Below are 144,179 nucleotides of genomic sequence, written 5' to 3'. Positions count from 1 at the left end.
TCACAGATTTAAGCAGTCATTGCATGCAAGGGTGTGCAATGCAAAGTACTAAACATGACTACTTTCATTTACATGATATTAATATGCCCCAAACGTTATGGTGCCCTGAAATGAATGAGTGCTGTAATTTCTACATGGTGAAATCTACCCTTAAAGAAGAGCTGAAACGGTGCAGTTTAACCACATGTGAATCAAACATTATAGAGGACAGAGCCAAATACATAGGGAGCTCCCTATATATATATATATATGTGTGTGTGTGTGTATATATACATATATGGTTCTTCCTGTCTATAGCATTCTGAGTGCTCCTGGTTTACCCTGTGGGAGCAAAGCAACAGCCTCTGCCTCTTTCTTCTCCCTTATTGGAAGAGAAAAAACACTAATACACACGCCCACACACACACACACTCACACATACACAAACACACACCACTGCAGGTGCATCCACCATGACCTACATCAGCTGAACACGTAACAGCTCGCAGTAACATCCACTCTGGTGCAAACATGAATAATTCACCAGAACACATGCGGGAAAAAAAAGAAAAGAAAAAAAAAAAAGAAAAATCCGTGGGAAGCAAAACCGGGTATTTTACATTATATTCATTTCTGCCTAACAATGAAATGAACCACATTCCTCACACCTGTAGCTCTGTGAAAATTCTACACTACGTACAATCTGATATGTACTGCATCAGCAACGAGGGCTACCATGAAGCACTCTCTTCTCCCATGAAGAATGGCCATTTTCTTATTCGTGGTAGGGGTAAAGAAAATGGACAGAGGCAGCATCTTGGCCACCGCGGAGACGGTCGTAACGGGCGGCTGACACGGCGAAGACGAGAGACGCAGAACCCTGGGAAAAGCAGACGGTCGTTTCTTTACTAAATGTCGCGCGCGATCATAAACGAGGGCGGTAGCGACAGCAACATTTCTAGTCAAGCGTGACTAGCATGGAAAAAGGATGCTGCCGCCGCCACGGCCTCGCGGGGTGCCGAGGAGGGGCCGGGCCTGGTGGAGTGGACCGGTGGCGCCACCTGGTGTTCATAAGTGGGAGGACATGCTGAAAAATACATCGGCTCGTCTAGCGCGAACACACGGCGCACATACCAATCACTTCAGCGCGCGCAGACATCGTCTGTACGCCGGCTGCATGCCAAGCAGGACCATCGCAGAGAAATAAACCCAAGTCCTTCATTTAAGAGAGCCTCGCAGCACAGAGCCCTCAGAAACTGCTCAAAATGTCTGAGCATCGCAATCAGCCGCATGTGGTCATAGAACAATGCTGAATGGAAATCTCTGCACAATGACTCATTACAAAAGGCCAATGAGCAATTTGGTAGGAAAATAATGCTTCTGCTCTGGAATATCACCGCTCCATGTGAAAATGAATTTTCTCAACTCTACACCGGCCAGGTTGCTTTTATATAACATTTTATATTTGCCTACAAGGCACAAGGCAGGTACAGCAGACATGCTGAATACTGATGGCAAGAGACGGCAGTATTATCTGTGTAGTTGTGTATTGTCTTTGTGTAACATCAAAAACATGCATTTGACGGATTCTCTTAAAGACCATTCATTTTTTGTGTACCAGGATTTCATGATTTGTGTACATTCGTATCAAAAATTGGTCCACACTGGTGCTGACAGAAAGTTCCTCGGCTTGTATCGACACTATTATTGTAACCCAAGCCACAGAATTCAATTGTGTTTATTTCCAGTTTGATCTCGTCACCATTAACGTAAAGTTGATCTTATCAAGAGCCTATTTAATAATTTAGCCTGTCTGACAATTTACTTCCTAAATAAATCAATGCTAACTGTTATTAATTGACAGTATGAACTACTCAAAGTACAAAAAATAATAATTTAAGAAATGTATGACTTTTTAACTCCAGAGGGAAACCCAGCTGTGTAACAAACTAATTCAGTCTTCAGTTATTCAACAAAAAGGATCCGACTCACAGTGTGCATGGATTTGGTTTTAATGATAATGATCATTAGGAAAATAGAGAGATACTTATAAAAACAGCTTTAAGCCACTTAATCTTAAAAGTGCATTATGCAAGTGGACATACGTATAAACAACATACTTTAGTACACACACAAGACATGCAAGTTACATACAATCACCTGAAACTAACACTGATGCTGTACTAGCAAGCAGCAAAAAGAGAGAGAATAAAAAACAGAGAAACACACAGGTATCCCATGCAATTGCTTTGGAGTGCTAATACACTATGTATAAATTATAACAGTAGAAATTAAGCAGCCCTTTAAATATTAGCTCATTGGTTGCATTCAACTGTGAGTGGATTTACCATCACATTTATTATATTACATTTTTTAAATCATATTTCATTATATTATCTATATTTGAACAATATCATTTATTTTTAGTGAGGGCTAAGCTTAGAATGAAATGTATGAATAAAATAAATATTCAATTTGCTCAAATCCATTAATAAGTGAAAGAAAACACACCACAGCAGCTAGACTCTATGACCCCCACACCCCATTGTCTCAATTGTTAATTCTCTGCCACTTGAATAATCCAGGCTTGGTAATCCATGGTTATTACAATATGAACACACAAACAGTGTGGAAAAAAAATTCAACAGGACTGTTCAGCTGCCTGTGCATTACAAAAGTGACTGAAATTGTAAGATGTAACTAAGAAACATCTGCTTGCAATAATTTAGTACTACCTTTTCAGGCTAAACCAGGAAAGAGAAACAGACTACACTCAATATAGATTTTCCCACCACCTTATCACCAACTAGTTAGTAGTTAGGCGGTTGATAATCAGCCTCCAAGTTCCAGACACTAACTAGCATTAGCAGGCATTAGCTAACAAATTCTGCACAGGTGTCCATGTCTGAAAATATTATCATCATTTCTAGATAAAAATGTCCATGTTAAAATAAAAGGTAAATGTTTCCATATTACTCCCACGTTAAAACGGGACCCTTTCTGAGGTAATATGACCCAAACGCACCCTGGCAGAATGGCCTGGTAAATGAAAGGAATGTCACATGACACTGTCTTGGCATCACTCCGCTGCCTCAACAGCACAGAACAGAGGCATACAAGCCATTCTTATAATGTACGCCAGTGCAATATAATTAAAAAAAAATTTAACATGGAGTAGTACGATGTGCCCTTAGACTGGACGCTATCCAGCATAATTACATCCCATAATAACTTGCTTGTCCATACATTATTATGCTACAAGTTATGGACATATAGCAGATCATTATGACACAGGACAAAACAATGTTATTTCAACAAACAGAAGACCATGTTCTTGATAGGTAAAGATAAAACACAGCAACAAATCAAACTGCTTGATACATCATTCATCACCATACTGAGATTTAGACTATTAACTGCAATCTGCAGCTTAAGCATTAGAGACAGTAATGGAGGTTATTTATATTTAATGATTTGCCTACACAAGCTGTATTGCTATTTTAATTATTTTTCAGTTATAGTCAACAATATTTCAAGGATAAAATCCACACGAATCAATGATTTATATACCAAATATTGTTCCCTTATTGAGAGTTCAATTTAGATTTAAGTGCAGCAATCTTAAGTGACAGTTTAAATGGCTATAATTCCATTAGCAATGCTGGCCTCCACGCTACTGAATATGCAATGCAAAATTATTTTCTGCTATCAAAGATCCACCACTTCAGAGAAAACATTTGCACATTGATTTCCATTACCAATGGGTCAACCCGTTCAAATTAACTCCTGCCATGGAGTGAAGAGAATCATGCCATGGACAACCTTGCGATCCGCCCTCTAATATGAAAACATAAGGAGTAACGTGACAGCTACAAAGATACAGTATATTATGCGGAGCCAATGCAAGTTATTTAAAAAGCTAGGAAAGATGTACTGCTGTAATGTTGCCAAACTTCTTAAATTGCAATTGGTTGCACAATACTGCTAAACACATTTTCATAAAGTTATTGAAATATTTATGCGGCATATTCGAAGTGCTGACAAGAGCATTATTCACCTCCAATTAAAAATAATGGGCTTGCCAGTACTTTTCATTTTAATTACTTTCCTTTCTCAAGACTGAATCAGACAGCACATTGCAATTTTTGTACTGTAGAAATTAAGCATTTAATGAGGACAGCAACCACCCAAAAGTCAAGGACACTAAGGGACCTGCCAGGTTGCAGGTAATTATTTGAATATAATTTCATTTTAAATAGAATTTACTAATATTTCAACCAGCCGATCAACTCATCAGCCACACCCACAGATGGTTCACATTAGTAGCCTCATTTACGGCTGACAACTACCGTTTCCTGGAGCTCTCGGCTGAGTTCACCTCAGCTCCCAAACGGAAACGCAGCCAGCGTACTCCAACGGGCTGTTCCCGTTATCACCATGACAACAATGATTAGCGCCTGGAGCAGGAGATGCGGGATGACAGCTCTGCAGCCCCTCCCTCCTGCCCAGCAGCGATCCCAAGTTATTCCCCTGGATTAGTGGGGCAGGTGACATATAGAGAAATGGCCCGAATCGTTCCGGTGGTCCACGCTTTCCTGTGCACATAAGAGAGAAGCCGGTATGGGAAGCTACATCTTCAGCCTGCTTTATCTTCAGCCTGCTTTACCCGGGAGAGACCCCACGGTCCTCAGTCCCAGTTCTCCCAGTCTTCATCATCCAGCTGAAAGCACAAACAACAGAAAAACACCCAGTAGAGCACACGCAATGAATCCAAAAAATGACATCACATTACATTACAGACTTTTATTAGACGCTCTTATCCAAAGTGACTTAACACAACTTTTACATAGCATTTACATTGCATCCATTTATACAGCTAGATACATACTGAAGCAATGCAGGTTAAGTACCTTGCCCAAGGGTACAACGGCAGTGTCCTACCCGGGAATCAAATTACTCTACGCTGCCGCCCAAAACCTGAGCATACAACTGGTCGACTGCCACATAAGTACTCCAACGGAGAAAAAACACAGGAATAGCAAATGATCAAAGTGCCTTCATATTTGCACTGCTGCCAGCCGCTGCAGTGCAAAAGACACAAACGTAACCATGAACTAGGACTGTGATATATTCTGTTTCCTCTGTTACTGTCCACAGGCACTTGGGCCGTTAGTTGGATACTGCTGCTGTTGATCTGAGCGAGCCTATATACACTGATCTAGTAAAAAGCAAGCAAAAAAAAAAAAAAAAAAAAGTGTAATAGACAATATAACACATTTGGAAAATGACATCTCATTTGTGAATGATGGCAGTGTAAGTGATAAAATGAGAAATAGAGTAAACATGAGTGTGAAGTGATAGTACAGCGATGTTGCTTAAGGAAACTAATCAACGCAGTGATATTTGCACATTGGGTGTTACAGCACCTCTGTTGAAATCTCAAGATGAATTCTCAGAAGAGATAACGAACTAGAAGTGCAACTTTAATTCAGTGCAATCCTAACAACTGTTCTTCCGACGTTTGCGACAGAAACGCTTGGCCGCGTGGGGGACTCACCTCTCCATCTGTGTTCATCGAGAGCGCCAATTTGACTTCCTCTTCTGTCATGTCCAGGTCGAAATCCTTCTCCCAGTCCTCACTGACGTCTGTACTACACCCTTCAGCCAGAGACACACGGACAGTTCAGAGGGGCATGGTCTAAGCTTCGGCATAGAATACTTTTGCAATATGCAACTGCAATGAGAGTACTGTGACTCGCTGCATTTAAAATGTCTTGTATTGTGTGCAAAGTTTACACACATCTGCGAGGTCTTGTATCATAAATTGTCACAAAAGTTCCCCACAAGAACAGTGTCAGTAACCAGTAAACAGCTGAGAACTGTTCATAAACTGTCATTCCATTGAGCAAGGTACTTCACCTGAGTGGCTTCAGTAAATAGCCAGTGGTATGAATTTGTACGAAACGTTTGTAGTGCAAGTGTTCAGAAGTGCCCTCGATTAGTGTTCAGAAGTGTCCAACATTCAGAAGCTCCGCAAGATTTTAATATCACTCAAAAGGAAATAATAAGCTCAAATAAATTGGAACTTGACTTTGGCAAGTTGTTAAGAATGTGGAAAGATGAAAAAAATTGCAAACATGAACCATCTTCTGAAATCATTTGTTCACAGCTACAACCAGAAACGTTTGGAATTTTTACAGGAGCGTGGAGGGGGCTAATGATGCTAGATGGGGCCTGTAAAATGAAGAAACCGGCCCTCCCTGGCTATAGTAATGGTAACTTCTGTAAGTAGATATGATGGCTGCTGTGACTGTACATTACCTGCCTGGCTGTGGCACAAGATACTCACCTTCCTTGCCACTGATAGAGGGGCTGGACTTCCCACTGTCAGAGTTGAGCTCGTAAACCCTCAGGTCATGTGATCCTTCCCCTCCCAGAGTCTTTGTAGCGGATGCTAGCTCTACCTCCTCCAGGCTGGACTCCCCTGTCACTGTGGGGTCCCGGTCCGGACCTGGCTCCTCAAGACTGGCCTCCGTGAGCCTCTGGGCCAGCTCCTCGTCAGCAGGGACCCGTCCGAACCCGAGCATCTCTGACAACATCAGGGGCCCGGGCGCCAGGGTCAGAACAGGCGGGGCTGCGGCAGCGGCGACCGGTGGAAAGCACGATGCCTCCTGGGACTTCAAGCCCAAGCCGGATGAGAAAGTGGCCACCATGAACTCACCTGAGGCCAGACGGGGAGAATAAGAACAGCAGCCTGCACTTCAGTATAACGAGCCAAAGGAAATGTAAAATGTAAATGTAAAACATTCACCCGCGTGGAGAACAGCACAAGAGGGAGAAAAGAACCCCTCGCAAGACGACGAATGAAACATTCATCCTCCTTGTCTGTTTTTCATCTCAGACAGCAGGGATTTCAACGGCACACTGTATTCACTATCCGGGACTTCAGTGGGTTGTATTCTTGCATACTATTCATTTTATGCAGTTGGATATTTATAGCAGCAATTAAGGTTCAGTATCTCCCTCAAAGGTGCAAAAGCAGAGCAAGGTTACAATTACAAGCTCAGCTCCTTCAGCACAACACTGTATTTCCAGGTATCGTTCTGTATTGCATAAAATGCCGTTTCATTTTCTGCTAGAGCTGAGGGCTCTGCCTTTTCCCAAACAGCTGCTGAGGTGACATCAGGTCTCTGGGGCATGCTGGGTATGAGGAATCTGCTAAGCTGCGCATCGCTTTAAAGCGAAACTCGGAGGCGCACCTTCCTCTTCCTCCCAGTCCAGCCCCTCTGAGTCAGTGCTCTTCTCCGCTCTCTGTTTCAGCGCCGCTCTCCTGGTCTCCTCCTGCGTGACAAAGAGAATGACGTTTAGTCCAGCGCACGGCATCCACATCTGCACACAAACGTGCTGCTTCCTCACTCAGCCACTCGCTGAATTTTTTTATTTAGTTTTTACCCCACATTTTTCACTGTAATTTAGAATGCTCAATTGTTTAAATAATTAAAAATGCAAAATTATTAAAAACAAAACATCAGTAGTTAAATGGTCGTAGTTTAAGCACTGCGAGGTCAATTCAGTAGTCTGACTGAAATGGGGATTTTTTTCAAAACACAGAAAGCTCCTCATATTGACCACTAGGTAGTGCAAGAAACATTTGAAAAACATTTGAAAAGACAAATTGGAAGCAACTGGCAACACTTACAATTCACCAGTAAATTGTGAAATCATCAGGTCCAACCTAAAGATCCAAACACCACACAGCACTCATTATTTACCTGATCTATCTGAAATACTTTGTAAAAGTACCGCTGCCAGAATTCAAAGTGAGAAACCTCTGCAGGGACCTGTAACACACAGTCAGTCATGTTATTTTTTCACATGATTACCTATTTTCAGTGCTTTAACACAAAGATGAACCGAGCACATGGAACTTACCGCTAGTTACACAAATACATAAAGACAAAATTACACCAGGTCTCTGAATGTGGGTATGTGGCTAAAGTCCTTATCTGAGGGGTTAAGTTTTACCCAAGGAGGCCTCAACCAACTAAGCCACCCCCCAAAAAATTCAGTACAGGAAATTTTATTTGAGGCCAGGAACAAATGACCAACGTGGCAAAAAGCTGACAGGATTCAAATCACAGGAGTAATAGGTAATAATTCCAATTACAGGACATCCTTGGGTAAAACTAATCCCATCAGATTAGGGTTTAAGAATAAAATTTGAGTTTGATTTCCCAACTTTAAAGAAGACAGCTAGACATGCACTATCCTAAGACATAATAATGAATAAAACCTGCCTGTCAGGGAAATATAACAGTTAAGCAAATAACAAAACATGAGGGACCGCACCATTTTGGCGTAGAGGGCACGTATGGAGGGGCTGCTGACCAGAAGTTCAGATATCTCCCCTTTCATCTCCTCCAGACTGAAGCTGGAGCGCCAGCCTTCAAACTGCTCTGGAGGTCCTGAGGAGCACATACACAAACACACAAGCTGTAATGTGCCAGAATCTGACTTCAGGAGACATCTCTGCACTGCAAGTAGTGCTGCTATGGTGTTAGTCAAGTATTGCCTTAAAAAATGAAAATATACAATTGTCTCTTATTACTTTAACCTATTCAACTTAATATCAGTTTTAATCAGTTAATCTGACTGGTCTAAGTTTTAAGAAGGCATGTTAATACAAGAACAGAATATCTGGGAATTGACAGCATCATAATAATGAGATTCTGGGATCTAATTTAGCCTTGAAGATGGCAAAGTGGCCAAATTTGTAGCAGCCAAAAATCTAACTCAATAACAACACTAATTAGTTCTCGGGAAGAGCAATAAAAGAGACAATTACGAAAAGCAGCACGGTTTTGTGATGCATACTGACAAACAGAAAGAGGTACTTGCCATCTGGCTCACTGCAGTAAGTGGCCGGGTCAGCTTGCAGGCTGTAGAGACGGGCCTATATAGACAGAAATGATAGTCCAAAGGTAGTAAGGCAACTTTACTGCATTTTAAGCAAATCAGATACGGAGCAACATAATTTACATGTAGAACCAACAGGCATCATTGAACTGTGGTATACAGTACTACATAAGAGACGTCTTCTTTACACAAAAACACATACCGCTAAGATAAGCAACTTAGACTGGTATAATTCTAATTTAGTCATTTGGTTACAAACCATAGACGTCTAATGGACCAATAGTTGATAACAGATGATAATAATTGCATGGGAATAATTTAACAGGGGATGGAAATAATGACAAACTATGTTGTAAAACGAATTCTCTTTAACTTTAACAACTGTAAAGCGGGGCTTACCTTGGTGCTGTCATACACCTCTGTGGTCCCCTCTGGGGTCGCCACCAGTGTGATGACATTACAGTCGATGGTTTTGTCCGGTGGGGGAACCAAGGTGTCTGTTATCACCCCCAAAATATTGGAAAGGCTTTTCTTAACTTTATCTGTTGTATCTGAGGATCCTTCCACCTGCAGAAATTAAGGGTGGGGTGGCAGGAAGAGGGCACATATGACCTCCACAGAACTAATTTTGGTGTACATGTCTTAGGCTACATACAGTTTAACAGGTTACCAGTTTGTGTTAACATGTATGTATGAAAATCACATTCGGATTATAGCTTGTATTTATTAAACTGGAGTGTGCTTTATCTTCAATTCTGTATCACATTTCAGATAGCAACACATAAGACGCTAATTAAAAAAATAAAATAAACTTTTTTTTGTTAATTTCAGCATGTGTCAGACTAAATATTAAGAACTTTAAAAGGGTAACATCAGCATCATAAATAATAACTTGAGAACAAATGCCACTGTAGTATGCCTGAACCTGTATCTACATTTGTCTCGCTGTGTCAGAGAGCAAATTTAATAGCACAGTCCTCCCACGATCGATAATTCATTGCTATGCTTCGAATCAATAGTGCAGATTTGAGCCACTTACTGCTAGTTTGTCCCGCACAGCGATGGCTGTGGCAGCGATGCTGCATGCCGTGTCGTGTTGCACTACGTTGGAGAACTCAGTCAGGTCACGTTTTATGAACTCATAGGCTTCTGCCGACTAGGACATTAAAGTTAGGTTATATTCAGAATAAGCCTATTGCAGAGACATTTCATTTACTTAAGTTGCATTCACCGTCCTGTTCCTTCGTGATTAAAAATCATGAAGGAACAAAATCCGTAGACCTAACTGTAAGAGAAGCAGCTGAATTTTAAAAAGATATGGCAGCAATCCGATTGAACGATTTCTCCTGTTTATTATTATTATATTTTTTATTAATTAATTTATTTATTTTTATGTATTTTTTATTTTATTTTTATTTATTTATTTATTTATTTATTTGGGGGGGGGGGGGGGGGCTGGCTACGAAAAAACCTCTCGGTCTGATTTACATTAATGCTTCTCTTTAAAGACTTGTTGTTCAAATCCCAGAACAAAATCTGCAGTCCCTGATCGCTCATTATACCCGTAATGGGCCAATTTCTTAAATGCCATACCTACTTTCCAGCTAGGATCTAAAAAGAAACCGTGGGTCTTTTCAGTGCAATTATTTTTGTTAAGAAGAACCCAATTCAATTTACATTTGTTACTAAAATGGCTCTCCCAATACTAAGAATTCAGAGTGAAACACCATATTTCTTTACAAGCAAACTGCAAGCTAGGAGGAAACTTGTATACGGTAATCAACTGCTATTGTCAACAAAGCCTACCTTATCTTTGACAGCCTGGAAACTTTGCTGCAACCAGCCCCCCCACCAACCGTCGCTAAAAACATGAAATAACAACGGGAATATGTGTCACAATTAAAAGTGTCAAATTGTCTAATTAAATTGATAGTAATCATCCGAAATAAAGGCAAGATACATAGAAAATTTAGAAATCTGGGCAGAATACGAATTTTAATTTCCACATTCTCTGCTGGTCGTACGTCACATTTTCTTCTATTGTTTGTGTTCGCCAGCAACTGCATTCATCAGTCAGTTGCGTTTTCAAGCGCACAACTCACGCATAATTCAGGCATGCTGCGTTAAATAACCTACATAGCCACGGCTTGCTGCCATCCGTTATCTACGACGGATAGTACAGCGAGTTATGACATAAGAAATTGCTCTTGAAACATTTCAAATTGTTTAGCTAAGCTTGCTAAATTAGGCCGCTAATGGGGTAGTTAAGTCATTTTGCAGCACATTATTTTAATAATATCAAGAATAACTTTTATCTGGATTTTATTATCTGGCGAATGATACAGTAGCTGCCTAGCTAGCATTACAGCCAAGGCAAGCAGGTAGTTTCTGCAGTGGCTCGCTGCACAGTTGTTCTAGTTAGCTAGCTAACGTTAAGTTCGCTAACTACAATTGGCTAAAGTAACGTTAGCAAACTCACGCACTTACTTTTGATCCATTCAGTGCATTCATTTAAGACAAAAACTAACTAAGTGCGACTTAATCACTTAAGTGAATAAGCCAACCGAGTACTACCGTTTGGCTTATAACATTAGACTCACCCTTCAGCCATCTTCACTGCATGACATCATCGTCAACACAACACTGAACTCTGACCCCACCGTCAGAACGAAATCGAAAGAGAGGTATCTACAGAATTCGCTGCCGTTTCATGCCTGTATTATGCATATTCCTAAAATCAAGATGCACGAGTTTGCTTAAAATCACTCTTTTCCACTGCAGTGTGTGAGATGGAGGTAAAATGGCATTCCTGCTGAGCAAAGAAAGCATTGGTTGTGCTAGGGAAGCTAAGTGGAAAGAGAATTCAATTGCAGTGCATTCGGTAAGACATTACATTACATTTATTTAAGACATAGGGGGTGGATTAGGTGGCCAGATGTGGAGAGCTGGTTTTGAGGGAATTTTACCAGGACATTGAGGATATCACCCCTACTCTTCTGAAAAGAGCCATGGGATCTTTACATTACCACATTATAAAATTGTCATCTCAAGACAGCACGTCCTGCAGTGCAGTGTGCTGCAGCATTGGATTTCTACCTTTCTCTATCCATGCCCTTACCTGCAAATCGTGCACTAAAACTGTTGGTTCTAGCCAAATCTCTCCATTCATTGTCACTAATTGGTTGCTTGGCATTGGTTCTTTGTGAAAAGTGCTATATTGTACATTGACATGTCTTTTTCCAGCAGTTTACAATAAGTCTGCACTATGCATGTTTGTGACTTGGAATAGTGCAGCCATACCATGTCCAGCTTTATATGAATACATACACAAAATAATCTTTTTTTCTTAAAGAAACTTAAAAAACTTCTGTCACCCCTAGAATCTGTACCACTAAATCATTGGGAAGACAAGTGATCACACATGGCCATTTTTTGAATGATAACAAAGACTGTACAAATTAGAATAATCTAAAATATGCATTTGTTGACCAATATATGTATGTATAGTTAAATAAACAATTCCCTTAAATGCATTAGAATGTATGTCCCACTCTCCTATATTACGGTCCTTCTCATTGTCTTTGTGTACCGATATATAGATCCCTGCAGGTTTTAGAAGGTAATTTTAATTTCTACATTTGATTTTACATAGGGTTACTTGCCTGTTCTTGTATGTCTGATTCCATTTGCTTTTGTATGTCCTTTCTGATTTAGTTAAACCAAAATGCACTTTTCTCATGTCTGTTCCCTACTGTTAGCAAACAAACAAATTCACATGTATCCATAGATTTTTTTTATTTAAGGAACAAAAAAAAATCCCCATCATGATTTTAAGCCCATCCCATCGCTGTAATGTCCAAATAAAGGGCTAGACAGATGTGTCCTCCAAAATGTTTCCAACCAGCTGCAGGCAGGCTCAATACGGTGGCCATACGGTGGTCCTTCCCTGGGTGACGCAACAGCGAATCGTGGGTCATCTCCCTGTCCGTTGGCATTAAAGGGGTACAACTTCTTGGGAAATTCACTTTTGGGAAAAACAGTAAGATTGATACTGTCCCTGTGCGTCCAGTACAAACATATGCTAACTGCATGCTAACTGTGCTGCCTCTATGAATGGCTGTAGATGGAAGAAATGCTAATTAGTGATGGAAATATACCTTCCAGAATCTCTAAAAGCTGAGTTATTTGCATTCAATCTTTCGTGTTTATGACAAAAAAATAAAAACAAAAAACAAGATCTTTGTTTGGCGGTAGCTAAATTCAGAACTATGACAAATAACAATGCATCCATCCACTGGATACAGTGATTTGTAGCTCTGCAGCACTGCATGAAGTGTGAGTTTGGGGTTGCCAGGTATGCAGTGCTATTAGCTGCAGTGGGAGCACAAGTTTGCAGTCCGTGACACACATACCTGGCAGCCCCAGCTCAGGCTTGTATTTCCATCATTTTACTTAGCAGGACTAACGTTACTCACAGCTGCAGCCATTCATAAAGGTAGCACAGTTAGCATGCAGCCTGTAGATATTGTCTAATATTTTTGCACTAGACACACAGGAACGAAATTTGTATCAACCTTATCGTCCAACTATGGGTAAGCCAAAACGCAAATTTCCCAAAAAACTGGACTATCCCTTTAATGTGGCTAGGTTTTCCCCTGAGCTACATGATGACATTGTTTGATATTGTGAACTGTAGTACTCTTTTTGGTCCTTGTTGCAAGTAGCTAAATTTCCTGTCCATGCCTCCTATCTCTTGATCCAGTTTTCTCACTCTTCCCAGTAGCTTTCAGGAAATCACTATGCTGTATCCTAAATGGCATTCCACAAAAGGCTATGGAGCCATACTGGCAACACTTCCAGCTAATCACCAAGCCGGACCTTAAATGGCATCCTCTAAATGGTCATCCTGCCAGCCAATCATCATGTCAGACCTCAAATGACATCCTCTGAATGGCTACACTGCCAGCTATTCACCATGCCAGACACCAAATGATAGCCTAAAAATGGCTACACTGTCAGCCAATCACTGAGTCAGACAACAAATGGCATCCTGTAAATGGCTACATGCCAGCCAATCACCAAGTTGGACCTCAAATGACATCCCCTGAATGGCTCTACTGCCAGCCAGTCACGACGGCAGACCGCACGGAAATCCTACAAATGGTTATACTGGCAGCAAATTCACCATGTCGGACCTCAAATGACATCCCCTTAAGGCAATGCTGGCTGCCAATCGCCATGTCAGACCCCACTGAAACCCTACAAATGGTTATACTGCCAGCCGATCACCATGTCGGATCCCAAATAGCGTCCTCCAAATGGCTACACTGCCAGCTAATCACCAAGCCCGGACCTGGAATGGCATCCTCCAAATGGTTATCCAGCCAACCAATCACCATGTTGGACCTCAAATGGACTCCTCTGAATGGCTACGCTGCCATCTATTCACCGTGCAGGACATAAAATGACAGCCTAAACATGGCTACGCTGTCAGCCAATCACCAAGTCAAGACACCAAGTGGCATCATACATATTGGCTACACTGGCAGATAATCACCAGTTGGACCGCAAATGTAATTCCCTGAATGGCTATGCTGCCAGCCAATTACCAGGTTAGACCCCGCTGAAATCCTATGCAGGACCCTAAGGGACATTACAGCGATGGGACATGTTGATGGGGATTATCTCCAGTCTCAATTTTCCCCACGAAGGGAATGAGAAAAAGTAAATAAAACTGCACTTCTCTTTGCCTCACTGCCACGCCCCTGCTGTCAAAAGGAGGGAAGGAACAGAAGAGAGGTGGGTGAGTATTCATTGTGTCTGGGCTAAAAGAGAGCAGTGAAACTAACATGTAACAAAAATTATGTCTGTTACTCAACTGATAATAAATGATTCCTGCTCCAAGCTAGAAGGCAAGTTAAGCTATCTTAGCTGCTTAAAATAATAATTATATAATACCTTTGGCAAGATAGCTATCCAACTAGTAAAGTAAGTTTGCTTTGTAACCAGATAGCATGCTATTATATTGTAAATAAGGATTAGCACATCTTCTAAATTAATGCAATGCATTGCACCTCCAGTATAACCGGCATGCTTTCCATTCCTGATTTACATAAATTCATTCAACCAAATGGGGTGGCAATTTTTGATTTCCCATTGTGTGCAAACTAAATACCTGACTGTGGGGCGCATCCACACGCTGTACTGCAGTGTCTCAGCTGGACTGCTGGAGCCAGGGGTGGAGCTGTAGCTGCTCCAGGGTGGGCCGGTCGTTTGCCCGGGGCCTTAAACAGCACCGAATGAAGTTCTTGATCACTGTTAGGGAAACAGAAAAGGCATGAGTGGACAGGGAACACAGAGGGCCGCCCAAATGCTGCTTAACCCTCTCCTGCTGGCTCCTCACCTGGTGACACCCCTGCACAGAACTCCACGTTCTGCATTTCCCTGCTGGTGTAGGTACTGAAGGGATGGTCGCCAGTGACGATGTTATATACAGTCACACCCACTGACCACACAGTCCCAGGGCCCGCCAGAAACTGCTCTTTCTGGAACCACTCGACTGGCAAGTATTCGGGGGTCCCTGATCAACAGACACAAGGAAAATCAAGTGACTATAGGGCTAGGCAGTTAAACAATTTGTCCGGTCAGGATATGAGAGGTTCACACTCCTGACACTGAGAAACAGAGCAACACAGAGCCCAAGAGAATTATTTAACGATTATGCTACAGGTAATATTTCCGTACGCGTCACAGTATGACTGTTTACTCCAGAGCTTCCAAACACAATACTACTAAGATGCATGTAACTGCCCCCTCTCACTGACCTGAGAATTCTGTGTATGGGGTGTCCTTCAGTGGGTCCCCACACCCGAAGTCAATCAGCTTGATCTCCTTCGTGTCGGTCTGTATAAGGATGTTCTCGGGCTTCACATCGTGGTGCAGCACTCCGTTGTTCTGACAGTGCTCTAGCGCCCCCAGCAGCTGTCGGGTTACACTGCGTGCCTGGTCCTCATCCAGCGCACCCCCCTGTTCCTGGCAGTAGGTGAACAGGTCCTTGCAGGGGTCTGGGCGCTCCATTGCCATTACATAGGAAGCAGGTCTGTCAAACCAGTCAAAGAGTTCCAAGATGTTGGGATGAGTCGATGGGGTGTTCACCATCTGAAACAGGCCGACTTCCTTAGGCATGGGCTTTTCCATTCCAGGCTGTGGAAAGAAATCAAGAGTTTTGGTAAAGAGCAGGCCAATTTATCACGTAACGTGGCTGGGTGAGTAAACTACTAGCTAGCAATTTATTTTTCCAATTTTTAAATCACATGACTTTTGTGCTGTTGTTGAATTATTAGCCAAGTCAACAGTGTTATAACTCCACAAACAAGAATTATTAATATTAACAGTAAACCTGAACCTAAACAGGTGTTTGTAGTTTGAGGTTTTATTTTAGCCTGCCTTAGGTTCTGCACCATAAGATACATAAATTAAGGCAGCTATTTTTGGGGCTTCATAAATTATGGAAGAGGTACTTACCAGCTGCATTTCCTCATCATCATCTTTATTAACATATTTGAGGGCCACCTGATGAAAACACATTTGAGAAATACAATTGATATTGCAAACAAAATACTTGGCTCACTAAAGAAAAAACAGGTGAATGGCTTAATGTGCAGTAAAAACAGGTGTCATATGATGATATAAGAGTAATACAGACTTTTAAAGGAAAGACAATAAAATTGACAGTACTGCTGAGCCACACGTTGCTATGGAGTCTAGATGAGGATGCACTTGTTAGTGGGTACAGAGCATAGAGAAGGTGGATTCTTACTGGCAGTCCATCAGATAATCGGGTCCCCGCGTAGACAGAGCCATATCCTCCTTGCCCGAGCAATTCTCCTTTTTTGTAGAACTTGTTAACGCGTGCTAAAATAAAGCAGGTAGATGCCAGTTGTTACCCTATTAAATAACAGCATTTTCAGATTCCTTCTTTTAAAATGTGCCAAAAAATTATATAGTAATAAAACAATTTCAAAAATTGCATTTCTTGAACATATATTGTATGTCTTAATAATAAAAACAAATCAAATCATCATGAAATGATATTAGGACAACTGCAAGGTATCCTTAGACTGCCTAGGTATGTCTTAGTCAATATGGGGCACTTAACAGTCCATATAATTTTAATGAATAATAATCTACATTCATGATTTTCTTCTTAAGTTTATAAAGCAATGTTGTGTATATGCCTAACTGCCCATGAGAAAGAAATGTTGCTGTGCAGTAGTGCATGATCTGCTCAATGCTATGGTCCTAACTTTTCCGTGTGCTCTTTATGGTTTTGGCTCTGGAGCTGGTGAATTTTTCTCCATAGGCCCGGATGCTCTCTTGCTCTCGATTTCTCTTATTGACTGGCTCCACAACGGGTGGCAGTGATCTCTTCTGCCCTACAGTTGTCCCTTCTTCTGATTTACTTTCTTGAACTCTCCTCTCTGATTAAAAAGGACATGCATGGATAAGAATACAGCCTGAATGTTCACTGTTCAAAAGTTGGGGGCTAGCAGAACTGCCTACAGACCAATGAAATATCTGTTTTCTGGTCATTTCCATCAATACATTTTAACAACAAAGCATGATTTGTAGGTTTAATTGTGCAGAATGTATAACATTACTGCTGAAATTAACTAAATATACAACTTGTATTGTTTTTTTCTTTTATCTCCATGAGGTATTTTGTCTATTCAACCTATTTCCAACAAACTTCTTTCACCAAAGATTAGTGTATTTGGTACATCAGGTCAACATTGAATGAATCCACAGAAAGTCCCAATTAATGTGAACTAAGCAGTGTCACCAAATGTCTAATATTTTACTAAGAACTGCAGCAAATTAGTGCTGAAACACTACTATACTTGGGTAAATCAGGACATGCAAATATGTGGAAACATTTGCAGAGCATGCAAATTGTATATAATTTCTCTAAATAAAGTTTGTCAATCACCATAAAGCACAGTGGTGCTGAGTGTTGCTGCTACTGTAGGCTACAGCTATGTGGTACGAATGATGTTGCCACGCTAACCTCGGAGATGGTAGGGATCACGCTGGAAATGCCTTGAGCTTCTCAACTGATCGCCATAGGTGTGACTGCTCTCCTGCTCTGGATGGCAATCGTCTGAGGCTGAACGAAATACAAACACCCGTCTGAATCTTTTTTTATGCAGTCTTATGGTCTGAATATTCCAATTTTCTACATTCACTGTGAATTTCTCTCAACTCACGCAAACACGTTTTCTCACAGTAATCTTATTAATCCACAAATGTATAGTGATCAAACCATTTATATTAGAACTGATAGCCTGTGTGTTAACTGCAGTTTACTGTTTTATTGGGCTTAATTAGTGTTAATTAATCCGCTTGCATTCTTCAGTATTGCTAAAAAGCTCAAATATGGGTCTTACATGATTTCTTCCTCTTTGGCATTGTTCCTTCCAATGAAAATAAGCAATTGATTATATTACTGATAATCAATGCAAAGATCAAACGAGTGATGTTTCACTGTTTTTAGAAGTGTTCGTGGGAATTGTCTTATATATTCTCACAGCCTGTGTTTACTCTTGTGACGTAAACAAAACATAAATCATCGCTCATTCCGAGTGATATTAGCATTTTTTTGAACGAATAGCAAAAGTATTTCGTTTCTAAGCAACGAGAGTCCGTTTAATAAAAGACAAGTTGGCTGAAAGGACCCCGCCTGTTATGATATTCGTGGTCTTTGTGTATTGTTATTGCAGCACGGGGTTGGTTCAAAGTCTTAGAACTGTTGCAGGAAATTGTTCTCAACGCGTTGATTTTGCCACGGTCCGTGGATTTTTCTCTCAATTACAAGCCTAACATGTCACATGAAGGTGGTCATTTTGCTCCCTTTGGAAAGTGTAGGCCTAATGGGTGCAGCTATAACTGTTAAAGTGATATAACAGTGTTAGCTAACTAAGTAGCAAGCATTAGAAGTTGTTGACAGCATGGGTTAGCTGAAACTTTTGATTTTGTTAAAAGTTCTAAACTGGCAAATTGTGAACTACAGCCATGCAAACCAAAACGTCTTTCTTGTAACAGTTTATCACAATTAAAATGCAGTTTTAACTGTATTTTACCATATGTTCCGAAATATATTGGAAACATTCTGTGCATGGTTTAACAAACTATTTTAAAATAATTCTTATCTATGAGATGAACTAGAAGCATACGCGAGGACGCACGCGGTACCAGATGTGATAATGCCAGTGTGCCTGCCTGAGAAACTGTAGGATATCGATACCCCGGATCTACTGCTAGAGTAACGTAGTGCTGCTCTGAAATCAACAGTTCTATCATTCGCAAAACAGTTGTCAAACCAGCCGCTGGTTTACCTCGACTCATGAGCTTGGTTGAGGCCTGTTTTCAAGCCAATGCTAATGAGCCCGAAAGAAATGACAAGACTAGGGCAATGTAGAAAAAAAAAACAGTTTCGACTTTACGGGCTTCATGTATAAAATGGTCGTATGCACGAATTAGATTGTAAATTGTATGTACGCTGAAATCCAGGACAACATTCAGATTTATAAACTTTGAAATTGGCATGAAAATATGCGTACCCCCATGCACACTACAGACAGTGGGTAGGCTATGGACTATCCCTTGTGGCTGTTCAGCGATATTGCAGGCATGAAATACATTTTCCCAATATGAACAGCCGTGATATCTGAAGAGCATAAAATGTGTAAATGGACAGTATAAATGAATTTGGTTGTTTAAAAAACAATATGTGAATAATATAGATAAAATTCCAACAAAAATGGCATTAATGTGGATTGTATTAACATCCATAAACATACTACAATAATTACTGGCAACTCCCAAAACATAGGAAAATGCTCACATTAGCAAATTATCTAATTTGCATTCCACATGTCAACATCTGTGATGTTAACCGACTTATGAACCAAATATCCGAGGCCGAAGGATCACAGCAAACAAGCACCCAGCTTCCTAGTGAGCCCTCATCAACGTGACAGCTGTTCAGCTGAAGCCACAACAGATTTAACTGCTAAAATGGTAAAGAAAGACATGCTCCCTGTAAGCATGGTAAAGGGCAATGGCATTTGTTGACCCCAAATATATTCCTGTGTGGCGTACTGCTCGACTTGAAAGGGGTAACCATATAAGTTAAAGAAACTGGTACTGCCAACAAGTTGCCTTGCACAATTTTGACTATTAATGATTCTGTATACTCGGGGCTTGAATTGTCTTTCAAAGACTATGCTCTGGTATTGTTCCATATATACGTACATGTAAAACTGAATAATAAATTCTACTTTGTCTATAGGTTTGAGCACCGCTTTTTGCCCCCAATCTATCTTCAAACAGCAAATTTGTTTTCCCAGGAGATCTGCCATCAAGGCAGTCACCAAGCCCAACCCTGCTTAGGTGCATTCATTTTGCATGTGAAGGGTACAGGTGGCATAATATGGCAGGGTATCATAGTTACTGACATCATTAGTATATGCCATGCAGATGGTATAACTATGTTTACAGATCATGGGCAGATTTCGAGGTATTTAAATATGACCCCATATACAGACACCCATTCCCCGTGTTACCACTTGCCCATATTGATGTTTTCTGTGTGTGTGTGTGTGTGTATTTGCACCTTTAATTAATTTAATGTGCATTTATGCACAGTTCTGTTGTGTCAACTAAAACTAAAATGATACCGTTGAAAGTTCACTGGTTCTTTGGACATTGCCACCATGTAAGAGAAGAATAAGGTAATGTACCCACACAAAGTGGACTACAGACTATGTTGCAATGAAATATTCAAAGTGAATATTACTCATGGTATATCTGAGACTATGGTATAAGGCCTTATAATGTGACTGCTCTGTGCATTTTTTCCTACACGTTTACTTGATTAAAACAAAAACAAATTGATGTGTCACTGTAAATGCTTTTTTTGGTATCGCTTTTCCACACCAACCACCCTTGTGCTCACTTAGTGTGGCACAGCATGTTATTTTAAAAAGAAATGAAATTTGTAATACCAACTGGGCTGCGAACGGTGCAATTGCAGAATATCGGTGAATGAACACTTCTGTTTGCATCATTTTAGCCATGCCTCCTTTGTCTTAATATTCCATCTGTGCTCATCAGAGAGTGCTCCTTATCTGATTGTTCTGTCTGATGGTGAGACAAACAAAGAACCATTAATGAAATGAATACATGAAGAAGGATGATGACATCATCAGAGACTGTGAGTGTGTGTGTGTGTGGGTGTGTGTGTGTGCGTGTGTGCGCGCATGTCTGTGTGTGTGTGGGCCGGTGCATGTATGTTGATGGCTCTGCCCCAGCTGGGTCTGCTTATTAGTGTGGGTAGAGAAAAGAATCACATAGCTGAAGCAAAAAAAGAAGGCTGTGTACATATGCTCGTCAATATGTCCCCCCGTCAAACCACCCAATCTCTCAAATTGGGCCATCAGTTTCCTAATTAACTCTGTCTATCTATCCTCTACCAGGCTGTGGGTAGGAAACAGTCATCTATTGATTTGCATTTCCTATCCATCTGCAATCCCTGATATCTCTTCTGTTTGTATATTACAATAATGGTTTCAGTCTCATAGCATGTCCTTTTTTTCAATGTCTAACAATAACATTATTTACATTAGGTTGCTGCTTTCATGCTATTCACTACTCCCCTCACAGTAGCACAATTTAACATATAGAAACGGATGCCAGCTTTTTGAGTCTGGTTTTTGGTTTGAGTTAAATGCATTACCACACATCAGTTAGGCTAATACATTTTTATTAACATTGTTAGCAAACAGATAGCAAGCCGGTAATTAAGTGATAGTGATCTTCTAATTTTAGACAGTGACATTATTTGCAAATAATTGTTTTTTATGCATACTTTTAATAGTAGTCTCAATGATAAGGCATTTAATCTATCAAATATTTAGATCTGAAAATTGTGAAAGTACAAGTTGTACAATAAATTACCTTGGATAGAGGGAGTTGTGTTTGGAACCTTTTCCATGTTAATATTCACCTTATTGGCATTTGGAACCTTTTCCATGTTAATATTCACCTTATTCGCGTTTGGAACCTTTGCTACTTAATAGTAATTTTAGTATTTTGTGTAGTGTAGTGTAGTATAGTGTTTGGAAGCTCTATTTGATGATTTTAATGAAACTGTAAGTGCCCCAAATTTACCCTGATAAGGATGTACACAAGGCAAATATGACACAACTTTTAATACTCTAACACAATTTATAAACTACTGTAAACAGTAGATACTCCAGGTGGCACGTGTGTGTGTTTATATGTGTGTGCGTGTGTGTATCCAGGGTGCAACACACACCCGTGCTGCCATTTCACCAAGGGTTTGTACCATCTGCTGCTAGGCAGGAAACAGCAATCTCGCATTAGCCAATGTCCCCAATTACCCTGCATTACGGAAAGGACCACAGACCCCTCACCCAATTCCCACTAATCCCAACAATGTGTTCTGCTTTCCGTTCCCACCTGTGCAAAAGCAAGAGGTGCAGGCGAGCGACGTGAGGGGACGCAGGGACCAGAGGGCCCCAGAGCCCCAGTCAGTCCCCATGTTGTGAGCCTCCTGAGAGGTCCCAGCTGCACCCCCGCCCTCCCTCACCCCCACCCCCCTCAGGCCAATGCACAGCTGATGCCCCAGTCCGCCAGCCCAGACAAAGAGGAGGGCTCTTACAATGTCAGCGCGGTCTCGTAAATTAGAGCTAACTGCCTTTGTGGTGGCGAGTGTCAGGCCTTTGGTCTTGCAGTAGGGATACCATGATGAAATGGGTTTTGAATGGCTGGGCTTGTATCAGGAAGCAGGAGAACTGAGCGAGCCCATTGTGTCTTGAGGATAGCCTTTTTAGCGTGATCAGGTTCCTGAGAGACAGTGAAAAGATCTGAAGGAGGAAAAAGACAGAGGACCCAAATGCTCATTCAAAAAGAGACATCCTTTATGTCCCTCTGTTGTCCTTTGGAAAACTAATTTAAAAAATCGGTCATGGGAGATTTCACATATGCCTTCCTTTATTTATATAACTTGAAGAAGTTCTCATTTGGTAAAGTCCAAATCCAGGTTTTTCAAACAACAAAAGAAGGTTTAAAAAGAATGATAGAGTCAAATAGTTATTTAAGTGCTGAACAGCAAGGTGATTTCACTGAAAATATATGAAATAATATCACCGTCATTGAATACAAATTAACTGTATCTTCAGCTAAGGGAGTTTGGTTGGAATTGATGGCGAAAGAGAACATGTATCTCTTAAATGAATATTAAATGTATCATTTAATGTACGCTAACAAAAATATTTTTATGAATTATTTCACAGTTTATGATAAAATAGTAGTAATACATTTAAAGATTGTCTTTCCAACAGAGATTTGATTAATTATAATGTGTCATTCAGATATATGGTCCATACCTAGGCTGATTTTCACTAAACCCTTGGTTACATACTCTTGCTTAGACTGGGCATTGTTGTTGGATCTGCTGAAACAATAGCACATGAGACGGACCCTCGACAGCTGGTTAGCAACAGACACAGACATCTCTGTAGTGTCTCTCCAGGGATTTCACTCCATGAATCTTCTCTCAAAGAGCTGCCTTCAATATCTCCCCCTTGCTGAATGCAGGGGGAGCCGCTAGTCAATATCAATACAAGCCTGTACAAGACTCAGATTCACTTTTATATGATTTTCCTCTCAAAGGTCAAATGGTCCAAAATTGCTTGACTGATAACTACTGTACAATATGAAAGGTGAATCTGGATGATATTTAAGACAACGTGTTATTATACTTGGTTAAATAAATGTTGGCATTCATAGCAATTACATAATTAATTAAAAGAAAGAAAACACAAGTAGATTTATACAATAATAGCATTTTAATCTTTTGAAAAATGATGTACAAAAACACAGGACAATCTCTTTATCTGTCGGGTTTTCAGTAGCATAGTTCATGGGACAGTTTAGTAGAAGATATTTTCTTCACTGTTTCAACAAAAACTTCAACTGAGATAAAAATACACTAGAACAGACTGGATACTGCCTATGGGCATACTAGGAAAATTTAAAATGTAAACAAATATGTGTGTACAAAAATAGCAGTACATATCAGTAAAAAGGCAATAAACATTTTTCAATCTATGATGTTCTTTCTTACATTGTCTGTACAAGGCATTTACAATATACAAATTGCAGGATATTCCTTTCTCACAATTCTGGGAGGGAAGCAGTGCGTGTCCTTTTGTCCTGCTTGGCAGAGTTCAATCCTGGGACTCAACTGGTCACTTACCCAAGGACAGGGTGGGCAACCTTGGCAAGGAGGAGGAGAGAGGCTGGCAAAGCGAGCAAGGACAGGGCATGCCTGGAAAGTGCCGGAAGGAGCCGTGGAGGTGAGGCGTGTCCTTCAGGGGGCTCTCGTGGGTGGTGTGGAAGCCCAGGTAGGCAGCAGAGGGGCTCGCATGCGTAGGGGGCGTGGTGGTGGCCGTGCCCATGAGGGAGGGCAGGGAGTGACCCAGCGGGTACAGGGGTATCTGGGGCGGGGCGGGGGCGCAGCGGGCCATGTGCGTCTGGTGGCTGCCCCCGTACACGTCCCCCACCAGCTTCTTCATCTCGTCCAGGGAGCTGGACAGCATCAGGATGTAGTTGCGGGCCAGCAGCAGGGTGGAGATCTTGGACAGCTTGCGGACGGATGGGCCGTTGGCGTAGGGCATGACCTCCCGGAGCCCGTCCATGGCCTGGTTCAGGTCGTGCATCCTCTTCCTCTCGCGGCTGTTCACCTTCAGCCGCAGGTCCTGGGTCTCTTCTTTCTTGGGCTCCTTGCTGCTTTTGGATTTGCCCCTGCTCGCATTCTCCATCCCGGGCCGAGCGGGCCTACAAGTGCCCCCCTTCTCCTGGTAGAACGCCTGGAACATGTGGGTGGAGAATAGGCCCCCCTCCACCAGCTCCGGGGAGGAGGAGCGGCTGGAGCTTGATCCGGCGTCAGAATCCATCGGAGGACAAAAAAAAAAAACTCACCGAGGAAGCTTTCACAGTGTTGCTCTGTTCAGATGCTCGGGCAGCCTTGTTCAGAAATGCAGAAGTAAACGTGACGAAACGCTGATCAATTCCTCAACTGGCCGGATAAAAACAGAAACGGTCTCACCAGCACAACACTCGGCTTGGGTGTGCGTGTGTGTTGGTGTGTTTTGGGGAGACGGCAGCGGTGTGCAGCGAGTCGTACGCAGTGACAACGGTCATGCTCTATCTGGACACAGGCCTGCATTTATAGCCCACACCCCTACAAAAGAACAATGAGTCGCATAATGAGGCTGTTAGAATAACCTCCAATCAGCGGGAAGGCACACTTTCACTGCTCCATTCAACCAACTCCAATGCCCCCCCGCTCCTCCTGCCAGTGCCCCCTCCCTGATCATTTAACGCCTCCTGGTCCAATTCACACATAAAGTGTCACGTTGACATATGCATAGAATCAATATTTCCTGAACTTCAAAAGACACTTCATACTTTTTTTCATACACGCAATTTGCATGGGTAAAATAACAAATCAACAAAATCATTCCAACAACTTCTACTACAGGAATTCAACAAATCAAATTTTTTGTTGCTTTCATAATTTGCTATATGCAATTCATTCATTTCGAGGTTTCTGATATTCATTTCATCCTTTTAACACTGTATGTTTATATATTGCCATTGATGCAAGCTTTTTGTTTTGAAACCATATAAAACATCTGTAGCTTAGTTAATTTTTATTTTTGCACTAGTCCACTGCTGTGTAAATAAAGGGTCATTTTAACAGGTGTGGCAGATATATTTAGCTTTTCACACTGTGGATGTGGTATTTAGTACTGACAGCTCATCCTGCATTTTAGCTTCAGTTTATATAATAAGCAATAACTTAGAGTGGAGCCAAACACTGGAAACGCTGCAGTTGAGATTGTGGGAGAAGTCAAAATCATAAATTGTCACATCGTAAAGGTCGGCTTCATGTTGCCACTCAGGGCTGCAGATAGGCGGGGACAACTGGGACACTTTTGTCCTGGGCGCAGGCCCAAGGGGGGGTTGCAGGATATGGGGTGTAACTATTTTTCATTCGTTACAAAATATATCGGGGGTGGCCCTCCCAATATATTTCGTCCCGGGCCTGAGATTTAATAGCTGCAGCCCTTTATGCCATCTAAACTATATTATCGCAAACCAACACTGCATCGTTAGGGGCTTCTCCTCTCTATACTGAACTTTGTCTTCATGGATTGACACAATGGGAACATTAGCCAAGCTGTCTCGTGAGGTTCAATTACTGTGCTAAAATTTACAGTGGACAAGGGACTTTTGAACACATTAGTTTTTGTGTGTGTGTGTTTTTGTTTCACTTTTTTTTTTTACAAAGCATCAATGCCAAACTCAAAACTCAGTCAGTGGTGAGTCTACAGTGAAATAATGGAGAGGGGCAGAGCCAGACCTCAGATTACGAGTTCCTTTCAGTCATAACTGTGACTGCTAACAGCTACAAGGACACTTGAGTAGTACCTGGACATAAAGGCTGCTGTTTTGGAAGTACAAGTTTCTGATTGTGTTACGTAAGGTTCCTCATTCATCAGAAAACATGGTAATTTATTATTTCGTTTAACCAAGGGAACTTTTCACTGACAGTAGAGCATCACTGTCCTGTTTGATCCAACTGCACCCTGATGGCCCCTGTGACCACAGTTCCATGTCCCACACGAGCCATTAGAATTCAGTCACATCAGCTTTGACACTGCCAAGGCAAGTTGTTGACAACTATGAACATGCCAAACAGTACCCTACAGGAAGCGGATATTTAGACAACTCAGGCAAGCAAACACTTGGACTGTGTACGAGACAGCAGTCCCTATTCTATTAAGCAATTGCTTTGTCTGAAAACTTGCAGTAGCATTGCATCAATGTAGTGATGAAACTGCAGTGTTACAGAAGATTGCAAGATTTGTAAGTGGTAGCTGACTCCTCCTCAAACAAACATATGGGTTAGAAAACACTTGGGTCTGGCTCATTTATTTATTTATTTATTTATTTATTTATTTATTAGGGATTGTGAAATTGATGCATCAATGAACCAGGTGTATTAATTGAAGTGTTTATTGGGAAGGCTAATTCCCAACACTATTTGGGGGTTTATGGGAGGGAGGTACTGTTTAAAATAAGAAGCCAATTTTTGTCACTCTGTAAGAGCATATGGGCTCCCTCCTTAGGCACCCAGCCAAAGCAGGACGGGTCCCATGCAAGCTGACTGTTGATGGCTCTGCTAATTGATTGTGAATAACTGAGGTTCTTTGCCCACTGATTTCACTTCCATCTATTTCTTCTTGCCCTGGATAGAAATGACAACACTGTTAACAGCCTTAAAAGATAACTTACTTACTTTTATATTAGTTTAGATTTGTTTATTACATAAGTGGATAAGCTGATATACAAAGGGAACTTATAGTAGGTTCTGGATTGTTTATCTGATAGTTGTCCTTTAATATGCATATCTAATTGCTGTTTAGGGTTCATTTTAAGGTTCCGGGAGAAAGTCAGTCAGCAGGGGAATTAATTAGGACCACTCACCATCAGACACTAAGCCAAAAAGTTGTATAAAGCACATGTAACATGTCCAGCCACCAAATGCTTTCCCCTCAGTTTAATTTCACATGCAACCACCTGAGGTCACTTCAAGACTTTCACAAAGATAGCTTAAAAATGATCACAGCAGGTTGTATACATGAGACATTTACACCATTAGAAAACTACCCTGCTGTTAAAATAGTGTTTTATTTTGAATAGCCGCTATTAAAATCCCTTCAGAGATACTTTATACATAGACACAGTAAATTTACCAGTTTGGCTACGATACAAAGGCAAGGAGCCAAAACAGACTGAACAATGTATGAACTGACTTTTCAGCTGTGAATTTTGGACACTAACCAGCCACCAAATTCATGAGCAGTTCTAACGCAGTTTGTTCTATTGTGATGGGAGAGCCTGAGAATGTGACACTCTTTCATTCGTATTCATGCGTGTGTGGAGATTACAGGCCACACAGAGAGACGTAACATCAGCACAACTCTGAGGGTCCCTTGAAGACTGTATCCAGCCCTGCCATCTTTTCGGGGGCCCATTCATGTCTTCCTGTGGCTCCAGTCACTGTGTGCTGCATTAAAGTGTTTGACTTTGTTTGACAAGTATCGGCAGCCATTCAGAGCTCAGCTGACCCCAAAACTCGTGCTTTATTCCAGGCACACTAAAGAGCATTCAGCCCCACTAACATCGGCTTATGCTAGATTAGCACCATAAGGACTCAATGAAAATGCTAAGTTGGAGAGCAAACATGGCCTTGTTGTTGGAGGGCTTCTTCAATTGCATTTATTATGCACAGGATCTAAGGATGACCCCTTTCTCCCTCTGCCAATAACCTCAGCCAGCGGTGCAGCAGGGAGAAGAAGAAAAAAAACAACACAGACACCAGAACAAAAAGATTCACAACAATGAAATAAATACGAGGCCTCCTTCCTGGCTCTAAATCTGCAGTTTGGCCTGGATCCATTCAGCCGGCAGCCATCTCACTAGAAATTATTTTTATGAGCAGTGCAACCAGTCAAATAACTTTCCCTTTTTCAATCTCTGGCTTCTTAATGATTAAGCCTTGTTTACAAAAGGCAAGGGTTCCTACTGGGTCAGTTAGCTCCCTGGCCGGGAGCAGAACATTTATTATTGCTGTGGAGAGGCAGGAGTGAAAGCTGGATGAAAGGGCCTGGCCACTCTGGGCTGGATGAATGGGACCGGATCAGCAGGCAGCCCAAATACAGGCCCGTTTCATGCTGCCCCCATCTCATAAATTACACCCCAAGTGCTTCTCCGTACGGGGGGAAGGGGCAATGTGGGGAAACTGTCACCCACACATAAGTGCACCAGGTTTCCACCGAGAGCAAAAAGCCCCGTTCCAGAAGTTTGTGAGCACGAAACACCTTGATCGTCATCGCCAGTTCACAGAGACCGTTAACACAAGTCTGCTTTAGTTCCATGCCTTTTTTTATGTCCAACAACCTTGGTCTTACTGTAAGCTCTGGGAATGAAGACGTGAAAGAAGTGGGACTGCTTATGATAACTGTCCAACATTTGGAAATAGGGTGTAGGGTATAATTAAAGAACTTCAATACAGCCAACCAACAGAAATCAGTCGATTAAGGGACAGTCAAATTAAAGACTCATTGCACAAACCACTGTTGACTGTCTAATTTGCTATGAAAATAATGAATGGTTGTGATAATATGACACCAAACTGTTTCAATCCAATTAAGCCTAACTGGTTCTTATCTTTTCTTATCTTAGGGCTCATTTTATATTGTACATACTAATACTGTATCTTAACGAAAGATATTGTTAGCTCATAATTCTGAATGCATCAATGCATCCAATGTAAACAGCTCCTGCATAATTGCTTGGGTTGATTACTGTACAGGTTCTTGGCAAAAAAAAAGAAATTAAAAAACCCAGCTGTACATCAGATGAACTCTGGGGAAATAGTCTAAATCCATGTCACCTAAAGATGACAGGCAGAATATTCAGGGAGAGTTGATGGAATAAAGCTACAGTGGGAGGAACTGCACTCAGACACCGCTTATATCATATTATCCCTAATTTATGTGCACTTAACACGTACATATACTGAGCTGATTGTGATTGCATTATTTATTGAGGGTATGTACAAAATTCTGGATGTATTCTGTTGTATCAGTAAAAATGTATTAATGAACGGGAAAAAATACTCCATCCATACCAAATAGGTAATCAGCATTGTGTCCATTATGGACTGGTGTTTGAAATCAGGGCAACAGAGCTTCAGGGGGAATAAATTGACATCCCATCCTTATCATTCTCTGTTTTCAGCTTTCAGACACAAGCCAGCCATTATACTGGCTGTTTCTCCTGGGCTGGTCATCACAGGATCTCTGTGTGTCTACAGTTATGAATGTTCAGGGAGCCACAGCAAAACAGCAGAGCTTGAGGAAAACACCGCTGAAAGGGTCATCCCTGTTCATTCAGTCTATTTAATGTCCTCTGTCTAAAGAGAAAGAGAAGAGAATAAAAACTGTGCAATGAAACATTCTTCTGAAGCGTGGGGGGATTGATTGTGCACTCCTTCAGTCTAAAAGAACAGAGAGGAGATACATTTTGTTTTATCGTGTTGCCATGCCGCCCCCCCCCCCCCCCCCTTCCCCGACAACAGTTAGGAAGGCGCACTTGGCAACACGGAGCAGACCCCCAGCGGCGCTGCGCAGGTCACACTTTCTAGAACAGTTGGCGTGGTCAGCGATGCGCGGCGGAGTCTTTCAGACCGGCCAATCCACACACTTCTGCCGATTGTTCCGGCCCGACGCCCCATAAATCCTGCGCACACATTTCAGCGCGCGGCCTCTGCTCCTTAAACGGGCCCATTGTGTCGGCCCATTACCTATGCTTGTGTTCCGCAGCCGCAGAGGCGCGCCCACGCTCGCCCACCCCCTCCTCTCATTCTCTCAGCCCCATCTGTGGGTAGGCCTGACATATGTCCATTCAAGCCCTGGCAGCCATCGCTGTAACCGAGTTGATGCCCTTTGTTTTTGGGCAGCCATTCGCTCATCCCTAGCTACTCTTTGTTGACCCTAAGGTCAGCAAACACAAACACTAAGTGTTGGTGGGCACTGCAACCCTTTGTGTAATAATTAACAAGGGCCCATTCACTGGTGCATTCTGCTTAGAGTGTTCACTGTGTACCAACAGTCAATCGACAAGGTAATATTGGTTAACACATGATTAGAGTTATTGGGATGACAGGCAAAGTGTGACTGCTGTGTACTGATAAGTGTGCCATGTTGTGTATAAAGACAATTGGAGAAAGGGCAGTCATAATTATCATCTGTTTTAATTACATCTTTTTAAAACCATTTTAGGTTGTGAGCTTCACTATTTTTGTATTTCACTGACTGTGAGAAATGAGGCATTGTTAGTGTACTGACCACTAACCTCAACAAATAACAAAAATACATTTTGTGAAGTTTGCTTACGTAAATAGCCTGGGAGCAGCAAATATGTTTTCAGATATAAAGTTATGTGAATATGAATAATTAGACACATAAATACAGCCTATCGCATAATGAAGTTATCAGAAACAGAAGTTAGTGAACTATTGTCGACAATGAGAACACTTCTTGTTCTTGAGACGGGGTAGCCTTCTGAATAAATAACATGAATAGACAGTAAAAGTGCCCCCAAATCTCAGCATAGCACCACTCTTGCACTCACTTTTTTTAGGTCCTAATGTACTGAGTGTCCAAATGCTTTGATCTCAGAATGGAAAGGGTGTGAACCCCTCGCTCACAGTCTGCCTGTTATTAGAGACTTAAAAAATAAATCAACAGGCAGCTCTGTGTGCTTTATCGTGTTAATATCTAGAAGGTTCCAGTTTGTAATCATTTTATGCACAGTGCCCTCCAAAATTATTCACACCCTTGATTAAGATGGGCAAAGAATGTATAAAAAAGCAATACAGGTAATTATAAAAATGGGAAAATTTAATTATTTTATATTATACAGTAAATACATGTATACTTTCATATAACATACTTTTATACAAATACAATCGCTTGAATAAAAATATTTTGTTTGACAAATAATTTGTTCTTCCAAAAAGATTACTTTTTTTCCTGTGGTGAAATATGGTGGTGGATCTTTTATGTTATGAATATCAAGCCCCACATCTTTTAGCAAGGCAATGATCCTAAGCATACTTCGAAAAAAATAAACCAGACAATGGTTAATGACCATAAAATTACTGTTTTGTAATGTCCATCTCAGTCTCTAGCGCAGACTGAAGAATCTTGAATTCTGCATGGGGAATGGTCAAATATCCCCTCCAGTATCTTCACAAATCTCATAAAACAACCAGTCATCATGCCAAATATACTGTTGCATATGCACCATCATGTAATGCAGCATTTTTATCCTCCATTAGAATTTAAATAGGCAGTTTCACAACTAGGATACGGCAACAAAAAGGCAAATATGGATAAAATTATGCATGCAATAGTACTGGTCCTCCCACATGCGTAAATAAAGCATACCTAAGGAATTTCAATGTGTACTTGCTGTCAAGTTCTTGAGTTTTAGAACAGTACTTTAGAACAGTCAGGTGGCCGTGATCCTAAAACTATGTGTTTTAGTGTAATGCGCACATATGCACTACCCACGACCATCTTTCAATGGAAATAGCTACTCTTCTGCTATTTAACGCAACTGTAGTATTTCACCAGCAAGAGAAGGGTCGGGTCACCCATTTACGTGTGTGGGAGAGAAACACACTGGTAGAATGCACGCTTCCCATTAAAGCACAAAAGCATTGTTCAGAGTTACCCCCAATTGCCTCAATATAGCAGTTTACTATTTATAAAACTACAAATGTATTATTATTATAGCAGTTTACTTAAGTATTACCAGAACATGTGTTTTAGTTAGCATTCACACTTGTAATGTATTGACTGCAGTGTAAATATGAGAGGAGAGCTGTTTACTGTGGGAAAGCATTGTCTTCACCATAAACTGAAATGTCATTATCTCCTGATGATTTTAATCTGCCTTTGTCGTTTTACTATGCAAACACACATCCCTAGAAATCCCTAAGCAGCCTGTCATATAGAGAGATGATGGTTCTTCTGTGGTTAGTGTATTTCATATGTTTGATAGAAATGTTTCATGTGGTCAGGTCCATGGTTTAAATCCTAAGTCCTTATAAGTAAGGTTGTTATTGTGGATTAAATGGTATCTCCATTTTTTTAATAATACAAATAAGTCAAATAAGATTAAACCATCTGATCAGGCGTCATTAACAGAAATTTTTAAACAGAGAGGCCAGTTAGATGGATAATTGGCCCGTTTCTGAAAAGATTAACCAAGCCACAAAAAGAACGAAGGAATGTGGGGCCTAGTGGGGCACGGGGCGACTACTGGTTAAACATTGAAGGGAGGCGCACATATCATTGTCTGGTTAATGCCTCGACTCTAGCTTGTTAGTGAGAGAGAGAGGGGCTCTTGGCAGCCGGCATGAGCCTACATAGTAACTGTCAGGCCTGAAAGCCTGGATTGAGATGAATGGTTCAGGGTGTCATTTCGGGTCTGACATGTGGGCTCCAAAGCTCAAGCGGGGCAGATTGGAGAGTCCCCTCCGCCCCCTCGCCTCCCATGGTAACGAACGGAACATGCCCCCGGACAATGCAGCACCCAGGTAGTTCCTCATTTTGACAATGTGGGCGAGGGCTGGCACAAAGGAGGTGCAAGCCTATTAGAGCTGGAACTCAAGGCTATTAGGCCTGATATGGGGGTTGTTCTTTCACACAGCCTTCTGGGATTGGGAGCCATTGGCTCATTGTCTTCGACACTGTGCGGCATTGTCTCGCAAGAGAGAGAGTCATAAAAGTGTCCTAAAAAATTCCTTAATCCTTAATTGGCAGCCTATAAAATTAGCATATGCAAGAAAGTTTGATTTCCCCCTCTTCTGTCACTTTTTCTTTATCTCTGCCTTGTTGACCCTATTCAACCATTTGCTTTAAATTCTTTTTTTTTTCTTTTATTGAAAAATAGAGAAGGGGGAGGGGGTGGTGGTTGGCTGTTGTAAAATTTCTCCCAGATCCCATTCCGTTGCACAGTTTCTGACTTATACAGTTCCAGAAGGGCTTTTGGATTAAAATGTTGAAGAATTTTATCAATCCACTAGAGAGAATGCAAACTTCAGAGCTATTGGCACTGGAAGGGATTATAACAGCACTTACAGGGTAAAAATCTCAACATCCTGCAGAAGACCTTAAAATTGATAATATTAATATACTGTGGCCACAAATATGGGTGTTTGATAACTTCTTTTCATTAAATAAATGAAATAATAATTTTTAAAATGTGTTGTGTTTTCTCGTGTTCCCTTTATATAATATTACATTTTTGTCTAAAGATCTGAAACCATTCAGTGTGACAAATATGCAATAATAGAAGAAATAAGGCAGGAGGCAAATACTTTTTCATGGCACTATGTATAAAATAGTTGTATATTCACACAAGATGGCATGAATTAGTCATGACTTTTGGAGTAATACTTACAAATCATATTAGCTTGCAGGTACATTTCCTTCAGTCTGTTACACAATAGGGCTAAAACTTTATGACAAATCAGCAACAGCAGCGGATTTCTTCTAAAATGTTTTAGTTATTGGAAAGGGGATTTTAAGTTAAGGATTCGTTCAAACACCTCCAAACGTGGGTCAATCTCTTTCATTAAATCACTTAATTTAGGATAAGCAGCGTGATATAAAAGTGAAACAAGTCGGCTCATAAACACTTATGTCTCTTATTTCATTACATTTTTATTTTTCAATAAAATTTTAGTATTCATGACATTGCACATTTGCTCTTATTTCTTTTCTCGGTATTTATTTCTAAGCATATTTATTTCCACTTGCATTTATTTCATCATGTATTTATTTCAAAATGACTTGGCCTGTCAGTCAGCATGGAATGGGTGGGGTCAGCTATGATCACAGAGGCAGTGCATAAATAGGCCCTGCCCACACAGTGGGGAAATCAGTCCGCGGCGCTCTATATATATAATATTATAACATTGAGATTATAAAAATGCCAAAATGTTGTTGTGGTTGGGGGATGCAAATAACAAAGCCAAGAACACTGATTCTAAATTGTATGCCCCCCTGTGCAAAAAGACTTAGCCAATGAGGAGAAAAAAGTTTATTTTGTGAAGGTACAAGAGAGCTTTCAGTATCTAGTCTTGATTCTAGGTTTTTGATTGATTTTGCCGTCTGTTATTGCCGCTTGTCAACCAGAGTTATGCCAATGAAAGTCAAGGAAGCAATTATGAGTCTGAGAAATAAGGAAAAAACAGTCAGCAACATAGGCCAAACATTAGGCTGACGAAAATCAACTGTATGGAACATCATTATTAACAAAAAGAGCACTGGTGAGCTCAGTAATCACAAAGGGCTTGATAGGCTGAGGAAGACCTCTATAGTTGACAATCAAATAATTTTCACCATAATGAAGAAAAAAACCCCAAACCCCTGTCCAACAGATTAGAAACACTCTTTAGGAGGCAGGTGTGGATGTGTCAGTGATTACTGTCCACAGAAGACTTCATGAACAGAACTACAGAGGCTACTCTGCAAGATTCAAACCATTTGCTAAGAGGTACCTAAAAGTGCCTGCAGAATTCTGGAAAAAGGTCTTGTGGAAAGATGAAGACAAGATTCACTTGTACCAGAGTGTGGAGGACAAAAGGAACTGCCCAAGATCCAAAGTTTTGTATAAAAAGTGCTGTAATTTCTACATGGTGAAACCAAAGTTTCTAAAAAAAATACCCTTTAAAAAGGCTGAGAATGTGCACTTTAACCACATGGGAATTGTTTAATTACAAATATAAAAGTTTGGTGTACAGAGCCAAATTAAGAAAAAAGATGCCGTTGTCCCAAACATTATGGAGCTGACTGTATATATGTCATGACCAATGAAGCCAATGAAGCTATGACTGAGATGACAGACTTGCATATACAGTATACAGAAATGTACAGATACAATATAGTTGCATATATACAGATAATGCATATATGACTGTCACTGTCCCCTACAGCAGCTTTGCCCCTGACTTTCAGCAGTGTTGTGTAGCTGGGGAAATCACTGATCCTCCAGGGACACTGTAAACCAAAACAGATACGGTAATTACAGCAGCTAATGTAATTGACTTAATAGAGCGTGGATTGGAAACCACAAACCCAGATTGCAACAGTAGGTGTGTAATATTCCTGCAGGGGGCAGTGTTCCCTCTAGGCAAAGTATGAAACAGCATATGGGACTGTAGGAACTCCACTGCTGTAGGAAGCAATGACTTGTCAATTTGGCATCAGATCTTTTTAACACAAGGTCTGAAATTGCCACAGTTAATAAAGAAGCATTGGTAGATATTACAGATATATTAACCCTCTCCACATATTCTGAGAATTTCTTTTGAGCCTCTATCTCATTATATCTGTCTCTTCAATAATAATGTTTTTTTATAACTCATAGAATAACTTGTTTAAAAAGATTAGGCCTTAAACAGTGAAAAACATGTCAATAAGACCAAATTACTATAGTATAGGTTTGAAATATGATATGAAGTATGTGGTATTACACCATCTATAATTGTTCTCCTCAGGGCTTGCAGTTTGTGGAATGTGGTTCAGTTTTCACTCAACTCTTTTTTCAGTGGTTTACTGTGACCGTTCATAGATATGACTGCATGTGTATATGTGTGTACATTACTACACACAGTAAAATGTTACTGTGTATAGTAATATTGTGTATAGTAGTGTTACTTACAGAGTACATATGGTCCCAAATGGACTCAAATTTGCTCTGTTGGAGCTGAATTAACACTGAACATTTTACTGTGTACATTCATGACTATGCATGACTATACTGTATATACATGAGTGTACATAACTATACACACACAGTTTAATGGCAGCCTGGACTAATAACTGTGAGAAGTGTGGAGTTCACTCATCTTGATTTCTTTATACGGCACATCAGTTTATGAGATAAGTAGGTCTAATTGTTCAGAGCCAAGAATGTTTGTATCACTGTTTATGATCAGTTAAAAAATGTTTCCTTCTTTTTTTTTCATTTTCATCAAAAGTCCCACTCCAATATACAGCTGAACAGTTGAATAGCTGTTTTCAATAGAAATAGACATGGAAAGCGATAATTTATGCAGTGCTACCAGTCTATATACAGTGCATTAAGTATGTTTTTGTTTACAGGTTTGTAGGCTATAAAGACAAACATAAATTTGTAGTTTTATTCACAATGTAGCTTGACTAATTGCAGTCTAAAATGTTTCCGTTGTTATTGCTTTTTGTGCGCTAAGACATAAGAACCCAGACCCTCTGTATTGTTGTGATTGGACCATGACTGGAGCCATAAATCTGAAAACATTAGCTTTCAGCCCCTCCAGGTCATATCTCAGCACCGCAGAGCATGGCTCTGCCAGCGTTTTCCAACTGTGTCTCAGTATCTCAATGTCCTTGGATTGAAATGAGTGTAAAATTCAGTTTTGATTATTGCTGCTTGGGGGGGGGGGGTGAGTGGCCTCTTACCTTTCAGTGCCTCCCACTTTCAGGCTGCACTTCCAGCATTTCTAGGTAATTTGGTATCGCACCAAAAATCCAACACAAACTGAATTTCACCTTGGATAACCCAGCGCCTCACATTTAGCATCTGTACTCAAAGTGCAATGCTTGTAAGATGACTTGGTGAATTTGGACTCTATGTACAGACAGGGTGCTGTGCTGTATTAAGTGTTAAAATACGGCTTTATGCTGTTTCGCCTAAACAGCAATACATTAATCAATGAAATGTCCAGAGCTTATAAATAATCCATCCAAAATCAGTGCCATTGCGGTACACTAGATGGGAAACTGACTTTGGGCACAGGAGAGTGGAGGCTGAAATCCTATGTGGGATGTTATTGTCATACCTACAGTAACTTGTATGCCTCCTGTAAATGTCCAGTGAAACAAATAAGCTACATAAGTTCCCATTAATAGGAGTGACTGATTAGCAAACTGTGACTGTTGTAAAAAATAAAATAATTGAATAACAGTAAATGTCTTTAAAATGACAAGGAAACTGAGCCCCTTCACCTTTACTCACATAACCCTGCTCTCTAGGGGATGATAGAGGTGGTCCATTAACTGCAGCTCTGGGTTCAGTTGTCAGGGAGGGAGAGACAGATAATCAGAGAGAGAAAGCATGCAATCTGCAATCGCTCTTGTAGCCACTGGCCTGCCATACATCCGTTTCCATAAGCTTCAGAGAGCAGTTGGACCTCGCACAACAGTCATGTTCCACAACCCCATCTCTTCAGGGCCTGAGCTCTTCCAGTAATCATCACTGTTATCATTTTCATGCTACCACAAGTCATTTTCTTAACCCTTACTGAACGAAGGAAAGCTCCACAGGACTGCTGCAGAAAGCATTGTGAAAATGACATTCTGTCATCTAAGCAAATGGCTTTGTGGCATACAGTTTTCTAGTGCAGTAAAATGAATTGTGCAAAATGGATTGTTTTTTTATAGTGCCATTTCAAGACGGTCAGGGTATATATTACAAATTATGTGGGCAAGTTTAACATGCCTTTCTCAAAGAACCGTGGGAGGGATTTAGCAAAGAATGCATTTGTAGCCACTATACTGATGTATTTTCTTTCCCTGATATGACCAGAAGCATTTAAACATACAGTGTGCTCACAGTGAAGGGTTCTGGTGGTTCTGTGATACTGCGGGACAAATTGTCCTGGTATGGCTTCGGTGCACTGAAGTGCTTAAAGGGAAACGTCAGTGTCAGTCATTACTGAGTGATCAGCTTCATACCACGTTTCAAGCATTTCATTGCCACAGAAAGGTGTCTTCCAAAATAACAATGTCCACAGAGCAGTAGTCACCAAATGGTTAGAGGACCTTAGCACTTACATTGTCCTATCCATGTGTCATGGCCTTTTCAGTCACCAGACCTGAAACCAATCAAACAGTTGTGGGATATTATGGAATGACACTTGATATAGCATCTTCCACTTCAATCAACTAACCAGTAATTGTTTATGTTTTTATTATATATATGAATAAGTTAGGGTAAGGGCTGATCTCTGGAGTCTCCTATGTTTGCTATGTAAAATTTTTCTAATTGGTTTGCTTGTTTTTGTGATGTGTTGATGTGTGTGTTTCATGGTTAATGTACCAGGGAGTTACACTAAGCATGCCTGGAGATTCCAGCCTGGAGGAAGAAACAGGGAAAAGGTCACAGTCAGCAGAAATGAGCTAGGATAAGAATGCCAACCAGACCTGAGAGAGAACAGGCTGTGCTGTGTAGGGTTGGTTTCCTCAAGACCGTTAGGAATGTGAATTCAGCCTCACAATGGGAGAGTGTGCGTGAGCCTAATTCTGAATTGGTCATTGTGATTCTACCGAAGTAGTTGCCTGCATGTCACTGATTCTCGTCACATCCCTTGCCACCTGGGAAGACAGAAATCCCAGAGTGGCTTTGGGGGGATTCCATAAGCAGAGGAGGTCAGCGTCTGGAGGAACTGAAGCTGTTTCGTGGTGTCATTTTAATTGTTTGGAGGAGGTGTGTAGTCCTGCAAACCAGCATGGACCAGCACCCCGTCCCACCTTGTGTTGTGTGTTACTGGGGCAGCCATTAAGGAAAGCTGTGTATGGAAGTGTGCTGGATGAAAGCCTCACGGTTGTTAGAAGGTGTAAAGAATGTGGTTCAACCCTGTGCTGTGCAACGCAGTGGAGTGACGGGTTGTGTCGTGTTGCATGTACAGGTGTGGCCATATATGCTTGCCAGTAGGAGCACTGCTCACCAAAGAGCCAGGGACCCACTGTGGGGAGAAGGAAATACAACGGTGCATTCCCTTGTTCAATGTGCATTGACCAACATGTTTAATGAATATTTAAAATACAGTATCTGCAAATATTACTCACCATGTTCTTGCGCTGTTGGGTGGGCTGAGGGGAAACATGCAGGGGCAGAGAACCTCACTATCTCTGACTCTTCTGCTGTTCTTACCATAAAGTAAGTCTTACATCTCCTAATCGTACTGTTTACATTCGTGCTGTTTGTTCTAATATAGTATCATATTCCTTAATCAACCCAATAATGCAAAGCTGTGTCACAAAAGCATTTAACAATGCATAATTACATCAAACACATTAAACCTTTAATATGTTCAGTTTGTCTGTTTCCTTGGCAGGGCATGTACCTAACTGTATTGACTGTCTTTGTTTCCATGGTGATGCATTTATCTACTAACCAAAGCAGCCGTTTGTGAATTTTTGCCGCAAACTATGTCTCTGTCCCCGGAGGTTTTATCCAATGCAGCCGTCTGAAGAGTTTCTCTGCAGTTTCCTAGTGCAATTAATCATATCAATTACTATCACCTCAACATTTTAATCAGCAGTGAATGAGAGAGGTTATGCCTTTCAAAAACAGGTGATTTCAACCTGTGCAAATGAAAACTGCCGAAGCACAATATATCATAATCACATCCATGTATAAAAAATTGTCCATGTGAAAAATCACTATTAATGAATATATTAAAGTCATAGTAAAGTAGTAGTAAGCTGAATATTTTAAACCGTGTGGTAAGACAAACAAGATAAATACCATGTTGTTTCAGTGTGTAATTAATGTTAATTTAAAGTAATGGGTGTGAATATAGAACTTGGAAACGTTAGGCCAGTATTTGTGTATTCAGAAAGCTAATATAGTCATCTTGTAAAGCATTTAAAAAATATGTAATATATTATTTACCCATCAACCTTGCAGACATATCTAATTATTAGTGATATCTGACAGACATTTGCACTAATCTTCACAATCTATCAACATTACAAGTGTGTGACATGAAAGGGGTTTTATTGCTATATAAGTTAAATTCATTACAGAAAGCATAACAATGCATTCGATTCACTGATTAATTTAATTGAGACAGAGACCATATATTTTGTATTATTACAGTCAGCACTGAAGAACTTATTATCTTGTGTACTAGAAGTGTGTACTGGCTTTACAGAAGCAATGGGTGAATGTAAACAAGAGTATGTTAATTCAATTCTGTGCCAACTGATAGACTAGTGTCACATACTGGAATACATGCAGGGGCTCTGCGTTTCTTTGTATTGAGACACATAAGCTGGAAATAGACTTAATGCTAAATTAATGGATAATAAAACATTGAAAAAACATGAATGTACTGAATTATAACATCGTATTTTTTATACTGCAACCATTTACACAATCTGTTGTGAGCAGTGGTGCTAATGTGAGGGGAGAAGCTACTTCTACGCGGAGTGACATGTTTGTATATGTACTGTAAATGGAAATATTTCCTTGTCAATAACAAATCTATTGGAACTCAGCAGTGCCTCAGGATGGCCCTGAGCCTTCAAACCCAAAGAGGACTGAGCTGTCAAAATGACTCAGGAGTCAAGCTCATGGCACAGGGCGAATCCTGGACATAGTCCTTTAAGGACCTATAAGGGTCCTCAAGGGTGTTGGCTGCCAAATAATCTCGACCAAGCTATTTCCCAGGACTTTCCCTCTGAAGGACCACTGGTAACGCTAAGTACACAGACCTGTAGGACTTAATTTCCTCTCCACGAAATATTGGTTTTTACCAATATTTATCTCTATGGGTAAAACCAATAGAGATAAATAAAGAAATAACAAGGCAGTCCTCTTCCCCAAAGGAGGGCTGAAATTGACATCCCAAGTTTACGATTATGGTATTTTATAATCCATTAACTGTCTACAAACAACTGCTAATACTACAGTGATGGTACTGAAATCACCAAAAATAAAATCTCTGATTCATAAGTAATCAATCAATAATCTGCTTTAGCTCAAAGGAATGTGACTCCCAAATTTTTTTATCTATTTTCTTACATTTTTGAAATTTGTAATTTAAAAAAAACAAACCTGTCATCAAGCCACGCACCTTGAACTAGCATCAACAACAGGGCACAGCCCTGTGCGTGCAGCAAGATGTGATTTCAGAGAACTGGAAAACTAAAACAAAATGGTTTCTGTGCTTTGGCTTGCCCACTGCCCCTTAGAGCTCCCTTTGCTCTTTAGGTTTGTCCGCTGTCTTCTGGGAAAAGCCAGAGATGAGTGGTGTAAGGAACATCTTTACGTGGAGACGATAATGAAACAGTATGCCCTATGCTGAGGTATTTTTAGAAGCATGCTGGTGGTGTATGTGAGCAGGACCCCGGTGTATCTCTGATCCCTGCTTTCACCCTTCATCAAGCACACTTGATGTGGCAGGAGGGACACAGGCCCTTCAGGATGTTGTATCTGTCCTGTGCGTTAAAAGTGCAGAGATTACCCAGGGCTCCTGGGGTTTGGGTAGAGTTAAAGCAGATACACTCTCCCTACATACTTCAGTATTATAACCTGCAGGGTCACTGCACCCTAGTAGAGAGACTACATTATGTACTACTGCATAATGTAAGAAACTACACATAATCACTGTAATAATAATTTACTGTAAATCCAATGGGTCCCGACACAACACCGCTCATTCTTTCGCTCATTTAGAGATGGTTTCATACTTTAAATTAATACTTTAACCGTAAGTAGCTAGCTAACATTCACTAACATAGTAGTTTGCTTGGGATCTAACTTAGCCATTCTAGCAAGATAAACACATGGTGTTTACATACTTGCTAACACATTAGCTACGGTTTCAGATGATATGGCTGGCTAGCTAGATGTAAAGGTATATAACATTACATACATGTTTTAAATGCACATTTTCTATGTTTTAATCAAGGCTAACTGCTTTTGTTGCTACAGTATTTTTACCCGGTATTCCTGTTTTTACCAAGTTGGACATCATCAAGTATCCGCTTCAGGAAAGCATTAACTGTTACGGTTACATAGTTTTCCATTATATTCTGTGTAACATCGGAGCATGTCTTTGTGAAGAATGAACATAACAAATGTGAATGTTTACGTGTGGTTGATTACTGGTGGACAGTAACGTGGTGACTTTGTGCCGCATGGTATTGGAATTAGGCTACATCTTGTATTTGACATTTCGGAGAGAAAGGAAATGGAGACAGTCATACAGAGAGAGCAAAATAAGATTTCCAGCTGGTGTTATTTAGCTCCTCATTTTTGAGGAGGGTGATAAAACTTTTTTGGACCAGACACGTGATTATTGTGAGATTAATGCCTTCATTCAGAGGCTGTCCTTGGCCCACAAGAAAGGCCTACTATGAGCTATCATACAGTATGAGCCCTGTAGCAGTGTTGCAATTACAAGGTTCAGTCCCCTGGCCTTTTTCCAGGTTACTATCAAATAAATATATGTTATGTCCTTCAAATGGTTAAAAGGTGCTTTCCAACAATGACCTATTTCTTGGATGAAACACACTTCTTTCATAGTCTCCCAATCTCATCGCTTTGCTGTTTGCCATTGGCATAGCTGTCGAAGGCTATGTTTACAAATATACTCTGACTCATTTTCCAACAGAGCAGCTTGTGCACAGTATACCATCTAAAATGTATTGTTTGTTTTCTATTCTTCTGAAATGACAAACTGTATAAAAGGATATGATGCAGGCCTCATAAGTCATGAGCCAGTGTATAATGTGAGGTAGCATGTGAGGTTATACAGCAAAATGGACTGCGGGTCTAGCACTTCTTTGGATTCCTAGCTCCTCCGAGACTAGTCCTGTAAGTCTAGGCTCATCCCTTCCTTTGCCATGGTCAATGACACTGTTTGCATTCTCAGAGCTATTACCAAAGTGTAAAATAATGATATTTCTCTCTGTGTCTTATGCCGTTGTGCGCAAATGTTTGTGTTGGTGGGAGTACTGATTAAGAGGTAACAAAGGGTTACAGGAGAGAATAGAAAGAAAAATCTGTGATAAATATACTACAGCTCTACTCTGTTTGTTACAAAATAGTGTCATATTTCAGTTGTAAGGCAGTTTACAGAAGTGTGCTTCTAATCAGACTCTCAAAAGAAAACTGACTGATTAAAACAAACTGAGATATTGCTCAGTTGCAAAATAACCGACTGGATCAGCATTATGTAAAATTTAGGTTTTCCATAATACAGTGTAATCATGCTTTGTATTGTAGGAAAGGCGTCATGGGGAACAAGTTAGTGTCTCAGCTACAAAGGTTAACCCACTGTGCTATGCTGACAGGGATTAATGCAAGCAGGATTCACTCTTGTACTGTTTTGTCATGATTGTGTCAGTTTCGAATAACTTGGGGTTTTCCCTTTATATAAGGAGAGAAGTGGTTCAGCTAGACTCCTACGTGTATAAGCCATTTACGTGTATGGCCTTTTCATCGCTCACATTTTGCAACGTTGTATGTTATTATTATTACTGAACACACTGAACAATAAACTGCATTCATTTTAACCTGGCATTCCTCTTTGACTGCAGGCCTAGCAGTTTAAGGTCCTAACATACACATAGACCGCAGGATATTTGAACCCCGTAGTCACCCACCTATACACAAGCGTTGTAGCAGGACACGCAATTGAATTTATGCAGGCTACACAAGCCAGAGCCACATCCACGCCTACAAAGTTAGATAGCGATACGTATTGAGCCACACTACCGGTGGACAGCAGTCTCCTCCATCTATGCATACTGTAACTGTTTCCATAGAGGAAAGGTTAAAACACTATTTTTTATCAAGATTATATTAAATCAATCCTGTTCCATTCGCACCAGGTAAGACTACTCGCGTTCCTTCCCTACTCAGATACTTCTGCTGTTTGGTTTGTGGAGGGGTTTCTTACAGTTGTTGACCTCGATGCACTGTTTGGTGTATCTGAGGGGTTTCTTACACAACTATTACTCTCCAAATTAAACCATTTGAAAATTTACTGAAAAAGAATAAAATAAAGCGTCTGCCTGACCGTTCCATCCTGTGATACACAAGTGCAGTTTTAAAACACAGTGACTGTGCGGTTCTGCTGCTGGCTTGCCTGAACCACAGCCATATTTGAAAAATGACAGCATTTTTTCAGAAGAGCTATTGTGTGCAAGCGAGAAACCTGCATGTAATCAGGACTTTTCGGGGGTTTATTAAATGAAACCATTATTATTTATGGATGCAATCATTTGCCATGGCAGCAGTGTTCCAGACAGCGGAATCTACTGGGGCGGCAAGACTTTTCAGCTCTCTGATGTGCTGAGGAAAAGTTACGACCATTACAATGCCTGAGCAGAAGTTAGAGTGCTCTGCCATTTCCTCCAAACAGAAACAAGACGGGCTGGTGAGGCACACAAGGGCATGCAGAGGTGATGGGGTTACTTTAACACGTGTGATGAGTCCTCAGGATATTTATTCAATAAAGAACATTCAGTCTACTGAATTTAAAGGGAGAATAGCCACCCGCAGGAGAGAAAAGATGTCCCCACTTACGTTCCATGCCTCCCTCTCTGACCACAATATTTCAGAACAGTAATCATATCTGTATTCATGGATATAGAACAATATGGATCACAGTTCTCTCTATTCACATGTGCAAATGAAATATAATCACCAACGGGGGATATCGGCCACGGGAGGCAACAGAGACGACGTTGGTTGTTGATATTGAAACCTACTGCTTTATTTGATAGCTGAGAATGTATTACCCAAGTGTGAGAACAGCAGAGGAGGGGGTGAGTTTCAGTTTCAGAGTACAAAGCCTAATAAAGACATTATTGTATTTTCACTCCCCTGTGCCATCCTCCTGACCTGCCTCATCCATCAATATATTCTCTGTGGAAAGAAAGGAATGTTGATTCTATTTATTGCATTTTTTTCTTCCAATTATGCACCTTGAGGGCATTCACACATTTATTTTCTCATATCCTCCGAGTTGTTATATAAATGCAAAATGTAAAGATGAGCAGGGAAATACACTAATGAGGAAAAAAGGAAGCAGAATAGCATGTGGAGCTGTTATGAAGCTAAAAGCCTTGTGGCGCTCTGAATGTCAGTCCCCTCCTGACTGGGGTATTGGCTGAAAACTGTTCTGGCCAGTGCACAGGACAATTTCGGCCCTGTTCACACCACTGCAAACGGCAGTCTCCCTAGCGACAGGCCCCGCTCACTCCCAGCCACGCTTGCAACCCAAAGTAAAACAGAAACGTTTCATGAGTTTGAAATGACAAATAGGACTGGTTAAAATTTGTCACTGTAATAAAAAAATAAAATAGAAAACAACAACTGGTGTGCAGCTGGTCTGCATTAGTTAGAGTGAACTGCTATTTCGCTCAGTAAAAACACCATTGCCCTTCCTTCTCCATCTTTCTACAGCTGTTATGTAGTCTGCCACTCATACAAAGAAAAGAATGGGCACTGCATTCTTTAGCTAGTTAAAAAATTCTACATCCACCATACATAGACACAAACAACTACATTCCTGTTAAAATATTTTTTGCTTTGACTTTCACTTGCATTGTCAGCAATTACAATGTACCACTGAACATCTATTTATGGAAAATGTATATATATATATATATATATATATATATATATATATATATATATATATATATATATATATTTAAATGCAGGTGCAGTTGAAATTGTTGTCTTTTTACTCTGACCTGCCTAGGCATCCATTTGAGATCTGCCTGTGTTTTAGTTTGTAAAAAGTATGAAAACCATGTGATGTGGATGAGGGTCTTGACCATGGCAACAGGTGTTTAATGAGTTTTGCCTGGGGTTTATATGAGTCACAGTGAAGCCTGGCCACCTGGATGATGAGACAGATGCGCTGAGACCCCCTGAGGTCCAGGGTGCATATAGTTCTACTTCTCATTAAGAACAGCAATCTGTGAGCCTCCACCTGATGAGCCGGGTATCACACCTAGGTTTTCTCTCTCTCTCTCTCTCTCTCTCTCTCTGAGTGAGGTGACTTCAGAAAGTCGGCTGAGCAAATCCTGGAACATGGTGTTCCCAGGCTTGCGGGAGAGGGTGCAGGAGAGCGTGTGGTAGAATGTGCAGGAGACAGTGCAGGAGAGCGTGCGAGAGAGGGTACAGGCAGAAAGAGGGGGAAGAAGTGTCCCAGCTGCCGCAGGTGTTCGTGCTGTTCTAGACCATTATCAAGAGCAGTCGTGTGGGACTCTTCACATCGCCTGGACACAGTCAAATATTTTCTCCAATATTTTCAAGGCAAAACAGTGCCTTGCTTGTTCAGGCATTGCCACAACTATTTGTCTTTCCTCAGAGGAAGTTTGTCTTAAACTGAGCATGTGTAAACTAACTTCAGTAAATGTATAAGTATATATTAGCATATATGGTCGCTCTGCTGTTTTGACCTCATTGGTATGATCATTAACTGATTTTTTTCTCCTACTCTTTTCACTCAGATATTTTGAGGGAAAAAATGTGTTTTACATAAAAATAAATAGCTGTCAATATATTTTCTTTTTAAATTACCAAGAATTTACATTATGCATTCCATGTGATGGCTCGCATCTATTTACATTAACAAACATGGCTGCTGAGCTGGGAATCGCGTCACAGTACAGAGTGTGCTCTTGAATTTTGGGGAGCAAAATAGCACCTTGCCAACTGGACAGAGGTCCTTAGTGCCAGCAGAAAGCAAGTAAAGTGAATCTGAGAGAGAGAGAGAGAGAGAGAGAGAGAGAGAGAGAGAGAGAGAGAGCTTATATCACAGGGTGAACATTTGATGCTGAAAAGCAAAGAAAGAGTTGCCATATGTACTTTGATTCAACTCACTGCAAGTTTGTTTTTTTACAGAGACGCTGTCATGAAGACGCTTTCATCATCCCTGTTATCACAAACCAGCCTGACTGCCATCGTCCCATCTCAGTGCATCAGTGCATGGGTTCCCACAAGTCCCAAGAGAACGAGGGACTTGTGGGTGAGAGGGAGAGAAAGAGAAATAAAATAAAACAGAGATGGCAGCAGGCAGCCTTATGAGAGCAGCATGCTCATTATGAAAGCAGCCATTTTGCAAAATGAAAATATAATGGGAAGGCTTCTTCACATCATGGATAGCAAATGTGTCCCCATTTTTCCTTAATGAGGACATACAAGCCGTTACGTGAAGGCCACAGGGTTGGGAGGAGTGTGAGTGTGAGAATGCTCTCCCCCCCCCGCCCCCCCGCCCCCGGCCCCCGTCAGCGTAATAAGTCTGTGCACACTATGAGACACGGAGAGGAGCCACAGAGCTGTGGGCAGAATGGAGATGGATCGGCAGCAGCGGCTTGGCGAATGAGCGACTGCGCAAGTCTGCTCTCCTCTGATTCAGTGTGCTGCAAGGGACCTGCGGTTGCTCAGCGCATTAGCCTTAACCCTTCAGGCGCTGGAGCAGGAGGACATGACTAGTGGGGCTTTGTAGGCGGCTCGCCCAAACGTGGCTAGCAGTAGCATGCAACGCAGCGCTTCGGCTGACAGTGTTGTCTCCACTTTTTCACACACAGGAATTGTGACAGTGTTCCAGTGCAACATCTGTGTTCTCCATCTGAATGACCAGTTTTCAAATTATTTGTGTATTTTGTTTGCACTGTTGCACATTTTTTCTCCTTGACCCCCCACCTCCCCGAAGCCTTGATCAGTTCTGACACCACCCGATTACCACCAACATTCCGTCCCCATCCCCCCTCCCACAGTTCATCTTGGCTCTGAGCTTTAAGCTGCCCTGTGCCCTATGTGTGTGTGTTCATGGTGGAATTTTTAATCTGGCAGCTCAAACCCCCGCACATACATAAAATTATCATTTATAATTATGTTAAACATAATATATATATTATGTTATTATTAACATGTATAAGTGAATATACTTCTTGCTGAATTTAATTTCTAATGAAAAACACATATGTGTCCATCTACTAAGGTGAAACTATATGGCTTTACTCATAAGTGAAAATATCTTTCCAACATCTTCAAGCTTGGTGGGGAATAATTGATTCAGCAAACATTTACATATATATTTGGTTATATAAAATTCTATGGGGCTTCCCTGGCAATTAGATAAAAAGGCACAACATTGTTTAATTTCCTGTAAATGAAAAGAACAAGAGTCCTCTCCTTGTCCTGTCATCATTTAATCTTTATCTCAAGCCTGTATGAGAGAGGGGGTTGGAAGGTGTGGCCACTGACAGTTGTTCATAATAAGGGCTTTGATTGAATTCAAAGCAATACAATTATTATCCTTTTTTGAGACTGGGCCAAACTGCCATTGGTTAATTTCCCATTCTCTCAGGTTCATTCATAACTGCGTGTGGCTGCCTTTGGCTGTGCCGGTTACTCCACAGGCTCCCTACACATCACCTTGTCTCCCGAGGCCATCGGAGGGTCAACCTGAAGGCTGTGGCTCAAGCAATCTGCTCGCATCTGACGGCTGTGTTTGTTCATTTGTGTGTCCGTTCTCAAGATGGCAATGTCTTCAGTAAAAGCAGACGCGCTGTGTGAAGCACCCAAAAGGTTTCCCACTCTCAAATACAGTCCCACTGCCTTCCTACCCAAGAAAAAGGTCTCTTTCAAAGGCTATGTGAACATTACATAGTGCTTCTGCTGAAAATGTAAGTGATTTATGTTGCTTGTAATGAATCAAGTGGGCAATAAAGTATGAAGCTGTATGATTTAAAGAAAGAAAGCGTAACATGCATAAATGATGTAAAGCTCATTTAAATAACAGGAGTCAAAATTTTCCCGCACACACTCAGTAGAAACATACACACTTCTATGTCAAAATGCAGACAAAATTAATAATGAAGAGGGACCTGATTCATTAATTTTGCATCCCTGATTTCACACAGGTAGTACAACTTTCAGTTTGATGTTTTGATGTATGCCATCTGCAAATATCTTCAGCACTCATACAAATGTTCTTTTCTTGCACATGAAAAAAGAGAAATAATGGAGAAACCATGTAAATATATAGACCATGGTACTGAGAGTGGTTTTATTTGGATTTTGTCATAAATGTTAACCTTTTTGCGAAGGTAATTTAAAAATATTTAAGAACAGTACTAGGGCTGTTTTCAACATATCCCCTTTCTGATCTCATTCTATCAATCTTTTAAAAATGTCCCCATTAAAAAGTCAATAAATGTCCCCTAGCTGTAGGACTTCACATAAATGCATGCCAATAACAAGAAGACTAAAAATCAATATAAAGCAGAATACAATTGAATAAAGGGAAAAAGAAAAATGCTGCCTAACCTAGGAATTGTCTTGAGGATGCTTCCTGTATGGAATCAGTAGAAGTGCCATGTCAGTGCTGATCGTGGTGGGGACTTTGGGGAACCCGTGTACTGAGACAGGCTGATGGTAGACATGCTGGTGTGCAATAACTGTGATGATAAAAGCACACTGAAAACTGTCTTTTCTTTTCAGCATCAAACATTTGCTCTGAGGCACATACTCTACCTCTTTCTTTATTTCTCTCTCTCTCTGTCTATCACACACACACACACACACACACACTATCTATCACACACACACACACACAGCACACGTACATCCGCACACAGACACAGACACTCATCATCAGACTGCAGTTATTTGTCAAAGGCTGCTGACCTTTTGTCTCTTGTTTCCTTATTTGCATTCAACTGAAAAGCTGAAAGCTATATAGATTGTGGTTAAGCACATATTGATGAGAACAAGTGCCCTTAGCTTACTGTTCAGCATGAAAACCCCAAGCCTTAATGTCTCATGTCTTCTACTGCAGTAATAATATGTACCCCATGAACAAAGAGGCAATTTTCCACATTTGCTGTCCACTTCAGTGCAGCCTCTAGCCAGATACTGTTATTTTCCTTAAATGCTATGTCAAACAATATTAATGCACTGTAGCTCTCTCTCTCTTTCTTTCGCTCTCTCCCTCCCTCCCTCCCACTCTCTCTCTCCCTCCCCTCCCTCTTTTTCTCAGTCTCTCTCCCCCTCTCTACTCATTCTGAATTCCTGCCAGTGCCAGCTCCTCCCTGGCTGCTGTCAGTCCCAGATTATCTCTGTTAGCATTGAGGGGAGACCCGGGGCCCATTTGGGCGCCACGGTGCTGACTCTGAATACTGACTCTTGAGTTCAGCCTCACTTGGCATGCAGTGTGTGAGTACGCAGACACTAGGGGATGGTCTAAGGGAAAACGAGCGCAGATTTAGTGATGTGGCCGGGCCCAAACTCCAGGGTTTTGTGCCTCTGTGTAAAGTTTCATTCCACTTAAGCTCTTCACCACCTGATCAAACTCACCCTCTCTCTCTGTCTGTCTGTCCTCTGTCCCCCTTTGTTCCTTTCCTCGATTATACCCCATATTTTTTTATCATTGTCTCTTAATCTTTACACATCTCTCCACAGTTGTTCTCCTATCAGGGAGATTGATTGGTAGCCTGAAGGATATTAAATGTGTGGTCAGGGTGAAGCTCTCCTAATGGCTTTCTGTGGCTGTATCAGCATTCCGCAGGCTGGCCACTGTCAGCCTCTCGCAGAATGATGGCAAATTCAAAGGATCGTGTGATTCCAGCACACTGACCTGTATGCAATTGCATCAATATCTGATGAAAACTATATCATAACACTTCATATTAATAACACAGAATCCAATCAATATATTGTGGTCAGAGAAGGATCTTTGTCATCGTCATCTTCTTCTGATTTTGCTTTTTCTTCATTGACAATCGTTGCTGAATTGATTGTCTTTCTTCCAGTTGGGACAAAAAAATTCAGTTTAAGAAAAAGTTGTGACTGAGAACTGTTTTATAGGAAATGTACCATACAGTTCAGAATCCTGAAATATGTCAAACTTATCTATCTCCTAATAGCAAATATTTGTGCAATTCAAACTTTAAAAATCTTAAATAATAAATTGTTTTGTAAATGGATAATAAGAAGTTCCCTCAATATCATGTCAACATGTGACATTTGAAATATTGAGTACCACTCATTTGTTCACAAAATATTACATACTGCGAAATATACAGTACAGTATGTATCAATGAACTTCACTGCCATGTCCCAATCAAACTGTGGGTGCATATAATAAAACTTCATAATAATATACAATGTATCCAGCCACCATATTTGACAAAAGTAGTTCACAAGGTAATATTCACTGGTGTGAAGTAATCAATAATTCAAAACACTCATTAGGACCATTTCTACTTATGAATCCATGGTATTGTATTGCCATTTTGGAGTGATTTAATAACAACATCTCCCACACTATTGGATCATATGTTGCAAAAAATAAATAAATAAAAATGTGAATCAGCAATTAAAATAGAAAAAAATGCTAATGTCATTACCTTAATGCCTATGTGCAAGCACTGCAGTGTTTAGTAAACCCATTATGAGTGGTTGCCTGCAGGCATCACTGAAGCGAAGGAGAAACAGAGGGGGGAGGCGGGCTCATAGGGCACGGCTGACATTTATGAATATGCATTGATTCTCTCATCCTTCCTGAACTACTGCCATCTCACGTGTTCCTGTGTGACCACAAACTGTTGACAAACACTCCTTAACCCTTTGAAGAGTAGGCTTTTGGAACATATTTGATCTTACCCTTTTATGTGTAAGACGACAAATTTGTGATTAGAATGTTCTTAATGGAACATTCTAATGCTGACGTAACAACCACAACTGGTAATTGAAAGCATTGGAGTTATAGATCAATGACTTATAATTTTGAAAATGTACTCTTCAAAGGGTTAAAGATAAATTTTTAACCTATATATAACCTCCTATAATAAAAGTGTGTTATGCCCAATGATTTAGTGTACCATGTGCACATGGTCATCCACTGAGCTACCATGTTATTAGCAAGCAGTAGGAACACCATTTGGAAAATATGGATTTCATATCACGTTTCCAGTTTTCACCTTGTAGGATTTATTGGGTAATCTAAGCCTATTAAGCCTTAATAGTTAATAGTTACTAAGCCTTAATAGTTCCGTTAACTGGTGTACTTAATTGAAAAGGTAATGTTGTGTGCTATGTCAGGCTAAATGTGCTATTTGTGGAAAACAAAATGCAACTTAATACAAAGCAATGTATTAATTAGTGTTTTGCCCTTGTAATTTTCCAAAGGGGAGGATTTAGTCTAATTGAAAATGGAAATAGAAAAAAAAAGCATCACAGTTTTGAGCAACTGTTCTGGGTATAAATGGAGATCTGATGGAAAACTAAGGCAAAGTTTTATATTTTGAAATTATGCCCTAATAGTCATTGTAGTTTTTTGTTTATTCATAATTTATTTGCCTTTTTGAGAATTTTATTACCAATTATTTAGAGATAGCCAGGGTTATAATCTGCTATGCCCTGCAACACAATTTACTTGGTATTTACTTGACAAACAGGCCATCAAGACTGATTCATAGAGCAGAAGATGTGAGTGCTTTCTGGTCTGAAATGCAAAATACGGATTTAAACAAATCAGCTTAAAATCCGGCCAATAGAATTTTCATTCATTCATGAATGATATATGAAACTATGCAGGCCGAAGTGGGATTTTCTGGAACAGAAAGCAGTGATTCGTGTGGAGATGGTGGCCCTGTTCTTCAGGGAAGAAGAATCGCTACATCCACCCGCCAGTGCTGGCTTAAAGGCCTCAGGCTCTCATTAAAGGAGCCCAGTCTTCCCTTCCATCCAACCTCTCCAAGGCGATAAATATACTATGCGATGGCTCCTCCTGTGTGGTGAACAGATATGAGACAGTGACAAGACCCAGAGTCCTTCGGTCCTTATCAGAGCGGTGCAGAAGCTGGTCAGGGAAAGGGGGGATGGGCTTGAGGAGCTAGCTGGGATGGGGGTGTTTGGTGGTGGTGGTGGTGGTGGGGAGGGGGGTGTGGGGGGTGGAATAGTAAGGAGCACAGCAGAGGGAACACAGCTGCACACACACATGGCCTGCAGTCATGGTGGTTGACATTTTGCTGACTCCTCGGTGAAGCTTGTCTTTGTGTACATCTTCCGGAAAAATCTGTAAAAGGCTGAATTGATGTCACAGTGGGAATCGTTTACAAAGACTTTTTTTCACTGATGAGAGGGTAACCTTTCTCTCACTTGTCAACTCCAAATCATGGTCCGCAGAAATGTGCTCAGCCCCAACCTGCTGATGCTCCCATCGCGACAGCATAGATGTAGTACAGAAATGGCATACATCTGTGCCAAGTCTTCCATGTCAGAGGGGACAAGGTCCAAAGAGTAATTAATAAAGGCCGGATAATACATACTCTCGGAGGTCAAAATGTGATTATGTCAGCTGCTTGCAAATTAGCCGTGGAGAACAGGAACTCCAGTGACACAGAAGACCTATGCTCTGAGCAGTAGGGATTATATTCTTCTCATTCCCTGTTACCCTCTTCTTTCTGCTTAGCTTTTTCCATCTTACATCTCCCTCTCTCTCATACACACACACACACACACACACACACACCAGTCCTGAATCTAGACTGCTGTGAATGGGGGGGGGGCTTTTTTGAGGCACAGTGTGTGCCATACAGTTAACAGGCCTACATTGCTTAGCTACTCTTTTCCATTTAATTTTATGCACATGCCCAATTATGTGCTTGTGGTCAAGAGGTTAGTATCAGACTCAGAAGTCACGTTAACATAGGATTCTGCATTTTTCCACTGATAAGAAGAGCCAACGGAATTTTTTGCTATTGCTTTCTTACGAAGTCAGAGTTGGATGGCTTTGTAAAAAAGCCATAGCCAAAAAGTCTGTTGGATCACGGATATATCTACAACCTTTCCTTGCTAAACTGCTGTCATTCAGGGCATGTTTTAAAACTGAGATTGTGAACACACACTTCAGTCTACTTGCGAAAATGCGTATTGTACATCATCCATTAACCTTCGGTGAGGTGTGTAGGGTACTGTGGTTGTTATGACGTTATCTCTATTCTGGGATCCACTATTTGTGTTTATAAGGCATTTTGATACGCTTAGTTGTACAGTAGCTATGACTCACCTTTGCTCTTTTCCTCAGCTAGCTAGCTGGCGTTACAATTTTACCGCCAAAGCTAGCTAACAGTTATGACAAATCCACTCTTGACATTGGACAACATACACAGACATATTTCCCAGCAATGTTTGCATGTCAGAAAATACCATTAGTACCGACGAAAGGACCACAAATTATTTCACTGAATAGTTTAAACAATATGTTTTCTGAATATATATGTAGAATGGACTATAGGTTACATTTGACATTATTACAGACTATTGTAGAACTAAAGCATACTAACCATGATTGAGATGAGTTTGCTTATTGAAAGATACATAAAGCAGACCGCATTAATAATATGCATATGCAATCTCCAATGTTTAACGACTGACTCATATGTAAGGGCCCATGCGTGAACCTCATGTTTTTACATAGGGCTAGCTATCCGCAAAGTTTGGGGGGGCAGAGGAAAATTTGGGGGGCATTGGATCCAGCCCTGACACACACACTCACACACACACACACATATACATTGTTTGTTGTTCAATAGTTTGCTCCTAGCAAGCTAGTAAGCATTTCTACTTTTTAAGTGGGTTAAGTAGGACGTTCTGGTTGCTCGCCCATTATTTAGAGGAATTATAATTTCCTATCATTTCTACATATACTGTAACCCAACTACCACAGGACGGGAACAGACAGAAAATAAAATAATAATAATAACTGCATTACCCAGCACAGGCTATTTCCTCAAAGCTGTTAGCAAGAACTTCTGACGATGGGCTTGTTCAGGTAATGGCATATTGATGCAAGTGATACAAACAGATGCCGTTGGAGCTTTGTGCTGTATTTAAAATGGGAAGACATATTTCTTTCAACAACAAAAAACAGCAAACACAGCAACAGTGCCAATGAGGAAGAGATGTCTATACTGTTGATAAAACCCATGCTTAATCAATATGCTGTCATTTTTCCCATTTAGACTTCATGTTAGACTCCATGGTGGGGGGTTCGTGATTGCACCCTCACCCCTTGTAATTGTTAAATCGGGGTCTTATGCAAGGCTATGAGCACCCCTGGATGCCTTTGAGCCTGGTTGGGGGTCCCTGGATCGGAAATGGTTGAAAACCCAACAGACCAATCAGCAGTGTCTCTACTACACAGGTTTTAAACAATAATCAGAAATTTGTCCATAATAAATCTCATCGAAGTCAGCTCTTAGCATTCAATTCAGTCCTCTGAGAATATTTTTTATATATCTTCTAACATGAAACATTTGATCATTAAATCTTGAAAATCTTTTTTTTCTTTTTTGTTTTTCTGGGTTTAATTGGGGACACTGGAGCCTGAGCAAGGCAGAGGAATACAAAGAGTATGCATTGATTCAGAGCATAGGACGCTTTAGAAGCCAGAAATGACAAACTAAAACTGCAGCCTTCCACGTGTCATTTGGTTCCAAGCAGTTATTTTAGTCTTGTGTTTGTATATGAAATTGCTTCCTTAGCATGCAGAACGCTTCTTGTGGGTGCCCTTGTGGGGATATAAGAAAAGACATTGACGTCACAACTGGAAGCATTTGCAAATTTTTTATTCAGCCTAGAGGACAATCTCTCTCCCAGGACTGCCAATTCCACCGCTCAGATCACTTAAGGAAATTCGCCTGAAAACCCTCTTGCATAATAGCCCACTGAAGACTAGATTTGATGATATAGCCCCATTCCAAATGCACATGGTATTATTGCCATTTATGAATTATCAAATCTTTCATCCGTATTATAAAATAACTTTCTAAGTGGGGCTTAACTGTTAGGCCAGTAGGGAAAAAAAATAAGGGTGGCTTCATTCCCCTTTTTTCTGTGCTCAATCTAGAGATTCCAGCCACGTGAACGATCAATCAAACCACCAATTACTCAAAAGTAATTCTCTGTCTCATACCTCAGAGTACCTTATTTATAACAGTCCTAGTGTTATTACTAGGGCCACTTGGTTTTCCTTTATTTTCTCGCATTGTACTTTAGTCCTCCGCCAGCTAGAGGTCACGATAGCCTCTTTGTCAAGCCTCTTCTCAAACAATTATTGCATTTGCACCACCTCAATAATGTAAGCTGATAAAGTAATTGGGACTAATTATGGGCAAATGTTGATTAACAGTGTTGTTTGCAGAAGACACTCACATGTTAAATTCAGTTTGATTACTCACTACCGTGGACATGCTGCAGTATTTTAAAAGGTCATACATGGGCATGATAGGTCTTGTTAGAAGCAGTGGGAAATGCCCTCATTAAAAATGAGAGCAGTTATATAACATCTAACTCGCATAAAAAATAATCCATGATTCATCTAATTAACTAACCATGGTTTTCAATCAAGACTTTAAGTAGAATCAGGTGCCTGGGCTAAAACAGAAACCTGCAGTCACGCAAGCCCTTTTCAGATGAGACTGGACACCCCTGCTTTGGATGCATTTTTCTTCTTTACTGCAGTGATAGTCAGTCCTGGCCTAGAAAGGTACGGAGTCTACTGGGTTTTAGTTTTTTTCCATAAAGGCATACTATGCAGGATTTTTACCATTACAATATTATAAAATAACCATGCTAAGGCATATCTATGATGCACTGGCATTCTCTGCCTTTATGCACTTTTGCAGAATGCACCATTGCCAATATTTATTATTTTTTCATTTGTCCGTGATGTTGATATTCATGTCACTGTTTTCTGTGTGGGGAGGAGTGGGGGTGACTACAGAGCCTGTGGGTTTGGATCAGGTTTCAGAGGAAGCACCAACGATACAGCGAAGCTCGTTCAGGAACTAGAGGTAATCTTGGAATTGTTTCTCCTTGTGGTGTCAGCTGAAGTTTGCAGAGGGGATGAAAAGTGACACGGGTTTGGCTGGTTTTCTATTGGACCTGTAAGTAATGTTATCTGTTAGCAACAATAAGGATAATATTTTCAAAACAAAAGCTTGGACGCTAAAAACAATATTACATTCTGCATAATGGAATTAAGCTACACTTTCAACATAACAGAATTAAGCTATAATCAAATCTGCATTCTTGCTTTCGCTCCTGGTCGCTCATTTCATGACACTAATTTCACAGCTACAGCTACCTAGGTTATGTGGGGTACTGGTTGAGTGGGCGGAGTTGAAGATGATGGAGGCTTCTTTGATAGTAAACTCAGGACCATAGCAAGGCTAAAAAATCCTGCATAGTATGCCTTTAAGATCAGTGACTGATTCAGACCCAAGAAACCTGGGCAGTATTTTGCATAACGAGATTACTGAGTTTGTTTGATAAGTAGCACTTAGAACAGCTCTTTTTACTTCAGTCCATGTTCCAGATTTTCCTCAGTGCAGTTATCCAGCTAACTCCGTAATCCTGATTTGTAAAACACTCTCCAGGTGACACAGTTTAACTGTAATCAACTACTTTAATGGATCAGTTTCTCTGCTATTCAAGTTCTGAGTAACAAGGAAATCCAGCAGACCTTGACTCCCAGCAGGCTGTGATTCCAGACGTCAATTTCACATATTTGACCTGTTTGGCCTATCACACTAGGAAAGGAGAAAAAACAAGCAGTTGAAATGCACCTCTAGGGTGCGTCCCATTACTATTCACTCCTCACCTCCTTTCCCTCACTTCCCCACTACCACTCGTCTCCTACCCTGAAATATGCAGAGGAAAGGAGAGGAGGTTTTAAGCCACTTTGCTCATACAGTTCTGTGCACTGTGCTCGTCTCCTCCAATATTTGAACACTGGAGGGAGGAAGGACACTGATTGGTTTCCGGGGAAAGGGGGAGAGGAGGATAAATTCTTTGAATATTGGGACGCAACCCTACAGCTTCTTCGGGCACCCTGAGGGCAAGTACCACACAGATTGGCTGAAGATTAGAAATAACTTGATAAATAATATAAAGGAGATATAACAAGCCATCTCACAGGAGGCTGTTGAAACAAGTCCTTCCACATCTGCTTTAGCTGCAGTAAGGGAAATTCATAAATGGGCTATAAGGCTGTGTGTGTGTGTGTGTGTGTGTGTGTGTGTGTGTCTGTGTCTGTGTCTGTGTGCGTGTGCATGTGTGTCATTTCAATTTGACTCTAAATTAAGAACAAATGTTGGCTGAAATGTTTGTTCTTTGAGTTGTTGTCATGTTTCTTTTCCAGTAGGCCTGAGTAGCGTTTATGACCATGTGTGCATACTCTGCTCAGTTACACAGGTGAGTTGATAAAAAGCTTTCCTCAGGTGCTACAGCTCTGGGTCTACTGACTGTAGATGGGTTGTGGAGCATCAGAGGCGTGGGATGTAATCTAAACATTCACTCACCCTGAGGCCCAGATTAAACTGCTGATACACCAGTTCAGCACAAATGCATCCTACAGCTGCGGACCTTCAATCTTACCCACAGGGCAGATACGATCAGGCTGAACAGGATGGTACAGAAAAACAAGGCCAAAAATACCTTTTCCATTCTAAACCTGGAAGAGGCAACACAAAGCGTGCTCCCATGGGATAATTCAGAAAGTAGAGTCGGCCTGACCCAATAAGCAACATAAGCAGCTGCTTTGGGCCCCACCCAGGGGCCCCCATAATTATTCTAATATATATTTTTTAGGGAGTGGGTGGGTTGATGGGGGCCTGAATCAAGTCCTGCTCAGGGCCTTCAAAGACTAGGGCCAGCACTTCTCAGAAGCAACACAAATATACCGCATTGCTCTTGACTGATGCCACCAACCTTGCAGACATGCAGTGAGTGCTGCAGGCTTCAAGACCCATCTCCCAACACCCTATAGCTGGCTATGGTCAAATTCATACTTAAATTAATAAAGAGATATTTCACTTTGTATAGCACAAGTGATTTTGTTGAGCCTACCCCATTGTATTTGCATCACGTGAATGCTAGCAACATCAGTGGTCCCTGTTGACCATTAACAGCAGTGCTGTTCGTCCCAGCTTTCCGGTTTCCATTCACTCCTATTCATTTTCGCAACCTCGCTGAAATTAATCGTTTTTTAATCATGCTTTACAGAAGGCACTTTTAGATCTCAAATGAGTTTTAAATATAGATAAAACTAAATCCATGGTTTTTTTTTTAAACCAGATCTAATAGGACAGATTTTACTGATCTGCAGATATGAACACTTATTGAGAGAGTCTCACACTATAAATATCTGGGTACTTGGATTGATGGAAACCAACTTTTAAGACCCTATTGGTAAATTAATTTTAAAAACCATGAGTAAGACTTGGTTTCCTGTACAGAAATAGATCTTGTTTCTCATTTAATAACAGTAGGTGGAGGACTGTTGAGGCAACATTCCTTCCAGTGCTTGATTGTGGTGGTGTGATATATAAACACACAGCTGCTTCCACCTTTAAGCCTTCAGGCTCTGTATATCATCTGGCCTGTCATTACATCACAGGCAGTAGATACTGTACTCATTGTTGTGTGCTGTGTCAGAAGGTGGGCTGGCTCTCCCTGTATCAGAGAAGGGATCAACATTGGTTCCTGTTTTATATAAAGCACTTCTCCAAAAGCTACCTCTTTATATTACTTCTCTCATTGGCTGGAGAGCTGGAGCCTATCAGACTCGCTCTCAGGACTGGTTAATTCTCCAGGTGCCACGAGTCTACTCTGAATTTGGTAAAACAGCATTTAAATATAGTGTTTTTCATACCTGGAATGAGTTACAGTGCACATTAAAGCTTAGCTGTTTGATTACCATGGGCCAATTCAGGGCCCTGATCAATCACCTGGTTACCTTTGAATACAAATGTTCTGACTGACTGGAATTGCTCTATTATTTTTATTATTATTATTATTTTCTCATTTAACTTTTTATAATCAGGCCTCCATTGAAAATGAGACCCACAGTGTCTCAGTGTGATTCCCTGTGTTCTCTGTTTAAACATTTGAATGTGTTTGGAAATATGCTCAGAAAATTTTTGAATAAATGATATATAATCTGTTTAACATTATTTAAGATTTTATGTGGCGTTTACTAACACAGAGTATTTAATTTGTAGATGCGTTTTGAAACACTTTTGTATACTTAATGTAGAGTAACAAGCAATACAACATTGCACGATCAAAACCTTTTTCCCCAAAGACATGACATCTCAATTAATTTAAATTGATAACCATATTGTTTATGTAATAAAATCAAAACCTGTCACCCACACTACCATTTAGCTGGTTGAATTCGTAAACACTTCAAACACATAAATGCATTGTAATATTCAAAATCAACCATTTAAATACTCATGGATTTGACCCAGTTTTTAAACAAAGATTTTTTTTTTTCACCCTGATTATACCACTAAACCTCAAGAATCTGCCATATTGTTAAAGTTTTAATGGGGGAGGTTTTCGTTCTTGTACAACACTGTTGTGATTTCAAACACCTGGACGAGCATCCCCTTTGTCATCAGGATAAGAGTGGTGAAGTCTGTGATGCATTTCATAGTCCATATGGTCATCACATAAAAATCTCAGCTCTGCTGCCAACAGTTTAACCAGCTCCTGTGCTCATAGCATGCGGCCAGGTTCAGTGCATGGTACAGCACCAGACTCCCTCCCACTAGTCTCCTCTTGCACAGATGGAGAATCTCATAGCTGCCATCAATGTATAATCTCAACTGTTGACAATGAGCATAAAGCTACAATGATCAGGGATTTAAACGGGTTATGAAATAGTCTACATTTTAATAAAAATCAGCAGCCAGGCGCAATGTGGAAACACAACTTTAATCGACCCCTTATATTGATTCAGCCAGGATGCTAAATTGAGAAGAATTTTTAAAAACTTTCCCCTACACAGAGCTCCTTCCGCACATCTCTGCCTAAAGTACACACACACGCACGCACACACACACACACACACACAAATATCTATGGAGGGCAGGTACCCTATAATGTGAAAGACCTCTATCCATGCACAAGCTGAATTATTTGCAGACAGAGCTACACAACAAATCTCATGGTGGAAAGTAAAAAAGTGATGCCAAAATAGAAAAATTTATGCTCAAAAAAGAAAAATTTACAGTAAAAGGAAAGACATTAATCATGGCAGCTCAAACTCTGAATACACTGTCATTTTGTCCCAATCTACTAGAGTACCAACCTAGTTTTTACTCCCCTTCAGTTCTCACCCCAAAATGTATTCATCTCTTCTTTCCCCATTATGACCATTCCATGATTCCATATGGTCATGGTGAAAGTTGTCTTCATAGCCAAATGTGGTGGGGCTTTTTTGGGGTGTAGACATCATTCATCAATGGTCGTCGTTCACCAGAATTCATATAACTTTACGTTGTTCCAGCATTCTTCCTAACGTACACCCACCTACTTTCCATACAAATACAGGGGCATTGCGGGAAAAACGAACCAAAACAGCAGTGCTAACGCTTTGTTCAATGTCATGTGTTAACAATTACATGGTACTATTTTCTACCAGTCGATTTCATTTTACTGACGCTGAGATAACATTGCGGTTAAATTTCAGATATGTTCAGACATGTTGTCATTCGGCTTAAGTTCATACCAGATGCCTAATTTAACACAAATGTTAATTTAATATCTTACAACGTAAGCCTTGCATTACACTATATTACATTACATTTATTTTGCAGACGCTGTTATCCAAAGCGACGTACAATAAGTACATTCCGAAGGTCACTCTCAAAGAATAATATCTTGCAATATAGGTGATACTTTGCATCCGTAGAAATAGATCCAACACAATGGAATGATGACAGCTCGTAAAGTATGCAGCGAGGCAGTTCGGTGTGAGTATCGTTTCGAATCGCCTGTTACTCGCGCAGACTGAATGGGCAGGATTTACGACGCCTGACAGCAGAAGCGCCTTTCATTTTGCAGCATAGTTCTCTAGTGCGCCTCCCTAAATAGACTTTCGGCACAGATGCAAAGAGGGCAAGCTTCGCGGTAGCTGGCATTGCTGTGTCAGAAAGCAAAAAAAAAAAAAACACCTGGACGTCACGTTAAATTGGTTCTCGGAGGTATGATTCTCTGAAATCTAGGAGTGTGGGAAAAAGGACAGGAAACTGTGTGGCGCGCAATTGTCGAATGTGGGACTCATTGCGCTGTCCAAGGTTTTGAAAACCCTGCTGTTGCTTTTCTGCGGCAAGACCATGAGTTGAGATTGAAAGCCGTTTCGAACGAGGCAAGAATACGAGGGAAGAGCCAACCGCGGTGAATGCTGAATGCATGCGCCTAGGTCTCTCTACATACACTATTCAGGGTAAATGGGATTTCACGTTCACCAAGCAGTATGTAAAGATTGGTTGAAGGATGGAGAAAACAGTTTTATCTGCTACGCTGCTGTTCCTGAGCTGTCTCGGTGTATCTTTGGTTCATGCGGGTAAGTTTACATTGGTGTACCGAGATCAACTTAACACAACGTAAATGCATTAAAATTACCCAGCTCATATCCTACATTTTAAAAATTCGGAGAGTTCAAGCAAGACTAACGTATGCTATCAACAACCGAAACATGTTCAAATGTGTACAATTATTCGGAATAGATTTTGTGCATTAAATATGCTCATTGTTATTTATTTTCAGTTGACTTCGATCGCAACGTCCTTATGTAATGTATTATTCTGTTAGTCCTTTCTAAACAGCGATGAACATGTAGAAACATATATAGGCTAATGGTCAATGTAAGAGAGAAAGAATGACAATTCGGATTTATATTTGTGTTTAATGTTAACATATTTTACGTACTTGAACCGTAAGCTACCTGTGTTTCTTGTTACCTGTATTTTATATTGCGGTATCGTGTTGTTCTATATGTAAGACATTAAATTGAACCGACCTAACCTCCTTAAAACAAGTTTATGCACATGAATGCTGAAGCACTCTGTACATGAAAATAGCTTAGATTGAGTCAATACGTTTGTTGTGCATTCAAAGCTCTGGTTGACCTTCGGATCTAAAAAAGAAACTGGGTCGATTTAGGAACCATGATTCTGTTGCTTCTGTAGGCTTCATGATTGTGTTGATAGGTCTGCAGCCCAGTCATAATTTAGGGAGGAAATCTGTCGACTTGTAACTGAAAATATAAAATGAATTTCCAACCGTACAGAATCGCCTGCTTATCAATACTCTCACACACGCGCATTGGAATAGCAACCAGTGTCCAGGCCTTATGTCACACACTTCGTCGGTAATTCCAAGCTCCAGAAAACACGCGCCTATTTCTGCATATATGAAAACCTATGCCTTCATTAAAAATTATACAAAGTTGTTAATGTTTAAAAATTTAAAAACAAAAAGATTTACGGAAACGTACAAGGGGGTAGGTTTTAATGTCAACATTAATGAGGACACATTTGAGCATTGTCCTACAGGCTACCAGTACTCCTACCACCTCAGCATGAGTGCAGCCACACACACACACACACACACACAGTGCCATTATGTACATGCAGAGATCCATCAAAGACGGTCTGTGCCTGAGCTGCCTAACATGGCCATCACTTTAAGGAATGGTCACTTAAAGTAAATTAGAAGCACAGTGCTTCTATCAAACAGTGCAACAACACTGTCTATTTAATGAAATTTTACGGTCTGTTGACTCAAACTCTGTTCCCGACTGTAAATATATTCTCCTGACTTCTGGCTTCATTACTGAGAGACACAAATGGCACTGCGACAGCAGTCACTTTTGTCCTCTGAGAACAAATTAAAGGCCAGCCAGTGTGGAATTATTTTTTAGATTATTTATTTTCCCACTGTAGGCTACACTGAATATGTGGGTTTGAAAATTGCTACCTTGTCACATTTTGCTACATTACCCTACATTTTGTTTTAGAGACTCCTGAAATCTCTGATTTAGACAAACCTATTTTTTCATATAATGGATTAATTTGGTAATTAAAATTTTGGATTAGGTGGTAACCTTTTTTCTATGATTGAATGCACACAGCTAATGTTAGCTAGCTAGCCACTTAACATTAGCTAGCTTTAGTGAAAGAAGAAATTTTTACTTGGCAATAAATGCTTCACACGCATTTAGATTTCACTGTACGTAGTAGAAGCATAAGATCTGCTATTTACTTCTGAGAGCAGGAGATTAGTGGGAATTTTGCAGATTTGTACCAAAAATTCAGAGCATGTGTGGTGCCTGTACAGAATAAAGGAGGAAAATATAATGTCAAGGAATAAATGATACTATTCCTGTTCCAAGTCTTAGACAATCAACTTAGCTGGAGGAGCATTGAGGCAATGTGCAAACAGTTAACACTTTGTGGTATTAATAAAATGATGGGACAAATCATGGTTTGGGTTTAAGAGAATTATTGGAGGATACGATCTAGTGGTGCCTACATATTGGTGTGGATGTATGCCCCTCATCCTAATTTAAATCTACTATATGCCGATTGAAAGATACACATAGTAAACTGTTGGAGCCACCTTATAAGTTTAATTCATTGGCCTATTTCTATTTTTATTATTCTGGCCGTGGAGGTATATGTCTATGGTCCAGCCATGTCTAGCCTTCTACACCACCTGGCTTTAGTTTGGGGAATTACATGAGAGCGAGAGGGGGAATTTCCATTCTGGTGTGTCAGGCGAGGCCAGCTGCGGCACGTTAGGAAGTGAAGCCGAGCTCAGTGATGTGTGTTTGGCAGAGCCAGTGTGTCAAAAAGTTTCTTGAACCACATCTGTTCAATGTAATGTTGGAATACTGTTTTACCCTTTGTCAATATTGGGAACTGTCCTCAATGCTCTGGACTTTTCTCTTTGGATTGTAAAATAAATATTTAGGTTTTTCAACATGACCTTAATCTGGATTCAGTGGATTTTGGTAAATGTTTTTTTTAATTTTTTTTTTTTTAATATATCAATAGTTTTACCTGGTAGTTACCAAAAGCCAAAGCTGCCGCACTACAATAAACTGAAGCATCATTTCTAAAACCAAATTGTGTCTTAATTATATATTTTGCTCTAAATATAACACTTGGTATTTTGTATCCTGAATTATATCGCTAAAAATGTCCAATTTTGCGACCAGTGTCCAGGATATAAAAACATGAAAAATTTTATATCTCTAAAAATGTATTCCTGTAAACTACAGACAAGTCTTTTAGTGTCAGCATGGTCTCTCTCACACATGATAATGACATTTATTATGCTAATTCATTTTACATTCTGAAAGAAACAAACACTAGCCTTGGAACCGTTATACAATGTATATTTTGTATTTCATATCCATACTCAGAGATTAATTTTGCTTTGTATAGGCTTTACCTGTGGGTCTATTCTTTTCCATATACTGTAGCAACTGTGTAATTTATACAGTTAATTTTTATGTTTGAAACATGGTGGAATGACCTCCCTGTGGCGGTCAGAACAGCAGAGAATCTGACTACCTTCAAACGCAGACTAAAGACTCATCTCTTCAGGCTGCACCTCTCCCCACCCCTCCCTAGCCTACTGTTTAGTTCAAATGTACCTAGTTAGGCTAATATGATTATGTTAGTTTTTATTTGGCAGGATTGTTTTTGTTTTTTGTCTGATTCTAATTAGGCAATGTGATTTCAGTGCTAGTTTGTACTTGGCAGGATTGTTGTTTGCTGAACAGGTTACTCTACAGGGTTGGAGTCCTGATCTATGTGGTCACTTCTGGCACTACAATCTTTACTTCACTCTAGTGTGTTTCTTTTGCACCTCTGCAGCTTGAACTAATGCACTTGTTGTACGTCGCTCTGGATAAGAGCGTCTGCTAAATGCCTGTAATGTAATGTAATGTAATGTAAACAGTGAAACACCATAATACTATTTTGTACATATTGTCCTGATGAGACATATAACAAACTGTGGAGTTGAACATGTCATTTGGAAGGTCAGGTAGCCTACCCAAGCACGCTGAGCAGGTATAGCCCTCCTTACAAGACAACACTTACATGTGCATTTGTTATTTAGTACCTATGTGATTGACCACACTGAAGAATGATTAATCATATTTGAATGCCTTGGGCAGTAAATAGATTGTAATGATATGTAATGCACTTAGTGTAACTTAATGTAGCAATTTAATTACTGCGGGAACCATATAAACAGAGAACCCTGTGGGCCCATAGTCCCATTTTAGAAGGCACTTTGTACAGCTGGAGGCTTGTGGCTTGTCTCTCAAGAGTGATTTATCACTAACAAGTATTTATCAACTAATCGACTTCTTGATCTTTTCTGTTTGAATAATTATAACATAGACGGTGTGTATTCTTGTGTAGATGTTGTAGATGACACAACACCAACACATTTTCAACCTAAATCCCTCAGGTGAATCTGCAAGAACAATGTTCTGTTCAGTTCATTGCAGTTAAAACCTTTGCTCATTTTATTTTTAATGAGCGGACGGCAGTAACAAAGCAGAAACAAACATCGACCAGGAACTCCTCAAAGCCAAGCCATGCTTATTCTGATCATAATACAGCAGGTGGAGTTTTCATACATATTCTGCATTATATTTGTATTTGACCCTTAAGCTGTACATACAGACAGGAGGAATTGGTCAAAGCGAATTGTAGACTGCATTTTTAATACCGTACAAATCCACTGATGTTGAGAGCGAACATATATAATATGCAGGCATGATGGCTTAATTTCACAGGACTTGGAAAATGTGTTAAACCAAGGTGAGAAGACAAGGATTAGAACAGGGTGACTGCAGCAGAACCATTGTGCTGTATCACTGAAAATGAGTGTTCTGTGTTCTGTTGTCTTTCATCTCCCCTGTCACACAGTGGTTCCGATCACACAATCTCCAGCCCCAACCGCCGGCCCCACAGCCCCAATTTAATGTCACTACTGCCTGTGTCATTAAGTACTGCTCTGTGTCCTCAGAGTGCTGGAACTAGCAGTCTGGAACTGTTGATGATACCGTATACCTGAGAGGGCAGGGTACGTGCTGAGCCAGGTTTAGTGTCACAGAACGGGGATTAGACCCCCGACACCGGGCAATTTTTAATGGCCTTGGGGACTTACATATGAACACAGATTCTAAATGATCTGACTGAAGTCACCCTGTACTGCATTTTAAAGGCATTCAGCACTTTATTCATTGTGTGTGTGTGTGCATGTGTGTGTGTGTGCGCGTGTGTGTGCATGTGTGTGCTTGTGTGAATATATGCTTATATCTGGTTGTTCTATGTAAATATTGGCGACCTGAGGAACCCAGGCAATACTGAACTCACCCTGGAGGAGCTAAAATAACAGAATCCCACCACAACAGATTCCCACTCCTAGTCGGCTATCAGCAACGCTCAGGCTTGAATTTCTGATTTGCAGTCTATAGGGCCCAGTATGCAATCACTGTGAATCAGCCTCCCTGGAGCTTAAATATTGATGGTAAACTGGAGATGGTGAAAGTCTAAAGGATGGCAGCAATTCTCAAAGCTGTCTGATTCTGCCTCTTTTTCTTTGATTTACAAAGCCAAGCACACGTTTTAGGCAGGGATGATTAGAGTCAACATCCTATAACTTCATCAGACAACTGCATGTCCCCTTTGTGGCATGGTTTGCAGCTGATCCCATTGGAGTCCCATTGCCTTGACGTACCCTTGAGATGCAGGTTAAGTGACAGGAATCCCAAGAATATGGAAATAAGATGTTACATACAAATCAGGATATACAGAATGCAATGAAGCGAGTGTTTCATCCATTTACACTCAGTATTGGTGTCTAAAAAAAGCTGTTCAGAGATAAAGGGGGTGTATTGAACCAATATGAATAAAAGTTAATGAGCACTTCACTTTGTATAGAAGTCATTTCTGAAGTAGGATATCCACGGGGAGTGCTCTACAAAGCGCACTGAAAAGGTTTTGTGTTTTTTAAATACATTCATGTTGGGGTTATCAAAAGACATTTTGGTGATTATTCATAAAAAGTGTTCATCTACTTTCATTTAGTCAGCTGTTAACCAAGTATGTTCAAAATCCCTTCACATCAAGGAGACCAGTGGTCAGAGGCATGGAAAGATAATGTGTCCAGCAATCTGTCCAGCCAGTGGTCACCATATTGACTATGAATGACTTAAAACTGAGAAAACTTGCTTCACAGTCCATACCAAAATGGCTGTAGATGTTTGCATGGGCAACTTACCAGAGTCACTGATGCAATATAGCATGGCATTTTTGGCACCACTATTACCACTGCTATTTCTCCCTACCTGCATGGTATGTGACCTTCTAAGGTATCTTCTATGTATGGGTTACCATTGTTAGATATATGTTTTTACAGTATATGGTCAGTCTGTGTATAAATCTGGAGTACACAAGATGTCCTGCATTCATTTATTGGTGCATCTATTAATTAATGTATTAGTCTGGATATGTCCTTGTAGTAGGAGATAGTAAGTGTCAATGCAATGCAATGCAAGGTTCTGCTGGCTGCCTCCTGTTTTTCCCATATCTCATGTCTATTTTAGCCATCTTGTATCAGACATCTTCATAGTATAGATACTGTCAGTGAACAGTCGTAATAGTCGTAAAATGTAAATTATAAAATACAACGGGGTTTTCCCTCAGTTTAATATTTAACCCTCACACCCAAGGTGATCTTAGAAGCAGTGTGATGTTGTAATTAGGCGCATGTATGGGTTACATTTGAGCTGCTTGACCTATAAAAGTTATATATTGAAACGCATCTGCTACGTGTGCAGTTTCTCCAAAGCCCTAAACTTCGACTGCTTTTCTCCTACCCACAGTTTCATCTCTCTAACTTCCCAGAACCCTTTGCAGACTTAAGATAAAGCTGCATCACAGCAGAGCATAGCGCATTCTACCATAACATTTTTTTCCATTCTCTCGATCCATTTCCTTCTCATTTGTAGGAAGAGAATGGGGGGTTTTGAGCATTTTCACAATTGGTTCACTGGGTTGTAATCTTCATTAGGCATACAATGTGGAATATTGGACTGTTGGCTTTCCATACCAACACCTGGGAAAAGCCAGATGGTCTCTATCTGGTAATAAGTCCGGGGGGAGGAGGCACAGATGATTTTCTGTGGCTTTTCTGTTGCTGTGCTAAGCCACAGAAACTGTGCTGCCAAGAGCTGCAGACATCCAATGTCTTGCGCTGACCTTTTTGGTCTTCACTGCGTTGTAAATCCCGCTTTATGAAGGGCATGTCACCAGTGTTTCATCTTTTTACCGCCTTGTCGATATTTCTCCAGCCAGTTCTGCATTGTTATAGATGCTGTGAGGATATATAGCCCTGCCTCCTGACAGGAGCACAGCCATTCCACTCATTTGGAAGATTACTGAGGTTTTTCCAGTCGGGTCCGTTTCCTCCAGAGAAATGTAATAGCATTACTTCACTAGATGCCTAACCACAGAATGACACAACTAGCAGAGAGAAACACTAATTTAAAGGTAAGGATCAAAGGAGAGAGAGAGAAGGAGAGATCGACATAGAAGTGAGAAAGAAGAAAATCAAGGGGGGCAAGGTGGTGACAAAAATAAAGATTAGGTGAAGAAAGGCATTCGGGAGCAAGACTAGCCCTGGTAAGGCCCCAAATGCATCAAAGTCCTGGTAATGACACCAAGCACAGGTAAATTTACACGTCTGGGGGAGAGGCAGAGTGGAAGTGACAGCAATATGTACCTGACAACTAGCTGAGGACATGTCCTGTCCCAGACCTCATATTGGGCTGTCAGCACATGTAAAATCTGAAGAGAAAGCATGAGAGACAGATGACATCCTGGCACCCACACTGACATCATCACTCTGAATTGTTTTGGTTTTTAAACCTGTGTATGTGTTTAACAGAATATTTGTTACACAGACATCCTGATCAGGACAGTATATGTACAGTATCCAGTAATGGGGCAACTACTTTTAAAGTGTAGTTTTACGAACAAGCAATTACTTCACACACTGAAAGTATCTTAACTGCAGCAAAGCTACCTAAAGAGAAATGTTATGTACTTCAAACTATTTTGTAAAGAAATTAGAAAAAAATTATCATTAACATGTTCCCCAGGCATGACGCTCAGTTGGGAGAACCAGCAATGTCTGCAATTGGCAGTTGACAGTTGGTAGCTATAGTGAAATGCTTTTCACCAATCAGGATTAGAGGAAAAAGAGAGAGAGAGGGTGGTATTGAGTCAAAGGGGTCAAAATTGCAGTAGTTCCTACTGCTCAAAGTATTGAAGTACTACAACCACTACCCAGATTTGAATGCAGTTGAACTACCAGCAAACTGCTGCAAAATTAAACTACTATTTCAACTAGATGTAGTTAAACTTCTCTCCAACGCTGTCATTGTCTTGCATTTTACATGTTGTGCATTTATACAGTTGGATATTTACCAGAAGTAGTTCATGCAATGTACTTTGGTCTATGGTAGAACAGCATTGCTCCACCCGGGACTTACAGTAGACCTATGCCCCTTAAACCTGCACCTTCAGTGCAGTGGTGAGGATGGCAGCTTTTATAATAGATGGACTACTCAAAGGAACAGATAACTTTTTAATGAGAAACCAAACCTGAAACAGCTGTACTGAAAATACCACGCGCTACCTGTATGAATATTATCTGCAAACACTATTGGCTTACGACACTATTGAGTATGTTGAGCCATGTAATTTCTTGGGGATCATTTTTACCATTTAAAAGTGAAAATATTTTCTAGCTTCAATTAGAATGCATGTCATATGATGTAAGGTAATTATAAAATATACCTGACTGCTTATAACTTTCTAAGCAAATTAAAATGAACCCTTATAAAGTGGTCTAGTGGGACTGCGTGTATCAAAGTGAATTAGATTCATACATTTTTTCACACCAATTGAAAATGACAAAATAATGTTTTCGGCAGTCTTTTTATGTCAGTGACATTGATGTTGATGTATGTTGGTAGTTATTTTTAATTTTGTTGTGAACAATGTCAGTGAAGGAATTAATGATGTTTACCGGCAGAAAAGTATATCCAAATGTTGAAGATAGAAAGGCTGTCTCCTTTTCAATTAAATTATATAATGTTAAGATTGTAAATGTAGCCACATCTCCTGTCTGATTTCCTGTAGAAAAAAAAATATTTCAAATTACGTTAAAATTTCTCTTAGTTCAGCTCACAACCAAGATTTTTCTCTTTACAAAGGGAAATTCACAGAATTCTGGGAGGTCTGCCCACTCTGTCTCAGACTGGCCACATTAATACTGTTTCATTCTCATTAGCTCCAAATGCTCCAAAGATGTGTTCATGAAAGCGTGCTGTCTAATCTGCATTTTCACCTAGGGAGACCGGATCCAGCTTAGACAACACACAATTCTTTCCATTATTATTATTTTTTTTTTCTTTTTTTCCTTTACATTGTTTCAAATGAGACAAGCTACAACAACAAAAAATGCAAGCAAAAAATCTGAAATATGCAAGATAATATGGAACATGTATGGTTTGCTTCTGGTTATATACAAAACAACACAAATAAGAACAAGTGTTGCATGCATGCTTCACATTTATTGGTGCAATCAGCAATAAATTATTTATTAGACTTATGCTAATGAAGTGAAAATAATTAGAAAAACAGTAGAATTACTCTGCCTAATTAAAACCCCAGTCTCTCATGATCAGTCTAGGTGACACAGAGGGAATCAAAGCAATGCCTACACGCTGTCATTTTAAAAGACCCAGGGATTGGGAACAAATAGCTTTACTCAGTGTTGGGGGGATTGTTTCCATTGGCGAGCTGTGAATTCAAGAAAAAGAAAGTCCAAAGGAATCAGTGCTGTTCTAGCAGCTCAGGGATCAATCAATTCTAATCATGTCTATTTCAGAGTCAGAACAAATTCAGTAATGAGAGTAAATTAAGGCTCTTCCTACGATACAGGAACTGAAGTGCAGAAATTTTATTTGCAAGGCCATGTGGTTGAGTACGGTTGCAGCTGGAGACAGGAGTAATCTTTGTTTCATTCTTTTTGTGTGTTTGTTTGTTTTTTTGTTTATTTGATTGGTTTTTGTATTCCTGCACTGATTAAGTGTTTACAGAAGATCATTCAAAAAGCAAGAGACAAAAGACAAGAGGACTGAATATGTATTTATAAGCAAAGACAATACAGCTCTGAGGACAGGAAAGAGTAGAAGTAGAGGGTATGATGAATCTGGAGGATTAAGATGCAATACAAAACCAATATGGCTTTATGGATGCAGGAAATTGCACCTCCTTGACCGTAGCCTACCATGTTTAAACTAGCACAGGCCAGTTTTAAACATTAGAATTTTATACAGCATCTTTGCAGTTGCTAAAGCAATTGAGGTTGATTGAGTGTAACATTAGGCCTCTTGGTGCGTTCCTCATTAGTCTTGATGCTAATTACATGGGGAGAGAAACTATTGAGTCTGAGCAGTTCCTTCAGGCAGGCAGTGTTATCCTCTGCATATTTTGTTTTCGGTTTTAATGGAACTCCTGAGATTTCAGAAAAACTGGAGGTACACACAGATTATTCAGAATGTCTTGGTTCTGCCTTTCCACTAAGACAAGAAGATCACAAACCAAATGGTGTGACAACCACAGAAGTTTCGCTTTTGAGACAAGGCAGATTTGGAACCACAGCCAATGTTCTCTTATTCCTTTGATTCATGAAGCTAAACAGCATTGAAATTGTAGTGCATGACCTTTTGATGCTGAGGAAATTATTCAGTCAGTATTATGATTTCACATGAACAAAGAATATATATATATATATATATATATATATTTTTACTTTCTATCATTTATTGAATAGCAGTGAATAACATTGATAACTGTTCAGCTAGTAAGCATTGTAGCTAGGAAGTAGCCTTGATCAGGTCAAAAAAAAACTTTGTTTTATTGCTTTTCCAGAAAACAATAGATGCTTTAACAAGGCATCTATTGTTTCCTTTATCTGTCTGAATCAGTGAGGGCCCTTTTTTAGACCTATTCCTCTTTATTTTTGTTAATGTCATAGAATTACAGTGAGCTCAATAATGTTTGGGACATAGCATATCCTTTCTTGACTTGACTCTGTAGTCCACAACTGTGGATTTGTAGTCAAACTATTGTTGTTTAGTGCACATTCTCAGCTTTTATTACAGGGTATTTTTTATAAATTTTAGTTTCACTATGTAGAAATGACAGAACTTTTTATACATAGTCCCATTACATTTCAGGACACCATAATGTTTGGGACAAATGGCTTAAAATGTGTTTCTGATGAGTCAGGTGTGTTTAATGACTTCCTAAGTGCAGGTATAAGAGAGCTTTCAGCATCTAGTCTTGATTTTAGGCTTTTGATTGGCATTCGTCAATATAGGGACCACAGTTATACAAATGGAAGCCAATGAAATCATTGTGAAGCTGAGAAATAAGAATAAACAGTCAGAGGCACTTGCCAAACCTCAACTGTTTGGAACATTATTAAGAAGAAAGAAAGCACTGGTGAGCTTAGTAATTGCAATGGGCCTGGTAGGCCAATTAAGACCTCTACAGTTGATTACCAGTGACTAATGTCTGCAGATGTCTTAATGAACAGAACTACAGAGGCTTCCCTGCAAGATACAAACCACTGGTTAGCTGCAAATCAGGATGGTCAGGTTATAGTTTACTAAGAAGTACATAAAAGAGCCTGCACAGTTCTGGAAAAAGGTCTTGTGGACAGACAAGACCAAGATTAATTTGTATCAGCGTGATGACAAGAGCAAAGTATGGAGGCCAAATGAAACTGCCCAAGATCCAAAGCACGCCCCCTCATCTGTGGTGGTGGTGGGCGTGTTATGGTTTGGGCATGTATGGCTGTCACAGGCACTGGCTCATTTGTCTTCATTGATGATGTAAATGCTGACAGAAGCAGCAGAATGAATTCTGAATTGTAGAGAAGCATCTTATCAGCTCAAGTTCAACGAAACGCACCCAAACTCATTGAATGGGACTTCATTCTATAGTCAGACAAAAACTGGAAAATTCTTATTCACCCAAACTGAATCCAGTTTCACATTAGTTTTTTATGCTAAAGATAAGGCAACAAGCTATGCTGAGGCAACTAGCCCTGAAACAAGCAGGAGTGGAAGATGGCTGCAATACAGGCATGGCAGAGCATTACCAGAGAAGATACTCACCACATGGTGGTGAGTATCACAGTCTTCGAGCAGTCATTGCATGCAAAGGATATGCGAAGTACTAAACATGACTACTTTCATTTACACAGCATTAATATGTCCCAAACATGAGGGTGCCCAGATATGGGGGGCTATGTATAAAAAGTCATTGAAAAGTAAAATACCTTTAAATAAAAGCTGAGAATGTGCATTTTTACCACTGTAAATGTACCTATGTAAATTGTTTGATTAAAAATGTAAAATTGTGGAGTACAGAGAAAAATCAAGAAAAAAAAAATGTTTTTGTCCCAAATATTATGGAGCTCACTGTTTATGTGTGCTATTGTTCAGCCAGGTGTCTGTGGCTCTGTCACTTGAGAAAATATTTTTCAATTTAATGTCACTTCCAAGACATGACTAATTCACATGCACTGTGATTGCTGCATTGGTAGCCATAGTAAGTCATTAACAAGGCATTAGCTCAGTATTATGTGTGTTGCTGCCCCACACACTATTTATAAGGACAAATATTTGTACTAATTCTGTTTTTCTAGCAGTCAAGCATGCTATGTCATGCCAGATCTGCTAGTGAGGTGGCACTAGATAAAGATATGATGGTGTCAAATGCCATAAATAAAATTAAGTGAGTAACGGATGCATTGACTAAGAGAGGCCTAACTATGCCACTCAAGTAGCAGATTCTAAGAAATACAGTTCTCACACATCCCTTTCTTATCAGCCCCACATTAGAGAAAAAGTGCTTTCCTTGAAAGAAAAATAGACCACAAGCCTCTCCATAAACTGAATTTTCTTACAAAAATCGAAAAATAAAAACAGCCAACATTGTTCAGGGCTTGTAAGTTATTTGTTGAACTAGCCATGCTATCTGGAGGCCTTGCAAACTGACAGACAGAAAGTTAAATCTCATTAATATGAAATGGTTTCATTCATCTCCTTCATGCAGTTTTGCATTTGTGGTTTCAGACAGTCTGTCAGCTCCCCTCAATGTGACTATCAGGGAGCTTAAGGTGAACTCGGCGGTGGTGACATGGGACATCTTTGAAGGGGACCCCGTCATTGGATTCGCCATTACGCAGCAGGTCAGCGACAAGAACGCCCCCTTTACCCTGTGATTAGAGCACCATTAGATTTATCACAGACAGAGAGGCCCTCAGTCTCTCACTCAACTTGTCATTCACACCTGTCCTTTTTGGTTTTGTTGAGGTGTTATGCTGTTATGTTCAAATGGACTCTCACACTAATTACTGTTTATACCAACATAACAACTTTGTAATATCTAGTGCCTGGTACATAAGTAACATTGTCACAAAATTGAAAAATTAATATTCTTATCAAAGGGCTGATGGTTGTAGATGGGGTTAACATGAGAGAACCTGGAATTACACAGATTATGAACTCACAGGCCACATGAGAAAAGGCACAACTGCATATACTAATGAGATGAACGCCATGTTTCATAGTATTTATTACACTATTATACAACTGCTTTGTACTTATGTATCAGAACCACCTTAAGAACCACTCTTGATATTAATGTCTTGCATAAAATATTCATATTTACCACCACAATTCAGTATATACAGTACACAATTACAAGTTTGCGGTTCCTCAGGTGACCATGAACCGAGGCAAATAATGAAGATATATAAATCTGCTGCAGTGCAACTGAGATGGATTTGATGCCATTGACTCAGGCTGCATAATTCTCACATACGAGAGATGAGTTAATGGATAGCACAGCTTAATGGTGAGAATCCAAACTGCTCAGCCGAAATCCATCAGAACAGCATGTGCTGTCTGCTGCCTCCCCCAACCCTCTGTGCGGAGGAGATCAGATCCTTCAGTGCTCAGACTCTTTCCTAAGGAACAATGAATTTCCATCTGCTGCAGCACAAAGCCATCACTCCTTGTCACTGAGTTTTATACATGATGTGAATAAATTAGGGCGGCAATGTCGTATCGGAGACAATCTTACATCTTTGCATTAGTACAATGCATGCCTTTGTGTTTGTGATTGTGTGTGTGTGCATGTGTGTATGCGTGCATGTATGCGTGCCTGCCTGTGTATGTGTATACCACGGTTTGCTTGTCTTGTCCATGGCACTGAATCTTTTTCATGTCATCTGGAACAGAAGAAGGACGTCCACATGCTGCGCTTCATCCAGGAAGTGAACACCACAACCCGCTCCTGTGCATTATGGGAACTGGAGGAGGACACAGACTACATTGTGCATGTGCAGTCTATCAGCCTGAGTGGCACCAGCCCTCCCAGTGAGCCTGTGCGCTTCCGCACCCCAAAGGAGGCTGAAAAACTGGCCTCCAACAGTCCAGGTAAACCACACAACACTAAGAGGAAGAAGAACCTCCATGTGACAGATTCATTTATTCAAATACAGGGTGCATGAATATACTATCCTATATAAGGGTTCCTAAGAGAGGTATATGCTTGTATATGATATTCCCAAGGGATATATATGCTAGTATATGATATTCTTTCTAAGGATTCCTTAGGGGTGTATGTTGTATGCTTGAAGATGCATTCTGTCTGAGGGTTTTCAGGGTTCCTCCTATATCTTATATTGATACCTATATGTGTTGGGAGCGAGAGAGTGTGTATGCGTACCTGCATCCCATTGAAGCCTAGGAATGATCTGACAAAAAGAAAAAGAGTGCTTGTGATTTTCACTGCATGTTATAAGTGAAGAAATGATATTCAAACAGTAGGAAAATAGCAAATTGTAAGCACATTTCTCAGGTGCACATAATCTCAGAAACAAAAGCCCCCTTTTAAGAAGCCCTCTCCCTGAGTCCCAGTGAACATTGTGGGGAAAAGTTGGTGAAGCGCCATCTAGACGTTCGGGTGAAAAACCAGCTACATTTGGATGAAATGTGAAGGTTTTCTAGCCAACTAGGATGTAGCCTGAGCTACACTGGGCTCCCAACCTAGATTTCCACTATGCTAGATGTTGAGATTCTGGCTTTTGCTTACTGGGGTAGGACTATATCCTCCCAGTCTTTGTGAGCAGCACAGAGGTTAATATGAAATCACTCAACAGGCTCAAGGGAAATATTTGGCAAAACATGGAAAATCAGACATAATTTTTAATCCATCTGCATACATTTTAAAATGCTAATAAACTGAATAGCTAGGTATCCAGAAAAGACAGCCAAATGTTGTTTGCAATGGCAGATGAAAAGAGAAATAACTGCCTATATCTGCCAAGGAAAGCATGCAATTTCCTTATTTTTGGTGGTAGCACCAAAAATAAATGGGTGCGCTTTATCTAATGAATGTAAGCATCTTCTGAATGAAATATAGGCACCCAGCACACTTCGCACACACTCTTTAATTGACTCAACATTCTACTGATGCTTTATGAAAGTACTGCATTCACAAAAATCAGGTTTGCTTTCTGATTATCATCTAATGAGCGAGTATGACGTTTTCATATCTGAATTATTAGCTTTGTGATGGAAATGCACATTGATTCACCATTCAGCTATCAATCCTCAAATGTCCATTTCAGTATTTGTGGTGGGTAAACATTGCTCTAGCCACGTGTGTTGAGCTTAAAGTGGATTTACATATTCATACATTTAATTTATATTCCTCTGATGTGCAGTCACAGTGTTCAGCTTTCATCTTTGGTTTAATTACCCTGAAATGTTCTAGGTTTGTTTGACATTTGTTAGAAACTACAGCTGACTGAAAATACAAGATGTTGTTTATGTGCTTCACTGTAGGCTATTCCCAGTGAGTGTCAGTCATTTGTCTGATAAGCATGGGAGGATACGTTTTCCATTATGGATTGTTATGGGCACAGTTTGTTTCTAATCCGTTATGGCAACATGCACATGCAGCAATTATTGAATGGGCAACAAAACAAAAATCCATTAATGCATCCATTAGCATAATAAAAATGAAGGTGGTCTTTGATCATTTATGTTGCCATAATTATAAAGTGATTCCTTGCATGCTATGGTGGTTCTTGCCATCTTTTTCCTCTTAATCCCGCCGTGGCCTGGATTCGATCAACATTGTTCCTTAATTATTCATTAATGTGTGCTGGCCTACTTTTTTATTTGCAGTTTTTATGATTGCTGGACTCACCATTCTGTGAAAAAACTGAACACATACATTGGAGTTTGGGAGAAATGCTCATTTGAATCCAGGCTGTCTGTATGGTTTAACATTTATAGCACAACTTAGGCAAACTTCCTTGCCCAAGCTATGCAGCAGTACCATCTGCAAAGCTAGAGAATATAGATATATCAGTTCATTCTCAAGGGTTCTATGCATATTTCCATATGCTGTACAGTACTTAAATTATTAATCCCCCTCTGCATACGTGAGTTAATATTGTTTTTTCCCTTCTTCACTCATGATGCACCTCTCCTGCCCCCAAGAACTGGTCATTTGGTCTCAAGCTAATTATCATGTTGAACTAATTAGCTATGGGACTGTATATATGTGACTTGGTGACTTGCTCAGAAGATGCTGAGGGTACAGATAGCCCAGAGATACCTGCTGAAATGGAGCGACACCTCTCCCTCCTCGGCAGTCCATTGACATAGCCGGCTTACACGCGAGTTTGGGTTACCCAGATGGTAATTGTCAGGGGAGAGAGAACTCCTGAGCAGTGGAGAGGCATTAATCAGTCTGGAGCTGAGAGACTCGGGGCAGCTCAGTGAGTCATTTTTCACCTTTCCATGATATTTAATAGCAGGCACTTAATTAATTGCTGTGCCACGTTTGTCTCTTTGGAACCGGCTCAAGTGGGATGCTGAGCAGTGATGGAGGGTAGGAGATAGAGCTTCAGAGGAAACACTGCCTGTTGCTCTTCCCTGTCTGTTTCAAAGTCACCTTGGGAAGATTCTACGAGAATACAAATACCACTGGGAAACCGTTTGGTTGACCATTTCCAGCAAAACTCTGTATCACACAAATGAGTGATCGCATATCGCCCTGAATATGACCTGGGGATTGTTATTACTGAGCTGTCCAACAGTTCCCTGAATGTGACCTGGATATTATTAAGTAAAACATCTCACTGAATGTGACCTGGATATTGTGAAGTAAAATAGGTACACCACCCTGGTTGCCCCCTCCCTGCTTTAATACCAGGACACGGCTATCAGGAGGAGATAAAAAGTGTGCTAGATTATATAGAGGCATTCTGAACATTGGGGAAGTCTCACCAGTGCAGTCATTCTGCCGGAGGAATACACTTCATGTACAGCTGATGCAGGTAGATTGTTAGCACCTAATTGACCAGTCACTGGTGCAAAAAGAGACAGGGATGACAAACCTGCTGCCCGACACCCTACATGCCTGGAAAATCCTACTGCAAATTATGCGCCATCCAGGGGTATCGGCATGATCAGGATTCAGTACAAGACCATGGGGCACACACTTTCAGAAGAAGAAAGACTCCTCTGTGTCTCTATAGGGGAACCATAGTCCAAGGTTCTTTGACAGGTAAAATGGTTCAATCTGAGAGCTTTCACACTTGTCACACCTACCATAGAGAGTTATATAAGGAACAAAAAAGGATTCCCCTATGAAGACAAGCCAAAGAACCCTACCAGAACCTTTTCTCTAAGAGTGCATGTGCATGAACGCAGTATAGCTGGATATAGCTGCAGTTTCAATGCTTGTAGAGAGCAAAGCTGTCCTTCCAAACTATGGAAGTAGAAGTAGCTAAATTCTACTATTCCTAACCTAACTCTAATATTTTGGTGTACTCAAGTGTCTCCTACCAAACTCCTGTCTCCCACCCATGTGAAAAAATAGTATACTAAGCATACTTGGTATAAACTTTATACTTCAAGTATTCTCAAGTATAAAATAGTGTACTTCAGGTATACTTCAGCGTACTATTTTTTCACAAAAGCAGTCAGAGGAAGAATTGTATGTGTATGAGGATGTTCACAAAAGGCTTGACAGAGGCAAAGATCAAAGGTACCCCTGCTCTTCATCATTCCCCCACTCTTTCTCACCATAGCTAGGGAGCCCATAGCCCTTCACTGTATCCCTGTGGATTTCTAATGATGATTATTGAGTGTGGCATATTGACCTTACTTAATCATCCCCAGAACTTCCCTTTCCTTTCTAACTGCCTTTTGATTTCCCACCAGCAAGGATGCTAGAATATAAACATTCCCTGTGAACACTGCTTCTTTTGAACCCTTTTACAGGAGGTAAATAGAGGCCTAATTGAGGTTCCATTGGACGCCAAAAAACCACTGCATGGCTTTTAACTTAACAAGGCAGTCATTACTGAGCTTTTGATGTCATCAGTGGGAACCCTAATGAAGTTTCTTGTTGATGGGAGACATTGGACTTGGAACATTACCGTGACTGAATGCTCTTGATGTAAACAGGGATCGAATTGAGAAATCAGTCATCGGCAGGTGCCCACAGCAAAGTATCCTTGTTGTGTACAAAATCTGGAGTACCAAAAACTGCAATTAATTCAAATCAAATAGCATGTGGCAATCAAGCGGATTCTTGATGGCTTATTAATGGTAAAATCATAACTTGCTGGTTCATTTCCCAGGTAGGACACTGCCTTTGTTCCCTTGAACCAGGTACTTAACCTGAATTGCTTCTGTATATATCTATACATAGATTTCTCTATAAGTCGCTCTGGATAAGAGCATCTGCTAAATGCCTGTAATGTAATGTAATATGCAAATGCCCTGATCCAGGCTGTTAAAGGGCTTCAGGCAGCTTTTCATTCTTTACAAGCTGTTCTGCTTAATCTGAAATTGGTTTTAAATGCTAAGAAAACAAAGTTCATGGTTTTTTCAAAGGTTCATTCTCAGTTATCTGAAAGCTTTATCATTTTTACATGTGATGGTAACCCCATTGAAAGGGTTCGTTCTTATTTCTTATTCAAGTATTTGGATATAGTTAAATGACAGGGATATCTAAAATTTTACAAGGAAGCCTAAAATGAAGCTTGACGTTGTACTTCGCAAATAAATCATGTTTAACTTGTAATGCTAAGAAACTTGTTGAATCGCAATATCATTGTGCATTCCCAGTAGCCTACTTAACTCTTGGTAAACTGCTTTTAGTTATTATGCGCTATGGTCTTAGAACAAATTACGAAACAAACTCAAATTAGACTGTTTCATATTGGTGGCAGATTTTAAAATCACCATATAAAACATTGTAAATGCTCTGTGTAATGAAGATGTAGTACTCGAATTTCATTTGTGATTATTTATTTATTTCATAAAACTGTATGTTTTATATGTTATATGTGTCGTATTGTTTATATTGTCGATGTGTTGTATGCTACCTTGGGCAAGTCTCTCTTGAGAAAGAGATTCCAGATCTCAATGAGTCTTGGTTAAATAAAAGCAAGCCTCATTGTTTTCGTTGTTTTTTTGTTTTTGTTTTTTAACCGATTTTCTCCAAAAATGTTTCCATCTATCAAAAATTGTTCCTGCTTTTGTGTGATTAGGTAAGCACGGTCCTCTTGTGGCGAAATTGACCCTTTGTCAAGCCCCAGCCAAATTGCCATCTCCTTCCGTTTCGCAAAGCAAGTTTCCAGAGAAAATCCATTCATTAATTTGTACATACTTTATCAGATTTAACACGGACTTCACACTTGTTAATCGAGTGACTCCTTGGTAGGCTATGTTACAATGCACTCCATTTAATACATAGTCATTTTGAAAAACGGCTTTATTTTCCGGACTAAGTAGCCTACCGGAGGCTACTGTTACCGTATTCGACCAATGCTTAGTATAGTGTACATAGCTAACACTTTTTTATTTTAGCTTTGATATACCGATAGGCTACAACTCCTTATATTACAATCCTCATAGCTAGAAAGTAATGATTTTGAGTGAAAGCGTGATGGACTCCATAGTGGTTAGCAACAGTTACTGTGCACAGGAACGCTCTGATTGGTGATTCAGCTAACCTTAGGACGGCTTGGAAGAAGCTTCCCGAAATAGAAAGTGGAGAGAAAATAGGGAGAAATCTCAAACAAGCTGCTCATTATGAAATGAAAAGCCGTTATCAATGTTTGGAATTTAAATCAAAATTTAAATTTTATTTCTGAACTCTGATCTTTGCATTGTTATTTTTATGATGTGATTTTCACCAGGATGTTTGCTTTAGGCTATTTTTTCCTACCAATTTTCACAATTTTTATTATTCTAAATAAACACCAATAAATTCCAGGATTTTTTTTTATTTTACTTGAAAAAGAAAACCGAAAAAATGATCCTTTTTAAAGGTCAAATAAAATAATGAAATAAACAGTAATTATCTAATACATGCATTACATTATTTAAACAAATAATGTAATACTTTGTACATTCTGTAACCTTGCTATATAGTTGTGTAGTTGCCAGCTGGCATTTGACAACCTTCAGAGGGTGTAGGTTGTATAAGATGTTCCATTATGTATAAACAATGACCATATTTGGGACCATGTAACACGTGCAGGTCTGTAGGAAGACTAACTACATGACATGTTTCCAGGTGTGTGGAAAAACTATTCAACAGGTGCAGGGAGCTATAGAAAATTATTAAATGTGTGCATATCAAGTGAACCGGTGTGCAGATCTACAGGTAACCTATGTGACAGGTGTACTGGTGTGCTGTGCTGCAGACCTACAGGTAAACTGTTGCCCAGATGTCCGAATGGACAGGTAAACTGTTAAAGAAGTGTGCACATCTGCAGTATAGCAGTGAGGAGGCATTCGGTCCTGTCTGTTCTCCCCTCGTAGACGAGGTGACCATACAGCAGGTGGGGCAGAGCGCCCAGCTGAGGGCAGGGGAGCTGATCATCATTGTGGTGGTGCTGATCATGTGGGCAGGTAAGGTGGGACCACACTACAAACTGGTCAAACACACACAGGCAGACCCAAACGCATAGCCTCCTCCATACAGCTGAATGGAACCATTTAATAATACACATGCATACATGCATCACCATAATTCCACTGTGGGTTTACACAATAATGCTGTCATTGGTCATTCGCATAAATAATTGTTAAAATGCTGCTGAACAGACTTGTTTGTGCCCTTGGCGGAATCTACTTGAAGTATGAATATTCATAGTCTTTAATGAGAAGGACACAAAATCCTACCAAGTATAATTATGCCAGACGTTTTGTGTTCCAGTCCATTGCCAAAATCTATTATTATTCCACTTCCAGGCAGGTTATAATAAATAAAGATAATGTATACTGTTGCCAATATTCAACTTTGGTTGGTCTGTGACACAAATAAATCTACATATGCAACTATGCATGTCCGAGATTTTCGATGCACTTTCTGAAAATATTTTGTTTGTTGCCCCCTTCCCTTCCATCTTCCTTACTCAGGTGTGATTGCTCTATTCTGCCGCCAGTATGACATCATAAAAGACAACGAACCAAACAACAACAAGGATAAAGCCAAGAACTCGTCAGAGTGTAGCACTCCAGAGCACCCAACGGGGGGGCTGTTGCGCAGCAAGGTCTAATCAACCCCCCTCCCACCACCACCAGGCCCCAGCCCTGAGCAGGTGACTCCCAACTATCACAACCCACTAACAACAACATGCTCAAAGTTCTCACATTACTGCAACAGTGACTGCACTGCACAGCCAACTCATTCTCAGCTATTGGTACAACATTGAAAATGGGTTAGCTAGGCAGAGCAGTAAATTGAAACTTGTCCAGTGCAAGTCTGGTTCTCATTGATACACCACACCAGAAGAGCAGAGCACCAGTCACCCAGTACAGTGTAACAATGTTCCCCAAATATATGTAAAAGCATCATGGGGCATGCCGTGCGCCACTGAAGACTGGGGTTGGCTGTCGTTGGGTGTTTCTGAGCTGGATTCAGGCACACTGGAATGTGTTGGTTCGGCTGTGAGACTGTGGCTTAGCATTGTTCAGCAGGCCTGACAGGAAATGTATTTTAAATTTTAAATTGGGGACATAAAACCAAGGCTTGCATGACAATTGTATGTATTGAACTGGCTAAAGAGAAATAATAACTATTATTATTATTATTGTTATTATTATTATTATTATTATTATTATTATTATATTTCTTGTCTCACTGAAATATGTTTAGCTGTTTTTACTGTTTTGTTTATGCTTATAGCTTCCCAAGAGCTACAGAAGGCCATACTGCCCATATTCATGCAAAGGGATTCCAAATCATCAGAGATTCCAAGTCAAGGGAACAACCAAACAAAAGGCATTCTGGGAAGAGGCAGGAATTATGGGAGTGTTCTCTGAGCCCCGCTGTCCCCGTCCACCCCCTCCTGCCCAGCAGGCGGTGGTCTGAACAGGGAGCTCCTGTGGGTACAGAGAGACAATGGCCAGACTTGGTCGGACCTGTGAAACTCTTCTTCTACAGGGACGAACCGCCACCCAGAGTGCACCTCTCTGCTCCAATGCAGCAGCGCAGATAAGGTGAGATCTGTCGGCCATGAAGAAGTAGGCAGTGAATACACTGATGTGGGGAGGAAAGGAACATTTTTCTCAGCTTTCTCTTCTTATCAGTAAGCAAGGAGGACTTCCACTTCCACTCTTCACTGCCACTGCCTTTTCCACTTTTTAACTCTTCTGCTTTTCTGAGGTGGGAGAGACTTACTTCAAATTATCTATTTTCTGTTTTGATTCTGTCTCTCTCTCTCTCTCTCCCTCGCTCTCTCACTTCTCTCTCTGGCATTCTGCTCTTTTTGTTCTCTCTTCACTCTGGTCTCCCTATCTCCCTTCTCTCTTTTACATGTCTACATTCATGAATGGTTTTAGTCTGAACTTTATTAGACAAGTACCATGAATTTGTCATTAGAATGAAAGCTGTTCCTATTTTCTGAAACTTTAAAGCTTTATTTAATCCTGAAACCATGTGATAGTCAATGAGATCTCTTCAGCACAAGAGATTACTCTTTTCAATAAGCACATAAATCACATATTTTTCTTTTTTTAGTAGTATTGGTATAATCATTTTAAATATAAGATGGTTATGGTTCTGGTTCTGGTTGATTATGATAACCATAATTATCACTGTTGTTATTATTTGTATTAGTAATGGTAGTGTAAGCCGTAGCAATATCAGTATTATTTCGGTCACTTTGAATAATTCATTTTTCAAAAACAAGAGCTGCTAATACAGTTGTTGATGAAAAGCAATCGCACGCCTGGCATCTCTGTGTTTTTGTCCCACTTATTGTAATGCTTCATCTGTTTCCTTCTCTCTGGCATAACAAAGCCAACCTTGGAAGTTTTGTGATCTGTCAGATTTAGACATCTCTCCAAAAGGTATTAAAGGTGATGTAAAGCCTTAGACGAAATCTCCAAAGTTACCCAGAGAAGAAACTTAATCAGTCTTGTAGATATTTTGTAGGGTGTCAGCATTGCTCTTGACCCTGAGAGCAGAGATAATCACTGCAGTGACAAGATGTATGTCTTTAGTTCACACAAGTTGACCAATGACTCACAATGATGAGGATCAGCTATTCAAGATAAACATGTTCAGTGTTCAAGTGGTCTGAACTGGAGTTTTACACAGCTAGTGTGCTCATTGTCATTGATTCAATAAGATTTCACTGAACAGCAATAAGTCCAAGGTCAAAAAAGTCAAGAGACATGATTCACAAGACCAGACAGCTCAGGCTTTCTAGTGACAGGCAGAGCACATGGAGGAGCTTCCCTCTGTCGAAAGCTCATTCCACTGCAGGCTGACACACAGCATAGAATCCTTGTCGCTCCCCTTCATCCTTTCAGCCCAGCTGATCAAGGGCAAACCCCGTCGGCTCAGCCCCATTCTGCAAACTGTGCTGGCCTTCTTACAAGTGGGCTGTGGCCAGAGTTACCAGGCTGCTTAGTAACCTCGCTGCTAAAGATATAAGCTGTAACATTGAAATCAACACTTTGTAAATAATTAACAGTGAAATGACCTTGTTTGAAACCGTGAAGCAGCGCAGAGGGAAAAAAAATAGGGAATAAAAAACTCTAGCATTTGAAAAAAACTTCACGAATGAAAGTGAAGTTGTGTGCAATTAGTCTGTACAGCACATACTGGTGTGGTCAGCTGTGTCTTCAGGTTGAACCAGCCTGGTTCCAGCTCAGCAGAGGTAGAGTGAACAGAGTCTCAGTGGACCCATATCTTAACACAACAGAGCAAACGCCTCAGCTTTTCAGAAAGCAGTTTTCCTATCCAGCTGTAATTTCCTCTCTGAACGGATATGCAAAGTGTTACACGTCTTTTGACTTTTCGTCTTTTTGGGAGAAGCGCCATCCACCATACCATTGTTGGCCATCATCATGGACCCCCGCCACGATCGCCAACCGTTCATGTGTTTGCCCACCCCAGGCCACCTCCCACCAACTCCGTTTGCCTTGTTATCACGGGTGACCCTTCTCTGCGTCACCAGACAGAAGGACAGATATTTAAGAGGAAGCACAGAGCAGGCAAGCTCCGCCCCTCTATTGCCCTCTACAGCACAGTTGCCCTATTGCATTTGTCTCTGCCACCAGGACCAGAAGTGACCTGAAGGTGTCCATCTGCTGGGCTTTCAACATGTAGCAGAGCAGATACGTTCCTCAGACAGCTCATGCATATGAAAATGACAAAACCGAAAGTCTGGAATACTGTAAAACTGCCTTAAATTCCAGGCTGATGGTTGGAATTTTTAATTCTGTCTCTTCACAAGGAATTTTCTTTTTATATATCCAATAACCTGTTGTTGATGTGTTTGTGGAGCGGTTGTTTGAAAATGCTGTGATATTACAGAAATTCAGTTATTTTACTGTATTAATTTATATTGCTGCATTAATTTGTCTCATCTGTAGAAACTAAAAGGCCTGCATTCGTTTGTGAAGGGACAAGGTTAGGGAAGGCACTATTAGCAATGGGACCTTGATCACTTGATGTCAGTTTTGGTTAGCAACCATTTGCTGCTACTATTTTCTGTTCACTCATACTCCTGGTAATCTGTATTTATGAATAGTACTGGTGTTGTTCAAATCAAAATTAAAGCCAGCTTACTAAAGATTCAAATGAGCTTGACATTTTTTGAAAAAGGCCAATACTTCTGGTGAGTTCCGGGCATGTCCACAACCAATACCTCTGGGCACGGCTACCGGGGAGGAGACCCAGGGGCAGACCTAGGACATGCTGGAGGGATTATATCCACCGGCTGGCCTGGGATTTCGCCTTGGGATCCACCGGGAAGACTTTGGCGGAAGTTGCTAGGGAGTGGGACGTCTGGGCTGCTCTGCTTGCCCTGTTGCCACCGTGACCCTATCTGGATTAAGCAGTCAGAAAATGGATGGAAGGATGGATGGATGGCCCTCAACTGCTGTATTGTTAGGGGCAGGGAGGGGGGGTATTGGTAATTCTAAGTGCCAGTGCACATAGTCAGTATGCTGTCAGCTTCAAGAAATGAAATGAAAATGAAACCCAGGAAAAGTAATGGATGTTCGATTCATTACAGACTTTCAGGACAGCTGTCAGAGCCTTCGATTTTCCATCCGCCCTTTGTGTCCTTACGGCCAACCAATAGCTTGACCCTGAGAGTAGATGCCTTACCGATGCTTACTGACTTATCCTGGAAAACATCACATTAATTTGCAGCTCTGACAGGATATGCATGTAAAATGATAACTCCAAGGTAAAGCACATCATTTAACCTAAAAACAGCCCAAGGTTTCCTTTACCTGTGACTGTGTTTCATCCCTGTCACTCCCTCCGGGTGAGAACTGCACATTTCTCTTTTAATGACTGATAATTAACCTTGGCTGCAGGGAGAACAGCAGGCGGTGGTATGACAGATAGGCAATATCAATATTCCATCCCTGTAGCTTATTTAAGAAAGCCAGAGGGGAAGGATGCCAGCAGAATGATGGCTGATGTTTACATTTATTACATTCTGACTTTCAGTTTCCCTCCCTCTTTGTCTCTATGCTTCACTCTCTCCCAAAAACAGCCTCAGTTTGAGGGTGAGATAGACTCTTCCCATCAGTCAGCTGAACTGCAGTACAGTGGAGGGAGGGACACGCATTTGATTGATATGTTCTAGTCTTGTGCAGTGTTTCATCTGCCACATTAACAAACTTATAAATGACGTAAACTGTGTAAAGCATTCCTGAAAGGCAGAAACTGTCGGAGCGTAAGGCCAGTAGTGCAGTGGCCTTTCAATCGATCAGTGCTTGCCTTCTTTTTAAGAGATCATAGATACAAATGATCTGCTTGGATGCTTCATTTGAGCTGAAGGAATTTTCCGTCGCTGTTTTTTTAAATCCCTGTGAGCACGGACACCCTTTCTGTCTATTTTGTGCTTTTTGTAAGCTCCTTCTTTGAATCAGCATGCAAAAGCTGATGTGAATGCAAGCTTAGTGGCTGTTTGTAAATAGATTACTTGCCTTTGAATTCAATGTGAAATATTTCGAGTAGACTCCTTCACTGCAGTGCAGTAAGGGTGAGTAATTTTGTTAATCTGTAATCGCATTTGGATAGTCTCAGGCTTACGGTACGGTTTCGCACAACAGTACAGAGCAGGTTAAAGGCCCAAAAGTGAATTGGAGGCAGAGACATGTAGTAGCATTCAAGGAAAGTAAAATCACTCACAGTCCTGTTCCACACTAATGGATGACTTGGGCTAGGGTTTTTAAAAAAAATGCAACCTGAATTCTACTACAGTTGTTGCCATCTTCTGAACCATTCCCACTGTCGCCACAAAGCGTGTTCCTTTTGGTGCATTCTCTAGCACAAGGTCCTGTAATCTTCTGATATTCTTACAGGCCAAGCCATGGAATTGTCTGAAAAGATGATGCTACTCACTTCTGGCATGGGACCTCAATAAGAAATAGTAAAGTGTTACAGAACTCTGCTTTGAATAAAAACTACTATGGGGGAAATATTCTTACAGTACACTGGCTTTTTCCACATACAAACACAGCACTCTTCTTTATATATTCAGTTTTATTTTATTTTTCATGACATCAATACCCAAAATGAAAATCAAGCGGTGGTTTTTTCTATGGGATGCAACATGCTGCACTGTCATAATAAAGGAGGCTGTTCTTTCGTACAACACAATTGTTTTAGGAGAAACCTCTATTTGTGACCAAATTATGATTCAAATCATACAATGCCAAAGGTCCTTTAAAAACACCAGCCCTTATACAACAGTAGTATGTTGAATATGAAGTATAATTTCAAATAGTGAAGTGTTTATCTGTGTGTTTCTGTAATCTTCTGAATATCACAAAAGGACAGACATAGAAAAACATTCTAAAATATATGAGTATAGATTATTTTCCTAATAAAAGCGCAAATGGTTAAAATGCTTATTTGTTTCATGAAGCTCTGATGTATTTTGGTCCTGGCATTGAAAGGTTAAAGCTCTATTTCATGACAGCCTAAATGTATGATCCAATATGACATTAGATCATGGAAAGTAACACTCTATCTACGTCTGTCTCGCTCTCTCAATCGGAACAATTTTTTCTTGATTTTGCATGTGTTATCAGAGGGAGAATTTTTCAATAATGCCAAACAAAACTGGGTTTTTAATGTTTAGACCATTCCTTGTCCATTTAAGTTTAAGTTTTTACTCAAACCTAGTTCTAACTCAAAACAAGACACTTTTGTAGACCAGTTTAGAAAGGTTGTCTGGTGAGATAAAGATAAGTTTATATAAGTACACAAAATCATTGTTTACCCTTACGAAATTTCTTTTTTTAAAAGTTCAAAAACCATTTGTCCAAAAACCACATGTGAAGAGTACATGTGAAGTATAAAAAGAATCCCTCTTATAACATGAGAGCGGGAAAAGGTATGCTATGCTATTTCAAGTCACATATTTTGTTAAAATTGTCGTTTGAAAAAGTCAGTCACGTGTGAAAATGTTTTTCTTGATTTCATGTCACATATTTTGTGGAAATTTTCATTCACGTGAAAAAAGCCAATCACATGCGAAAATGTCCAATTGACAGTTTTTTTTCACTTGTGAATATTTTAATTCTCATTAAAAATATTCTCTTAAATTGTGATTTTCTCACGTGAAGGCAAATTTCGTGATTTTTTGTGTACACACTTTTTCCCACAAAAAGGTCCACAAAATCGCATGGCAAAAGGAAAGAATTATATTTTATGTGAATAAAACAGTTTATATTTAGTGTATTTAAACTGGTAGTTAATTGAAAGCTGTTTAATGAGGGCTAGCATGTATCCGCTTCAGTATACAATCATGTTACCCAATTTCTATTGAGAACTGCATAGTGGACTAATTATGTATCAAATGTAAATTGAATAAAGTTATCTAATGTTTTCAAGAGCTCTGTTTTTTGCTGTCCTATTTTCATATCATAAGAGTAATGAAGTCTTTATTTCTGTAAGTCCGTGCCAGAGTGGTTTGGGATGGAGCCAAAATGGAGGAGCAAAACAAAATGTAAATGTAATGCCAAGTATGCATAATGCAAGATATAATGTGTTTTCAAAGACAACCCAATTAAATATGAATGATCTTGCCAGGGTTCTCTATAAAGTTCTGACATTTTGAGACATTTAGTGTTTGCTTTGTTACATATATTTTACAATGTCATATTAAGAACAAAGAAATGAAGCACTAGCACAGGAGGAATTTCAAATTCCACACAAATATGAGCCATTTAATTAATACAAGATCTAAGACTGAGTCCAATGCCTGACTCAATTTACAATTTAGACCCTATTTACAAAGTGACCTTCCCTTTCTGTTTTGTTACTTTCAGGGAATACACATGCACATAAAACCCATATGTAATGGAGGGCAACAACGTTTTTTAAATTTACGGTGCACATTCAATACTTTAGTAAACCTGTCTCTACATTTTTTTCCAAGAGAACAAATCTCCACAAACTGCATTAAAAAGTGAAAAGGCGCCAGCAGGTGCATTAATGAGCACGTTTTTGATCGCCGCGGGTGCGTGTGGAGTGCATGCTTTGCCACCGTGCCACAGTACCTCCTGGTTAGCTTGCCAAGCAGGCCCAACTGATCCATTCAGACAGGCTTACTTTAACAGCCTGCATTATTTACAGGCTGGGTCTCCCCCTGGAAGAGTTACACAAGACCTCAGAGTCCAGGCAGCAGGAAAAGCCGTAAGTGCCTTCCCCACCACACCAAATTAAACCAAAGGGAAGAGTGAGCTGATTTTTTTAGCCAGCCAGAAACACCCTGGTGGAAATTACACCTTGGTTCCAGCCTGGATTCCAGCTGGTCCAGCTGCTTTGGAGATGGTCAAGCTGGCAACAAAGGCGGTTGAGATAGCAACCATGCAGGCAAGATCATGTCCAGCTGGTGGGCCAGCTTGACAATAGACCATTACGAAATTCCACATGGTATCCAGCTGAAGCAGATGCTGGTTCCACCAGAGCAGCCGGCTCTGTTTATAAGCTAAAACAATGCCAACCAATCCTTTTCCTGGAGATCTACCGTCCTGTCGGTTTTCACTCCAACCCTAACAAAGCACACCTCATTCAACAGCTAGAGATCTTTTTTGAGATGCTAACTAATAGAGTCAGGTGTGCCAATTAGGGTTGACAATGAAACATAGGAGGTAGATCATCAGGAACGAGTTGTGTCCACTGTGAGCCAAAATAGAACAAGAAATTGCAGATGAGGTCCAGAGAAGTGATCATGACAACCCAGAATGCAGGATGAAAGGAAAGAAAAAAAATCAATTAGTGCTGTTGCAGAATTCAAATTCAATCATATGGAATGTTCTAAAAAACTAACTGCAGGAAGACTTAGGAATCACCAGCGATGAGGCAGTCTGCAGAAGATATCATGAACTGAAGACAGGATGATCATAAGAGCTGTGAAAAAAGCATTGTCCGCTCAAGTAATTGCTAATGATCTCAATTAATTTGGCCCAGAAGACTGAGGTTTAGGCTACGCCCTCTTCCAGTTTCTATCCAAATACAGATAAAAACATAATTTTGGTGGTTGAACAGATACAGACAGTGACAGTGATCTGAAACCATTCAGCAAGAAAAAATATGCAATAATAGAGGAAATCGGGAAGGGGGAAAATACTTTTTTCATGGTACTGTACATAAACATCATTCCTCCAAAAAAACTGAACACACAGAAAATGTTGAGGAGAATTGCTCACTGGCAGCAAACTGTGCAAACTGAGTGAATGGCCAAAAGAACACTATTCGGAGAACAGTGCTGCACTTTTGTTATAATTTGCTATATGTCACAGCCCCAGGACGCAGAGAACTCCAGGATGAAGTTCACTGATTTTGAAATGTCTCTGCATCTTGTCTTTCTTCCCTCTGGAGCAAAGACCAAATGAACCGCAACCATGAAGGTTCAGGAATTATAATGGTAACCCACAGACTGCAGGCAAGACTTTACTCTTGTAGCTGTGAACATAGTCATTTAACTTGAATGGCTTCAGTAAATATTCTGCTGTACTATATCTCTAAAAAGCAATCTCATTTTAAGAGTTCTCCTGATTAAACATGTCTGTGAGACAAATAGATAATAAACTATAGTACTCCCACTGCAGGTTTAGGATTCAGGGCTTTGAATTGGTTTTTGGGTTCACACTTGGCAAGCCATCCTATTCCCAGTTCAGCACAACAAAAAATAAGAACTATGAAAAACACATTTCATCTTCCCATGCACCCATACAACACACAACATTTAGCACTGCATGCTTCACTCCCACATTTAAGGCACTGCTGCTTCATAAAAGAAAGTTCATGAAATGCAATAAGTTGGAAATGAATGGTACTCGTTAGTGTTTATATGTGAGCCCACTAACAAAGTGCATCTCCCATGAGTTAAAAGGGATTGAGCCATTCATGTGGGATCCATACCAGACCCCCTCTAATGCATCCAGAGGGAAATTTCACTTCACAGCTGACACCAAATAGGATCTTGTTGCAATTAGAATACCACTTCTCCAAATACAATGTGATGTGAAAACATGTGTTTTGGTGGTTGCTATGCTAAATGTTTTTAAGAGTAGGGTAACGCAGCTAATCTTTTTTTACAGGTGTCATGGGAAATTGAACAAATCTATGAATCTTACATGTAACCTTCACTGCAGCAATGAACTGGGATGTACTAGATGCAACAGTGCCCCCTGCTGGTCCACTAAAACTGAAGCTCAAGCCCAGTTATCTTTATTTGCATCTTGGTTATCCTACAAATCTGCATGGTTATATTTCATCTTTCAATACATTCTGTTCAAGTACGTGCTCTAACTTTTCCTATCCTTTATTACTGTAAAAACACCTTTATTCTTTCTATGGCCAGCTGAAATGTGAACAGTAGCACAATATGTTCTTTGAATATTCTCCATCGGTAGTAGCGGAGGAGGGCAAAACAACCTCATTGCAGATTCTGTAATTGAGAGCCGAGAGGCGCAAAGCTGAAGAGATCACTATCTAATTGATAATGTATAAAATAATATCAGGACAGGTCTGTACCATGAATTAAGAAAATAATCACAATTCATCTGTCTTTAGCATGGATATCAAATAATGAAATCGTAGAGGGGGAGTAGGAAACCAGTACACTAACCGTAAAACAGAAATCTTTCCCTGAAATTAAACAGATTTATCTCTGCAGATGAAATGGGTTTGTGCATCAGTTTCGATTCACACTAAATTATAAAGGAACAACAGGAAAACAGGCTTCCTTTTGACGTTTAGTATTTGTGTCATGCACATTTAAGGTCTGTGCTGTGTAAAACTGCTTCCTCCTAGTGGTGAGAACCACATACTTCAGAATTTTATTGGCAGTACATTGCACCATTACATGAAAGCTAAAGGCAAAATGCAAGATAAATCACCACACCATATTCTGTCTAAAGCTTCCATTAAGAGCAGGTCAAAATCATTCTCAACTCAGAAATATAGTATATATAGAATTTTGAAGTTCTTGTTCTACATGCCTTAAATTTTTTTGCACATTAAAATATTGAGCATTTATTTTCTGTTAATTCACCAGGGTGTTTAGTTAGCCATTTTACATGAAATGGCTTCTCGTATATAGATATTTTGTTCTGTAAACCGGAGTGTTTTCAAATGGCTTGCCCTGTCCACATTTACCAGACGTTTGCCACGTCAACATTTTGTGTGTTGCAAGCTGCCCATGAACTGTGAACTGGTAAAAAGATGATACACAATCAAAACCCAACTCCTTACGTTTTATTTACCAACGTGTTTAATAACGAGTATAACATGGTATGGATATTGTGCAATTACTGTATTCAGTTCCATTGTTTATCAAATTACCAAATCATTGAGGTTTTACTGCTACAGTCTTTTTGCAATAGCTTTATCCAATTATACTGTACCAAACAGGTATAATAATGAAGGCAAAGAGAAGTACATGCACCTGCCTTTGGGCAAAAATGGACTTGTTATATTCACTTGCTAAATAAATGGAAATGCCTATACTAGGTTTCATCTGCTAGATTCAAGGCACTACGGGCTGTGGAAGCTGGGGGTGAATTTGCATTAGTCCTCTACATTTTTCAGGTTCCATGGAGTGCAATGGCTGGGAAATTTGTTATCCATTACACAAGTTCTCCTGAGTTTTTTAAACTTCTATAACCTTTCACGCAGCACATTTTGACTGTTCCAATGTGAAACGACCTACAGGAACAGACAGATATTTCCCCAGGTGTAGTGACTCATGAAGCCTGGCATCTCACAGAACCCCTCCAACTTTCCTTAAATCTAGGCCTTCACTCATAATGAGTGGAACTGAGGTGTGACCAGTTTCACATGTGCAAATTTTCAGTATCATTCCACAAATGCCCTAGCCATTATCTTGCTAAATACTCATTAGTGTCTTACACTAGCATCTGCAGCACACAGCCATTCAGAGGGAGGGCACATGCTGGTTTGAACATGCTATCCAATCTAGAACCACTTTAAACACTGCAGAAAGATCTAATTGGTCAATGAGGAAGACCCTTGGCCAAATCCCTTCACAGTTATCATGTACAATACTATTACACTACTATGCACATAAAAATATATAATCATTTTGATACATGTATACAAATCTGGCATTTGGGTATGGGGGGAGAATAAAATGTCAAATAAGATGACTAACAAAGATCCTGCATTTTAATTATGGTAAGATGCAACGTTTTAAAAGAGATGACTGGTTTGAATAGTTTATTATTGCTCTGGTGAAGGCGTTGCGGAAACAGACAGCACACATCAGTGATCTGGGCCGGGTCAGTGGTCCTCCCAGCTAGAGCCCACGGGGAGCTGGCAGTGGGCCCTCCAGGGAGCACCGGCTGCGCGCCTCCCCCTCCCGCCGCGGCCGGGGGGGTCACTGCACTCACAGCCGGAACAGGTCCTCTCCGTTGGCGGCGTTGGCGTTCTCCCAGTCGCTAGGAGACAGCAGGCACTCGTTGGCGTTTAAGTCCTGAGGCGTCACCCCAATGTCCAGGACTTGGGGGTTAGTACGAGATTCAGCGAGCCTAGAAACGAGGGGAGGGGGGGGAGGGAAGGGGAAAACTGTAAAGGAGAGCATCGGGACTGAGCTTCACCCATTCAAAGCTGGGTGCAGCATGCAACGGGAAGCTGGGCAACGTATTCGTATGAAAGGTTAGCTTCATTGCTTGCTATGTTAACGCAGTTTGACGGGGGAAGCTACTCGTATCACAGCCGTGACTCAGACAACCTGATACCAGACACTCTGCTGCCGACACCCAGCCCTGTTTTAAAGGTCATCTCCTCTCTCAGGGGCCGAGCATGCAGTGCCCACTGCAAACAAATCTTATTCACAGAGCCTGGCTAGAACAGCTGGGCACAAGATACACCCAGCGAATAAATCTGTATACTTTTAATGGGTCAGACAGCCGATTCATAAAAACATCTATTCCAAAATGCACAATGAAAGTACACAGCATTTATAACTATAAATTAATAACACTCTGAATCAACCACAGAAACAACTGAATGTATGTCTACACGCCATGTAATGGTACAAACTTTAAGTATAAGGAAAAGCACAGTTTAATTCAGGTCACCAGCACATGAGCAGCATCTCAGGCTCAGATTAGAAAAGTTCAAAGGTGAATAACAAAGACATAATGCTTTACTTGAACCCAATTCACCATCTAAATGAATCACAGGAATGCATACTGTAGTGAAAACCTAGAAGGCCAACATTTATGTTTACCACATGATTCCAAGATACAAACTACTCATTAATTTGCTCCTAGCTGCATATCACTCTATATTCCCGGCACAAATCAATCCTTTATGATTCCAAGTGCGAGAAGATGCATACACACTTGACACTTAAAGGCACCAGTGGTTCTATGAAAAAGAGAAATGGGCGGGTTTTACAATTTATAAATCTGCATTGCACAGCTGACTGCATTAGTAGGCTTGGTTCATGCCTAGCCGACCATAAAAAATATTTTTAAAAGAATGGCATGATTTATTATGATGCACATGAGATACCTGCAAAGTAAACAAGTAAGCTTTTCACAGAACAATTCCTAACAGATGTACTCCATTAGTGTTCTGCATAAGAAATGCAAATCTGTGCCACAGCTGTAGTGGTGAATGACTGAATCAGATTAAAATGATGATGTCAGACATTGGTCCACCTCAGTACCCTGCCATGCTGGGATTCTCTGATTCATGAGGTCGAGGCTTTTTCCATCTGACCTAGTCTTGACTGTGGTATACATCACAACATTACCTCATCGCCAACATTTCATTTCGACAGAATGGCAGAGTTCTGAACCTCTCCAATGGGATGTTTGCAAGCACTTCGCAATCACAAACTATCTACCACAATGAATGGAGATGCTGGTATCAGGGGTGACCATGTCACTGAAGGGAGGAGTATGGAGGTCATAAGATGGGTGGGGTGGGGGGGGGGGGGTTAAAGGGGTGAGCAGAGCTCTGGCAAACAGTACTTTGGTCACGTCCCAGAAACACCGTTACCTGTTGGTGACTGAAAGCTATCCAGACTGCGGCTGGGGGCGTAAAAAGAATGCGAGAATCAGACTGCTGCTAAAAATCGAACGCCTGTCATCAGTCGCCTACGACTAATTACAACTGTAGAAGAATATTTTTGGCACAGCCAACTTTAGGCATCTTGGAGGTGACACCTAGCTTACCATGTGTGATGTATGAAACACTAGACAAAATAATTTTTGTTCACATCCTAAGAGCTGTATGAAACATGAAGCAATACCTGCTGTATTCAGTAGGTGGCACTGTATACTAATTATATGTTGTGCACAGACTTTTCCACCAGATTCTCACTCAACATAACCAAATCAATTTCTGTGGTTGAAACTAATACCTTTACTTCACAAGTTTTTGGCCATCTTCAAATTTAAGTTCTTACTGGAAAATGTGATTCCAAAAAAGGGCTGCATCAGAAAAGAATGCATTTTAAGCATGGCCAAATTTCAACTTATTGCATATCCATGAAAATGAAAACGCACTGGTTTCTCTGAGAAGGCCTTTATGCAGACATGACACCAAATGTCAAATTTCTCAGTTTTAAAACGGCATGATCACACATCACCTGAAAACAGGACCATTATTTGGTTTGTCCATCACCGAACAGAACTGGTATAAAGGTACTTCATTTTCAGCGTATGGTATGCAAATGTTCTGAAATAAACAGGACCTCAGGCCGTGTCCTCATTCTCAACTGACAGCTCGCCAGACATGTGTCTTAATAGAACATGCTAAATCCATGTTTTACGTAAAGCTACATAAACGAGAGAACAAACCAAAAAAACTAATTCACCACGGTGAAAAAGACAACAGGAAATGGTTACTTTAAAGACAGATAAGACTGAAGCCTCACACTGAGCTGCGGGCATCTTGTTCATACGCACAAGCGATGTCATAATCAGGAGCACTTCCAAACTGAAGGATAAAACAGTTTTTAGTAAACAAGGCTCACCTGGAAAAGGCTTCGTCCAAACCATCATCGAGTTCCTGTGAGGGGGAAACAGGACTGAGCACTTCACACCAAAACGAGAAACAGATGACAGAAACTTTGCAAAGCGGAAGGACAGAAGTTGAGAGTGCCCTCTCCAAAGCCCCCAGGCCCTGGCGAGCGCTATGCAGGATGTGCCCGTGGCCCGGGCGACCCGCGGGCCCCCCTTACCCATATGGTATTGTTGTTTTCTGCATGATGGCACTGTGCCACAAAGGCATCGTCCAGATGGCCGGAATCCTCGCGCAGGCTGGCAAGCCCGGCGATGGCACCCTCGTCCAAATCCAACAGGTTCCCCGTAGCGACTTCTGAGGCAGCGAGAAAACAAACAAACAGAAAAGCTCCATCATCCTGTTCAGAGACAATACGCCGAGCAGCTGACTAATGAGCTTTTCCTAATTACACATTAAATGTCTCGGCTGACAAATTTCATTTCTGAGAAGTTGTTTGAAGAGACATACATGCACACACACACCGTTAAGATGTAGTTGCATTATGCACAGCTTAAAACAAAATTAAAATAATGACAGTCTTTGAGTAATGGATCTTCCATTTGTTATTAGCCCCTGCTGTATTGTCATGGTCTATGGACTACAATTCACACTTGACCAAGCACCACCTCCATCTTCCAGGAAGTTTTTCTTTTTTCTTTTTGTAAAAGCTGTAAAAATTCCAATACCAGCAAAACAAACAAAGCAGCGTTTGGTTCCAGTGCCAGGATGGCAGATGTATTGCATGAGGTAATCCACAAGGTCTTTAGCAGTTAACTCCAGGAGTTAGAGAGCCGAGAGGAACTTAATAAATATTTGTATAATGTTCGGATCGACAGTCTGGAGGCACCACAGAAACGGAGACCGGCTGGACTCAGGCTCACCTCTCCTCAGTTTAAGCACAGAACCTGAAAAACCCAGATGGTCTGTGTGTACGCGCATGTCTGTAGTTGCTGTTGGCAGCTTGTGGGGACAGAAACCTGACCCACTAACCAATGAAGCGCACACGGAGTAATTGCAGCACGCCTCCTATTCATGTCGGTTTCACCATTTTGGTCAGAGGATCACATAAGCATCTACCAAAAGAGTCCGTTTCAACTTTTCCAACACCTCTGGCCAACAGCCCATTCCCCACCCCACCCGCAGCGGGGACAGGGTGGCAGGGGGGCACACGTTCCTGAAACAGTCCAGCAGAGCTTGTCTGGGATGCAGCAGACCACAGCTGCTTCTAGTTCAACGCAGACCAGGCAGGTCGGCCATTAGACTTCTGCCTTTCACACATCATCCAATTTTGGTCCAATAGACTAAGACCTTCCCCCCCCCTCACACACACAGTGTCCCACTGCAAATTTAATAATTAGGGTGACACATTAAAGAAAAGCAAGATGGTTGATTACTGACATAGGGGTAATTCAAAACCAAATACTCCTGAGACTAAACTACTGTTCGGACGCAGGCAACTGGCATGTGAATTGGGTCACATACTGGATGCATTTCACAGACCTAGGGTTACAGATGTTGTTGATTTGTGAAAGCTGAAAACATGCAGCAATGGGACGGACACAACAGGTACACCAGAACAGAAGCAGCAGCCATAATTTCACTTAAATATCACAAAATTAGCAGTACGCCATTAAGACAGCTGGTATGATAAGGCAGATTATACACCCACATACGCACCAAGGTCATTATACTAAATTGCACCTCTGAAAGAAGCAGTGATGACAGAAACCTACAGTGCCAAAAACAGGAAGAGAGTCTAAGGTATATTCTATATTCATATCACTACTGTATAATGATTTACAGAAGACAGACAATCCCATTTGGACCAGACTGCACTTTAGCTATACTTCGATAATAATAGCATTGAATACAACTACAAACATGCTGCAGTGGCTGCGGTTCCATTTTGGATCTGCAAGCTGTACCTCAAGAAAATACTGGGAAAATGACAAGTTTTTATTAATGTGCCAACATAATTAGGGAAGTGAAACCTCCCCCTGCAGCAAACTGAAATGTCAATTCAACAATTTAGTTTTACTGAGGAGACTCCTAGTAATGCAAACTTCATTATACAACTGAATTAGTTTTAACCTTAACATTTTATATACACTACATGGCCAAAACTATGTGGACACCCAACATTACATCCAAAATGATGGGCATTAATATGAAGTTAGTCCAACCTTTGCTGCTATAACAACCTCCACTCTTCTGGGAAGGCTTTATACCAGATATTAGAGAGTATTGCTGCATAGATTTGCTTCCATTCAGCCAGAAGAGCACTGGTGAGCTCGGCCACAGATTGGTCGATTACGCCTGGCTCTCAGATGGTTTTCTAACTGATCCCAAAGGTGTTGGATGAGGTTGAGGTCAGGGCTCTGTACCTGGTTGAAATTTGTACTTAAGATGTTTTACTGTATATTCCAATAATACAATACAAAACAGAAGATTTAATACAACCCAATTATGATGCAGCCTTTTATGATCTACAGTATTACAATAATCAAGCGTAACAATTGCTGCCGATCCCAATCCTAATTATTTCTTGTTCAGAATGCACTGGAAGAAGAATGTTTGAAAATCAACCTCCTTGGGAGACAGCTGGCAATCAAAACTTTAAATTCACTGTGGAGTAATTTGCTCATCCTGAGCTATCAGACACCAAATGTCTGAGGATTTGAACATTTCTCAGTCCTGATAACAAAAAAAGGCCATAGTGTACTCCCTAGACCAGAAAGCTTGATAAGCTTGCATCTACTATTCTGATTAACCATTAGTACACAGGCTGGAGTGATCATTTGAAATCAATGGATAATTCCACCTCCTAACATAGAAAAGTGGACCAGGGCAATCAAACACAACAAAGTGAAAAAGCATTAAGTGCTTTTGACTGCCACCTTCCTTCAGAAGCCCTGAATCATTTTTCTTAATATTAGTTCTCATGAATGTGTGCTCCTGGTAGCTGCTGGCCTCTCAGAGAACCTTAATCATGCAGACGCTGTCCTAGTCCTAGTAGTGGGAGGCTTCTCCTTACACACACTCAGGGTAGCCCATAATGAGGGAAAGTTAACCTTAAGGTCAAGGCCACGGTCGTGAAGGTGGAATTCAGCAAAAACAGCTGTGACAACAAGGCACCAGAAACCAGGTTTTGCACACGAGGACTCCACCCCATAAGAAACAGATCTGCACCCACGCCTATGGAGGATGTGCCGGGAGATTCATGCTTACCTCCATCATTCAGAACAGGAATGTGTGAGAGAAAGAGTGAGGAAGAGGGTAAAAGTGTGTGTGTGAGACGGTGAGTGAGTGAATGAATGAAAGTATAGAACAGAATAGTGGGAATGTGAAAGGACAGAGACTTTCAGACCAAGGACACACCTTCATTAGATCTGCTAAATACCAGTCACCAATACAAATACTCACATATGTAAGGAGTATGCAAGCACCATTTCAGCCTCCGCAAAATCTAACACCAAGATGTACTGCCAGCACCACTCAAAGACTGATCCACAGCAGCTAAGTGCAGTGGCCCAGTTTGTCTGTGGGGAAACTTACCCCCTCCTTTGAGGCTGGCTATGCTCGCAGACCTCTCGGACTGGGAGCTGCTGGTCACTTCACCATCAGAACCAGACTTCACCCACTTCTCCTTCTCTGCTCACGGAAGGTCAGAAAGGATGAACAGATCAGTCACCACAACAAAGGAAGCACTTCCAAAACCATCACGGCAAGTCACAGCACCGAGCACTGCCATTCAAAATTTGGAGCCAGGAAATGCGACCAAACATGGCATTTGTTGTGATGACTGGGCTGGTGAAAAATGTATTTTCTTCCTTTTTTTGGAGGGAGGCCCCCCCCCCCTCCAAAAAAAAGGAAGAAAATACATTTTGTGGTTTGATTGCACTCCACCCCTTAAACACAACCTAAAGTTCCACTCACACGGCCGATATATTTATCATCAATACTTTCCAACACTGTCATCACAAATGCACCAATTATCTAAGAGTCAAAACAGTGAGGGGAAACTGCGGCACTATATTATCTGGCAATGCTCATGCTTCAAGGTTATGATAAAAATGGCAACATGTCTTCACTGTTAAACCTGCAAAAGGGCCAAATTCAAGACAACTGAGATCTTAACATTAGGGCCCTGCTCAAAAACGCTAATGGTTGAGGAAAATCAGCAAACTGGAGTCTCCTGTTTCAAAGGGACTGAGAAAGGATTGCAACCAGCCTCGCCATCTCAGATGAAACCATGGATACCTTCTTTGGCGACTTGCCAGAACTCAAAGGCCACTCGGAAGGCTTGCGCCACAGTTAGAGTCACAGCCTGCGCCTGGGAACAGGGAGAGAGAGAGAGAGACGGAGAGAAAGTAAAAAACATAACGTTCCTGTAACACTGTGGCAACCTTGACCTGTCGCTAAAATGTTCTTGCTACACTGTGTGTTAGCCAGGAATCTAACTAGCTTTACAAGGAAGAATGACAGCTGATGGCATCTTAGGGCGATTAGAGCGATCCAGTATGACAACCTCATTCAGATATTCAGCTGGGAGGAAATGAGCTTTAAACAGCATGTTTAGCAAAAAAGGGTGTGGAGCATCTCTTTGCTATTTATACCCCTCTGGGAGAAGTGGTGGTTGGAGGAAACTGCAAGACAAGGCACGTTTCACTGGCTGAGAAATACACTGCAATAGCACTGCAGTTTCCCCTTTCAAAAGTGCAAACAGGACTGAAAGTTCACACGAACAAAACTCCCACGATGCCTTGCAGGGACCGACCACACCACGGCCCTCGTTTCCTGCTGGCACTCACCACTTTCCTCTTGGTACAGAGGTACGCGTGGCACTGCAGCGTCTCGTTCTGCTGGCTCTGGGCGATGTAGGCGAATACCTTGTCGTGCATCTTGTCGGCCGTGCAGTACGATATCCTGTAGGGTCACGGTTACTTAACGGTAACAGGGAATTGCACAAATCCACTCCAAACAAATGCAGAGAAGCCACAGGACAGACAAACTATGTGATAAAACAGTCAGGATTCAGAGAACAAAGCTCTGATCTTATACATGCTGGATCTTAAACAATTGGAAAAGCTCTTTCATTATGAGATGTGTATCTAACATAATACACTCTGGTAAATGGGGTAGTGTCCTCCATGACCCATAGATAGCAATGTGTGAACAACAGGATGCTATTATCTCTTATTTTATATGTCACACCACTGTAAAGCAAACAATCTCATAAGCCAGTTCTATGCAAAGATCTTACCCATTTCCTTCAGAACTGAAAACCGAGCGAATAAAAGGGGCAGGGAATGTTTTTATCATCACCATTAAAGAATTTCTGTGGCTAGCTATGGTGACCACTTTGGCCTTCTATTCAGTACAGTTCTTTCTGCAAGGCGTGACTACAGAAGGAACGCAGAGCATTTACTGGTAACCGGAGCCAGAGAGGGGGCGCAGCAAGCTGTAAATGAGATGAATGCTGCTTAAAAGGTCTGTGCAGGGGCTGTGCGGTCAGGCGGTCTGAAAACTGCGCAGAAGAAACAGATCCGAGTTTTTAGGCCTGTAGATGAGGCCCCAGCCCAGGGAGGCTGCACAGAAATTTACAGGCTCGTTTGGGTAAAACTGCAGTCGGCAGCACAGTCTAGAAACTGCCATACCATCAGCTTCTAAGAGAGTGAGATTTATAGGAGGCATCTCCGGCACTTTCCGCCATCTCCCTCTCCCTCTCAGAGGAGAAACACTGCAAATCTCCTGTGACCAATGGAGGTGGAATGGAGAGAACGTGAAATAAAACCTCTGCGGTTTACCATTAACCACAGTGTGAGCAAAGCTGAAACATAGCATTTCACACAAAAAATGATTTTCACATGACCCACCTGTATATTGATATGTTCTCGATCACCTGGTTGGACAAGCTGTCATACAGGATAATGCCCCGGGGGGATACATTTAAGGTCACCTTCTGGAGCTTCTTTCCACTGGCTTTGGCCTGTGTGGACAGAGACACACGCGTGTGCACATGCAGAAGTGCACGCGCGCGCACGCACACACACAGTAATAAGCGCTGAAATACAAGAGATCTAGTGCTCATTGAGAAATTAAAAATAAGAAATGTGAACTTTGTTTTTCCGCTGCAATGCAGTTACACTGAAAGTACTCTCTCAACCCTTCGTGCCACGACAATACACTGGGGAAACATTCATGATTTGTGCTTCTCTATCCCCTTATAAAATAACTCGCCTTCAGTATAATATAGAAAAATATTCCCTACAGGGTATACTTTCCACTGCACAGAATCAAGCTCATAGCATAGGCCTTTTTCTGCACTAGACGGTACACACTACATTCACTGTTGGGTCTTTGGCATTGACGAGCATTGAACCCGATTAAGGTGCATTTGTGTAAACAGCTTGCTTAACATATGCCCAGTTGTACGGTGACCTATAGAGCTTTACGGAAAAACATCACCAAGGTTTATAACTGTTCAGTCCCAGCTGCTTTTCTGAAGTACTGACCAAAGTCAATGTTCTGAAAAAACAAACACCACGCAGAACACCCCAGTGATCTTGCACCCACTGAGACGTCATTCGCCTTTAACCTATATTTTACGACTGGCTGGCGTTATTTGCCAGTGGTTACAGTGGGCCCCCTCAGCTCCAAAGGTGATTTAGGGTGATGTGGAAAAAATGTAGAAGCGGCTTTCCAGGAACAAGGTTGGAGATCTCTGGAATACATTCCTTCACACGCCGCAGCCACCAGAGTGTTTTCTGCTGTTCTGTCTCAGCTAACATTTGCTATAAGAGCCCAGGAGCACAGAATCAGCAGCCCACTGCTTTGCACGGTAAGGAGTCTTTACACACGTGATTGAAACCCAAGAAATTAGGGACCAGCCCCAAATGCAGCCGTTTCTCTCTCATTCTATACTATAACAGGATGGTTTCTGTACATCAGTAATGACAATCTACTCCTGTACAAACAAACGTCTTTCCAGAGTGAGGCATCATGTATAGCCCGGTATGGTAAACTAATGCTGAGCAGAAACTAGATTCAATCCAATAAAATTGCCTCACCAAAACTATAAAAAAATAAACTGCAAGGAAATACACAACTGCATGCCAATTACTGAAAAACTACTGGTGGAGGAGACCAAAAAATAAAACCGAGCAGCACTGTGTGCTCCTTCACTGCTGAGATCCCTGACCTCGGGCCCTAATCTGACAAAAAAAAAAACTTTAAGTATTTTAAGCAGCTGCTGCTGTTGGATTAACCCACTGCACATGGCAGCATTTCCCACATTTCAGGAGAAAAACAGCAAGTTACAGGCCTTTCCATTCAGGACAACAGTATGTTATCAGTCAAAACAAAAGGCCTTCAAAACCTCTAGCACCTGTCAGGGAGCTGTCGCCAGAGGTGGGAAAAATTTGGTTTGGACACAGGAAAGGGTTGACGGTCCATATCTCAAGAGAGATGCTGTTATTGAGCCACTAAACAAGTTACTTCACCTGAACCTTCCACATTATGGCTTCTAAAATGGACTTTAAAAAATAAGCATTAGCAAGAATATATTCTGGACCAGAGAAGAAGGCTGTCTAAAGAAAGAACTAACTATCCATCTAGCACATTGTGGCTAATGTAATTTACTAGCTCTGTATATTACCAATGAAAAGGATGCCTGTGAATGACTGTGTGGGAGACAGCCATTCAGGCTCTATCACGGGGACTGCCAGTGTGGGAGAGGCACTCACTGTGGCAACAATCCTCTTGACTGCAGCAGCAGACAGCTCCTCGCCCTTGGGCTGCTCCACCAGCGTCACGCCCAGGTACTTCAGGTTGAAGGTCATGCCCTCCACAAGCGTCTCCCGGGTGTCTGTCCAGTTCTCTGGGAGCTCTGTGGGGAGATGATGAAATGTTTCATTCGCCGAAAGCCTCAAAAGACAGAAAATTAAACTGATCAACCCTAACTCAAAAATCAGCCTGCCCGCCATCAAGGCGTATAAGCACAGAGCTTTGACAACTGCTACAGCCCTGTATCAGTCGACTCTACTGTACTTCACACGTGCTCACCACTGAGCAGACTGCTTAATATTCAAACCTTCTCTCAGATTGCCCAATTCATTCTCTTACAGTAGCGTTGTGTACAGTAAATTGGCAATTTTGGGCATTAAAGTCAGAGGAAATACAAATTTTGCACTTTTATATAAAAATATTAATGTTATTAGCTACTGTTGACTAGCTAGCAAACATTACATTCCTAGCTGTAATTAAAATACATCAGTACTTGGCAAAAAAGGTTTCAATTTTTCAAGAGGGCATCATTAGACAAATGGGGTCTGGTTATCGATGTTGTTCGCAAGAGGCCTCCAACTGCAGTATTTTGGTTTTATTTTTCCGGAACACTGGGGCAATGTCAAGGTCCACCCGCCGACACACACAGAAAGGGCAGCCCGGCTCACACACTGTTTTTACAGGTGTACCGGGAATGCAAAGATAAGCATGAACTTCCAGCTCTGAATAACAGGGTGTGCCGGAGGATGCTACAATGTTACCTTTCATAATCCCCCTCAGAAGGGGTGGAGCTGTTGCAGAGTTACAGCACGCTTCATTAAGAACACAAACAGCAGCGTGAGCGCGAGTCCAGGTCTGCAGTCCAGCCTGCGCTGCACTGCAATTAGGGCACTGCTGGGAAGGCTCACCTACCGGCTACACAGCTAGGCTCCACCTACTTCAGCTAGCCATTTTATTAATTTAAACAAAAATGCAGTGAGAGCTTGTGGCTTCCTACCTACTCCCCCCCCCCCCCCCCGTTCACAATGAATAAAACTTTGAATGAAGTTGTGTGTTAACTGAGTAGATGGATAATCTGCTTGACTGACAAATCTCTCTAAGATTAGAGACTGCTATCACAACTGAGTCTGACTTGAATCTGGGAGGGACCACTCTACTACGGACCCCAAACACCACTCCCTTTGAACGATGACCACTGCACTGACCTCAGGGCCCAGCTCCAGTCAAAGTGCCATAAATATTAACTTCAGGAGACCCAGCCAATCTGAACACAGTTTCTCCAATGAAACCCTGTGCGATTCTGCTAATCGTCTGCTAAACTCCAGAAAGCCAGAGAGGTGAATGGAGAGCGGACTGACACCACGATCAGACCAGCAGTGCTAAATCCACATCGTGCTGTGGAATAGCTGTGGAAGGTAGGTATGATCAAGTTCAGGTTCTGAGGTTCTCAGAATGCCCGGGGCCAGCAGGGAGTCAAGGCAAAGCAGTAAACAGCCAGCTCCTGATAAGCAGCAGGAGACAACACTACTGACAAGCTGTCTGAATGAAGTCCAACACCAAGGACAGTGACAGAGAGGTAGAAACATGGAAGTGAAGAGAGAGAGAGTAGAGTCAACCCATCACAGACATGGGAAAATGAAAGAGTTCAAGACCAGGTAAACACAAGGCTTAATCACAGAGATATCCACAGAGTTTTCCTTCATGTTACCTGCAGCTCCCTACAACCAGATTTACATCCTTAAAAGAAAATTAGAAGTGAAAAATAACTTATTCCAAGGCTCCTGAGATTTCCTCTCCTTTCCAGGAACAATCAATAACCCCCCCTCCATATCACAGTCCTGTTGCACCCCCCTCTTCCCCATCCCCACACTGGGGCCTGGAGTAATTATCACACATACAAACGAAATGGAGGGGTGAGCCCAACAGCCAGAATGACAGGCAATTTCAGTTTATTCTGATTAGTGAGGCACCCTGCAACCTTTAATCACCGTGGAAACTGACATTTCCTCTCTGCATCTCTGGAGAGAGATGCATTTGTGGGGATGATGCCAGAGAGGCACAAATCATCAGCCCTGGGTCTGACAACCCAACGAAAACGATTTTTGTGGCATCATGACCTGTGTAAATCAGGAACTCTTGAGTATTACACCATGCAAAAACATAAGACTACACCAAGTACGTAATGCACTACATTTGCGTGCCCAAAAAAACTGTAATGTTCTTTGCAGTGACAATGTAGAATTAAGTTCCAATGTCCAATAATCAAAAATGGCACATGCTGTGAAATTGTGGTTCTGAAATTTGTGATTTTAAAAGGATTGGACAAATTGTTCTTCACAAACTGTAGCCCACAAATATCTGTGGAGCACATGAATCACATTCGTTTTCCTGTAATATGCAGGAGGAATAGCAATATGAAACAGAACAAAAAAATATTTTATGGGATAAATACACCATTTCTGAGTATAAATATCAATTATAGATCATGCCTTAAATTGTTAGTCCTGTTTTGATCAGACGAGTTAGAGTTAGGGACCTTCCAAAGGTCTGCTCAAAACTACGACTGGGAAACAGCAGAACCAGGCCACACTGGCGTAGCCACCTGTGACCCTAGCAGGGACATAAACCTGTTACTTTGGTACCACACACGTGACTCTGTATATACTCTGTATGAGAACTTGTGGTCCACAATAACAGGCCTTCAGATCGATTTATACAAGTTTTAAAAATGATTTATTCACATTTCTTCACAGTCAATAGTGATTACTATATCAAGCACAATCGCCATACAACTTCTCCCCAGGTGGGACCCCCATTGGTAATGGTGTGTGGTGATTTCTACACACCAGTCACTGCACAGCCTGCATGCCTGTCCCATGAATCATACGCACAATGTACTTCTGCTAGGAAAACTATTGACCAGTCACAGTCATCCTAAAACAACTGCTGCAGGCAAAACTTTACCTTAGAAGAGGCAAAATTCCCAAGGTTTCTCATTACAGCAATTCAATAGGTAGGCAGCATCTTCCAAAAAATAAAAAATAAAAAAGGAAATTACTAGGATGAACAACAATTACCACAAGCTTACACCTCAGAAATGCCAGGCACACATTCATGGTTTCATAGTACAACTCCAGACTCAAAGACTCACGTGATGAGATGTAGGAGTATTAATCTCCATAAACTAGGTTAAAGGGGGCTCAAAGCACATTTCGCAAGGCACATGTTACAACAGTACGGCCTTGGTTTCAGAGAAAACCTGTGAAATCATGACCCCTGGCCAAAAAACTGCATTCTAACCTAAACACAAAGCATATGAAAGCACGAAAAGGCATAGCATCTGAAAAGCATGCGTGTCCTCTTAACAGACACGCCTGAATGCCTACCAGTGTACCAAGTACAGAACCAATGGGCTATAGCCACTGAGGACCAGCCCCCATCGTAAATATCTTAAATGAAATATTCCTGCAGGATGCAATCAATCTGGTCAAAGCAGAAGAAAGCCTTTGTAGCCGATACCAAGAATTAAAAAATAAATAAATAAAAATAAATAAAAAATGCAATAAAAACCACTAGCTACCATGTCCTACTGAGTTAAGTTTGTACTGAATAGCCAAAGCTTACAAGAAAATCAGTAATGAAAAGAATAGCAGAGCACTGTCAAATCCTCAGATGGCCACAGATAGAGGGTCTTTGACTACCTGAGCTACATTTCTAAAAGTAAAAAGAAACTGTACAGGGCTGGGCAGTTTGCTAAATGACACACACAGATGCAACAACAGTACAAATAGTCTAGTCCCTGATTCTCAGTCTGAAATAGACTATGATAGGTGGACACCTCTAACACAGAAAGTTATGATGACGTTCAAGAGGTATCCACACTGCCAGAATATATCACCAGAAAAGTAGCACATAGCCCAGACAGATTACGTGAACCACTGCCAGACTTTTCCGTTCTGTCTATCTGAGAAGTCTGTAAGCATAAGTGTCCCTCGGTCAGACATGCCCGTTTCTAACCCTCCATGAAATGACAGCATAGGACTGGATCAAAGCACTAGGATCTGTCCAGTTCACAACTTGAGTAAAGCTGCTCAAGTTTAAAAACATAGCTGGGATTCCAGTCAGAAAGTGGGTCAGCAGCAGCTCCAGAATGAGTTGGTTCCCAGAGGAGAACAAATATGCCCCTCCTGCATTCAAGTCCACAACCTCTACAGCAAAAAAAAACACAAATGATTCAGGCTAAAGGGGAAGGTGAGAGATGGCTGTGAAGTGCATTTCCAAGGACAAGTTTTTCATCTATACAGGTGTCGATATAACCTTAATGCGTGCACTATTTTGGTCTACCTGAATAACAGTAAATAAATCAATTAAAATGGTTGTTAGTACATAAGCTGTCGTGAGCATAAGCTCTCACGTGCACACACAAATGTAAAACAGTTACAGTAAAAAGCACAACTATTAGAAGAGTACAGAGAGACTTGGCAGTAGGTCACATGGAAGCAAGTCAAGGTTTGAGGGTAGACAGAACTAAACATCCGGTCGGAAACCAGTCTGACACTATTGAGATAGTAAGATAATTATAAAGATTGAACAGGTTCTTTCCATAAGAGAATAAGAGAATGAGATTTTTTTTAAAATACAAGACAAACATAACACTCATAATGGTGCGAGAGAACTTTGGTTTTCATGAAAAGTGCAACAAGAAACTTTTTGCTCCAGCAGAAAATATTATCGAGGAAGAATAGATCAAAATAATTCACTACAATTGAGGATGAGGGTTAGTAACTGACACACATAATACAAATTCAGCGTTATATCAGTAGGCTATTTAATTTGTAGGATTATTCGAAAAACGACAGATAGACATTTCATCCGAATTATTAAAACAATCTTGCAAGTTTAACCATTCGGGTAACATAAATAATTTGTTCAGGATACCTTGAAGACAGTCTATGTAACGTATAAATAAATAAATAAATAAATAAAACGTAAATACCCTATTTTACCTACGCATAGACTATCTTGATTCTAGCTCACGTTCTCATATTAATTGGTTTGCATAGTTGGACACCGGTAACCAAGCAGGTAACATAGCTAACCCAATTCTGAAAACATGGATTTTCAAGATAACTAACCAGACACATTAAACCACTGTTACACATACATGCGACCTGATATAAAAGGCTCGTGTAAAACTAATGTCCAGCTATCTATCTAGCTCCACGCCTGCAGCCTGCACAACAGTTAGCTAGCAACGCGCTCTGAATTGGTAGCATGTGTCCACTATCCTTGCATTTGAGGTAGCCTAATCAACAGGCAGATAAAATTAAGTTGATTGGCAAGCAACACGTAAATTGCAAGCTATTATGGGTACGCTCTTCTATATTCACCAAATAAGTACAAACCTCGGAACTCTGCCCCGTTTTCGTAACTTTGCTGACTATACTGATACTAGGTAATCATTGTTGCGAACGATGAACGGAAACATTTGGGAAAGAATTGAATCAGTTACAATGTTTAGCTAAAACTTACTTTTGTGTTTGCCTGCACTCCATGACTGTTTCGCAAGACTCGGACTTCGAATAATAGCCCTGCCAGCCGACTTCAAAGCATCCATAGTTTATGGTTCTGTGAAGGGAGAACCGAGTCCAACAAGCTCCGGATATGATCCACCGCAGCTCGAAGAACTCTGCGCGATGTTGGTGTGCTCGCTCCCTCAAACTTTTTTGTTTTAAATGTTGTGTTCCCACCTGTTTTAAACATTACCCAAGAGCCGACGCTCTAAAGCGTTTCGCCCAAGGTGGGCGGTGTTATTTATGTAAATCAACCGGATAATATACATGACGCGTTGCTTTGAAAACTATAGCCTAAATCGTAAAATAGGTAACACCTCTCAAAATCTGGGTAAGTGCGTTGCTATGTAGCTATAGTTCCCCTCTGACGCTAATTTAAATTAGCCAACTAGTCGAAGAAAACTTCATTTATTAAAATCCAAAATAATGTGATATGAACTTCTGGCGGGCATATGATTGAAATAAAAATGTGAGCCCATGTCACTGGGGTTAATGCATGCGGTAAACAGTCGCGAAGACTTGTGAGTTGCGCGTTAGGTAGCCTGTGTTTCATTTTATCCCATGCAAAACACGAAAATACATGATTAGGGTACACGAAAATAATAAGCATAGTAAATCGCCTTGGGCAATGCCATCTATAAAGCAAGGTAGAGGAAGATTGTGTCGGATATTAGATTAGCAAAAGGGAGGTAAAAGGAGACACATTTGGTTAATTAAACCAAGTTCATTTGACTGAAGTTACCTTATTTGTGACTTATAAAATGTCTCCCATCGCATTCTGTAGGATGACAGTCCAGAATATCCTATTGGATTGCAAATGCTAAATGGAAGTTTTAAACCACCAGATAAGACACTCACTGTCTGTCAACCCTTAAGAAGTATCGTGGAAAAACTGAAGTGTTTAAATGAACGATTATCTGGGAAAAGGGTAAAACCTGTAGTAGAATGTCTCGTGTCTCGTATCATACATCACCAACACATGCCCCAGGGAAGAACTTCTGTTAGAGGAAAATTCCAAACTACTGCCGTACACCGTGTTTCAAATCCTCTGGGATTACTTGTAGCTTGGTGGGGGGGAAATCTAATCATTTTCTTCTGCACATTCCCAGAGCCAGTTATGAAATATATGGCGAATTCTGAATATCTGAAAAGTTACTTTTTTTAATAGAAGTCATAATTTTGGTCTATCTCTGTGTATCTGGTGCTTGGACATGAAGGTATTAAGTACCCAAAGGAATTAGGTGGCAGAATGAAGCTCACCTCTCCTTTGATCTCACAAATCAGACATGAGGGTCATCTGCTCCTTACTTACATCAACAAACAACTTTGAGAACACTCCCTGGAATTAATATCAGCCTGAAATATGAGCTCAGCTGTCACAAATCCAATGCTGACAGCATCCTTCCACGAACCACAGTAGCCATCTCTGTGAATGAATGCAGTATGGAAATAAAGATAAGTGCTTAAGGAAAAGACCGAAGCCATAGGAAAGGTACCAGTTCTGTAGGCCTTATTATACTCTCATACCATGAATCGGGAAGCATCCAGACCACAGAAGTCACCATGGAATAATAGTACAACTTATTCATGGTTTTCACTGCACCAGAGGCAAAGAGGTGAAACTATAAAATATTATTAGCTCAGACACAAAGAAATAAAATCAGAGACAAAAGAGCACACCATTTATATGCAAGAAACAGATGTGATCACGTCACTGTAGGCTTCATGGGAGTAATGAACAAATCCCAGATTTTCAGTTTCTGAAAACTGTCGCCTCCTTGTGGCTAGGGGCAGACCAGCTGAATCTGACACTCATCAACAAAGTCAGATGTCCAAAGGAAAATGACCTGTTTTTATAGAGCTACTTTATAGGTAATATTAATTTACTACATAAAGTGTCTCCATTTCCAGGTGTATACTTCAGTTGAAAATGACTGTACATATGAAGGAAAACCTTGAAGAGATTCACTCAAAATGAATGACCATATTTAAATTGCATTATTGTAGTTGACATGGTTGTGTTATCTTACATTAAGTCAGCACTATCTACCAGGAATATAACTGACATACTTTGAATTTCTTGCCTCAGAATGAAATGTGGGGGTGGGGACTTAAATTCATATGAAAATGTAAAAGTTCACATTTTTAAAATAATGTTTTTATTTGCATATTTATTTGTTGTTAGTCATTGATAGTTGGCATCTGCACTTCATCAATACTGTAGCAAATTATATATTTTTTTAGATGCACAGAAACTATAACCAAGTTAACAAAAAGTCAGCTTTAAATTTAGTCAGCGGTGGTTGCAAATCTACTCCAGTGTAATGTGTGCCCATTTAGAACAAATCTAGACGAAGGGTAACAATCACAACTTTTTAAATAAAACATGTGCCTTTTTAATATATTATTTATATCAGCTTAACTGCACTATTTCAAAGTTGTTGTTTTTTTGTAATTTGACTATACTCAAGTGCAACTTGGAGGAAAGTCAAATATTTGAGTAAGAGTCCAGTTAACGAGATGCAATAATTGACACGACAATAGGTTTCAAACAGCTTGCATGACTGGCAAGACTTTTTTTAATTCAATGTGAACCCCACAGAGAGAAAGAAAATTTGAAGGGAAAGAGATGAAGTTAGAGGGAGAAAAGGAGGGGGGAGGGGAGGAAGAGATACAGTTGAGATAAGATCAAGAAAAGAAACAGAGTGGCCAAGCAATGGCAGACAAATAAATCGTTTTACTCTAAACAAAGTTTTCAAAAGCTTCGGGAACCCACTTATGCCTTTGCAAATTGCACAATTCAGCCAAACACACACAATATGACCTACACCTTCAGGTGACATCAAAATCAGACTATGTATTCATCCCCCATTTTATTTTATATTATTTTTTTAACTGAACAAAAACCAAACAAACCTGCTGACTGACAATTACTGCCTCGGGTAAGATGCAAATACAACCACATTCACTGAGTGAAATGTGTTCAAAGAAACACTGGCAATTACCGCCTTTACAGAGTCTACTGCAAACAGGTGGCAAGGTTTGTTCTGTCCTGCATTTTCAAAACACTTCCATGCTTTGCACATCAAAAGAAAGCATGTTGCAACTCAATAGCCAATTTCACACATTTAAGGATTCCCATCGATGGAAAGCAATACTCTTAACTTGGCACATTCACTGACATGAAACATTCAGCTGAAGACTAGAAAAAATAAAAGATAGAAATTCTGTATTGAGATCTACAAAGAAATAATGCAAATAAGTTTCTGAATGGCAGATTTAACCCTTCAAAAAAAAACTTCCCTTTTTGAATCGCATGCCATTTTTAGGGTGCAACATTTGTCTGAATAAAGAAACAAAAAAGGTGTAACTGGGAGAAGCAGGCAGCGATCATTTGGTAAGATAGGTTTGTATACAATCTGCAGTAGACTCTGATGGTTCACATTAAAATACAAGGTCGCTTGAATGGGGGGCCGTCTCCAAAAAAAGAAGAATAAATAAATGTCCAGTCTCAAGGCACTGTGGATATGACAACTGGATAAATCAGTTAACTTGACATCACAAGGTTCAGCTTTTAAATAGCTCGGGCATTACTACTAGCATCACGTGACAATCTTGTAGCTACTCCTGTCGAATTTGGTCCGCTAGGAAAGGGAGGGTGTATTTAGCACAATAGTTTAATAACAGGGAGGGCAGTATGTATTTTTATTTCTTTACATCTCAACATAACTCAATGAAGTTGTCGTTTAAAATCCGTTCGAAGCTGTTCATGCATCACTTGACTACAGTATTTTAAGGTTTACATAAAAACCCCATGACATGTGGTAATTGTATGACTGTGGCATTAACACAGAAGACTACCTCCAGAATAAAACTGCTGTCACAGCTGGTGGCAGAACTAAAAATAACTCGGAACTCACAGGGTCTAGAAAAGGCTCTAGAGTGTCCATTCTATGACAATGACTCTAATTCTAAAGTAATAGTTATGAAGTGGGGAACTAGGGAAAAATTAGGAGAAAGTTTACTAACTGTTTATTCTGCATTACATTCTTTGAACAGCTGGTGACATTATACTGTAAAGGTTTGCTCGACCTGGTTCTGACTTAGACATCCTTGCATCAAACATGTGAGTGGAACTGATCTTGTGAATCAAAGGGGAAAGGAGTGGAGTTGAAAAAATGCATTTAAAAGCAGCCATTCTCCACTGACCCAGAAAAGAGATGTGCCAACATTCTGTGAGGGTTGTCTAAACATTTACAAAGGGTGGGGAGGAGGGGGAAGGGGGGGGGAAACACTGCGCAGTCCTAGTTGATGCAATGTCCCTTTTTTGTCTTTTTAACTACAACAATACAGTCACAAGTTACAAAGTCTTCTTAACCAGGGGAGAAAACAACAACAACAACAACAAAAGAGGACGTTCTCAGCATTAAATACACAAGAGTTCATCTTCAGCTGGGCCAAAAAAATACGGAGGGGTGAGCATTCACTTTTTGAGGGGCTGGTAGACCGAAGCGTTGGGGTCCAGACCCGAGGGGCTGCTGTCCATGAACTTGGAGGAGTAGTGGGGGGTCACCGGGTTCATGTTATTGGTGTCTGCCGTGTAGGTGATGCTCGGCATGACAGCCATCACCTCAGCTATTTTCTGTTTAAGGTCCTTGATCTCCTGATCTTTCTGGAGGATTTGACCTGCAGACAAAGCAAAAAAAAATGGCAGAAATATATGTAATGCCCCGTCTTAAGGCTAAGCTTGATTTAGGGTTAAGGTACTTCAGGCGCATTAACGCTACGTGCGCTTGCGATAGCCATCATGGTTCACTGTTTGACACATTAACTGCGCTGTGATGAGGCCCACTTTGTTATAATAATCATAAAAAGATGTGCACCATTTTTCAGCGTAATGGTTTTTTCACTGCCATGCGCCACTTTAACTATACTCTCACTCTGCAGCTCTACACCAAGTACTGCACTGCTACTCGCCACGATGGCCCTGAAAACCACTGTAAATCCAGAACTTCAGATCTCCACTGAGAGAACACTGACAAACTCATAAATGACTGCAGGCCCAGTTTGAAGGAAGGAGTGAGTGACATGTCACAACCAATCAAAATCTTTTGCTCGACAAAGGATATGGTAGCTATGCCCATTTATTACATCATGAACCATCACCCTTTCACTACCACTCAACATTGCACGGAACCACCCTGGTAAAACACGACCATGTCTAACTCTCCATAGTAGCTCTGATTGGCTCCACACTAATGACCGAGTCTCCATAGTAACAGTGATTGGCACCACACTAATGACTGACTTCGTACTAGATCTGATTGGCTCCACACTAATGACTGAGTCTCCATGGTAGCTGTGATTGGTGTCACAGTAATGACCGAGCCATGGTAGCTGTGTTTGGTGTCATACTAATGAAATGAAGGGATGGGATGGGACCGACCTTGGGCGATCTCCAGCTGTCTCTTGGCATCGCCCAGCGCTGAGAAGAGGTCCAGTTTGATGCGGGTCTCGGCGCTGAGGCTGTTCTCCAGGTGCTGCGTCTTGTCCTGCATGGCTGAGAGCGCGGACATCAGCACCTCCGTGTCCTTCTCGTTCTCTTTGTATTTACGCAGCTCCTGAGAGAGGGAGGGGCAAGAACGAGACTCAGGTGAAGGAGGAGGTCACATGGGGCAAACGCAGCCGCCCTCCGGTCTAGTAGCTGAACTTCTATGGTCTACATTCCCTGCTTCACAATAAGCTGGCAATCGTGGCCTGACTAATGTTAAAAGACCACAGCCAGTGCAAAAGCTGGTATTAACCCTTTTTTTGTTTTTTTTCTAAAGAGTTCTAGAAGGCCATCGCTCACAATTACCAGTGGTGATTGTTACATTAGAATGTTCAGTGGTGATTGTTACGTCAGCATTAGAATTCTAATAACATATGTGATTTTACACCTTAAAGGGTTAAAGGAAGAACCCCCTGATTGACAGAGGACAAGCACCTGCACAGGAATACATTTTTGAATGGTCACTGTCAGTCAGAGCATGAATGTTAAAGAACATATCTTTTTAGCATTAAACACAAGCTTTTAGTTCTTCCAAACTAGGAAAATCATGACTAACTTTGAGGAGTGCCAAATTATAAATAACAACCTGGGGGATCAGAATATTAATTGTGACAGTAAAAGTAGATTTTTGGTGCGCTTTTCTTTAAGAGGTGAGTTTGTTGTGAGAAGCCGGTGTCGGCGGAGTGACCGTCGGCTCTGGACCCACCTGCACCTTCATCTCCAGCTCTCTGATCTGCTCCTCTTTCAGCTTCATGTCGATGGAGAGCTTCTTGCACTCGGTCTCCAGCTCGCGGATGCGGTTCCTGAGCGAGTCTGTGCACTCTCCCCTGCAGGGACGAGGAGGCGCCGGGTCAGTGGGACGGCCCATGAGCACAGACTAGGGTCCCACGTTTTCCCCCAAATATGGACCATTTTCACTTCCCAGTAATTTAGCCACCCTCCCAGGAATCGCAAAATTCCCATACAAACCAACTTTTAGAAGCTTTATCATGGTTGAATACATGCATAATAAGCATATATGCAACAAGGCAGTTAGAGATCAAACATTTTTCTGACCGGATTTTTATCTCCACAAAAAACAATAGGCGTATCAGAAGTAAAATATTCTTCAAAAAATAAAACGTATTGTGCAACCAAGTCTGCTCAGCACACTTAGCTCAATAATAAAAGTGTAAACAACCAGATAATAAACAGGCATGTGTGGCCTATTCCAGTAATGTAACTTAAATCACGTGTAGCCCATAAATTGAGGGGTTAAACAGCGTCAGCTTCTGTCATAAAAAAATTCCAGTTATTAAACAGCACTTTATCATTAACCTGTTAAACTATTAACAGAAAATGTCAACACATATTCTAATAGCCTACTGCACCCTAGTTAAAAATAGCAAGTGCCCACAAAAATGTACACTGACTAAAATGCTTAAAGGGATAGTCCATCTTTTTGGAAACTTTTTGGCCATCATACCCATAGTTAAACAATCAGAATGATAGCAATGGTGTGCCTCCAGTGCAACAGTACTAAACAGTATCTTTGGGCTGCATGCTAACTGTGCCACCTCTGTGAATAGCTTATTCTGTCACATATTCTGTCAAAATCTTTCCATGCTAAGGAAGTGGAGGTGGCATGGTCTAACGCATGGCCTAACGCATGGCCTAACGCCATGCATGGCCTAACGCATGGCCTAACGCCATGCATGGCCTAATGCATGATGCAATGGCGAGACCCAAGGCGCACCTGGAGGCTGCTGCCATGGCTACAGCCCGCGCCGCTGTGGCCTCCTCCAGCTTCTTGCGCTTCTTCTCCTCAGTCAGCTGCTTCTCCAGCGCTGCCCGGGCTTCCTGCTCCGCCTTCAGCCTCTTCTCTAGCTGGCTGATGGTCTGCTTGTCCTTCTGCTTGGCCTGGATGGCGCTGTGAAGCCTGCAGACGGACGAATAGACAGGGAGACAGACAGAGGCTACGGTACAAACGGCAGGACGCTAGACAGGGTGTGCCCAGGACTTGTCCAAGTAGGGGATTTTATTCACTCACATATAGCCAGTGTTGGTGTGCTTTACCAAACTACTACTAGCTATAATGAAACACGTTAAACTATCTGTGATAGAGGATGCATTGATGACTAAAACAAAACTTCCCAGCTTCACTTGTTGATTTTCAAACCAGAGACTTTTGTCTAAGACTTATGTTGCAATTGCACCATTTCATTTTATTTTTGTTTGTTATTTATAAATTAATTAATGTATTAAGTCCCGCTAGTAGTTTATTTTAAAATGTGAAGCAGTCCTATGGAAACACTTCTTTAAAGTGGTGTTTAAATGGTGCTTTTGTTGTTCTTGTCATGTTTACACATGACATGACACACTTACTGATGGCAAGAATAGTTACAGTAAAAATCTGTAATTTCATAACATCATAAAAATTTTTTTTTTTTTTAAAGAATCCAGAAAAAATAAAACCGTAAAATCTGAAAATGGTAAAAAATAAAAACAGAATTTGAGAAGAACTAAAACGGATACTATTAGGCCAAACGGATACTATGGGATAAAGGGCAGGGGTAGGAGCCTGAGTGAAACGAGCAGAATGAGAGGAGCAGAAGAGCGCTGGCGGGTCCTCACTTGTTCTGCAGCAGCTCGTTCTCCTGCCGCAGCTGGCCCAGCTCGGAGCGGATGCTCCTCTCGGTGCAGCTCAGCGAGCTGATCTGACTGCGCAGGTCCTGCTCCACCTGACGGCTCGCCTGCAGGTCCGCCTTCAGCTTCTTAATGTCCTGCTCCAGCCTGCGGCGAGAGAGAGGGAGAGAGGCGCGTCAGGAGGATTAGAATACACCCTTTCAGAATCACAAACACCCTACCATGGCACCATCAAGCACACATTCTGCTTACTGATAGACCCTGCTTAGCCATCATATCAGCACAGGTTAGTTCAAGAATAGGAATGCCAGTACATTCAACCAAGTGTGCATCAAAATTCAACATGTAAATGATTAATATTACCTGAAAATTTTGGCAATTTTAAGTGGCTGAGCCTAAAGTTAACATAAGCTCATAGGAGAACAAATTAAGACACTATACTGGCTAATAGAGGAACAAATAACATCAGCCAGGAAACAGAGGTTCTGTGAATAAAGTCTCATTAGCTAGACACACCACTGCAGCCACATCAGAGGTTTATGAATCACCGACACCCAAATGGAGTCACAGTTCAATGAGAAGACCATATTTAACTAAAGGAACTTGTTTAAAAAAAAGCCACTGCTATCCAACCAAAAATGAGCTAAGAGTTGTTGGCTAACATGAGGCAAACATAAAAGCAAATTTGGCAACACCTGTTAACATGTAAAATTAACTAAACCAAAATCCTATCATCAACATGATACATTTCATCTGGTGTATTCAGAACAGAAAAATAAAAAAGTGCAGTTAAATGTAAATACAATGTAACATGCAGACAGAGTGGTGTGCTGGTGAGCGATTCAGAAAGGTGCTCTTTGCAATCAATCAATCAATCAAGACTATTTGTATAGCACTTTTCATTTCATACAAGTAAAATGTAACACAAAGTGCTTCACACAATACAACAACCCCCCCCCCCGCACTGGGTTTCTGAGGAGTGCCAAGGCGAGAACCAAAGCGGGGCGAACACAGCTTAAAAAGCCTTATTTATCTGGCATGTTCAACACAAAACGCATTACATAGACAAGCGCATGTCAGACGAGCGTCTCCATCAGGGTGTGCTTGTTCAACCTTACACTCAAGCACAATGCCTTACTTCTGCACTGAGGTTTAGGGAAACAAGAAATCCAAGAGACCACAATCTAGCCTGACACGTAAGTATAAGGCAGCTCAGTACATCTAGCCTACAAATCTAATGGATTCAACATATTGGACATTTAAATGGCAGCCAAAACTGTCGTTCCTCTGGCCATTTTTCACATGCACTATGAAATATGCAAGTCATTTTTGGGCATTGCTAGCGGGTACCACCGGGGGCACAATGAACAGCTGTGACCTACGCAGCACCAGTGGGAATGACACGATGGGTGGCCAGCTTGGCGTAGGAGTGAGTGTCCCAGGGGAGTGGAGAGGAACGCTGAGGAAATGAATGGGTGGGACAGACCGGGGGAGGGAGAGGGGGTCAGCTTCAGGCGAATCGTCACCCCTCAGTGACGAGCAAAGCCCTCTCCAATTACTCGCATGTCCGCTGAGCCCTCCTGCCCCCGATGCCTCCTACTTCCTATGAGACAGAAACCCAGACCCCCTTCCCCACACCACTGGAGTACTGCAGCACTGTACTGCACGACCCATCCATACACATGCACTGGAGCCAAACGCGTGCAACAGACCACAGTCTGTAAGGACTGAGGAGTAGAACTGTGTGTGGAACTAAGGGTTACTAACGTCCACCACAAGTTCAAGTTCTATTGTAACCGCTACCAGTGCGCGCTTTAACCTGAGCACATCGCAAGGGTCCTGTGGAAAAGGAGAAACGGTAATGTTGGAGTAAACAAAGGATTTCTGATTCTATAGAACAGGTTTCCTCCCTCAGACCAAGGGACACAAGCTTGGACACAAAGCAGTGAATGACACAGTGCCCTTGGTCCCATGACCAATTACTCCTTTCCTGGATTATGACAGATTCTGAACGTTTCACACATTGCTTCTCTCATCCTACAATGATGTAGCTTACTTCACAGAGCAAATGATTTTGGAAGGTACGTTTCAAATAATGTTAATAAATAATTAACAGACAATTAATATCGCTTTGCACTGATGTGCACTACTAAAAAAAAAGCTTCCAATGCGATGACTCACAAGATCTCTAGAGTATGCTATCCACTGGGTGGTTTAAAGTGAACTATACATATTCTTTAAACCTAAATGCTACATAGGCCTAATGCTTCATTGCACCATAAATCTGGGTACAGGTTTAAAAGGGAAAATTTACAACATTTTTTAAATGCATGCCATGACTTAATATTGAGGGAATGATCTAACCCATATTAGAAACACATGAAATCACTGAGGTCAAATTGGTCGATAAAAGCTTAAAATGAACCCTATTGGCCTGATTCGAAGATTGTTCCCTACATGATGATGCAACATACATCCACCAGAGAGGCAACGCACTTGAAGCTCCACTGATGCTGCAAATTAAATGAAAATGTAGCGAACAGCGACGTACACACACTATATATTGGACAGGCGCGGATTTCTGCCCAACTCTATAATCAGCAGTAATTTCTGACTTTTGAGAGCCGTAAAACAGGCCAGTGCGTGCCTTGTGCCCGGGGTGCTGGTAGTACGATCTGCAGGACAGGCTGCGACGATAATCGCCGTATCGACATGCCGCGGCGATGGGAGGCTTACCGCGGGTTTGGGCACCGCACCGTCATTACCCAAGCTTTTTTCTTTTTAAAAAAATAGCCATCAGGACAGTGCATCCTAGACTAATTGAATTGAATTGATGCTACAAAGTCACATCATCTTACATCTTCCAGATAGTTTTACAAGCTTAGTGTAAGGTGAATAACAGTAATAATAACAATAATAATAATATTAACAATCATAATAAAGGGAAGTGCTAAATTAATTAGGGATATGCATTTCAATTACTTAAAATGGCACAACCCCACAGCTTGTACTAAGGCTACAGAAACACAGCCACAATTTCAATAATAGAGCCGACCATTTCAAACGCAGCACAAGAGTGCACCTGAGGCTAAAGCGCCACATGACGTGCTTAGTATAAGAGAATAAGAAGAGAAAGTAGGCTATGTTTTATAACATGTTGGCTGTGCTACATATTTAAGAAGACATAAGTCTATTCTAAAATAAAATAAAACCGTGCAAAATATTAAGCCTGAATGTTTCAGCAGGTAAAGATCAAGATGTTGGCTGGCTTTAAACCCCCCACCCCCCCACGAGATCATCACTAACCGCAAAGTCTCTCTGCCACCGTGGTATAAGAAATTCCATATCGTTACAGCTGTATCTGCCGGTATAAAATTTTGTTTTTTTTTCTCCTCCTTTAAACCAGTAATTCCAAGCCCTGGTACCCTTCTGTATGCTGGTCCACATTCCCTACCCCAGCTAACACAGAACATTCTCACAATGTCGCTGCAACGTAGTGCCAATATTATACGACTGACAAAAACATTGCAGAACGATTGTGAGAACGTTTTGCTGCGCTGCACACAGTTAAAGTCTGAGCTGAATTCTGAACTTAGTTCCACATCTTTATCAAGCCATCTGCGATGACTCACTCCGGGGAGAACCTGGTTGCACTTGTGCTTCGCATACACATCACTATGAAGCCATTTCTCAAATCATTTTTGTAACAGAAAGAAAAATTGGGAACACTTGATGCACATACAGTTTTCCATATGCGTCTGCACTTTGGATTCCTTGCTCTATACAAACTGTAATTTAGGAATACCAATCAGACATAGAAATTACAGCATTACAAATACTTCAGTATGGGAGTAACTGAAGCCAGAACCGATAAATATTTGCAGGGCGCCAGCAATGCCACCACTTGCAGCTGCCTTTTACAGCTCAGGGATTACGGGAATAGAAAATTAACTAATTACTGCCGTTAATGTAAACACCGCTGTGCTCAGAAGCAGTGAGAGCTCTGCACCCCTGGCGGCTGCAGATATAAATAGGTTTCACGGGTGGGAAATGAACATGGTACGGAGCAGAGTAAACCAGAGTCACTTTCGTCCAGCCACAACGTGCTGTGCTGTCTGCAGAACGAGCTCATCTGTGCAGTGCTGCAGGATGACCAGATCTGAGATCTTTGTGACGCGCTGCACTGACAAGCTTATCTCCTCCAGGCAGTGTGCAACAATGAATGCACAACAATCCGGTCTGTACAGTGTGCAAAGCAGCCAGCGAGATGACCTGGTCCATCCAGCGTGAAATAACGACTGCAAGATTATCTGCTCTGTGCAGTACACAACAATGACTGCACAATTAACTGGTCTCTGCGGCGTGCAATACAGGCTACAGGTTGACCGTAGGATGCATATTTCCCAGGAAAACAGTTCCCTTTGTGACCAAAATAAATGGAATGAATGCTTTTGCATTATGGAACTGAAGGAAGCTAACCTAGACAACGCTGGAAACATTGCAGCTTGCAATGGTAGAAGAAAGAGAGCACCATGTTGAGAAGCTGGCATTGGCATGTTCTTGAATGCATGGTTTCCCTAAGGGGGAACATGTTAACATGGTCAATGCTGCACTACACACCACGCTGGTATGGTTTCTAAAGGCAGTGCTGGGGAGCATTCCACAGCTGGCCTGTGTTCTGTCAGGAAGGACCTCCCACCACAGGGAGATTTCTGTCCCTGTATTGTTATCACAAGAAAAACACTGAGAACAGGAAGCAAATTAATCGGAAGTGCACCCGTGTTTGGATTGTGGTATACACAGCACGCGCCCTGTCAGTTGAGAGTATTAAAATGAGCCAAAAATGAGAATGTCCCAAATCACTGGAGAGTTTTAAGGAAGAGATTTTCACCATATGGGCAGCTGTGGAAAGCAGGTGGCTCAATGCGACAATATCAGTAAACACTCTTATTGCTAAGATGTACATCTCTAAACTATCATGAGGTTTATAGGAATGTGTGTGAAGAGGTTGTAAAACAGGAAGCAACAATGATGACCAGTGAATGCTTGAACAGATTAAGTTGCCCTACTCAATTGCTTCAAGGCAAATGGTTTCAAACAATTTTGTGGGTTTTACAGTGTAAATGGAACATCAGAAGTAATGGTAAAAGGACCATTACAGGCAGTGATGAGTGGAGTCAGTAATGGTATAGGAAGAGGTGTAAGTAATGGTACAGCGAGTGGTGTAGATAATGGCTCAGGGAGAGGTGTAGGTAATGGCACAGGGAGAGGTGTAGGTAATGGCACAGGGAGAGGTGTAGGTAATGGCACAGGGAGAGGGTGCAGATACATGCTGAGTTGATCTGAGGAGGCTTACCGTATGAGAGAGTCAGGCTTGCTGAGCTGGTTGTTGGGTATACAGTTCTCCATCAGATCTCTGTGAGGGGCGGGGCTCTTCCCCGAACACTTCTGCTTCTTTTCGTTCTTACTGGTGGAAGAGGAGGAGGAAGAGGGGACGCTGCCGTTGGTGGCATTGTGGCTGCGCGGTGAAGAATTGATCACCGCCCCGCTGGCATTCTTGTAGTTTTTGGAAGAGGCATTGCCAGCCCCGCTCCCCATCTCCTCCTTCTGGAGGAGGTTCTCCGTGCTCCCCGCCAGGTCGTTGTTCAGCCTCCTGCTGCTGAGGTGGTTCTCCATGTACTCCATCTCCTGGAGCTTAGAGTCTACTGTCTGAAGGATGTTGTTGTTAATCCCCACATTGTGTTTTTTGGCTTCTTTGTCCCTGCCCTCCTTCCCCTTTTCTCTGTACTCCAGCTCTGGGAGCGGGAGGGAGCTCTTTTTGTTGGCAGGCGCGCCGTTCTGTGACGTTGTTGTGGAATCCACCTCAGATATGCCTTTGGCCGCTGCGGCTGCAGGTTGAGAGAGAGAGGGGGGGGGGGAGGAGAGGTGGAGAGTGTAAGTGGGTGTTGCAGTGATGGAAGGTCACTTGTGGCTTAACACCACAGAAGAGTGATATGTCAAGCCTGCGATTAGCAGCCGTCTGGCAGCAAACTACCACACGTCTGCAAGGATCAAGCCGACAAATTATGTTGACTAAAAATGATTTAGAATTATCTGTATATCATGACAAGATTTCTTCAGGAACTACCGATTTGGAGGATACGAGCACATGAATGTTAAATTCAAGACTAACAGGAACACATTAATCCCCTGTGGAGAAAATTACCATGAGAAATGAGCCCTTCTTGCCTCATAGCTTTATTAGAACTTGGAGGGACCTTCTGCAGGAATCATTACACAGCTGCCATTCTGTTACTCTCCACATATTTTTAGCATTGCAATTTCGCTTAGCTGGCCACAGGGCACAATTTGTCTAAGGCAAGCTATATTTTCCAACTGATTTCATGTTGTCAAGCATGGCCCTCACAAGACCTCTAAATCTCATGTGATTCACAAGTTGACAGAGTTATATCGGTATCTGCCGCAGTGAAGAGCTCATTAGTAAAGTAAATTCCTTAGGTCCCATTTACAAATTTCTGTTCCTCAACATAATTACTGTGTGTGTTAGAATGCACCCCAAGGGGACCATGGAATCCTGGACAACAGTTCATAATTTTTGTCAGGGCTGACACGGTTGCACATGTAAGGGGTTCTGGCCCTCTGACAGGGGAGAAGGCTGTTTTCGGGGAGCAGAGTTGGGGGGGGGGCTCACCTTCCTCGGCCTCCCGCTCCTGTCTCTGGAGCATCTGCTGTTCAGGAGGGAGGGCCTGCTGGAGGAGTTGCATGTAGAACTCGTTCTCTCTCTGCACCTCCTTCTGCTTCCGCAGGCGCATCTTGTAGCTGACGTAACTCTTGAAGCCAAAGCCTAGCGTCACCACGGGATAACCAATACTAATGGGGGGGGGGGGGGGGGAGCAGTGGTTGGGCAGAGTTGGACAGAGGTCAGTGTGCACCATGTAACAGAAAGTTACATGGCTCCTCCTAGCCAGCTGCTCTGTAGCCAGGGCATGATTTCCATTCGAAACAAAACAAAACAAAGTAAATTTACTGGAAGTGCATTTTCTTGCTTTGGTCCAGAAACCCCTGAATGCCCTCACACAAACCACTGTAAAGCTGGCTGTCAGAAATGTGTGTATGTTTCTGTTAAGGGCCCAAGCAACTGTTAATGTTAATTAGCATTACAGCAAATAATTTCATTTGAGATGCATTATTTTTCTGTATACACATCAGGTTTTAAACAAATGAGTATTCTTTCCAGCATTGTACAAAAGGGGGAAAGCAATCCAGTATTCAACTGAGTTTTTAGTTGAGCTCCTGAAAATGGCATTGCGAATCTTCCTGCTCATTTAGGACTTTCATTTTAACACTTTTAATTCTTTCATTTGAGCAAATACTGTAAATAGTTACACAACAGATCAAAACAATGTGCCCCGTTTACAGAGATCACATGAAAAGCAGTCATTGTAGACAAGTATGATGCACAGTTCCAAATTTGAAATATTCTTGCTGCTAAAATGATCTTTTGAGAACTCACCAATGTGCAGCAAATGGTCGACACAGGTCAACATGGAAGTTTTTCAGGTCTTTGAAGCGGATTGCTGCTTCTATATATACGAACAGTATCCACAGAGACACTGTGGGTAGACAGACACCTCTTTCTGTGAAGGGAAAGAAAGGAATACATGAATCCATGCTATACTGTATTACAATTATTTGTCCATACAAACAAAATAAAAATATGTTTGCTTTGTGATCATTAATGTAATTTACTAATATTCACATAGTTTAAGGATCTTAACCAGACTGTAGTCTTCTATATTTACTATATAGTATGGGAAGTCAAACATCAGGCATCATCAGGTCCAAGGATACTCCCTTCTTTCTTCCCAATTTTTGTTCTGTGATCGGAAAATCCAAAGGACCCTCCCCCTTTCACTGATGGACCCCAGACACAGCATGCAAACTCGGGCAGTCAACAAATGACTGGCAAATGTTCTTGACTGGCAAATAAGTTGTTTTTTTCTGGTATCACTGACTATTTGTTTACACATAAAGCTACATAAAATGCGCACCACATAATATTGTGAGTGGCACATCTTACATCTAAAAAAATGCTCCGACAACATGTTAGGAACATACTGTCACAGTGACAAGTTCAGATGGTGTACAACAGAAAAAACACCAAAACATCACAACCCCAGCTCTGGAAATCAAAAACCCATTCATATGGCAACACAGCATAATTGGTCCGGTATGTTTTAAAGAGGGTGGGGGAAGGGGTGTACAGGCCTCGAATTTTCATCATTTTGATGACGAGTCAATGAATTTAAGAGTTGACACAGATGGGCCAGTTGATACACCAGGCCTGTGGCGGCCCATTTTAATAAACCACCCCTGCTTGACAGTTAGGCTATACAGAGCTATAATTACCCCAATAAGTCACTCTTCCCATTGTGTCACTGACAGAAATAATCACAGAGGTGCACGGTAGGGGAAAGACAAAAACAGTCATATCAATGCTGTTAAGTCATGATGTTGGTGTGAGAAATACCGTTTGGCCATTTCCTATTGGATTGCAATCACACATAACCATAACATGGTATGTCCCCAAATCGAATGCTGAGCCAAAGCATTGTTTTGTGGGCCATACATTTTTTTTCCTCCTCCACACCATTACACTAGTGCAGGGAGGAAGGTAACCAAAGCATTTCAATGCTTTACCCCCATTTGCAACACTGCAACATCAAAACCTTGCATTGTTATTTTGTCCCTCTCAACCTTTAATTCACACAACAGCACCCCACAATAAAATCTAAATTTTTTCAATCATTTTTTTCCCCACCATGTCGGCTACAAGTGAAACTTATATTTTTCACTCGACTCTTCATCACTTACACATTTAATCCCAATCTGTACATTATGTCATTGGTGTTGGTGTGTTTGAGAAGCACTTGTCCATATGTCTTACTAGTTGCTAAATGAGAAGACGATAACTGAACAAAAACAATAACATCCTCAAAACGTAGAAACACACAGCCAGGAGGGGAAACACACTTACCTGTGTGCCATACGTACTGCACCCAAACGTAGGTACTGGCAGCGAAGAACAGCCATTGTACAGGAATGAAGAGGAGGCATATAATATCTGATGTAAATGCAACACATACGAAAAATACTGAAAATGCCTGCAAGACAAAAAGCCAAGAGGAGAAATTTGTTAGACGGGGGAAGAATAAAAATAAATAAATCAGGGGCAACGGAAGGCCCCAATACCCAACATGCTTATTAACTGGGCATATCCTCCAAGCCACCAATGCCCCTATTGATTGCAGGACATTCAATCTAATGCACTGGTAATACTGCAACAGACGTGTGCTCAATGTCTCAAGACTAAATGCAAACATGTAAACAGAGCATCTCCCGTTTGGCCCACTAAGGCATGTCATAAATTTCACAGTGCTACTCACCAGCCCCTGGTATCTGAAGGAATCGTACACACTTCTGATGAAGAGCCAGAAGGGCCACAGGTATTCAAATCTGAACTCCAGCACGAAGTCTGCCAGCAGCACCAACGCCCACACAACCAGAAACTTGAGGTAAAGGAAGGTACTGGAGGGGAGAGATATACAACAGCTGTTTGGCCATTTTTTCTTTTTTAAATAATGAATTTGTGAGTGTATTGTTTTTCAAAGCAGACCTAACAACCAATTACTATCCCAGTTTAATATCACGTCAGGAGCAATAACAATGGTCTTTCTTATTCAAACAAACGGACCTGAACAGATGACCAAAAGGTCGGGGCTCTGGGGGTTTCCATTAAACAACAACGGTCTGTGTGAAATTTCTCTTATGTAAGGCCTTGTCTTGTAAAAGGGTTGCCGAAATTACACAGGCCAAACCCAAATGATGTTTCTGTCGCGATGGAAGTGTTCTTTAATACGTTTTCTCTGCATGCACTGTAGGGATTGTTGCTCTTTTTATGTTATGATCACCACTAGCAGCAAAGAACACGTGCAATTTAGTGTGGTCAGCATACGGGACAGTTGGCTGTTTTTTTTTTTAACACTACCAATGTATTACAAAGAACCCGTCAGTTCAGTCAACGTTACTCAAACATTCTTTTGTAAGCCAAATTCTATTACGTTTTATTTGTGACAAACACTTGAACACTTGTTGGAATATCGCCAGTAATATGAAAAACAAACGAGGTAGCGGGATTGAAATTCACTGACGTAATATATTACTTAGCTAACATTCATGGAAAAACGTCAGATTAGGCAGCTGACTTTGTCAATTGCCAAAACGGCTGACCAAGAACAAACCAAAGTTAAGAATCACTAGCTAGTTTGACTCGGTAGCTTTATAAACCTCATTCAATTAAACCAACGTTCGCAAAAATCGCCAAATTCCCCATTGACGTTGGTTAAAAAGCTTGCATTAGAGGTTCCTCACGTTCAAAATATATTTTAGAAAAGATATGACTTTACTAGCATTATAATATTAGCGTGAGGACGTAACGTTGCCGTAATTTCTCGTGAATTTTCTGTCGCAGAATGTGTTCGTCTCATCCTTCGGAAATATTGCCCGAAAAAGCCACGGAGTAGCTTGCTAACGTGGCAGCCACCGTTGTACATATGGTCAGCTCGTTAGCTTAGCAATATTTACAACGCGTTTTGCCTTTGCACTTTCAGGTAACGTTAGTAATACACCTAAAAGTGCAGTGTGTGACGTTATTATTGACTGCGCAATGTCCAAGCTAGCGGGGATTAAGATTTTAAGCGAACCCCAGGCTGTTGCCCAGGCCCTGTCCCACAAGTTGACAGGAATCACGCTAGCTACAACCCAGATAGTGAACGCTCGCTAGCTAGCTACTCAGCTACCATTTTGCCTCGTGAGAATTCACAATACACCGGGGCAACACACAATACACCTGACAGCCGCACCAAAGAGGGAATCTCCAGGGTTTGAGTAATTATCGTATGAACCCATCCCAAGCTCCCTCCTTTGTAGCTACCTGCCGTATATACCCTCGGTGATTCGGTTCCGTTTTAACGGCCGACGGAGTTTGCTGCAGTCCGCATTGCGCCGCTTCATCCTCCTCCTTTTTGCTTTGGCTTTCTGATTTCTATCGTAATCTCTTCCAGGTTTTTATCATCAGAAGGAGGGGAAAAAAATAACAGCAACTTTCTACAAAAACGTATGCTGTTATTATTTCTCCAGTGGAAACAAAGAAATAAATAAAAACACTCTTCCGTAGTCCCTCCTCTTTCTCTTCAGCACAGGCTCCATAAACCGCGACGTATTGCTCACGGTAGTTGTTGGACAGCTAGTTTATCCAATCACGTCCTCAGAAAATACATATCATTCTGATTGATATAGAAAACTACCATTTATATTGCTCTATTGGTAGTCGTCGCGTAACACAGACAAACCAACCTTGCGTCAACAGTTGTTCTACCGACCAATCGGATAACTAGTGGACAAATTAGGCCGGGATCGCTGCCCTATTAGGTGACAGAGTAGGCAGATACCCCTGTTTTACATCCATTTTTATCCAACGCAGAAACAACGAATTCAACTCTCATTGGCTCAGATGCATCTAATGGACGGCCAAATTCAATGCGTTGAGGGTATGGAGGAAATAATAAAAACCCTTTCTTTTTTGGTGGGTGAAAAAGCCCTGATCGAATAATATCCTCATTTGATCAAGCGATAAAAATTAGCGAATCATGATGAAATATGGAGAGCACAGAAGAATATTAGGTAACATTAGGACAGGTTATACAGATTAATTTTACACCTGGAGTAAACTGAGTTTTGTGTGGACTAGGACCAGGCTTAATCTGTGTATGTGAAACTGGCACAGAATTAAAAAAACGACGTGGTCAGTCAACGTACATTTTAAATCAGTCGTTGAGAACTGTACTGTAATTGAAAAGTAGCACATAAAATCAACCCTAAACGTGACATGATTTAGTGCAGGGGTGGGCAAGGGCATGTCATATTGGTTTTCTGATTTCATGCCAAATTCTGCTTTTTAATTATGCCAATTATACGAATGATCAAATGTTTTAGCTAAACTGTTGTTCATAAATGACTGCAGAAATCTGTTTGAGTTCTGATATTAAACAATTTGCTGTGGTCTAATATACAAGTGAACTGATGACCATTTACCGCTAATCAAATTGAGCCAGGATTGATTTGTCAATCTCTCATTTTGTGTTACTCTACTTCAATTCCACTGGCTAATAATGTCAGTAAGAATAGCTGCCAATGCGTATTCACATTTTGTTAAAGTCATATTTTTGATGAAAAATGTCTGACGGGGGTTTTGGGCAGGTCACACCATCTGACATTTTAACTACATTTCATGATGAGCGCATGAATGACAGCCGAAAGACTGTTCCTGTCACCACATGAAAACGTTAACTGCGATCTATGAGTGAAGCAATGTTGGGGTATACAGCCAATTAGCTCATTTAGCCAGGGTAATTGGTAGAAACAAATATTTGCATACACGCCGCCCCTCCAGGACCAGAATTGCCCACCCCTCTGTTAAGGATCTGTTCCACTGTGTTGAATCTACACTATGTCAGTGTTGGTGCTTAATTGGCTGTAGCGCTGCCCAGGGAGGGACAGACTTCAGTCATCACACCACAATGTGTGCAGGGCCCCGTTTCACAAAGCAGGATTAGAGTTAGCTGGATAACTGCACCAAGTAAAACCCAGAACCCTCCCAAATCTGGAACATGGCGTAAAAACAGCAGTTTCGGGTTTTACTGAGCACAGTTATTCAGCTAACTCAGTAGTCCTGCTTTGTGAAAACACCCCCTGATCATTTGGGTGCACACAATCTGCCAGCCCAAGCTACACATCATATCTCCTCAAACTCGAGTCTGTATGAAATGAACTGCCAGCCTACTGAGTGAGCAGTTGACATTATGTTTCAGAGGAGAGATCATGCTTATCTGCACTCTACAGAATTAAGGTTGCAGTGATAAGAATGGCAAGAAAGCAGAAGGGTTAAAAAAATAAAATAAAAGACTGGGAAAATACATTTTTTTCCATAAAAGCTAGGATGTGAAAATATTTGTTTTGCTCAATATTAGTGGCTTGAGCCGTTTCACATAAAAACTATATTACTGACACATTAACAGACGTTTAGACATACTCATGCCAAAAAAATAATAAACACACACACCATGCCACTGTAAAACAAACTGAACATTCACCTACTGCACCATGGTTTAACAAGGAAACACTCACTACCAGTGGCTTAAGAAAGATTTAACGTTTTATTATGTGTGCAAATGTCACAGGGTCATCCGACTAAACTCAAACAGAAATTAAATGCATCTTTCCACACCTGCAGGGCAATGCAGTTCCAACAGCTATGATGGGATAACTTAAAAAAATATATAACACATAACTGCTGCTACCACAGAGGAAACGGGAAGAGGAAAGACAGAAGGCTACTGACACTACAGAAGATGAAATGAGACAGATAACACATCACCATGGGAACAAGCAGATAAACTTGACAGCCTCTCAGCGTGTGGCTGACAAAACACTAACCAAAGATCTCGCTGCCATGAATGTAAGGGAGACAAGAAGTTGATACACTCAAATCCCACGCAATGAGAAAGCGGGTATGCAGTGGTTGATGTAACCGTCTTGTTGACCAGTTGCTTAGCAAATTAGGACAATGTGGCCGGTTGTGAATGGGGGTTTGTCATAAAGAAAAAGTAAGAAAAAGATCAACAAAAAAATATGTTGAAATGGCGATATTAACAGAAAACCTGCTGTTCTGTTTTGATCTTTCTGATTACTCAGTTCGAAGTGAAACTCTCAGAGAGGTCACAATTTACAAATATGTACATTTAAAAAAGAAAGAAAAAAAACTACACACTACACACTCTCTGGAGACCTGGCTCTCCTAGGTCTGGGATGCTGTTGTTGGTTACACCATTAGGACAATCCTCACCCACCCACCCCCCAAATTCCAAATAAGGTAGTCACTCCCTCTGCTCCATCTTCACTTTCGGAGGCTTAAGGAAGGTGCGGTTCTTCTCTTTCTTCTTGCCTTTAGCCTGAAAATTCCGCCAGCTGTCTACTCGTCCATCCCTCGTTTCCTACAGGGGAAAACAAATGCAGGTGTAATTCTACCCAGAAGGCAGATCCATAATGAAGGCCTTACTTGAAGTGTTCAGTACCTCAAAGTTCTTCTGCCACTCTCTCTCCCTCTTTGCCTTCTCCTGAGTCTCAATCTCTTCCTCCCTTTGTCTTTTCCTGGACAAAAATGAGGGGAAGTTATGAGACATAAAATGAATGATCCTGTAAGCTTATCTCCAGCTGTCACCATCTACAATGAACAGCCACTATTTATGAAGCACAGCCTAAAGTCACACGAGACAACCTGGGGTGAGCAGCCATTAACAGATGTGAATATTAATCCAGAAGGCATCAATGGGTCTACCACGTCATGACGAACCTTGCCAGCAAATTTATCCTTTATTAAGATTTTCACGACCCATTTCAAAACTGCCGACATTGATTTCTTCGGAAAATTTCCCCCCATACCAATCGGTACCATTGCCCATAAACTATCCTAGCGTCGGTCACTGTGAGATAATGCATGTGCCGCACTCAGTCTCTGAGTGTCTGCATCACCCAACACATATCCCATTCAGAATCTACTTTACCCAAACTGGTATAATGAGTGGTCTTTGTTTAATATCTCAACTACCTTTCATGCATGTCCTTGGCTTCCCTTTCCTTCCTCTTGATCTCCAACTCAGCAAACAGCTTCATCGTCTGCTTGTAAACAGCTTGTCTGAACTGAAAGGGAGAGATTTGTGAAAACTTCTAACAAATTCGTCAATCCATTCTATAGACTTGTGTCTTTTGCTACAAAAATACGTCCCATACAACACCCCCCCCCCTCCATATTTAAACTGAAGTTGTCAATCAGCATGACTTCCAGTCTGAAAAAAAAATTAAAGTTGACAAATGACATTCACTTCATGTTTCAGTTGAGTGGACTGCACCTCCACGTGGGTGAAGTTCAGCTGCAGCATCACATTATGATTCATACACCAGGTGACAGACAGAAGACAGTGGTCAGTTAATGACTTTCTGAAAGTTTGTTGCACTGTAGCAACAATATCCCACAGGAATTGCAACTGCCATTCCTTCAGGTTGAAATGAACTACAGAGTATGCCAGAGGTAGTCTGTTGTTGAACTGGGTTGTAAACGATGCAGTGTTCGTACCAGTTCAGCATCATCCTCTTCCACTATTGTAGGCTTTCCCTCTTTCTTCAGCTGTTTCTTCTTCTCCTTCATCTGTTGTAATTAAAAAAGACATCAACATGGGCCACTTGCATAATTACCATTCTCCAGGCCTGGCTATACTAAGCTGAACCAGGCAGGCACTCACCATGTGCTCCACATACTCTCTTCCTGCATGGATCACATCAATTGCACGTTTCTTCTGATCCTGATCCAGGAGTAATTTATATGCCTTGTCCACAGCTAAAGAGACATAGTGAGAACCTTGTAGTTTGCATCCATGTACACAAAACTTTAGACAAATAACTAGTCGACACAGCCAGGTTTTCTACACCACCAATGAAAACAATACATAGCAATATTACACAAAATGTAAATGTCTCTGTAAATGCAAAAACAACCAGGATTTTTGTGATTTGTTGATGAGAAATGGGAAAATACAATGCATGTTCATGCTACTATCCCAACAGGACCAACAATGCCACATTCATTCCAATGCAAGAGGTTGACAGCCTCTGTTCCACAGGGACAGAATTCATTTAAGTTCACTGAATTCACCATCAGTTATCCTGCACACAGCCCTGCTCTCACGCTTACACCACTTACAACCACACTTCTGCTGTGGTTATGTAGGGAAGAATACATACAGGTAGGTAAGGAGTCAGGTTAAGTATTAAATGCTTGACAGAATAACAGTGGGCTGCACTGTACCTTCAAACGCTTTCTGTGCTCTGTCTGGATCATCCTGATTCTTATCTGGATGGACCAGGATTGATAGCTGAAGGAGAAAGGTTTAGTTAATACTACCCTACATATATGAACACTTTATAAAAGCACTGCACAGTAATAGAGCCTATTGAAAACTAGTGACTGAATGAATTACATACTTGCCGAAACCGCTTCTTTATCTCATCATCTGTTACATCTGGATCAATCTGCAAGACCTGAATCATAAATGAATAGACAGGGATTATGGTAATCAGCCAAGGATTAACTGCACAAATTTATAACAATTAAATGGACACTTACCTCAAATGGGTTTAGATTAAAATATGAAGCTCCAGGTCTGAGTAATCTGTCTATCTGCTGTTTTGGGGTAAGTACAGAGTCTCGTTTCTCAATCTGCTTCACCTGTAAAATTAAGAAACGACCAGCTATACACCTCAGAAATAAAATAATGGCAAGTAATACAACTCCAAATGTAACAATCCATCTATTATAGTTAGTTTGTCACCGCATATGAAACGTTTAAAAGCGAGCCAAATTGAAACCACTGCAACTGAGATGAGCATGCAAATACAACCAATTAGCTCGCTAGCCATCTTAACGAATACAGCCAACTGTGCAGCTAGTTAGTGTAACGTTATTATAGCTGTAGAATGTGGGTGTTGTAGGCAACCTTAAGCGTACGCAATGTGAATGGTGGATGCAATTCTGTTTCACCAACTAGGAAAAAAAGACCATCTTAAACTTCAGACACAATAACATAGTATCATTGAGTAGATCATGTTAGCTTTAGCTAGCCAAATAGGCACCCCTAACCGCAGAATCTAGGTCACGATGGCACAACGCCTTGGGTCTTTCTGTGTTCGGAACTCGATGCAGACCAGAAAATTGTTGAAACTAAATAATTTGATGCCTAATCGACCATTATTTCCACATTTCACTCACCTCTGTGTAAAATGTCTGAAAAATTTCGTCGCCAGATTCGCTCTGCGAACTAGCCTCACCTCCCGCGGTCGCCATCTTTGCTTACTCCCCTCACGTGACGTTACCAATTCACGTGGTCCTTACAGAATTTCATTGGTTAGGGAGACAAGAACCTTTTTGTTCAATACTGCTGCCATCGTGTGCTGTCGGAAATATCGTATTTTTGAGTTGTGTGCACACGAATGACCCGACAAAGTCGTACCAGTGGGAAACTCGGGAAACCCCATTTTTCCCCTTTCCATGGAGCATTAAGTTAGTTCATGGAAGTTGCCATGTTTGACTTTGGGGCTTTTTTTGGCACCAGAGCATGCGCACTGGGTACCTAAACGTGAAGGAATGAATGGGATTTAAAAAATCTTTTATCTACTTCTGTGCGACTGAGAAAAAAATCAGTCCCTGTAATTAGTAATTAGTTCAGTGTGAAGAAATTTTAGAATTGAAAAGTACTGTCCAAAATAATGTAATTTTGCCAAGGTAAATTCATAGTTTTGAAAGTTTTCCTCACTTAAGTGAGGAAATTTCCTTTTTTGCACCAAGAGCCTGAAAAAACTGCAACACCTCCAGTAACCACTCGAGGTTGCAAGCTTCAGGGGGAATGTCAATCCCTGGTACCCTGGATTTTTCAATGATACCAGAGTTGTGGCACAGAGCAGTTAAGCCATGTGAGGTTAAGAGCATTATAAAAATCATTACTTTACATTAGTATTTAGTATTCTTTGTTAGATTCTAGTATTTAAAATTTATTTTTAGTGGTCACGTTTTTGTGTATACAATAAGCATATTATATGCTTTAAGGTGAAAAGTAATGGCGCACACCCCTAGATGTCAGAGGAAGTTGTACATAGCAGTCATTTCTAAGCAGGGATTGGCGGATGGCTGTAAATCGTAAATCACAACTAAACTTTATTTAATCAAAATTTGTGTGTGGTTCAGTAGGTTGTCACACACAACGTCCCACCTGAAAGCTGCATTGCCTACAACAGATAACAAAATGTCAGTTCAATTTTGGGCAAGCAGGTTTATTTAGTTCCTTGTACACGAATGTTAGATAAACAACCATGACTCTAACATAAATAAGCATGGCAGCTACCATTATTTCAGTGTGTGAATATGCATTATTTCATTCAACCAACCTTTTCCAAAGGACATATTTATAACCAACAAATTTGCTTTCAGATATTACAGTGGGCAAAAATGGTTTTTCAGGGTGAACATTGAAATGCTTCTAAAATGGGAGCAATGTAGAGCCCTATAATCAACACTAAATTGTAACACTGCAGAATGCTCCCAGTTGCACTACCAATATAAAAAATAAAATAAATTGTAGTTAACTGTATTTTCTGAACTTTTCATATTAAAATATGAAATGTTAAATCTGGAAAATGGAACTCTAAATTGACTGTGTATTCATATCATAAATAGTTGGTTACAGGTCACATGTTTAGTATAAAGGTGACTTTTATACACAAAAATACAAATATACCATAAGCTGGGGAAAATACTGGAAATTCCCTGCCAGTTAAAGCAGTTATCTTAGGACACTTCCCAACATCCCTTATTGTCATCTATCAATTAAAGCAAATGTGATGATTACTATTGAGGAAGGAAAAAAATACCAAGGACAAAGCTTGCTTATTAAAGGCTTTATTCTGCACAGTTTCATACAATGGTAGGCATAAATTTAAAATCTGTATCCTTGCAAAGTATTGTTTGTTCAGTTCTCACACGGTTACAGCCATAGACAAATAATGTGTCGCTATCAGGGAAAAAACAACAGCTCTTTGATGTGGATTTGGACCGTCAGTCAAAACGAAAGAATATCCATTATTAACAGGTAAAATATTATGAACTAGCAGTAGGTTGAAGCTCTGATCAAAATTGGTGCCAATATTAAAATCTTCCATCACCCTAAACATCTCGCTACCACACATCCAACAGTGTGCACACAAAGGGTTCTGAGGCTTTACAAAGGCACAGCTACCCAAACTTCACAAGATGAGAATGGCATGTCCCATTCAGGTCGGGTCAGGTCTATTTTGTTAGGACAAGGAATCAAATTAGGGCCTGGCTGGGCTGGACTATTATTTGGCATTTTTTTGTTCTTTTAAATGATAAATCACATGCTAATTATAATGATGTGAATTCGTCTTGTACTACTTACGCAGCATAGGACAAAACTTAGACAGTCAGTGTAACAGTGTAACAGAATTCACTTAATGCTGAAGGCTTACGGTTAGTTTTTATTAACTGTAGAAACTGCATTGGAGCAAACAGCCGAGGTAAACTGTTTAAATACTGTAGTGATACAGGGCTAAATTAATCTGTATGCATCTATGTGACAAAAAGCATTAAAATGAATATTTTATTGTGCGCAACAATTTACCACAGATTTTAAAAAACCAATTAGGGTAATGCTCACATTTTTCTCTATTTTCATCTTCCAAATATCCTTGGACAGCTTTGGAAAGAAAATCTATCAGTATAAAATGCATTATCTGTGCATTAATAAACAGGGTATTTGGGTTGGGATACAACCCTTCTCAGTACCATGGAAACAGAACTGTAAATGATGACCACAAGACATTCACCTCCAGATGTCCTATTCATTTTTTTCAGGCTAAATATTGTATAGTTGGGGAAAAAATATAAGTCCACGAAAAAATGATTGGGTATCCTTCGACTGAATTTTGCGAATGTACACAATGTATTTTTTTGATTCACAGCAAAAAAATTTCATTCACTGTACTTAAAGTCATGTCTGGTGTGGTTTCTTGCAGACAGAAATGAACCTCTACTTTAAGACCCATGCAAATCCTGTATGTACCAAGGATGTCGGCCTCTGGTTCCTCAGAGCTGCAGTGTTTACTAGTTTGCTAGTGATTGATTGATTGATTGATTGATTGATTGATAGTTTGTTATGTTTTCAGCACTCACTCATTGATGAATCACTGACAGGCCACACACCTTGCTTCCAAAGCACACATCTGCTGTTGACTGAAAGGAAACCACAAAAACCTGCAGAAACTACAGCCCTCCAGGACTTGCGCTTGACGGCCATCCATCACAGTCACAAACCAAAAGGGATAGTATTTAGAATTTTCTCATTCACTCACTGTATGCAGATGGAATTTGTTCCACTAGATAGTATATAGTATTACAATCTGTTCTGTCTTGAGAAAGTATACTTAGTATTTAAATCACCTATCCAGGTTGTACAGAATATTCATACAAATGGCATCCCCCATAACGTCTATTAGGATATGCATTGTATTGGAATAGTTCTGGAATATATGGTTCTATGTAATGGAATATAATTAACACTACAAACCCCAATCTTGTCAGTATGCGCTTAGTATTAGTATTGCAATTCGCTGCCCTGTCTGAAATAACATGCATAGAGCTAATCCTGATGTCCAGTATGCTGAAATATGCTTTATGTTGGGATCACTTGTTCTGTCAGTTCAAACAGAGTACCAGAATCCCCTACCCTTAATTACACATCATGTTATCTATAAAAACGAGACACAGCTTCATATTCTTAATGTTGAAAGTTCTGTCACAGAGATGTGGTTGAAAATATAATATCCATAGTGACAGAAAGCACTGGAATCTCCCATTAACGACCAGGTTTAACAGATACCAGCATATTCACGAAAACCAAAACGAAACAAAACACCTTCATTTATTTAATAGTTAAATCATTTATTCTTTTCCTTCAAGAAACAGATATGTCAGTCTGTCTTAACGCCATTTTAGGGACATGCACAAACTGACCACCTTGATTGTTCAGAGAACATCGGTTAGAATCCCCTCTCCTGTCTCAGAATATATACAAATTCAAATTAGGCTGATCTTGTCTGCTAGAACACATACAGATTTGGAATCATTTGTCTTGTCTGTTCATATATACACAAGATCCTGTCCTGGTTGGTACCATTTTTGGAATTACCTCTCGACAGAACGTATAGCACTGGAATCCAAATCTATTCTGTTCCTCAGATATTGAAGCACCTTTCATAGTTGTCCCCCCCCCCTCTACCCCCCCTACCCGCCCTACCCCCACAATCTGGGATCGCCAATCGTGCTTGAATGCACCACTGTGCCACCTGAGCAAGGAGTGCTGCGACTAAAACGTGCAGTCCTGTGATGTAGTGACCATTTTCCACACTACAGGCCACAGTTCTACTGGAGCATGAGCACCAATCGGAGAAGGGCTGTCTCTAGCAGACAACAACTGGCAGCCGATGATGGGAGGAAATAATTCAGCAGTAACCAGAGGCACACTTTCAGCCTACCCTGACAGGACGCACCGAATTTCTGGCCCCACTCAACAGACTCCAGATCAGTCAGCAAATGACTGAAATCTGAGAGACCTTGGTGATATGACTCAACCCCTTTTTTGAAGGGGGGGGGGGGGGCGGGAATAAACACTACCTGGTTTCTCTATGAACAGAAGTCTTGCAGTTACACCTAGATCAGGGAGGAAAAACACATTGTAAATGACGTCCTTACCCATAGTCCACAGGATCTCCTCCAACGGGAGCCCCGCCTAGCATGTCCACATCATGACAAGGCTGGGTCAGGGCCCTCCTGCTGATAGACAGTCAGGTGACAAAAGCAAGGAGTTAAAACACAAAAAAACATCGCTGCTTCTTGGAAGACATCTGAACTCAATCAGATTATTTTTCAACTTAACTTTTGATTGGCCATTAAGGAAAAAAAGAAAGGGTTTGAAAAGCAATGACTGTAAAATGACATAATTAAAATGTGACTCCAAGCTGTGAACATTTGTTGAAGTATTTCTGCAGGGTTAGCCTGTGAGCTGTGACTGGAGCCTTACTAAACTAATCAAACTATGTGTGGTGGAGAACTCATTCATCGTTCTTCTCAGCACTAAATAATAAGACATACAGACTGCTATAGGCAATTAGAAATGATGTATTCTTCACTGGGACGGAATAAAGTGGCATTTCCTACAGTTGCTTGCATTTCATTATTCTGCCGGACACTAGCAGCACATTACACCTAAACACGCACTGCAAACAGAAATACACAGTATCTTCAAATCGTTTTGTAAATTATATAAACTTTGAAAAGTGTGACAGATCAACCACATTCTTAATAACTTTTAAGTAATTTTTTTCCATTGTATTTTTATCAGGGCTTCACATTCTGCCTCATGATAAACATCTTTCTGGGACAACAGCACACCTAATTTAGCTCATGCCACTTGGCAACATCCTCCCTGATATCGGTCAGTGTCATGCTTCACGTTTAATGTGTATTGCTGCAAATGTATTTTTTATGTATACTGCTATAACAGCAGGGAACTTGTGAGGTTTCACGTTGCAAAAATGTGCAGAAATACATTTCATAGATGACAAATTTTTTTCAGTATAGCATAAAGTTCACAGGGGAGTCCCAGAGTGAATGATATATTAATACTCCAATTATTGTTAAATTTTCACAGGTATTGCCCCCCCCCCCCCCCAAATAATCAAGTTAAAATTCTTGGAAATCCGCCTCCCTCCTGCCAGCAACCACCACCACCAAAACTGATTTCATGAAGGTAAAGTAGCAAAGATCAGTACAGAACTGGTAATTATACACCATTTCCTCAGTTCACATCAATTCAAATAAAAATAGTATAGCCTTTTTGGGTAAGGAATGCGAAGTCAAACAAGGAAAGCAATGCAAAAGCAAATAAATGAACTGAAATAGAAGCTGCTGTGTCTTGCAAGATGTGCGCAAGGGGCTATAATGCTGCAGACCAAGTTATCATGCTTACTCACATCGTCTTCAATACTTCAATTCACTGAGACCACATCTACACGTGGTCTAATTGTGTGTGTGCCTCTCACTGCATTTTCTACGCATAATTAAGCATTTACTCAGTTTCTGGTTAACTGGAAGCCAATCAAGTGTGATGAGGGGTAAAATCGGTAGTCCTTCCACGTAGTAACATGTTGACATTTGGGACCAACTGCATCAGCAGCTGAAGACAGCAGAACCAGACTTGAAGCTGGGTGAGTCATTTTCATTCCCAGTACAAAAAAGTTAACCAGCTCAGCCAATCAGGAATGCAGGAAATGACTCACAACTTGTCCCTCAGCAATGACCTGGAGATTTTTTCTCTCTCTCATTGTAGTCATGTACTAAATATTTGTAGCAACTCGTTTCCAAAGCAGACTTTGTCTAGGAAAATAACATGCTTGTAATTGTATAGTGTACACATTCTGTGAGCCAGGAAACAGCTCCGATATGAAAAATCCACAGAAAATAAATTGTTACCGCATCCAATTTTGTCAAATGAATATAATTCAAACAAATAAATGATTATTCTTTATTTTCCTTTTAATTTCCCCTTCACTATAAATCACATTTTCACAGCTCAAGTCATGTCCACTAAGAAAATTTCACCTAAAATGCTACCATCATATATTGGTAAGTGGAAAATCAGACGTTCACAAATGGAAACACATCCCCGCCCACCCTTTCATCCAGGTTGTGTGATTTATGGTAAAGGGGGAATTACATGTGTAATAAAGCCAAAAGCAATTATTGGCATTTAGGAATTAAAATTTCTTGATGAAAAGCAATACAGCAAAACTTCATATGCACCAACTGCAGCAGCACCACACCATGTGCTGCCAAAGATAACGAACTCAATCCCCCCAAAACCATCCATGCTTAAAGCCAAAAGGGACATCCTGACCTGAAGGAACACTATGGAAAGAGGTCTGTAAATAGGGGTGTCGAGATTGAAGCCCTGGGGCATCCTGTATCCAAATCAGAAGGCTAATTGGGAAGGCTTTACACTCCGTTATTGCTTTTATATCAATGCCATTAGGCAAAGTTCTGCAATTTAAATATTTTTCTAGCTATTCTCAATTTATTTCATTCCTGTTAGCATCCGTTACTGTAATTGTGAGACTGGCAGCGGTCTTGTTTCTCCGGACCATGGGAAATCCTCCAAAAGAACAAGACTGTGCTTTATTACCATTACATTCATAAGTGGTACAGCTCTAACGTAACTGGTAATACAATGGAGCCTTAAAACCTTCCTCGTTTACCGATTAAAACATGTGCAGGTGCAGCCCTGAGAGAGAGTGTTCCGT

The 144,179-nt window shown here is 40.9% G+C and overlaps 7 protein-coding genes across 11 annotated transcripts; 1 reads left to right on the top strand and 6 right to left on the bottom strand.

The window, feature by feature from the left end:
* Positions 1-1,975: 1,975 nt before the first annotated feature.
* Positions 1,976-11,582, bottom strand: LOC135261237 (BSD domain-containing protein 1-like). Of its 4 annotated transcripts, none has more exons than XM_064347322.1 (11): positions 11,496-11,582; positions 10,702-10,756; positions 9,935-10,051; positions 9,295-9,462; positions 8,878-8,932; positions 8,329-8,444; positions 7,752-7,820; positions 7,239-7,320; positions 6,329-6,700; positions 5,537-5,637; positions 1,976-4,699 (listed from the first exon to the last, which is right to left on the bottom strand). In XM_064347322.1, the coding sequence occupies exons 1-11, from the start codon at positions 11,504-11,506 to the stop codon at positions 4,667-4,669; spliced, it is 1,179 nt and encodes a 392-aa protein (XP_064203392.1). In that variant the 5' UTR covers positions 11,507-11,582; the 3' UTR covers positions 1,976-4,666. The 4 variants fall into 4 exon arrangements, with proteins under 4 accessions (XP_064203392.1, XP_064203393.1, XP_064203394.1 ...); XM_064347323.1 differs by having other exon boundaries at positions 11,383-11,497; XM_064347324.1 differs by lacking the exon at positions 9,935-10,051 and having other exon boundaries at positions 11,496-11,548.
* A 3,494-nt stretch (positions 11,583-15,076) lies between these two features.
* LOC135260335 (serine/threonine-protein kinase pim-1-like) lies at positions 15,077-18,363 on the bottom strand. The gene is made up of 6 exons (XM_064345575.1): positions 18,342-18,363; positions 16,715-16,809; positions 16,420-16,467; positions 15,720-16,098; positions 15,299-15,475; positions 15,077-15,210 (listed from the first exon to the last, which is right to left on the bottom strand). Exons 1-6 carry the CDS (start codon positions 18,361-18,363, stop codon positions 15,110-15,112), a joined length of 822 nt encoding a protein of 273 aa, XP_064201645.1. The 3' UTR covers positions 15,077-15,109.
* A 5,446-nt stretch (positions 18,364-23,809) lies between these two features.
* LOC135260361 (oligodendrocyte transcription factor 3-like) lies at positions 23,810-25,326 on the bottom strand. The gene has a single exon (XM_064345589.1). It carries the CDS (start codon positions 24,936-24,938, stop codon positions 24,231-24,233), a length of 708 nt encoding a protein of 235 aa, XP_064201659.1. The 5' UTR covers positions 24,939-25,326; the 3' UTR covers positions 23,810-24,230.
* A 36,899-nt stretch (positions 25,327-62,225) lies between these two features.
* On the top strand, positions 62,226-90,894 carry fndc5b (fibronectin type III domain containing 5b). Of its 2 annotated transcripts, XM_064347319.1 has the most exons (6): positions 62,234-62,860; positions 75,548-75,663; positions 76,717-76,915; positions 83,339-83,428; positions 83,939-84,120; positions 84,708-90,894. In XM_064347319.1, the coding sequence occupies exons 1-5, from the start codon at positions 62,791-62,793 to the stop codon at positions 84,076-84,078; spliced, it is 615 nt and encodes a 204-aa protein (XP_064203389.1). In that variant the 5' UTR covers positions 62,234-62,790; the 3' UTR covers positions 84,079-84,120; positions 84,708-90,894. The 2 variants fall into 2 exon arrangements, with proteins under 2 accessions (XP_064203391.1, XP_064203389.1); XM_064347321.1 differs by lacking the exon at positions 83,339-83,428 and having other exon boundaries at positions 62,226-62,860.
* A 4,838-nt stretch (positions 90,895-95,732) lies between these two features.
* Positions 95,733-112,128, bottom strand: LOC135261235 (low density lipoprotein receptor adapter protein 1-B-like). Its single transcript, XM_064347318.1, has 9 exons — positions 111,867-112,128; positions 106,295-106,437; positions 104,426-104,538; positions 103,361-103,475; positions 102,810-102,882; positions 102,105-102,200; positions 98,728-98,864; positions 98,521-98,555; positions 95,733-96,058 (listed from the first exon to the last, which is right to left on the bottom strand). The coding sequence occupies exons 1-9, from the start codon at positions 111,949-111,951 to the stop codon at positions 95,917-95,919; spliced, it is 939 nt and encodes a 312-aa protein (XP_064203388.1). The 5' UTR covers positions 111,952-112,128; the 3' UTR covers positions 95,733-95,916.
* A 2,324-nt stretch (positions 112,129-114,452) lies between these two features.
* On the bottom strand, positions 114,453-131,377 carry LOC135261233 (macoilin-1). Its single transcript, XM_064347316.1, has 11 exons — positions 131,077-131,377; positions 129,530-129,671; positions 129,121-129,247; positions 127,597-127,720; positions 126,775-126,953; positions 125,440-125,971; positions 120,072-120,230; positions 119,194-119,376; positions 118,165-118,285; positions 117,354-117,528; positions 114,453-116,593 (listed from the first exon to the last, which is right to left on the bottom strand). Exons 1-11 carry the CDS (start codon positions 131,154-131,156, stop codon positions 116,391-116,393), a joined length of 2,025 nt encoding a protein of 674 aa, XP_064203386.1. The 5' UTR covers positions 131,157-131,377; the 3' UTR covers positions 114,453-116,390.
* A 1,961-nt stretch (positions 131,378-133,338) lies between these two features.
* dnajc8 (DnaJ (Hsp40) homolog, subfamily C, member 8) lies at positions 133,339-137,177 on the bottom strand. The gene is made up of 9 exons (XM_064347317.1): positions 137,023-137,177; positions 136,381-136,482; positions 136,239-136,295; positions 136,063-136,129; positions 135,500-135,594; positions 135,334-135,405; positions 134,809-134,900; positions 134,276-134,351; positions 133,339-134,194 (listed from the first exon to the last, which is right to left on the bottom strand). Exons 1-9 carry the CDS (start codon positions 137,095-137,097, stop codon positions 134,078-134,080), a joined length of 753 nt encoding a protein of 250 aa, XP_064203387.1. The 5' UTR covers positions 137,098-137,177; the 3' UTR covers positions 133,339-134,077.
* Positions 137,178-144,179: the final 7,002 nt, after the last annotated feature.

The sequence above is a fragment of the Anguilla rostrata genome, chromosome 8 (genome assembly GCF_018555375.3).
Source record: "Anguilla rostrata isolate EN2019 chromosome 8, ASM1855537v3, whole genome shotgun sequence".
Lineage (NCBI taxonomy): Eukaryota > Metazoa > Chordata > Actinopteri > Anguilliformes > Anguillidae > Anguilla > Anguilla rostrata.
The sequence above is the reverse complement of the archived record's forward strand: the minus strand, read 5'-3'. Positions and strand labels throughout refer to the sequence as shown.

Excerpts from the sequence above, each read along its gene's own strand:
- LOC135261237 (XM_064347322.1), bottom strand. Across the intron at positions 9,463-9,934 it reads CTGTGCGGGACAAACTAGCA|GTGGAAGGATCCTCAGATAC; the intron begins GTAAGTGGCTCA and ends TAATTTCTGCAG. Across the intron at positions 5,638-6,328 it reads CTCTATCAGTGGCAAGGAAG|GGTGTAGTACAGACGTCAGT; the intron begins GTGAGTATCTTG and ends CTCTGGCTGAAG.
- LOC135260335 (XM_064345575.1), bottom strand. The coding sequence starts at position 18,363 with ATGCCAAAGAGGAAGAAATCAT. Across the intron at positions 16,468-16,714 it reads GATTATCTGATGGACTGCCA|GTGGCCCTCAAATATGTTAA; the intron begins GTAAGAATCCAC and ends TGTTTTCATCAG. Across the intron at positions 16,099-16,419 it reads ATGATGAGGAAATGCAGCTG|CCTGGAATGGAAAAGCCCAT; the intron begins GTAAGTACCTCT and ends TTCTTTCCACAG.
- LOC135260361 (XM_064345589.1), bottom strand. The coding sequence starts at position 24,938 with ATGGATTCTGACGCCGGATCAAGCTCCAGCCGCTCCTCCTCCCCGGAG.
- fndc5b (XM_064347319.1), top strand. The coding sequence starts at position 62,791 with ATGGAGAAAACAGTTTTATCTGCTACGCTGCTGTTCCTGAGCTGTCTC. Across the intron at positions 62,861-75,547 it reads TGTATCTTTGGTTCATGCGG|ACAGTCTGTCAGCTCCCCTC; the intron begins GTAAGTTTACAT and ends TTGTGGTTTCAG. Across the intron at positions 83,429-83,938 it reads GGTGCTGATCATGTGGGCAG|GTGTGATTGCTCTATTCTGC; the intron begins GTAAGGTGGGAC and ends TTCCTTACTCAG.
- LOC135261235 (XM_064347318.1), bottom strand. The coding sequence starts at position 111,951 with ATGGATGCTTTGAAGTCGGCTGGCAGGGCTATTATTCGAAGTCCGAGT. Across the intron at positions 98,556-98,727 it reads AAAACAACAATACCATATGG|GAACTCGATGATGGTTTGGA; the intron begins GTAAGGGGGGCC and ends TCCCCCTCACAG. Across the intron at positions 96,059-98,520 it reads TTGGACGAAGCCTTTTCCAG|GCTCGCTGAATCTCGTACTA; the intron begins GTGAGCCTTGTT and ends CCTCGTTTCTAG.
- LOC135261233 (XM_064347316.1), bottom strand. The coding sequence starts at position 131,156 with ATGAAGCGGCGCAATGCGGACTGCAGCAAACTCCGTCGGCCGTTAAAA. Across the intron at positions 129,248-129,529 it reads CCTTCAGATACCAGGGGCTG|GCATTTTCAGTATTTTTCGT; the intron begins GTGAGTAGCACT and ends TTTGTCTTGCAG. Across the intron at positions 127,721-129,120 it reads GCAGTACGTATGGCACACAG|AAAGAGGTGTCTGTCTACCC; the intron begins GTAAGTGTGTTT and ends TTCCCTTCACAG.
- dnajc8 (XM_064347317.1), bottom strand. The coding sequence starts at position 137,097 with ATGGCGACCGCGGGAGGTGAGGCTAGTTCGCAGAGCGAATCTGGCGAC. Across the intron at positions 135,595-136,062 it reads AGCACAGAAAGCGTTTGAAG|CTGTGGACAAGGCATATAAA; the intron begins GTACAGTGCAGC and ends ATGTCTCTTTAG. Across the intron at positions 134,901-135,333 it reads AAGAGGATGATGCTGAACTG|TTCAGACAAGCTGTTTACAA; the intron begins GTACGAACACTG and ends TCTCCCTTTCAG.